Source organism: Ovis canadensis, chromosome 25 (genome assembly GCF_042477335.2).
Source record: "Ovis canadensis isolate MfBH-ARS-UI-01 breed Bighorn chromosome 25, ARS-UI_OviCan_v2, whole genome shotgun sequence".
NCBI lineage: Eukaryota > Metazoa > Chordata > Mammalia > Artiodactyla > Bovidae > Ovis > Ovis canadensis.
In genome coordinates this window covers 43,847,551-43,977,467 of record NC_091269.1, presented here as the reverse complement: position 1 = coordinate 43,977,467, position 129,917 = coordinate 43,847,551, and the positions used below count along the sequence as shown (strand labels likewise).

The window sequence follows — 129,917 nt, the reverse complement described above, 5'->3', positions numbered from 1 at the left end:
ATCAGTCAGAATAGTTCCTTGATTAAATTTGTGCACCGTTAAATTTGAGCTCTGCAGACCTGAGTTTTTAATCCTACGTGATATACTTAGTTAGCTCTGTAATCTCAGATCAGGTACCAAACACCCAACTCTAGCTCCCTCGTTTGTAAAAGAGATGCAGTTTGTGTAAAGCCATTATTAAGCATTCAGATTGTTTTAATTGAAAATTTTTTTGAGATCATTATAAATTCACATGCAGTTGTTAAGAAATAATACAAAGAGACTTTCTCTATTCCTTTCCCCCCAAAAGCAAGAGTTTGTAAAACTACAGTACAATAATACAACCAGGATATGGCTCTGATAGTCTACCCATCTTCCTCAGATCTCCCAGTTTTACTTGTTCTCATCTGTATGGTGTATTTTTCTGTATAATAACCTGTATAGGTTCCTGTGTCCCACAAGATACTTAACACTTAGTATCACAAAGACCCCTGGTTTTATCTTTTTATAACCACACCCACCTCTCATTATGTGTATCTATAGTTCATTCTTTTTATTCATTCCTGTCTACTGCTGAGTAGTATGTATGCCAGAGGCTGTTCACCTTGGAGACCTTCAGATACGGGAGTGGCCTAGCATGAGATTTACACCCTCTCCCCCAGATGTATGTATAAACTGTTTCACCTGCGAAGGACATCTAAGCTCATTCCAGTTTCTATTAAAAATAAAGCTGCAAGGACTCACCTGGTAGTCCACACTAAGTCTTAAGACTCCACACTCCCAGTGCAGGGGGCCCAGGTTTGTTCACTGGTTAGGGAACTAGATCCCACATGCTGAAGCTCAGGAGTTCGCATGCCACAGTCAAGATCCCACATGCCACAGCTAAGACCCAGTACAGCCAAATAAATAAATGTAAAAAAGCTGCTGTAAATATTCATGTACATATTTTTGTGTCAGTATAACTTTTCACTGTAATTGCTAAGTCACCTCATAGATGCATAGATTTTGTTTTATAAAATGCTGCCAAACTGTTTTCTTGAGTGGCTGTAGTATTCTACACTTCCTATAGCAATGTGTGAGTGATTCAGTTTCTCTGCGTCCTTGCCAGAGTTTGGTTTATCACTATTTTTTATTTCAGCCGTTCTGTTAGGTGTGTAGTGATATCTTGCTGCGCTTTTCATTTGCATTTCCCTAACTGCTAGTTATGTAAAACATCTTTTCCTGTGTCTGTTTGCCATCTTCTTTGGTTAAATACTTGTTCCTACCTTTGATGCATTTTCTGATTAGATTTTTTTTTTTATAGTTAACTGTTGAAAGTCCTTTGTCAGATATGTAGTCGCAGACATTTTCTGCCATTCTGTGACTTTTCATTCTCTTTACATGGGCTTTTACAGAACAGATTTTTAAATTTGATAAAGTCTACTGTATCAAATTTTCTTTTTATGAATTATGCTCTTCGTATCAAGTTTAAGAATTCTTTACCTGGATCCCAAAGAGTGTCTCCAAACGTTTTATAGCTTTACATTTTAGTCTGTGATCCCTTTTGAGTTTATTTTTGTATAAGAGATGAGGTTTAGGGCAAGGCTCTTTAATTCTTGCTACAGATGTCCAACTGCTCCGGCACCATTTGTTGAAATGTTATTCTTCCCTCAGTGTACTGGTTTTGTGCTTCTGTCAAATATCAGTTGAGTGTATTTGTGTTGGGTCGATTTCTGGGTGCCCTGTCTGTCCCACTGATCTGAGTCTAACCTGTCGGAACCAGACTCCCTTGGTTACTCTAGCTATATGGTAAGTCTTACTACCAAATAGAGTACTTCCTTCCACTTTATTCTTTAGTCCAGGGTGTGTGCCTTTTCAAATAAATTTTAAAATACATCTGGACTATGTCTATTGTCTATTCCTAGGGGGAAAACCTTACTGGGATTTTGATAGGCCTTGCATTAAACCCACAGATCAGTTTTAGCCATGTGTTTAGACTCCTAATGTGTTCATGTCAGTGACTTCTAGTTTGCTTCCATTATGCTCAGAAAACACAGTTCATATGATTTCAGTTCTCTTTAATTTGCTGAGGTGGTTTTATGGCCCGGGAGGTGGTCTGTCTTGGGGAATGTTCCATAGTTGCTTAAAAAAATTTTTTAATTTGGTGTTGAGTGGAATATTCTGTTTAACTGAATCCTGTTGATTGGTGGTATTTTTCAGATCTTCTGTATCCTTGCTGGTTCTCTTCTAGTTTTATCAGTTGTTGAAAGAGGTACTGAAGTCAATTACAACTATGGATTTGTCTGTTTTACCTTTCAGCTCCATCAGCTTTTTTATGTATTTTGAGGCTCTGTTGTTAGGCGTGTACACATTTAGGGTTTTTGTCTTGCTGGTGGATTAATCCTTCTGTCATTGTGTAATGTTCCTCTTTGTCTGTAGTAATTTTCTTTGCTCTGTAATCTACTTTATCAGACCCTGATATAGTCACTCCTTGTTTTTGACTGTTTGCATGTTATATCTTTTTCTATTCTTTTACTTTCAACCTGTATATGTTCAATTTGAAGTGAGTTTCTTATAAGTAACATAGTTGAGTTGCATTTTTATCCAGTCTTTGTCTTTTAATTGATATAGTTAGACCATTTAGATTTAAGCTAATTACTGCTATGTTAATGCTTTATCCTGTTTGGGATTTAGTCCGGAAGTTTGTGTCTTTTATCAAGTTTGGGGATTTTCCAACTGGACTTCTTCAAATACTCTTTCAGCCCAAGCCACACTCGCCTCTCTGACACTCTGATAATATGAACATTGGATCCTTTGTTATTGTCCCACAGGCATGTAGGCTCTTCTTTTTCTCCCAGTCTATTTTTCTTTCTTTCAGGTCGGTCCTATTATTCCATCCTCAAGTTCACTGAATCTATCTTTTGTCCTTTCCAATCTTAATAGTGAACCTAGCCAGCCAGTTTTTCTTTTGTTATAGTATTTTTCGGTTCTGTGATGCCCATTTGGTTTTTTTTGTAACTTCTATTTCATTGCAGGAAGTTTTTATTTTTTAACTTATTTCAAGAGAATTTCTAATTGGCAATCTTTGGCATTGCCTTTCTTTGGGACTGGAATGAAAACTGACCTTTTCCAGTCCTGTGGCCACTGCTGAGTTTTCCAAATTTGCTGGCATATTGAATGCAACACTCACAGCATCATCTTTCAGATTTGAAATAGCTCCCCTGGAATTCCATCACCTCCACTAGCTTTGTTCGTAGTGATGCTTTCTAAGGCCCACTTGACTTCACATTCCAGGATGTTTGGCTCTAGGTGAATGATCACACCATCGTGATTATCTTGGTCGTGAAGATCTTTTTTGTACAGTTCTTCTGTGTATTCTTGCCACCTCTTCTTAATAGCTTCTGCTTCTGTTAGGTCCATACCATTTCTGTCCTTTATCGAGCCCATCTTTGCATGAAATGTTCCCTTGGTATCTCTAATTTTCTTGAAGAGATCTCTAGTGTTTCCCATTCTGTTGTTTTCCTCTATTTTTTTGTACTGATTGCTGAAGAAGGCTTTCTTATCTCTTCTTGCTATTCTTTGGAACTCTGCATTCAGATGCTTATATCTTTCCTTTTCTCCTTTGCTTTTCGCTTCTCTTCTTTTCACAGCTATTTGTAAGGCCTCCTCAGACAGCCATTTTGCTTTTTTGCATTTCTTTTCCATGGGGATGGTCTTAATCCTGTCTCCTGTACAATGTCATGAACCTCATTCCATAGTTCATCAGGCACTCTATCTATCAGATCTAGGCCCTTAAATCTATTTCTCACTTCCACTGTATAATCATAGGGATTTGATTTAGGTCATACACTGAATGGTCTAGTGGTTTTCTCTACTTTCTTCAATTTCAGTCTGAATTTGGCAATAAGGAGTTCATGATCTGAGCCACAATCAGCTCCTGGTCTTGTTTTTGTTGACTGTATAGAGCTTCTCCATCTTTGGCTGCAAAGAATATAATCAATCTGATTTCGGTGTTGACCATCTGGTGATGTCCATGTGTAGAGTCTTCTCTTGTGTTGTTGGAAGAGGGTGTTTGCTATGAGCAGTGCATTTTCTTGGCAAAACTCTATTAGTCTTTGCCCAGCTTCATTCCGTATTCCAAAGCCAAATTTGCCTGTTACTCCAGGTGTTTCTTGACTTCCTACTTTTGCATTCCAGTCCCCTATAATGAAAAGGACATCTTTTTTGGATGTTAGCTCTAAAAAGTCTTGTAGGTCTTTATAGAACCGTTCAACTTCAGCTTCTTCAGCGTTAGTGGTTGAGGCATAGACTTGGATTACTGTGATATTGAATGGTTTGCCTTGGAAACGAACAGAGATCATTCTGTTGTTTTTGAGATTGCATCTAAGTACTGCATTTCGGACTCTTGTTGACTATGATGGCTACTCCATTTCTTCTAAGGGATTCCTGCCCGCAGTAGTAGATGTAACGGTCATCTTGAGTTAAATTCACCCACTCCAGTCCATTTTAGTTCGCTGATTCCCAGAATGTTGACATTCACTCTGGCCGTCTCTTTGTTTGACTACTTCCAATTTGCCTTGATTCATGGACCTGACATTCCTATCATTTTGCCTTTTCATACTGTTCATGGGGTTCTCAAGGCAAGAATACTGAAGTGGTTTGCCATTCCCTTCTCCAGTGCACCACATTCTGTCAGACCTCTCCAACATGACCCGCCCATCTTGGGTTGCCCCGCAGGCATGGCTTGGTTTCATTGAGTTAGACAAGGCTGTGGTCCTAGTGTGATTAGATTGACTAGTTTTCTGTGACTATGGTTTCAGTATGTGCCCTCTGATGCCCTCTTGCAACACCTAACGTCTTACTTGGGTTTCTCTTACCTTGGACTAGGGATATTTCCTCACCACCACCCCTCCCGACCTTGGAATAGCTCCTCTAGGCCCTCCAGCGCCCTCGCAGCCACTCCTTGGACATGGGGTTGCTCCTCCCGGCCGCCGCCCCTTGGGCAATGCCAAAGAATGCTCAAACTACCACACAATTGCACTCATCTCACATGCTAGTAAAGCTCAAAATTCTCCAAGCCAGTCTTCAGCAATACATGAATCGTAAACTTCCAGATGTTCAAGCTGGTTTTAGAAAAGGCAGAGGAACCAGAGATCAAATTGCCAACATCTGCTGTATCATTGAAAAAGCAAGAGAGTTCCAGAAAAACGTCTATTTTCTGCTTTATTGACTATGCCAAAGCCTTTGACTCTGTGGATCACAATAAACTGTGGAAAATTCTGAAAGAGATGGGAATACCAGACCACCTGACCTGCCTCTTGAGAAACCTTTATGCAGGTCAGGAAGCAACAGTTAGAACTGGACATGGAACAACAGACTGGTTCCAAATAGGAAAAGGAGTATGTCAAGGTTGTATATTGTCACCCTGCTTATTTAACTTACATGCAGAGTATATCATGAGAAACGCTGGGCTGGAAGATGCACAAGCTGGAATCAAGATTGCCGGGAGAAATATTAATAACCTCAGATATGCAGACAACACCACTCTTATGGCAGAAAGTGAAGAGGAACTAAAAAGTCTCTTGATGAAAGTGAAAGTGGAGAGTGAAAAAGTTGGCTTAAAGCTCAATATTCAGAAAACGAAGATCATGGCATCTGGTCCCATCACTTCATGGGAAATAGATGGGGAAACAGTGGAACAGTGTCAGACTTTATTTTTAGAGGGTCCAAAATCACTGCAGATAGTGACTGCAGCCATGAAATTAAAAGACCCTTACTCCTTGGAAGAAAAGTTATGACCAACCTAGAGAGCATATTCAAAAGCAGAGACATTACTTTGCCGACTAAGGTCCGTCTAGTCAGGGCTATGGTTTTTCCTGTGGTCATGTATGGATGTGAGACTTGGACTGTAAAGAAAGCTGAGCGCTAAAGAATTTGATGCTTTTGAACTGTGGTGTCGGAGAAGACTCGAGAGTCCCTTGGACTGCAAGGAGATCCAGGCAGTCCATTCTGAAGGAGATCAGTCCTGGGTGTTCTTTGGAGGGAATGATGCTGAAGCTGAAACTCCAGTACTTTGGCCACCTCATGCGAAGAGTTGATTCATTGGAAAAGACTCTGATGCTGGGAGGGATTGGGGGCAGGAGGAGAAGGGGACAATAGAGGATGAGATGGCTGGATGGCATCACTGACTCGATGGACGTGAGTGAGTGAACTCTGGGAGTTGGTGATGGACAGGGAGGCCTGGCATCCTGCGATTCATGGGGTCGCAAAGAGTCGGACACGACTGAGCAACTCAACTGAATTGGCAATCTAGTCGCAGCTTTAAGATGACTGCTTTAAAATCTTTGTCAAGAGTCATCTCAGTATTGGCATCCATTGACTGTTTTCTCATTCAACTTGTGGTTTTCCTGGTTGTTGGTATGATGTGTGACTGTTAATAATATCCTAGGCATTTTGTCTACTCTGTTAGGAGACGCTAGGACCCATTTAAATCTTTTATTTTTAGTAAGTATCACCCTATTTAAAGTTAGCACATGGGTCTTGACCTTCTTTTGTGGACTGTGGTTTCAATGGCAGTTTAATTTTCAGCAGCTTTGCAGTGTTATTTTGGTCAGCTTGGTTTATCTGCGGCCAGTAGGGTTTCTCTTGGTCCCTGCTGGTGGTGCCTGAGGAGGCTAGGTATCTACTGGTGAAGGAGCAGAATCTTAGGCTCCAGGGATAAAGAAGCTTCCTGAACTGGTATACCCATTATGACTGGATTTCTCCCTCTGGCTCAGTCCACCCACCTACCTTGGTAACTCTTGGTGGAAAAGGGGAGTCTCAGGCCTGGTGGGGAAGGAGAGTGCCTCCCTGGTTGTTTATTTACACCTGGGTTGCCGGTGACCGCCTTGCCAGGTGGTGGCATGCCCACCAGGGAGACCCCCATTCTCTACGGGTGTGGGTGGGGGTGTGAGCCTGCCTGGGCTGCCTCTGTTGCGAGGTTGGGGTTTGAGCAGGGCTCTCCCCGTGTTGGGTGGTGGGACTGTATGTGGCCCCTCACTGCTGCTCTCTGGTCCTGGGCTCCCAACCAGCAAGCCTTCTTAGCATCTTTCAGACTTCTTTGGTTGTGTCTCTCTATCTCCAGGGTTGTTAGGTGTGCTTAGCAGGAGAAGCAGGGAAAAACAGGTCTATGCCTTCTCATCTGGACCAGAATCAGAAACATCAGCATTCAGACTTTAGTAGTGTTTCCCTTATTCTTTTATAAGTTCTGTTGCTAAATGCTGCCTCAGTCATGTGGTTTCTGAAGTGATTTGTTAAGATAAAAACTTTTCTAATCAAAGACTATACAAAGTAGGGGACTTCACAAGTATTGGTCCAATAAATAGGAAATCACCCACCCCAATTTTATGGGAAGGAAGGGACACAAGGGACAGAACATTAGTCGGAAAAAATGTCAACAACAGATCCCCTGTTACGAGCGCCTCTGTAGGATGCTTTCACTCCTCTGTTCAAGTAAGGAAATGTAAAATACCCTTGTACTTGCTTACTGGGGCTGCAATAACCAAGTACCACAAACTGGATGGGCTCAACGACAGAAATGTTTTGTCTTATTGTCCTGGAAGCTGGAAGTCTGAGATCCAGGTATCTGCAGGCCTGGGCTCCCTGGGGAGGAGTTATCCCAGGCCTCTCCCTGCTTTTGGTAGTTTCTGGCTTGTGGCAGCATAACCTTAATCTTGACAAGGAATTCTCCCTCTCTGCTTATTTCCAAATTTCCCCTTCTATAAGAACATCAGGGGACTTCACTGGCGGGCCAGTGGTTAGGACTTGGCACTTTTGATGCCATGGGCCCAAGTTCAGTCCCTACTTGGGGAACTAAGATCCTGTAAGCTGCATGGCGCACTGAAAAAAAAATTAGTCATACTGGGTTAGGTGCCCACTCGACTCCAGTATGACCGCATCTGAACTAATTACACCTATCATGATCCTATTTCCAAAACAGGTCACATTCTGAGGACTGAGTGTTAAGAATTCGAAATATGAATTTTTGTGGGACAGAATAACCCATAACAACTTCAGGCATCTATAAAGTTCTTCATCACTGGTGCTGGATAAGGGTTATCTGCATACTTAAAGCCTCAAAGAAAGCCTAACCCTTGGGACAACAGTCATTCTACAAACATTTCTTGAGCTTTGGTTTTGTGCCAGGCACTGTTTCAGATCCTGTGGGGAAAGTGGTAATAAGCAGACTGGTGAGGTTGTGTGCATCGTCTGGATAGGCCCCCTGTGTTTGGCAATAACCAGATCTCAGTGGCTTAAGAAAACAATAGTTCATTCTTCACTCCTTGAAAAGTCGTCTCTGCCTCTGGGCAGCTGTCCTCCCTGTGACCGCTCGGCCTTGGCCCACCCTGTTAACGTTTGCTTTCTCCTGGTGGTCACCATCACACAGAGAGAGAAAGGGCTGGAGCCTCACACTGCTGATTAAATGCTCTGAAGCGACACACATCATACATGTTCTTGGTCATTGGCTAACGCAAGCCTCATGGCCATGCCTAACCATGGAATAAAGTGTTACTATTTACATACAGTGGGAATGCAAATACTTTGAAACCTTCTTATACACAGGGGAGTACTCTTTTTTTATTTTTATTTTTTGAGAAAAAAAGAGACTCAGAGAACCTAAGTAACTCACCCAAGGTAACTCAAATGCTATGACTTAATCCAGTTACCTGACTTTGAGATCAGGGGTTTTCCCACTATTTTACACTGTTCCTTGGTTTTCACCGTCATTATTATGTATACCTATGACTGATTCATGCTAAGGTTTGACAGAAGACAATAAAATTCTATAAAGCAATTATCCTTCAATTAAAAAATAAATTTTTCAAAAAAGAAACAATGTGTACTTACTAATCCATAAGCTGATTATTTCCTTAATCATTTCTCTTTTGTTAAACTTTTTAGCTCTTTGTTATCAGTATCTTTAGGCATAACTTTTTTCCTTTGGGATTATTTTCTAAGGATAAATTTCCAGGGGTAGATTGTAAGCTCATGGAATACAGACATTTTTGTTCCTCTTATTTTGTTTTCTGCAAGGCTTCTGCCAGTTTTCAATGCAACATATAGTTTCATTTTTCCCCCATGGGCCTGGAAGTCAAAAGGAGCAACTGTATTGCTGTGGCTAAAGGATTTAGCTTATTTGAGCATTAGTATTCCCATCTCTAACATGGTGATAATCACCATCATCACAGGGTGGCAGAAAATAGGTGAAGGACTTAGCCCAGCACCAGGGTCATAGTGGGGGCTTAGTGAAGACAGGTTGTTCACAACTGTACTCCAGAGAAGAGGGTGTGCAGAAAAGGGTATCCTCCTACACTACTGGCAGAGTGTTTTTAAACTGGTACCAAAAAAAAAAAATAAACTGGTACAAACACTATGGAAAACAGTATGGAGGTTTCTATAAAAACTAAAAATAGAATTACCATCAGTTCAGTCAGTCAGTTCAGTCGCTCAGTCGTGTCCGACTCTTTGCGACCCCATGAACCGCAGCACGCCAGGCCTCCCTGTCCATCACCAGCTCCCAGAGTTTACACAAACTCATGTCCATTGAGTCAGTGATGCCATCCAGCCATCTCAGCCTCTGTTGTCCCCTTCTCCTCCTGCCCCCAATCCCTCCCAGCATCAGAGTCTTTTCTAATGAGTCAACTCTTCACATGAGGTAGCCAAAGTATTGGATTTTCAGCTTCAGCATCAGTCCTTCCAATGAACACCCAGGACTGATCTCCTTCAGAATGGACTGGTTGGATCTCCTTGCAGTCCAAGGGACTCTCAAGAGTCTTCTCCAACACCGCAGTTCAAAAGCATCAATTCTTCAGCGCTCAGCTTTCTTCACAGTCCAACTCTCACATCCATACATGACCACTGGAAAAACCATAGCCTTGACTAGATGGACCTTTGCAGGAAAGTAATGTCTCTGCTTCTTAATATGCTATCTGCTGCTGCTGCTGCTGCTAAGTCGCTTCAGTCATGTCCGACTGTGCAACCCCATAGACGGCAGCCCACCAGGCTCCGCCATCCCTGGGATTCGCCAGGCAAGAATACTGGAGTGGGTTGCCATTTCCTTCTCCAATGCATGAAAGTGAAAACTGAAAGTGAAGTCGCTCAGTCTTGTCTGACTCTTTGTGGACCCCATGGACTGCAGCCTACCAGGCTCCTCCGTCCATGGGATTTTCCAGGCAAGAGTACTGGAGTGGGGTGCCGTTGCCTTCTCCAAATATGCTATCTAGGTTGGTCATAACTTTCCTTCCAAGGAGTAAGCGTCTTTTAATTTCATGGCTGCAGTCACCATCTGCAGTGATTTTGAAGCCCAAAAAATAAAGTCTGACACTGTTTCCACTGTTGCCCCATCTATTTGCCATGAAGTGATGGGACTGGATGCCATGATCTTTGTTTTCTGAATATTGAGCTTTAAGCCAACTTTTTCACTTTCATCAGATGCTCTTTAGTTAGTTCTTCTTCACTTTCTGCCATAAGGGTGGTGTCATCTGCATATCTGAGGTTATTGATATTTCTCCCGGCAATCTTGATTCCAGCTTGTGCTTCCTCCAGCCCAGCATTTCTCATGATGTACTCTGCATATAAGCTAAATAAACAGGGTGACAATATACAGCCTTGATGTACTCCTTTTCCTATCTGTCTCAACCATAAAAAAGAAGGAAATAATGTCAGCTGTAGAAACATAGATGGACCTAGAGATTGTCATACTTAGTGAAGTAAATCAGACAAAGACAAATATATGATATCACTTACATGTGGAATCTTAAGTGATACAAATGAACTCATTTTAAACAGAAATACACTCTCAGAAAACAAGCTTGTGGTAACCAAAGGGGAAAGGTGAAGAGGAGGGATAAACTAGGAGATTGGGATTATCATGTACCCACTGTGTGTGTGCTTAGTCACTCAGTCGTGTCCGACTCTTTGTGCCCCTTTGGATTGTAACCTGCTAGGCTCCTCAGTCCATGGGATTCTCCAGGCAAGAATACTGTAGTGGACTGCCATGCCTCCTGCAGGGGATCTTCCAAACCCAGGGATCGAAACCATGTCTTTTGTGTCTCCTGCATTCCTGGTGGATTCTTTAGCCACTGGGGAAGCTCGTATACTCACTACTGTATATAAAATTGATAAAACAGATTATTTATATATATAAAACAGATAATCAGAACCTACTGTATAGTACAGGGAACTCTCAATATTCTATAATAATGTATATGGGAAAATAATCTGAAAAAGAATGGATACATGTATAACTGAATCACTTTGCTGTACATAGGAAACACACAACACTGTAAATCAACTGTACTCCAATATAAAATAAAAATTTTGTTAAATATTGTACCCTCAGCAACACTGCATGATCAATGCATTTTTTTTTTCAGGTAAGGTAATCTGAAGCATTGGCCCAGTTAATATAAAGGGGCCAAATGAGACCTCTGATTGTAAATTCAAAGTTCATTTTCACCATCCCTGAGCCCATTCGTGCATACGCTGCACCTGTAATGGCAATTAAGTCCCATCTAATCAGTGTATTTGCTACGCACAGGTTATATTGTGCTTTTGCACAGAATGTTCTTTACATAGAGAACAGCTGCCCTCACTGCTTTTGGGCCAAAGGGAATTTGCCTTTATACTGACAAAGTGAAGGTGAAGTTGCTCAGTCATGTCCGACTGCGACCCCATGAACTGTAGCCTACCAGGCTCCCCAGTCCATGGAATTCTCCAGGCAAGAGTACCGGATTGGGTTGCCATTTCCTTCTCCATACACTGATAAGAAAGCTGTGCAAATTGCTTCATGATGGGAAGCATTTATTGAAGAGTTATTAAGTCGAATCAACTGCCGCAGAGTTTATTGGTCCCTCTGTCTCTGGGATCTTTCCTTTAGTTACTACAAAACTGTTAAGTTAACAGAAAATATTCACCAGGAATAAGATTAAGCAATAAAAATCACAAGTGTATGTGGCAATCTGAATTTTTTTTAAAAAGCCTGAAAACAATTTGCAATCTATCAAAATTTTAAATTTGTCTTTACCCTTTGAGTCACCAGTTCTGCTATAGAATTCATGCTAGTTGACTAAGAATAGCCAATCAGGCATACAGCCTACGGCAGCTTTGTTTATTACAACGAAACCTGGAAAAAATATCCAGCAGTCCAGTTGAGGAATGGCCAAATATTCATGCCATGTAGCAGTCAATGACATCACTGCATGTGCTGATATAGAAAAGACGTTCAAAAAAATCCAAGTGAAAGGAGAAGGTTGTAGTACTCAACAGCTGCTAGCTATAGCCTGGGGGCCAAATCCAGCCTGCTGGAGGTTTGGTAAAACATTTTACTGGAACACAGGCACACCCGCTCATTTATGAACTGCTGTGACTGACTTCTAGCTACAATGGAGAGAGAATTTAATTGTTGGGATAGAGACCATATGACTTGCAAAGTCAAAAATATTTACTGCTTGACCCTTTACCAAAAACTTTTGCCAATATTTGCTCTATCCTATGATCTTCTTTGTGTTTTTTTAACATAGAAAGTATTGAGGGGGTGGTGAAAGAGATACGTTAATGGATCTGCTTGTATGGGTATAGACGATTTCTGGGGACAAACAGACAAAAATTAACCACAGCCAACAACTACTCTCTCAGGGAGTAGGCATGAGTTCTGTACGGAAGGAGTCAGGCCCAGGGAATTTCCTTCCACTTTGTAAGCTTCTAGGCTCTTTGGAATGCAAAGAGGCAAAATGGCTGTCTTATAAACAGCTATATAAGGAGGAGACCTTATAAACAGCTATGAAAAAAAGAGAAGCAAAAGGCAAAAGAGAAAAGGAAAGATATATCCATTTGAATGCAGAGTTCCAAAGAATAGCAAGGAGAGATAAGAAAGCCTTCTTCAGCGATCAATGCAAAGAAATAGAGGAAAACAACAGAATGGGAAAGACTAGATATCTCTTCAAGAAAATTAGAGATACCAAGGGAACATTTCATGCAAAGATGGGCACAATAAAGGACAGAAATGGTATGGACCTAACAGAAGCAAAAGTTATTAAGAAGAGGTGGCAAGAATACACAGAACCACCATACAAAAAAGATCTTCACGACCCAGATAATCACGATGGTGTGATCACTCACACTCACCTAGAGCCAGACATCCTGGAATGTGAATTCAAGCGGGCCTTAGGAAGCATCACTACGAACAAAGCTAGTGGAGGTGATAGAATTCCAGTTGAGCTATTTCAAATCCTAAAAGATGATGCTGTTAATGTGCTGCACTCAATATGCCAGCAAATTTGGAAAACTCAGCAGTGGCCACAGGACTGGAAAAGGTCAGTTTTCATTCCAATCCCAAAGAAAGGCAATGCCAAAGAATGCTCAAACTACTGCACAAATAATTGCATTCATCTCACATGCTATCAAAGTAATGCTCAAAATTCTCCAAGCCAGGCTTCAACAGTCCGTGAATTGTGAACTTCCAGATGTTCAAGCTGGATTTAGAAAAGGCAGAGGAACCAAGATCAAATTGCCAACATCTGCTGGATTATCGAAAAGGCAAGAGTGTTCCAGAAAAACATCTATTCCTGCTTTATTGACTATGCCAAAGCGTTTGACTGTGTGAATCACAACAAACTGTGAAAAATTCTGAAAGAGATGGGAATACCAGACCACCTGACCTGCCTCTTGAGAAATCTGTATGCAGGTCAAGAAGCAACAGTTAGAACTGGACATGGAACAACAGACTAGTTCCAAATCGGGAAAGGAATATGTCAAAGCTGTATATTGCCACTCTGCTTATTTAACTTACATGCAGAGTACATCATGAGAAATGCTGGACTGGATGAAGTACAAGCTGGAATCAAGATTTCTGGGAGAAATATCAATAAACCCAGATATGAAGATGACATCATCCTTAAGGCAGAAAGCAAAAAAGAACTAAAGAGCCTCTTGATGAAAATGAAATCAGATAGTGAAAAAGTTGGCTTAAAGCTCAACATTCAGAAAATGAAGATCATGGCATCAGGTCCCATCACTTCATGGCAAACAGATGGGGAAACAATGGGAAACAGTGAAAGACTTTATTTTCTTGGGCTCCAAAATCACTGCAGATAGTGACTGGAGCCATGAAATTAAAAGATGCTTTCCCCTTGGAAGAAAAGTTATGACCAATCTAGACAGCTTATTAAAAAGCAGAGACATTACTTTGCCAACAAATGTCTGTCTAGTCAAAGCTTTGGTTTTTCCAGTAGTCATGTATGGAGAGGTGGACCATAAAGAAAGCTGAGCACCGAAGAATTGATGCTTTTGAACTGTGGTGTTGGAGAAAACTCTTGAGAGTCCCTTGGACTGAAAGGAGATCCAACCAGTCCATCCTAAAGGAAATCAGTCCTGAATATTCACTAGAAGGACTAATGCTGAAGCTGAAGCTCCAATACTTTGGCCACGTGATGCGAAGAGCTGACTCATTTGAAAAGACCCTGATGCTGGGAAAGATTGAAGGCAGGAGAAGAAGGCGATGACAGAGGATGAGATGTTGGGATGATATCACTGACACAATGGACATGTGTTTAAGTAAACTCCAGGAGTTGGTGATGGACTGGGAGGCCTGGTGTGCTGCAGTCCATGGGGTCGCAGAGTCTGACACAACTGAGCGACTGAACTGAACTGAACTGATGCTCTTTGGTTTGTTTTTCTAAAAGCATGTATAACATTTAATGTAAAGTTTTTTAAGAAAATCAAACAAAGTAGGAGGACACCAATGGACAGTGCTCAGCACAACTAGTGGCAGGGGGCTTCTAGTTATATATATATATATATATATATATATATATATATATATATATATATAAAATATACATGTATGTATTTTTCAGTTCAGTTCAGCTCAGTTGCTCAGTTGTGTCTGACTCTTTGCGACCCCATGAATCGCAGCAGGCCTCCCTGTCCATCACCATCTCCCGGAGTTCACTCAAACTTATGTCCATCGAGTTGGTGATGCCATCCAGCCATCTCATCCTCTGTCGTCCCCTCTTCCTCCCTCCCCCAATCCCTCCCAGCATCAGAGTCTTTTCCAATGAGTCAATTCTTCTCATGAGGTGGCCAAAGTACTGGAGTTTCAGCTTTAGCATCATTCCTTCCTAAGAATACCCAGGGCTGATCTCCTTTAGAATGGACTGGTTGGATCTCCTTGCAGTCCAAGGGACTCTCAAGATTCTTCTCCAACACCACAGTTCTAAAGCATCTGAATAAGGACTGGGAGGGACTAGGCCCCAGAATCTGATTTTTAACCAGTTCCCCCGGTGATTCAAACATACCCCTATGTTTGAAACTAATGCTCTAGTCATAAGTCTCAGAGATCAGCAAAAATTTCTCAGGGGGTTTTAGATCAGCATGAGATAACTCAGCAAACATCTACCACAGCAACAGTGGCAATGATGATAGCTCCCATTTGTGAACACTTCTTAAGTGTTCCGCCTGAGGCTATAGGCTCTATGTATTCATCTAGTGGGTATCCTTGTCCTGTTCCTGATCTTAGAGGAAATGCCAAATCACAAGTTGGAATCAAGACTGCCGAAAGAAATATCAACAACCTCAGATATGCAGATAATATCACTGTAATGGCAGAAGAGGAACTAAAGATACTCTTGATGAGGGTGAAAGAGGAGACTGGAAAAGCTGGCTTAAAACTCAGCATTCAAAACCTAAGATCATGGCATCCAGTCCTATCACTTCACAGCAAATAGACGGGGAAAAAGTGGAAACAGTTGCAGGTTTCATTTTCTTGGGCTCTAATATCACTGTGAACAGTGACTATAGCCATAAAATTAAAAGATGCTTGCTCTTTGGAAGGAAAGCTATGACAAAACTAGACAGTGTATTAAAAAGCAGAGACATCACTTTGCTGACAAAAGATCTGTGTAGTCAAAGCTATGGTTTTTCCAGAAGTCATGTACAGATGTGAGAGTTGGACTATAAAGAAGGCTGAGTGCTGAAGAATTGATGCTTTTGAATTGTGGTGCTGGAGAAGACTTTTGAGTCCCTTGGACAGTGAGGAGATCAAATCAGTCAATCCTAAAGGAAATCAGTCCTGAATATTCATTGGAAGAACTGATGCTGAAGCTTCACTACTTTGGCCACAATGCGAAGGGCCAACTCATCGGAACGGACTCTGATGCTGGGAAAGATTGAAGGCAAAAGGAAAAGGGGGTGACAGAGGATGAGATGGTTAGATAGCAACACTGACTCAATGGACGTGAATCTGAGCAAACTCCAGGAGATAATGAACAGGGGAGCCTGGTGTGCTGGTCTATGGGGGGACAAAGAGTCAGACATGACTTAGTGACTAAAGAACAGTAGCAACTTAGCTTTTCACCATTGAATTTGATGTTGGCTGTAGGTTTACCATATATGGACTTCATTATGTTCAGGTTTGTTCACTCTATACCCATTTTGTTGAGAATTTTTATCATAATTGGATGTTGACTTTTGTCAAAAGCTTTGTCTGCATCTATTAAGATGATATGATTTTCATTCTGTAATTTGTTAATGTGGTGTATCACACTGACTGATTTGTGGATATTGAACCATCCTACATCCCGGGGATAAATCCCACTTGATCATGGTGTACAGTCCTTTTAATATACTGTTGAGTTAATGTATTTTTAAATGTATTTTATTTTTTAAATTACACAAAATTTTTTTTCTGTTTATTTATTTTACTTTACAATATTGTATTGGTTTTACCATACATCGACTTGAATCCGCCATGGGTGTACATGTGTTCCCCATCCTGAACCCCCCTCCTACCTCCCTCCCCATCCCATCCCTCTGGGTCATCCCAGTGCACCAGCCCTGAGCACCCTGTATCATGCATCGAACCTGAACTGGCGATTCGTTTCACATGTGATAATATACATGTTTCAATGCCATTCTCCCACATCATCCCACCCTCACCCTCTCCCACAGAGTCCGAAAGACTATTCCATACATTGTGTCTCTTTTGCTGTCTCACATACAGGGTTATTTACAGAAGTTTTTATATGTTAAGATTTCAAAAAAAGGCAGATAAATTCCTCCATGCTTGCTGTCAATCTCACTCCCTTCTTAACGATTAACCATTATTATCAGTTCAGTATGAATCTTTCTTGATTTTTATGTTTTTACACACATATATCTGAATATAAATATATAATTTAGTATTTTTAAGTATGTATGGGATCATAGTTATTATATACATTTTGAAATTTCATATGATTTATGGATACTGCTGCTGCTAAGTCGCTTCAGTCGTGTCCGACTCTGTGTGATCCCATAGACGGCAGCCCACCGGGCTCCCCCGTCCCTGGGATTCTCCAGGCAAGAATACTGGAGTGGGTTGCCATTTCCTTCTCTATATGGATGCTACCTAATTCTTTTTTTATGATTTATTTACTTATTTTATTTCTGGTTGCACTGGGTCTTTGTAGCTTCGAGCAGGCTTTCTCTAGTTTCGGAGTGCTGGGACTACCCTCTAGTTGCAGTGTGAGGCTTTTAATTGCAATGTCTTCTCTTGCTGCAGAGCACAGGTTCTAGGTGGACTTCAGTAGTCCATACGAACATGGACTTCTGTAGTTGTGGCACGCAGACTCGGTAGTTGTAGCTCAGGGGCTTTAGAGTGCAGGCTCAATAATTGTGGTGCACAGGTTTAGTTCCTCCACGGCATGTGGAATCTTCCTGGGCCAGGGATCTAACCTAAGTCCCCTGCAGTGATAGGCGGATTCTTATCTAATGAACCATGAGGAAAGTCCTAGATGCTACCTAATTCTTTTAAACTGGTGTAAAGGTAATACAGATGTATTGTTGAACACATTCTTAAGCATGCATGACATGTTTGTGAAATCTAATGTGTTGTAGGTAGCTGGAATGCTGGTTACAAGTTGGAGAATAGAAGAAGGGCAGGCAAGAGAGGTAGGCAAGGACTGGGTAATGAAAGGACTTGCTACAGACCCTGGACTTTAGGAGAACCTTGAGAGGCACCAACAGTTTTTACAGCTGGAAACGACTATTATCTCTGTAATGGGTACAAAAATTCTAGGAATTCTAGGAATCCTGGTGATCTGCAGTGCTGTTTGATAATATTTCCCCCTCCCTACCATACCCTTCCCATTAGGAAATGTCCAACCGTATTTACTGAATGCGTAACTCCTCCATAAATACTGACGTGGTCTTGGTATGGTATGTCATTTGGACATGTTCCGCAAGCATTTGCTGGGTGCCCCATGGGAGGCAGTGGAGGGGAGTACCAAGTTGTGTAGTGGTTTCCGAAGCAGGGTCCAAGGCTCTCTGGAGGTGTTCTCCAGTGGGGCCATTCAAAATCTAGGAGGTGATTTCCAAGTGCCACTAGACTCTAAGCCTCATGAGGTCAGGGGCTCTGTCTCTTTTTCTTCCCTCTGTATTTCTAGCACCTAGCACATGTCTTTGCATATATCACATACTTCATAAGTATTGAATGAATTAATCCAAAATACAAATTCTTTCATTGCTTCCTAAAGGGAAATACTTATGTATCAAGACAAGACCATAATTGGGCATTCACAAACTAAAATGTATATTTCTGGAGTTCGCTGAGAACAGTAACTTAATATTTTACTAAATCTAGTCAGTCATCATAGGATAGTTAATTTTTAAAAAAAAGGAAAAAAAGCTTCCATATTCAGGCTTTTTTCTTTTTCTTTTCTGCAGGTATGGAGATGGTTGGAATTTCTGCAACGTAAGGAAGGAATCTTTATTTTGTTGTATCCTTAATGCTTCTTGGGGACCGCAACTAATGCTTTTTAATTAAAAACTACTATTAATTATTCTACTAATTTTAAGATAGTATGTTGTGAGTGTTGAGTTAACTCTGTTAATATGAACAAGAGCAAGATTATCTGCTAAACCGGATCCTCCAAAGACAGAAACCAAGCCTGAAAAGGCCCCTGCAAAGAAGGGAGAAAAGGGACCCAAAAAGAAAGGGGGAAAAGCTGACAGTGGTGAGAAAGGGAAAAACCCTGAAAAAAATGGAAATGCCAAGTCAGACCAGACACAGAAAAGAAAGACGAAGGTGCTCGGGATACCAAGTGAAAGAAAAAAATGTTTTTTAAAATTGTAGTGTGTTGCGTTAGTCACTCAGTGGTGCCCGACTCTTTGCGACCCCATGGACTGCAATCCACCAGGCTCCTCTGTCCACGGGATTCTTCAGGCAAGAATACTGGAGTGAATTTCCATTCCCTCCTCCAGGGGATCTTCCCGACCCAGGGATGGAACCCATGTCTCATGCATCGGCAGGAGTGCCACCATAACCCTTAAATAATTCCCCATTCTTGCCCCCTCCCAGGCCATGGTAACTACCCTTCTACCTTCTGTCTCTGCAAATCTGAGAATTCTAGTTCTCAGTACTTATGCTAGTACCCAGTATAAATGGAATCATATAGTATCTGTCTTTTTGTGACTGGCTTATTTCACTTAGCATGTCCCCAAAGTTCACTCATGTTGTAGCATTTGTCAGAATTTCCATCCTTTTTAAGGCTGAATAATATGACACTTTGTTTATCCATTTATCCACTGATGGACACTTGGGCTGCTTCCACCTCTTACCTGTCGCGAACACTATTGCTGGGAACATCAGTGTACAAATATTTCTTTGAGACTCTGTTTTCAATTTTGTAAGTTATATACTCAGAAGTGGAATGCTGGATCATATAGTAACTGTATTTCCTATATTTGAGCAAATCCCCTGTTGATTTCTACAGGGGCTGCACAATTATACATTCCCTCCAACAGTATACATATTGGGAACACACAATTAGCTTAAGAATTAAGATTTCTTCCAAATTGTACTCTAGATTATGTTAAAGGGGAAACATTTAGAAATCTTAAGACTTTTACCTCCTCAAATTTTAGATTGATGGCTTTTCAGAATGATTTTTCTAGCATTATATGAACTCCTCTGGCTAATAAAAGGCTAAACATTTACATTTTTCTCAGGAGTTGAATGACTTTTTATGTATTAACACAGACGGTTTTCCAGTTTTTACCATGCTCAATGCAGGAAGGAATCACTAATTTTCATCATCCGTGCCCTTTTGGCTCCCTGGTCTCTCCCCTCCTTCATAGCCACATTTCAAATGGCACTGTCTAGTGTCACTGCCCCCTTTCTTCCCCTCCTGGCCTCCCCTTTGGTCACTCCAGTCCAGCATCCATCCCTGTTACTCCCCTGAAACTGCATGTATCAAGGTCATCCGTGGCCTCCATGCTGACAATTTCAGTAAGTGGTTAATTTTTATGTGTCGACTTGACTGGACTAAAAAACACCTAGATAACTGGTGAAACATTTCTGGGTGTGTCTGTGTTTCTGGAAGACATTAGCATTTGATTCAGTATACAAAGTAAAGAGATGTCCCCTCACCACTGTCAATGGGCATCATCCATCTGCAGAAGGCTCAAATGGAACAGAAACACAAAGGAAGGGCAAAATTTCTCTCACTTCTTGAGCTGGAACATCTACCTTCCTGCCTTTGGGCATCAGAGTTCCTTGTTTCACAGCCTTCAGACTCCAAGACTTACACCAACAGCCCCCTGATTCTCAGGCCTTCACACTCAGACTGAATTATTTGACCAACTTTTTTGACTCTTCAGCCTGCAGACTGTGGGACTTCTTGGCTTCCATCACCAAATGAGCCTGCTCCTTAATAAATCTCCGCTTATACAGATCTATGAACCCTATTGGTTCTTTTTCTCTGGAGACCTCAGACTAACACAGGTGCATTTCAGTTTCTGAGTTCCTGTCGACCTAATGTTGAGCACACGTAGGGGAATAAGACTAGAATGAGGAGGAGAATTACATAAAACTCAACAAAAACCCTCCATCTCCAGATCACTCACAATAAAGGCTAAGTCCTCACAGTGGCCTACAAGGCTCTAAAGGTCTGCCCCTATTGAGAGATAACTCTCCATGAATCTCTCATATTTCTGTACTTCTTGTAGCGGAGGTACCAGATGACTTTATTTCAACTATCTTTTTTTTCAAAGATGTTTAGATAAAGAACAGCCTTGGAAAAGAGGCTCCATCTGGGCAGGGGATAGGTCTCTCTGCTGGCTAGTGTAATACTGACTCTATCTGGGTCAAAAGTCAGCCAAGTTTGCCTGCAGTCCACTATGAAAGACTGGGGTTCCCTAAGCTCTGGGTTCTTCAGCTGTGATGCAAACCCACTCTATGCTGCTCTGCATCGCCCCCAGAGAACTGGGTGGGGGGCAAGTGCAACACATATCAACATGAAGCTCATGCTACTTGCTTTGGGTGAGGTAATAAAATCCTTGGTCTCTGCCCCAGGAGTCTCGTGTTTGCCAGTATCCATGGAAGTGTGCCTGGCTGACTCTTTAGGTGGTCTCAGAACCTTCCCAATTCTTAACCGTCTGCCCCGCACTTTTATCACCTCATCTCTTGCTACTATTTCCCTTGACACCCTGCCTGGCTATGCTGGCCTCCCAGCTGTTCCTGGAACCTGCCATGCACACTCCTCTTTGGGGCCTCTGCACATGCTCTGCTGTTAGCCTGGAATATTTCACCCCCAGATGTCTTTCAGGTCCTCTCCAAATGGCATCTTGGTGGGGCCTTCTTTGACAATAGCTTCACCACCAGTCAACAGGCTGACATTTGCCAACCTTAGTGAAAATGTTATCTCAGTCAGTTCAGTAGCTCAGTCATGTCTGACTCTGTGACCCCATGGACTGCAGCACACCAGGCTTCCCTGTACATCACCAACTCCCAGACCTTGTTCAAACTCATGTTCATCCAGTCAGTGATGCCATCCAACCATTTCATCCTCTGTCATCTCCTTCTCCTCCTGCCTTAAATCTTTTCCAGCATCAGGGTCTTTTCCAACGAGTCAGCTCTTTGCATCACGTGGCCAAAGTATTGGAGCTTCAGCTTCAGCATTAGTCCTTCCAATGAATATTCAGGACTGATTTCCTTTAGGATGGACTGGTTGGACCTCCTTGCAGTCCAAGGGACTCTCAAGAGTCTTCTCCAACACCACAATTCAAAAGCATCAATTCTTCAGCACTCAGCTCTCTTTACAGTCCAACTCTCACATCCATACATGACTACTGGAAAAACCAAAGCTTTGACTAGACAGACCTTTGTCAGCAAAGTAATGTTTCTCCTTTTAAAAACACTGTCTGGGTTGGTCATAGCTTTTTTCCCAAGGAGCAATCATCTTTTATTTCATGGCTGCAGCCACCATCTGCAGTGATTTTGGAGCCCAAGAAAATAGTCTCTCACTGTTTCCATTGTTTCTCCATCTATTTGCCATGAAGGGATGGGACTGGATGCCATGATCTTAGTCTTCTGAATGTTGAGTTTTAAGCCAGCTTTTTCACTTTCCTCTTTCACTTTCATCAAGCGGCTCTGTAGTTCCTCTTCATAGTCTGCCATAAGGGTGGTGTCATCTGCATATCTGAAGTTACTGATATTTCTCCCAGCAATCTTGATTCTAGCTTGTGCTTCATCCAGCCCAACATTTGGTATGATGTACTTTGCATATAAGTTAAATAAATGGCATCTTACTGAGTTTTAAAGTTATTAACTTTTATTATTTTCTGTAACCTATATTTTTGTGTTTATGATGATTAACATCCATTTACATTTCCTTCCCTGATAATCATCTGATTCTCTCCTTACCTATTTTTTTAACAAATCTTTTTCATATAAAATTTTTACTTGCCTATGATGTAATTACAGCTTTCCTGGTGGCTCAGTGGTAAAGAATCCACCTGCCAATGCAGGAAAAGCAGGTTTGATCCCTGGGTGAGGAAGATCCCCTGGAGAAGGAAATGGCAACCTACTCCAATATTCTTGCTGGGTAATACCATGGACAGAGGAGCCTGGCAGGCTATAGTGCCTGGGGTCACAAAAAAGTCAGACATGATTAGGTGACCAACAGTAACAACAACGATGAGATTACACGCACTTTTTTCTCAACTTATTATCAATCTTTTGAGTTTATGGTGTCATCATTACTGCTGTTTAGCCATACAAGGTATTTTAATTTTTCTGTGGATGAATTTATCAATCTTTTATGGCTTCTGGATTTTCAGTCACAAATAGAAAGACCTTCTCTATTCCAGGAGAGTTGAGACTATAAAGAGTTGAGGCTATAAAGAAAGCTGAGCACAGAAGAATTGATGCTTTTGAACTGCGGTGTTGAAGACTTGAGTGTCCCTTGGACTGCAGGGAGATCCAACCAGTCCATCCTAAAGAAAGTCAGTCCTGAATATTCATTGGAAGGACTGATGCTGAAGCTGAAACTCCAATACTTTGGCCACCTGATGTGAAGTGACTCATTGGAAAAGACCCTGATGCTGGGAAACATTGAAGGCGGGAGGAGAAGGGGATGACAGAGGATGAGATGGCTGGATGGCATCACAGACGTGATGGACATGAGTTTGAGTAGGCTCCAGGATTTAGTGATGGACAGGGAGGCCTGGTGTGCTGCAGTCCATGGGGTCACAAAGAGTCTGACACGACTGAGCAACTGAACTGAACTGATAATGTTTGAATATCTGAGTGCTAGATTCCCCTCCACGTTCTTTTTCAGAGACTGTTTTCTGACTATTCTTGTTTATTTTTCCATTTGAATTTTAGGAACAAACAGGGTAGTTTAATCTTATTTGTACTTTTATAAGAATTATGTTAAATTTGTAATTTTATTTACAGAAAATTGAGATCGTTATATTGCATCTTCTCATCCAAAGGCATCATTCATCTTTCCATATGACTCAATTTTCTTACCTGTAAGATGAGAGCAATAATACCAATCTCATAGGGCTGTCCTCATAATTAAATGGGGAAATGCAGGTGAATGACAGTATAACAGGAACCAAAGTTTTGGTTTGGAAGTGCTTTGCCACTTCCTAGGGTATGAACTTGGGTTTGGTTACCAGGGTATTATGAACTTTGATTCTGTCATTTGTAAACTGGGGATAACAATAGTGCCGGCTTCACAGGGCTGTGACGAGGGTCAAATGAGATGAGGCGTGCAAAGTACTCAAGTGAACTGGAACATAAGAACTCAATGAGCATTAGCTGTTCTTCTAGAAAACAGGTTATCCCAGGGAACTGTGACATAACGCTGAAGCTTACGGAAATCCATCTTAGGTCGAGGGCTCTCAGGTCAACTCTTCCTTCCGAGAACCTACCTACCCGCTGGTCGCCACTTGTGACTTTCCCCGAGCGTCTAGAAAAACACGCACTCGTATCTGAAGCCGCGAGATTGAGCGCCTAGTTTCGCTGCTAGACTCCAGAACCCTACCCCACCCATTGGGCTGCAGCGCTGCCACGTCTCGCGTATCCCGAGCTCCCTACAAGAGGTAGAGGCCGCCCCAGAGCGACTCGTCACGCCGAGGCCCGCCCCTCCGCGGCCCCAGTCGCTGGTAGGGCGGCACCGGATGGCCAAGCTCCGTGACGGTACCAGGGGGTGGGGCCGAGCACGCGCCCGGAAGTTCCGGGGAGGGGGGTGTTACGTATATCCGGCGAGTAGCTGGCGGTCCCGGGTGCTGCTGGGCTCTGTGCTCTGAGGGAGGGTCCAAGCCGCCTGCTGCCGCCGGAGGAACCCCTTGGGCCGTGAGTCAGGGGGCCCCGGCGAAGGAGGGAGCTGGGGCCGGAGGCGCGAAGGTGGCGGGCAGGGAGGGTCTGGGTGGAGGGCGGCGCAGGCGAGGTTGGGGGAGGAAGTGACACGCAGGCGGTTCTGTGGGGCCGCGGGGCTTGTTCTGGGCGGGGACGGGCCGGCTTGGCCGGGTCTGCTCGGTTCCCTGCCGGCCTCACGGGTATCGGGTCCATCCGCATTTCTTTCGGGGGTCTTGGCAGCTGTTGGGCAGGATACCAGTTTTCCTGTCTTTACTGTGCGTCCCGGTTTACGAATCGGCTTCACATCCCCTGTCTCGCATGATTCTCAGCCCTCGGTGGGATGGATTGAAGTCCTTGATAATTATCCTTGTTTTTACAGAGACTAAGGCCTGTAGAGGCATAGTGAATTGCTCAAGACCCCGCAGATAGCAAGTGTGACCGTTCGAACTAGATTTCCTGGCTCCTAGTCCAGGGCTCTCCCCACCCCCACTTCAGTCGTGTATTATCATCTGCTGACCTGGGTTGAACCCCGTGTTTTCTTCGGCCTCCCCCCTTTTCCCTCTCTTCAGTGCATGGGAAAAAATCTCGGTTAGTGTTCTCCCTTGTTCTTGTCTTTTCTCTTTTATTTCGGTACATCTGTTTAGGTTGTGATGGGGCTTTACAGAGTTTTGCAGTGGAGCTGACCTTTGACATTTACCCTGCCGCTAAGCAGAGTTTCCTAGCCAAAAGCCAGCTGCTTGCTATCCCACATCTGTCTGAAATAGTGTCTTAAAGTTGCTCGGAGCATATATAAATAACGAGTATGTGCAATATAAGTGATGCATAGGTTTTTTATTGACCGATCGTCAGTCTAGTGCTCTTTATTTATTTGAATCATCCATCCTTAAATTTGCAAATTTTAGGTACGTTGGCAGTGCTTTTGTTGGTAGTTAGAGCCCTTAAGCTAATTTGCCATAAGATGCCATAAGGTGGTAAAGTGGGTCAAGGCTAGAAAAGAAATAAAGTGCTAGTTATTTAACTTACGGTTTAAAAGTTGTGATGAGTTATAAGGATGAAAACTTTGGCTTATCATAGGTGTAATTGGTGGTTTTAAAAAGTTTTTTTTTTTTTAAGCAGTTTTGTGATTTGCATTGGAATTTTATGTGATATTAAAAGGAAGGGCTTTGACTTTGGCATTAAAAGAGGAGGGTTTGAGTCTTTGCATTGTTACCTTTTCAGCTGAGCTCTCTTGGTTAAGCTAACTAATCTGGGACCATCAGCACCCTCATCTCGTTAAATGAAGCCAGGGATCCCTACCTCCTAGGGTTAGTGTGAGGCTGAAATGAGATGTATGTACAGGCACCTTATAAACTGAAAAACTACTCACTGGAGGGTGCAAAGCCTAAGATCTCAAGGATGGAGGCACCATCAGAGCCATTTCCTCTTTGGGTAGCACTACTGTGAGGTTCTTTGGGTCCAGTAAGGGGTTTTATTATTTTTTAACATCACCTTCATTTTGGAGGGAAGAATTATAGGATTTTCCAAACGGGGATATCAAGGGAAAATAAACTGGAAAGTTAAAGTAGTTCAGTTAATTATGAAACATTCCTTAAAATGAGATTTTCTGCCATTCTGTCACCTCCAGAGAATTTATCTAGTTGGGAACACTTCTATAATGATGTGGTAAAACTTTACAAAATGTCTGTAAAGTACTGACTGCAAACCACTGTAGTACAAATGAATATATGTGTTGGGTTTTAAAGTTGAAATCAGTGGGAGTGACCTTAACGAGACATGCTTTCTAAAGGTGAGACGTGCTTCTTCAAGTGGTAGAGAAAGAAAACAGGGAAGGATGACTGGTTTGGTAGGATTGCTGAGGAGAGGCATGTTGTTCTTTTACTTACCAACAGTGGAAACTTAAGCACAGGAACTTTGTAAGTGTATTTAAATCATTGGACTTCATACTAAATTTGGTTTTTCTACCAAAATATATTTTGATGTTGCTGAAGAAGGCAAAAAAATCCTTATTTAATATCTTTGTATAAAAGCTTTTCCCTCAGTCTCCACCCCCACCCAAACTCCCAAGCTTCTTTTGACCCACCTATGGTAAGCCATAGCAGATAAGCACTAAGCAGTCCTGAAAGTTTTCAGGTCAGGCCCCAGGCCTGATAAAGAAAACCAAACCAAAAACAGTAATTGGATGAAAAAGAAAATTAACATATGCTGTCTCATTCTTTAAATGAATATAGGTAGGTTTTTGTAGCTAACCCTTTTACAGTAAACCTTTACTTTAAAAAAAAAATATAAAACTTCAGGAAATTTGTTTGATAACAATTGGCCACAACTACTATAAAACCTTGGCGTTCAGGTGTTCTTGCTGTTGGAGAGCAGTGAAAGTGGGGGATCATTCTTTTTTCTGCACCAAATCTGAGGTGCTGAGGCAAAAATGCAGTGTGATCAGGAAATGCTGACTCTGAGAAAACTAAACACCCACCATTGGCTCTAGATTCTATTACTGTTACATTTAGAGGTCCTCTTGCTTATTCCCAGTATATGTATACCTTTTAGTAGCTTTGGGTCATCTTTTGTTTTGTCTAGCCTTATGGGAAACAGTAGAAAAAGTGATGTTAATATCAGTATTGAGGTATGTACTTGGGTAGGAGCCTACCTCTATATCCTGAATGAATTTTCTTATTTTAAGAAAGTCCATATTTGTAAAATGGGTTAGGTGGGTTTTAATTATTCACATTATGATTGGACTGTCTTATCTCTTCATGGCTCTCCAACATAGTGCTGTCATCTTTTTCTAACTTGAGACATATCTATAAAAGAGGTTAAATGATACTGTTTAAGAAGAGATAGAATTGGTAAATGGAGCAGTGCAAATTGTGCCAGCTAGTAGGATTTTAGCGAGCTTGTTTTTTAGAGTTGTTTACAAGAATGGGTTAATATGCTTTTCATTCAGGTTAATATGCCTTTTATTCTTGTTTTCTAGTTAGCATATCAGTGTGACATTTTGATCCAGATTATTGATGAGGGTGATTTCCTAGAAGTTTTGCTAACTGGCAGACAGCTGTGGTGTATCTAGGGAATGTGAATGAGCAGGTGCCTGGAGAAGTGAATCATACAGTGAAAGGAAAGTGTATCTTTAACGCCTAGTCCTCTGTGTATCATAGATTGGAAACTGATAGAAAATCAGGAGTTTATGCAGATCTGTGTACCCCAGAGACTTCCCTCCAGGGTGCAAAATCCTTTGATTTTTAGATCCAAAAACATGGGGCTGGAACCACGCATGAGGGCCAGCAAATGAGAGGTAACGTCTCTAGAAATGTACCAGCATTGAGAAGGCTGATGTCTGCTGCTTTCCTATTTTGTACAGGGAGTAAGCGTTAATAATGTCTTTCATCTTTGAGTGGATCTACAATGGCTTCAGCAGTGTGCTCCAGTTCCTAGGTAAAGCCATTTCCTTGAAATACACATTTCAAATGCTGCGAATTTCCTGAAACAATTTAAATATAGGTAGATTTTGCTGTGTAGAAGCTAATTATGCTATTATTATTATTTTCTTTTTAAGGACTCTACAAGAAATCTGGAAAACTTGTATTCTTGGGTTTGGACAATGCAGGCAAAACCACTCTTCTACACATGCTCAAAGATGACAGACTGGGCCAGCATGTTCCAACATTACATCCAAGTAGGTTTGAAAATACCTGGTGACCTTTTGTTATTTGAGGGTCAGTGTCAGGGTTGGAGGATGGATCTCCAATTGACGCAGTTCTTTTATTTACTGAAGCCCCAAAAGGCTTGATAAAAAATTCTCTATAGGATACGCTCAAGTCAAATACCCATGAACCTAAAGACCTCTGGAACTTTGTCACTGTCTGTTCTCACTAGTCCTGCCATGGGACACATCTCCCATATCCACTTCTAAGGAGTAGCAAACACTTTGGAGAAAAAGAGACTTGGCTTTTTAAAATAACTGAAGGGTATTTTCACCCTTGTATCCTTTTCTTCACAAAGTGAAAGCTTCATTGGGTTTTATGTTTGTATTGGATTATAATTTTGGTAGCTTGGCCTTGTTGGATGGAGAAGTTTATTTCCTCCCTTTATTTTTCAGCATCAGAAGAGCTGACAATTGCTGGAATGACTTTTACAACTTTTGATCTTGGTGGGCATGAACAAGGTAAGAGATGATTCAGTGGAAGGGTGATGTTGGCTTCTGGATCATTTTGTTCCCCTTTTTCAAAGCAGAGTCTTTGAAATTGCTTTCTAATAACATGAATATTCCCTTATGTAATCATAATAATTGTCAAACCCAGAAAGTTTTATTTATCTACTCTGTAGTGTATACTGCCTTTTTTGGTCATTTGTTCTGGTAAGCTCCTGTAAACATTTTTCCTCTCTTTTAAACAAGATCCAGTACAGTATCACATGTTGAATTTAGTCATGTCTCTTTTTTATCATTTATTCAGTGGAGTGTATGTAGGAAATTATTTGTAATTTTAAGTCATTTTAAATTTGTCAAGAGTTGCAAAGATAGTAGAGTGACTATTTGTGATGACTTTGATCTGAACTGATATTTTGTGTATTCTCCCCATTTGGGGCAGTTGGTGGAACATTTTCTTCTGCCTTGTTGTTCTCCTCAGTGCTTTGTGCCTTACTCAGCCTATGTCCACTTGGTTCCCAGATTCCTATCTGGTGTTTATGCAGAATTTGGGGCATCTTTATCTGATGGATGCCCACTTTATGTTTGGCATGACTTTATAGTCAGTGATTTCATTAACATTACACTTTTTTCATGTAATATTTACATCCTACAAAATCATATATGTAAAATCATCAGCACATAAAATACCTATACAGAAGTGATTGAAAGAACATGTACAGAAACATTAGCAATGGCTATGTATTGATGGAGGGCTGGTTTCTTTTTTTCCTATAATAAACTTGTATCGTTTTCATTCGGGTAGAGAACAGAGCATGGTATCTTTTCTGCTTCTTTCAGAAGTATCTGTAACCACTTACAGATTTAAATTCAGAGATAAAATAGTTGTAAGCTGAACTGAGACCATCTGGAGAATGCAGAAGGAGGAGGTGTTTTTAGATACCTGAATTGGGAATTGTATATTATTTGGTGTGATAAATTTAGCTTTCAGGTTTTGATAAGAGTAGAAAAGGAAATTAATTTATGTACAGATGGTCTCCAACTTAACAACGATTTAACTTAAGATTTTTGACTTTACGATAAAACAGCCTTTCGTCATGCTGGGCAGCTCCCCGGTCAGCCATGAGATCCCGAGAGTAAACAACTGATACACTTAAAATCATTCTGTGCCCATGCACCATGCTTTTTTTCATACAGTATTTCATACAATCATATAGTATTCAATGAATTACATGAGAGAGTCAACACATTATAAAATAGGCTTTGTATTAGATGATTTTGCCCAACTGTAAGCTGATATAAGTGTTCTGAGCACTTTTAAGGTAGGCTAGGTTAAGCTATATTTGGAAGGTTTATCAAATACATTTTGACTTAGGAGATTTTCAACTTATAATAGATTTATTGGGATATAACCCCATTATAAAGAAAGATTTGTCCATAGTTTTGAGGAAAATGTACTTAACAGAAACATTTTTTCCATAATAACCTTGCTACATTTTACACAAATTACTGAGATGCTGTCTATTTGGAGGGTTTTGTTTTGTTTTGTTTTTTGGTATAACTTAAAAATTCAACTTATAAAAGTAGTCCAGGATTAATGTAGCAAATTCAGTATATGATGAGTATACAAATCTGAAAGGTAAAAGTGAAATTTCCCCAACTTCTCCTTCCCAGTCCTGCTCTTCAGAGGTGACCACTGTTAAATGTCTGATGTAGAAGCGCTTCCTTAATCATCCCATAGAAATGAATAGGTTAGAAATTATAATACAGCTAAAGCACTGCTTCCCAGATCATTGTCACATCATGTTATAAACCAAAAATTGAAATTTATAAGGCACACTGGGTTAAATTAGGAGACTGAGGTAATTGGCCTGGAAACATCAACCACCTGGCAAGCTCTGTCTCCCTGTGGGCTGAGTGGATGAAAGTGTCAGTACGCTTACGAGTTGGTTAGTTAGGAACTAACTTGGGACTAGAGTTATATGGATAAATAATCTGCATCCTGATACTGTAACTCAGAAGTTGCAAACTAAAATGGCTCCAGGGTGAGGTAGGTCCTTTAAGTGAGTGAAATTGGAAATGAGACAGTAGGAAGTGGTGGAAACTTTGACAGACTGAAGATCTGAAGCCGCACTTAAAGGGGCAGCCACTACTCAGTCCCGCTGATTATTATCCACCCAGTATATGTGGACTGATAGGCATGGGATTGCCAGATGTTGTACTTTTTGAGAAAATCAGGCAGAAAACCCTGATTTTAGTATTTAAATAAATCAGATTCAGTTCACAGACCATCAGTTTATTCGTCCTCTGTTTTGACTTAATACTGGCTAGGACTTGGAGAATCTGTACAGAGTTTAATGCTATTGAAACCTGGCCAGAATTTGCTTACTTCATAGACCATTAGGTTATTCATATTCAGCATATATGTTTTTAAATTGAGGCAACTGCAAACTTTGTCTTTTAGCACGTCGGGTTTGGAAAAATTACCTCCCAGCAATTAATGGGATTGTCTTTCTGGTGGACTGTGCAGATCATCCTCGACTTATGGAATCCAAAGTTGAGCTTAACGTATGTTTATATTTTCTTTTTCTTTTCTTGGCCTCTGTTTCTTCTAAGAAATACAACTTAGTAGTGCCAGTACTTAATCATTCCAGGTAACATTTGGTAAAAGTCCTAGCTACAGGAATAAAGTATTTTGAAATAAAAAACATTATTTTTCAATGTTCTGAGGAAACTTGGCTTGAATGCAAGTAAATTAACTTTGCTTAAATTTATCATAGGGTGATTCTATGTGCAGTTTGCTCAGGACATTCTGCAGTTAATGCCTGCTTCCCCAGCATAATTAATGTCTTTCCCTTTCATGCATCACATATGTTCACTCTTTATGATGTGTTGGCATAGTGAAACCTTAAAGGAGATATTAGAGTTCTTTGCGTTTTTGAATCTGTGCTCTCAGGTTGTACCTGCCCAACCTTTGGCACTGAGTGACTTCCCAGACCTTAACAGGCTGTTCTGTCTTCAGTTTTGGTCACATGCATTGTTTGATACTAACTAGGACTCGTGTCGGATTTTTTCCTTTGTCAACATTCCATTTTTCTTGTCTTGATATTTCTGTACCGCCTTTGTAATCCATACTGTGTCACTCTGCCTCTTCTTTCTCTCTGATTTATAACTCTCTGCATTCTTGTTCCTGGCAGTTTGAACCTCTCTTCTGGTGTAAGTATGTTTGTTGAATCTGAAGCTGTAGTCTTAAGATGCTCCCCTTACTTGACCCCTTGGCACTCGTCATTCTCTCTCTCTGTAAACTCCCCTTTACATTCTTGGTTTTGGTGTTTTCTCTGGCTGATACTTCTCTGACTCTTGGCACAAGCACCCGTTTCCCTGCTTAGCCCTTAAATCTTGGTGCTCCCCAGATCTATACTTTTTCCCAGGCTGGTCCAGGCTTCTCTCATTCTTTCATCTGCAACCCATCATGCCAGTGACCCCCAAATGGGTTTCTGTTATTTGACTCTCTCTTGAGCTCCAACTTCATACATAGTGCTACTTATTAGAAACTCTGCCTACCAATTCTGTCCTCCCAGAATGGAACTATTCGTCTTCCCCATCCTGTACTCGGACATGCAGTGAATTACTATAGATTTCACCACCACCTTGACACATACTACTTGTCTTTGCCCTCCTTAATATTCTTGAGTAGATCTCTTACCAGTCTGGGGATGAAATCTACAGCTCTTTCGCATAGCACATAAGTTCTTTCATAATCTTTCTTCTGTTTATTTCTCCAGCTTTTCTATTGCCTACCTTGAACTACATTCCAAACATAGTCAACAACTTGCCCTCTCTTGAATATTCAGAAGTAACTGTCTCTGCCTGGTTTTCTCGCCTGACCCTTACCTGCTTTTGCTCGCAGATTTCTAAATGTCCTTTAAGAGATCCCAGAATTTAGATATGACTGTTTCTGAGACGCCTTCTTTGACCTCTCAGACTGTTAGACTCTCCAGCTTACCAGCGTCTGTTGTTTTTACTGATTTTATTAGGTCTCTCCCACTGGAACTTAGATATAGGGATCTTGTCTTATTTCTTTGTGAAACCCCCATATCTAGTAAAGCCTTGGGCATATAATATGTACTTTGTTACTATTTAATGAATGAATAGCCTCCTTACTCTGATTTTGTCTAACATTTCTTGGTACTTGAGACGTTCATAGTAGGTTTCCCTTTATCCTTTTAATTCTGCCCTCCTTTCCTAGCTCTTCCTGTCAGTGAAATAGATTCCTAGGCTTGAAATCTTTGCCACCTTCAACTCCTGTGTTGTCTGTCTTATCATTTAGACATCAGTCTCTTCACTTCTTTCTCCAGAATGCTTGCTGCACTATTCAGTGTGTGCTATTATCTTAGGCTAGATCATCATCCCTTACCTGAGCACCACAGATAGATACTATTTGAGAATTCATTGTGCTGGAAGTGTAGATTCTATCTAATAATTCCTGGATTCAGGGTCTATTGCAAGCTAACTTCTCAGACTGGCACCATAATATTTGTCATACCATCCCAACTCATTTACTCTGTCAAGACACATCAACATAAATGCTTTAATCCAGCCAGGTGATACTCCATACGGCTTTATGAACTCTTTCGACTGTAAAGCCATTGCTTATCTTCTTCATTGTTTGGGAAACCCTGCCCCTCCTTCAGAGTCCAGTTTAGTTTCCACATCTTTGTTAAGACTCTGCTTAAGTCCATGTCACTGTTTTATTTTCCTGAGTGTCTTTTAGTATTTGTATTCTCTTCCTATTCATTGTGACAGTTAGTCATCCACTTGCCTTGCTTTATTGAGAGATGAGCATAGAGTGAGGATTTCTTGAGCCAGGGATGTATATTACCTTTCTTTTGTCTTCCTGTCATTGTTGGGGATAGTATGTTGCACACAGGGGGCATCTAGTGAATACTTGGCGGTTTCCTGTAGTCATCTTTGAGGCTCTGTAGCCAGAGCTTTGTTCTTCCTGGACAATGCTCAATGGAGAGCTGAGGATGGTCTGTGGTTGGGTGATTTAGCTCAGAGTTAAGGTTCTGCTGCTTTACAGATAGACACAACTTTACATTATAATTGTTTTGAAGCTTTTGGGGAATCTTTAACTAATGTCAAGGTAATTTTTAGGGGCTTTTCGCCTAAAAATAAGGGTGTTATATAATGTCAGGATTAACTTTTAGTTAATCACTCAAGTATAAATATGATCAGATTTTCACTCTGCATTTGGTACCTTGTAGACAAGTGAAAGGCAAAATTATCCTCATTGTCTGGTGGGCTTTTATAGATTCCTCACCCAGCTCTTTTTTTTAAATCTTGGCTTTAGGCTTTAATGACAGATGAGACAATATCCAACGTGCCAATCCTTATCTTGGGTAACAAAATTGACAGAACAGATGCAATCAGTGAAGAAAAACTCCGTGAGATATTTGGCCTTTATGGACAGACCACAGGAAAGGTAAGAGAAAAAATCTTCAGCAGATACATTATAAAGGCAGCTCACAGCTTTTGAAACATTCATGTTTTACAATCTAGATTTTACTTGTCTTTTAAAAGTAACTGGGTTTAACATTTATTTTTCTAGAGGTGATTTGTAGACTGTGAAGGCTGGAGCATGTTCTTTCTTTTCCTGTTTTCTAATGAGAGTTTTTCTCAGGTAGACAGAGTCTTTAGCTAGAAATTTTTTTGGACTGGAAATTTTAGGTTATGAAGAGTGCTTATTTATATCATTTTCTAAGCATTGAACTGAGAGTACTGGGTTATTCTCTGTGTTCCTGCTGAGAGAGGTGGGACTGTTACCCCCATTTGGAGATGAGGAAACTAAGGGTGATTGGTTCAGGTCTACACGGCAAGTCAGTGATAAAACCAGGAATAGAACCCAAATCTTCCAGATCAGTAGAATCTTGTTGCAGAAAAGTATGCTTGTGAGAGAAAAATCCAGATCAGCTCTAGTTTATTGGAATCCTGGTCTTTTCTGCATACGGTTTGGTATATTTAATTTTTTAAAATTTGCTTTTCTGGAATCTGTAACTTCCTGACTTTTTTTGCATGGTTCCCTAGTCTTGCCTCTTCTTGGTTATATAGTTCTTTCTAGAAATACTTCTTTTCATTAACTTAGTTTTCCATTTTACACACACTTGAATTTTTTATTTTCTTGACATAACCTGCCATTCGTATATATTTCTGAGTGCTTGTATTAATAAGAATGTTCTTATTTCTAAGAAATCCTGGACTTCTTTTGTCCGTAAGAGAACATGCTTTTCTTGGTTTGCTGCCATAGCTTTCCAGATGAACCAGTTCGTGTGTTCAAAGCAAAGGTGCTTCACAGAGAGAATCTGGGAGCAGGACTCTACTGAAAGCATGAACCCCAGAGGCCTTGACCACATTTCTGTAATTAATCCCTGCTCAGATTTGCTTCTGACGGATGGAGAAAGTGATTTTTGTCATCACCCTTGCAAGCTTTTCCACATGGAAATGCTAACATCTTGGTTTTGCCTCCCCTAGGGGAATGTGACCCTGAAGGAGCTGAATGCCCGCCCCATGGAAGTGTTTATGTGCAGTGTGCTCAAGAGGCAAGGATACGGCGAGGGCTTCCGCTGGCTTTCCCAGTATATTGACTGATGTTTGGACAGTGAAAATAAAAGAGTTTTACTTCTCTGGACTGATCCTATTCACAGCTTCCTCATGAACTTTTCTAATAGAACAAGGAAAGCTCTCCGACCGTGTCTGGCGTTGAGAAGCCAAGAGTCTCTGTCTGCTCTCTCATCGCCCAGTGGTGACATGTGCTCTTCTCCACACTGTTGGGAGGTAACGCTGCCCCACGTGCTGGTGCAGGTCAGCACCCCGGGACTTGGAGGTGGCAGGATTTGTCGAGTAGAGCTGTGTGCCATCACGGGCCACCTGGAAAGAAAAACACGTCTCACCACTGTGGTTGATTTCAAAAGAAAGTGATTCTATTTTTTAAAGAAAGTGTTGTTAATGTAATTGGTGACCCTCCTCATAACTTTTTTTTTAAGTTCACAATATACTTGGTCCAGAGTTTTCTTTTTTTTTATCTAGTGAATGGCATTTAAATATTTCATAAAATTATGCACAGATACACGTTGGAGTCCAGAGCTGAGTTAAGTGAACAGCAGGCTGGTGAGAGAGGCTCCCCCGTCTCCCTGACTGCCTTTAGTAGGTGGCACCACCCTGTGTGCAGAGCGCCAGAAAAGAGCAGAACTGCAGCCTTGCAGCCGAGGCTGCTTTCCACTGTGCTGGGCTCCGGTCATGTCTCCTCCCAGTATGGATAGCAGATGGGTCACTGTGGAGGAGTTAGTTCTAGTGTGGGTTTTTGTTACTGTCTTTATTCAATAAACTACCAATTTCAGCCAGTCTTTACTTTTATGCAGTTTTAAACTTTCATTTCTTTCTATAGCACCTTTTTCATTTTCAGTTGTAAAAAGTGACTTTCGCCTCATGAAAGATTTGAGAACATCTCCCATGTCACATACTACAGGTGTGTCTCAGTCATTTTTGCAAATTCTAGGGGAAATTTTTTTCTCAATAGGAGAGTCACACAGGACAAAGTTACCAGCTTAAGGACTCTTAATTCTGTGAGTTGAGAAATTCGACATCTGATATTGTAGCATTTGTTTGAATCTAGGAAAGATAGATTCCACTTGCAGAATTTGGTTTCTTTATTGGACTTCATGAACTCTGTTTTTTTGTATTGGTTATCAATTTTTTTTTTTTTTTGGTGTTAAAGGTTATCATCTGTAACTTTTCCAGATTTGGGGGGGTGGGTGGGAGGTGTTATGAAATTGTCTTTCTCCAGGCCAGAAATAACCTGGGGAAATTCTAATCCAAGAACTGTGTGTTGAGCTGTTCCTTTTGAGCCAGCATCACTTGTCGGTTAGCACCGGTATAAAAGCCTCTATGTCCACAGCAGTGTGATGAGGGTTATTTTTATAGCATTCCACTTCTCTAATGCCACGTGTGAAATTGGATTTTCATGATCTTAACCAATGTTTTACCCTTGTAGTAAAGGATGAAGGGATAGAGATGGTCTTCATGTGGAAGGATATCTTCTTTAATGAAAAATTAGAGATATTTTTCTCAGAACTGAAAATTGTGATGTTGAGGCTTATTTGCAGAGGACTGAACTAAATTCAGTGGATTCTTGTTTTTAATGTGAGAGCATGGAAAGTGTGGATAACACATTCCTGGGGTGAGAGTATTTTTCTTTAGTTGGATTTCGCCTCGTTAGTCTTCAGTACTGACCTGTTGGGAAAGCATACTTTTCACGGCTAGGTACCAAATGCAGAGGCTCAATGAAGCATAAAGCTGGGAAGAGCAAGTCTTCATTCATTAGCAAGCATAGCTGGTTTGGAAAGGGGTTAAAGCCTTAAGTGAACAAATCTAGCTAATGGTGAATGAACTAGGTAGTTAACTTGCATACTTTTGATTTCCTTTGGCTAAAGGTAACCCACACTTCTCTATCCAGAGATAGGAGAGGTGTGATTGCTTCAGTGTTAGTTTTCTTCTTTTTTTTTTTTTTTTCTATTTGTCCCTAGTCAATTTTTAGCAAGCTAGAAAACTATGGATTCTACACAGGGCAGCTCTTTGTGAAAGTGGTTTATTTTGGCCACCGGAGAAAGAGCTGGGATCGAAAAATCAAGTGGCGCCTGTCTGTTTCTTGCCCCACAGAAAACACAGTTCCTATGATAAAATAGAGGAAAGAAGCTGCTGTAAGGAGCTCAGCTCCTAACAGGATCAGAGCTTTGTACAGGAACTCCCATGAATTGAGACTTTTCATTCTGTTTTATCAGAGTGCGTATATGTCCTATTTCAGGAAAAATAAAAGTCATTTACAGAAGAGAGTCAATCTGTATCTTAAGCGTTTTAATAAAAAGTTAAAACAAATTTGCTATCTTGCTCCTTTTTGGCATTGGCTTGTTGAGTATGAACATACAACAGATATGAGAGACAAAAATTTTGCTATGAGGGGATGCAGGCTGTGAGTGTGTGGAAAGACCAGGCCAATTTACACATTCCACTACAAGTAATATATTTAGTACTGTTTGAGAGCCTTGCAACAAATGGTGGTCCCAGGATTGGTTATTTCTGCAACAGGATGGACATGGCAGACTTTTTGTACAAAATCTCATATATTAACACGCTAGTAGGGGCTGGATTCAGTTTAGCTGTGTTTCATCATTTGATATAAAATTGGAAAGATTCAGCTAAATGTTACATTTTGCAAAATAGGAAAAGTAACGAAACATGCTTGAGCATTTACTAGGCTTGTAGGAAGCTTTGATTTTAAAAAACCCAAATAAGGTTATAAAATTTAAGTACTGGGATAAAATAGAATGGGAAGCAAAATGCAGCAGGTTGTTTTTGACTGAGTAGTAAATTACTGGAGACATCTTGAGCTTGAAACATACTGTGAAATGATGGCATGGGTTTTACATTTATATGAATTTATTTGTGCTACTTGAGTCAGATCAGAGCATGAAAATTAAAGGCTGAATCAATGAGCCCAGCACTCAGGGGGTCAGGACCCTACTGTGATGTGTCGTAAATAGAGAAAAACCTGATGCAAACAGTTCATGCTAGAGGCTTGAGCATCACTCTAAGAGAGAAAGAAACACTTTCTTAGTTTCTGGGAAGTTGGATAGTCAGATTTTACTGTGATCAAGCCATCTTCTGTGTCACAGAACTAACAGAAGACAGTACCTGCTATGGGAAAACTGCTGATTTCAGTACTGCTTCATACTATAATGGATCATTTCCCTTTCTCAGGTTTGTGTGACTGGAACTATTGAACATTACCCTGTATTGTGTTGCAGATAAAACCAAGCAGCATTAATTTATTCAAAAATTGACTAGAAAGGTTATGTAATGTAGTAATTGAATGTTTTTCATTAATGCTGACATAAATATCTACTAAAATAATTCATTAAAATTAATGTGTACTTTAGTTGATAGTGTGATAAACAGACCTTCATAAAATGTCTAGCTTGTGGTGTCTGCTTCAGGGATATCCAAAACACACTTGTTCCTATTCCTCTGCCCTCAGGGTCACTTCATTGGAAAAGATCAGGGATGGCAAACTAGCTTGTGGTCCTGATTTGGCCTGCTGCCTGTTGTATGACCTGTGAGGGGAAAAAAAGTGCAATTTTGTGACATGCTGCAATGATAAAGAATTCGAACTCTTTGAATTAAATTTTATTGGAACACAGCCATCACACTCCTTTAGCTTTTGCATGCTATAGCAGTAGAGCTTAGTATTTGAGACAGAGACTATATGGCTCACAAACCATGGTCTATTTACACTATATGGCTCACAAACCATGATCTATTTACAAACCATGATCTATTTTACAGAAAAAGGAACCCCTAAACCATATAAATGTCATTATATGAAATGTGTATACTGCCAACTATAGGGTTGTGTAATTTAAAACTTTGACTTCGACTACTGTTTATCCTGGGATTCCCTGGTGGCTCAGTGGTAAAGAATCTGCCTGCCAAAGCAGGAGATGCAAGAGACCTGGATGGGGAAGTAAAAGAATACCCATTCCAGTATTCTTGCCTGGGAAATCCCATGGAGAGAGGAGCCAAGCGGGCTACAGTCCATGGGTTCACAAAAAGTTGGACACTAGTTAGCAACTAAACAACAACTGTTTATCATAGTTTTGAAGGGCAATTTTATTTTGAGCAAATCCAGTTTCCATGAGATTGGTAGTGTGGTCTTTGGCATAACGAAAGACCCTCAAGTTGTATCTTATGAGCTCTATTATCGCCTAGTGGATTGCTGTAGGGTTTACTTACAAAATTTCAAAGTACAGAACGGCTTCTTTGCCCGTCTTATCGCAGGGATCAGAGGTCAGATGTCTCCTACACCTGGGCAGATACTGACAGGACCCGTTAGGGACTGGGCAAGTCTACGCACGTCAGCACATATTTGTATTCCCTTTCCTGCAGCTCAGCGAACAGAGACGAGACTAGGCTCCGAAAGACCAGCACGCTCTTATCTCCCGGTAAAAGCCATATTCCTGTCACTCTCCCGGGGGGTCGTCCTCCGGTCCTACAGCTCCCGCTTACATTGCGCAGGTGACCTGAACGGTCTAGGCGGGGAAAGGCGGGGTCAGCCTCAGCAGCCAATCAGAACTCGGCCCCTTGCCCAGCCAATGGGGTTTAGCCAATCCGGCCTGACGAGGAAGCCCTGGGACAGTGCTTGCGCCTCTTGCTTCCAGCTTTGGGTGGCGCTACGTGGGGTCAGCTGGTTCCGGTCGTGGTCGTTGCTTGCTCGCTCCCTCTTCGGGAAGCCCTCGGTGTGCCGTCCCGGAGGCCATGGGGCGTCAGTGGGGGCCCGCCATGAGGGCAGCTGAGCAGGCGGGCTGCGTGGTGAGCGCCTCCCGGGCAGGCCAGCCCGAGGCAGGCTCATGGAGCTGCAGCGGGGTGATCCTGAACCGTCGCCCGGGCCTGGTGCTGTGCCATGGGGGCATCTTCACCCCCTTCCTGCGGGCCGGCAGCGGGGCGCTGACCGCTGCGAGCACCGCCTTCCTGCCCGGCGACAGTTGCGGCGACGACCTGCGCCTGCACGTGCAGTGGGGCCCAACCGCCGCAAGTCCGGCAGGCCGCGCGGAGCGGGGTCGCCCGGGGTTGTGCACGCCCCATTGCGCCGGCCTGGAAACCGGCCCGCCCGCCCGGCCCCGCGGGCGGCCACTGCAGCCCCCGCGCCCCGCCGAACTTCTGCTGCTGTTGAGCTGCCCAGCCTTCCGGAGCCACTTCGCGCACCTCTTCGGCGGCGAGGAGGCCGAGCAGTGGCGCTTCGCAAACGCTGCACCGGATGATGAGATGTCGGAGGAGGAGGAGGAGGACCAGCTGAGAGCGTTGGGGTGGTTCGCGCTGCTTCGCGTGCGGCCGGAGACGGAGAAGGAGGCGGAGGAGCGAGGGCCGGTATTGGCCGTGGCGCCTCTCGGGGACGTGCCCAAGGGCGCACCGCTCCTGGCTTGCGGCTCCCCATTCGGGGCCTTCTGCCCGGACATCTTTCTCAATACGCTCAGCCGCGGCGTGCTCAGCAACTCGGCCGGCCCGCTGCTGCTCACCGATGCCCGCTGCCTGCCAGGCACGGAGGGTGGAGGCGTGTTCGCGTCACGGCCCGCGGGGGCGTTGGTGGCGCTGGTGGCTGCACCCCTCTGCTGGAAGGCCCGCGAGTGGGTGGGCCTCACGCTGCTCTGCGCCGCCGCCCCACTGCTCAGCGTCGCCCGAGCCGCCCTCTACCGCCTTCACCCTGACACTGCCGCCCTGGCTGCCCTCCTACCGCCTGAGATGGGTGCCCCGTGGGGCCTGCCCCTCAGATACCGAGACCCCGGGCCCCCTTGGGCAGCTGCGGCCGTGCTGGTGGAGTGTGGTTCTGTCTGGGGCTCCGGAGTGGCCGTGGCGCCCCGTCTCGTGGTGACCTGCCGGCATGTGGCCCCTCGGGAAACGGCGAGGGTCCTGGTGCGCTCCACCACCCCCAAGTAAGGCCCGCAAGGTTGCCCGCACTCCACTTCCTCACCAGCTGTCAGGTCTAGATCCCAGGCCTCAGGTCATAATCCTGAGGACTATGGAGGCCTTCTGGTCTCAGGCTCATGCCTTGGTGGTGCACTGTGTGTAGGGACCTGGGACCCTCCTCTCATCCTTGGTACTCAGAACCTCAGAGTAAGGAGTTCTTTGCCTCCTGGCAGAGGGTGAATGGGACTTGGGCAAGATGCCAAGCAACTCTGGAGGTCTGTGGCAGTGTTCAGCATCCCTGGCCAAGCATCACTGAGCTCCCACTCCCAGTCTGAATTCCTTCTGGGCAACTCCTGTCTTAGCCTTGCACCCACACACCAGAGGCCCTTGAATGGAATCTTCCTAACCCTGTTCTCTTTCCCCTGAATGCCTAGTGAAATGCCAGGGGCCCAGGGTGCCACCCTCCTGGAGTAGGAGAGGAGCCTGTTACTCTTACTTGGTTTATTTCTTAGATCTTAACCAGAACATCCCTTCTGGATCAGAATGACAGATATGGGGTTCCACCTAATAAGAGTATTAGTGTGGGGCCCAGGCAAATAGGTATATTTTGAACAGTTGTGGGGTGGTCTTGGCCGCCAGTTTAGAACTTCAGACAGTCATTTGTCCCCTCTCTGCAAGGAAAGCACTCTTGCTGTCATGTACTTTCACTTGCTCTTGACAGTGGAGTCGGCAGCCTTGGCTTCTTGGCTTGATTTTCTAATACATGTTCTTGCTGTTTCTTCTGTAATCCCAGGTGCTTTACCTAGGCCAAAGCAAAGCACTATAGCACCTTGGTGTTAATGCTTGTTGTTCTCCTGTACGTGGTCCAACCCAACTTCTCAGCCCAGATCTTCCCAAATGCCTCTACTGAACTTCCAAGGTTAACCCAGCCTGGCTTTGCCATAAGAATCCCCTCTGACAATCAACAGGATGACCATGACTTTATAGGGAAGACTGATGCTGAGAATTTTCCTCTGTGTGTGGTCCCCAATTCCTCCCCCCTCCCACCATCCCCCACCCCAACCTACTCTTAGTCCTAGGGAACCCACCAGGTCTCCTGGAAGCTACTCCTGCAGAGTGTGTAACAGGCAGCCATGCATAATCTTGGGCAATGTGCTTAATCTGTCTAAGCTGCTTTCCCAGGAATTGACATGTAAAGTCTTCCTACTGCCACATAGTAAGAGCTATAGAAGCGCTAGCATCTATATAAACACGGACCCAGAGGATGAAATTGTATCATGTCTGTCCCACTAAATGACAAGACTGTTGGTATCAAATGAGGCAGAAAAGGAAAACCCTGGGAAAATCAGCCCTGGCTCCTCCCGCTAACTGTGTGCTGGTGCTGCTGCTGTTGCTACGTCGCTTCAGTCGTGTCTGACTCTGTGCGGCCCCACAGACGGCAGCGCACCAGGCTCTTCCGTCCGTGGGATTTTCCAGGCAAGAGTACTGCAGTGGGGTGCCATTGCCTTCTCCCACTAACTGTGTGACTGTGAGATGTATTTACTCAACCTCTCTGGGCTTCAAAAGCACCATCTGAAATGGAGATAATACCAGTGTCTAGTTCATGGGGCTGCTCTGAGGACTAAATGAACTGATGTCCATAGAACATTAACACCAGGCCTGGCCCACAGCGCTCCCTGGGGGCTGGGTGTCTGTGATCATGATAACATGCAGGAACCTGTATAGAGAGGTACTCTGCACTTGTAAAGCATGTTTGGAAATTCCACTGAACAGCTAAGTGATGTGCCCAGAGTTGCTTGCGGGTATGTTCCAGGGCTAACACCAAATCTTTTGAGTCCCAAGTTCATGATTTTTACTGTTACTCATTGTTTTGCTTCCTCCCAGTGCTAAAAGTTGGGAGAGCTAACCTGTCATTTGGTTTCTCTTGTGTCCAGGAGTGCCATAATCTGGGGACGCGTGGTGTTTGCCACCCAGGAGACGTCTCCCTATGACATAGCAGTTGTGAGCGTGGAGGAGGACCTAGATGGTGTCCCTGTCCCTGTGCCTGCTGAGCATTTCCATGAAGGTAATGAACAACGGGTCCCTTTGGTCAGGAAAGGACCTTGGAAAATCAGTGTTGGGCTCATCAAGCCTACAGATCAGGGGCCAGCTCCTCAGGTCAGCTTCCTCCTCACCCCTGCTGGAGTCAAGCTGGCACCTTGTTGCATCCTGGTTACAGTGCTTTGGCTGGAGTTGCTCTTAGAGGCCTCCTTGCTGTGCTCAGCATGCCCGCAGTGCTGGGGCGGGGGGTGAGGGAGCAGGTGGAATTCTCTGCGAAAGGTAAAGCATGTCTTTTTCCTGAGGCCCCGCAGCAGTGTAGTGTGGAAGTGCTGAACCTTGAGGACGCCTTTTAACACTACAGGCTGGTCTGTGAGGCTCCAGTGGCATGATCTGAGTAAAAGGCCTTGTGATGCTGCCACAGAAGTACCAGATGTTTTGGTTTGTGGATGTGATTTGTTATAACGTAACAAGGATTATGAGCTCACTGCTTTGGCATCTCTTCTGCTACTTACTAGCCCTGTATCCTTGGACAGCCAACTTAATATTCTTTGTCTTGGTTTCCACATTTGCAAAATGGGGATAATGCTACTTACTCCTAGGTCTTGTGAGGACTGGGTGAAATATTGCCTGTAAAGCACTTGGTGAAGGAAGGTGGTGCCATTTTGTAGTTATTGTCAGCATTTTATTTTCACCAATAGACTTTTTAGTCCCAGAAGTTGGGTGTTAATTCCACAAACATGTATTGAGCCCCTGGCTAGATGCTAGGAATCCTAAAAAGTGACTACCCAGTCCAGAAGGGGAATGACAGCTGAAGAGAAGTGATGGAGCAGATACAGTGGAGGTCCTGACCTCTTTCTGTAGGGGCCTGGGGAATGTTCTCATGGAGGCAACAGGCATCTGAGCAGAAACTAGAAAGGCAGACAGGGTTTGGAAATTTGGAGAGGACCGGTGGGGAGGGGCTTGGCGAGTGTATGAGTCCTGCCAGATGGAGGAGGCTCCCCAGCTTAACCCTCCTTCCTTCCCTGGCAGGCGAGGCTGTCAGTGTAGTGGGCTTCGGTGTCTTCGGCCAGGCTTGCGGGCCCTCAGTGACCTCAGGCATCCTGTCAGCTGTGGTGCAGGTGGATGACACACCGGTGATGCTGCAGACCACGTGTGCCGTGCATGGTGGCTCCAGCGGGGGACCTCTCTTCTCTGCCTGCTCCGGGGACCTCCTGGGTAACCAGCTCCTTGGCCCTCTCCCAGCCTTCCCCTGGCCAGAGCCTCAGTCCCACCCACGAGTGCTCAGTGGCCAGCCCTGGGAGCCACCCTCTGTCTGGAAAGATGATGGGCCTTATGCCCAGGGGTAATTAGCTAAGGTTTTTGGACTGTTGTGCTTCTGAGGTCGGAGAGGATGGATGCTGGGCTTGGAGGGAAGAGATCTGAGTTCTAGTGCTTTCTCTGCCACTAAGGCACTCCACGACCTTAGGTAAGTCACTTAATATCGTTTGATCTGTGAAACTCAGTAGTTGGATGAGTCCAAGGGCCACAAACTCAAAAGCCCAACCTACCAGTTGGGCAGGTAAAGTGAATGAGTGAATGAGTGAGTGAGTGAGTGAATATCTTCAGTGAGTGGAGGGCAAAGGAGAGACGGGGTGAACACCACTCAACTCTAGCACATTCTTGCCTCATTACAAAGATATGTGGGCCTAACACTGGCTGACTTTACAGTTTTTCACAAGGAAGTGTGAACTCTTTTTTTTTTTTTAATAAATATGTGTTTCTTAAATCTTTCGATTTAAAAATTTTGTTAACTCAACTTTTTTTTTTTTAATCTGTTTTAAAAAAAGCCAACCATGAGTCCATATGGATACCTCCACCTACAGTCCAGCACACAGGGTTCATGCAAGCCTTCCCCTTCCCTTATTTCTGACTGAGAAACATTGCCTTTCTGTTGCTAGCTGCAGTAGATTTATTTATTTCTTCAACTGCAGTGTACAAAAGAAGTACTTTCAAAATTCCTAACCACATCCCTGTGAGAAACCGATTTACCAACTAGAAGACAGTATTTGAGTACCGTTCTTTAGCCTTAAAGTGTCCAGTCAAAAGGCTGTTTTCCAAAGTTTCTTAGATTAGCTCCTTCCCCTTCAGAATGGTTATGTGATTCATTTGAAATACAGTTGGGTACATTCATCCTAGTCTGCATTCCATCTTTCTCCCATATACTGGTTGACCTTCTAAAAGATGTATACAGATGAGTGGATATAGAGATAAATATAAATGTGTGTACGCATGAGTTTGCGTGTGTGTATATGTGTATACATATGTCTCTTATCTCGGTCTGCTGAGAGAGGCTCGAAGCCAGTGACATTCCAGTGGCAATGAGCATGCCACGAGTCCAGATCTTGGTTTCTGAGAGTCATTCTCTAAGAGAAAGAACCAGGAACTGACTGATTCCAGGGCTGCTTTGTGGTGCTGGAAAGGAAGGAAACTCTAAGAAAAACCAAATGATGAGCATGTCAAATGTTGAAAAACCCAAGAGCTGATGTGAAGGAGCTCCTGTGGGAACAATTTGAGCAACAAAACAAATAGCAGTAGTATTGCATTGTGACCCAAGAAAAGAATGAATACTTGTGAGTCTATCCTAATATAAGTTAATATTGAATGGATTTAAAAATGGAGCCAAAGGATAGTTTTCCCTTATGGAAGAATTTCTGTTAATAAATGTTGGAGAAATGAAGCTCAGTAGTTGTAGCACATGGGCCTAGTTACCCCATAGCATAGGGGATCTTCCCAGACCAGGGATTGACCTGGTGTCCCTTATATTGTAAGCCAGATTTTTAACCACTGGACTACCAGGCACGCCTATCACCTCAGTCTTAATCGTGAGAAAACATCAGGTCAACCCAAATTGAGGGACATTCTACGGAATAACTGCCCTGTACTCTTCAAAGTGTCAAGGCTGTGAAAGATAAAGACTGGAAGTGACTCAGATAGGAGGAGACCTAGGAGACATGATGACTAAATGCCACGTGGGATCCTGGATCAGAAAAAGAGCATTAGTGCAAACCCTGGTCCATCCAAGTGAGTTCTGTACTTTAGTTAATAGCATTTCACGAAGCTTAATTTCTTGGTTTTGAGCAATGTGGTGTGGTGACATAAGGGAAAGCTGGGTGCCGAATGTACAGGAACTTTGTACTATTTGGGCAAGACTGATGTAAGCCTAAAATTTTCTTCAAAAAATTCATACACATGCACGGAGCCAGCCACCCAAAACTTATGTGTGAGTCTGATGCATTTATTCATTCACTCAACAAGTACGTGTGGAGGTCTTGCTATGCCAGGCACTCTTCCAGGTCCTGGGGAGATTATGAATAAAACACAGCAGCCCGGCCCTCATGGAGCTGAAAGATAACAGAAGTTGGAGAGAAAAATAACAAAATAAGTGAGACATAGTGTGTCAGATAGTGTTAGGGAGAAAGTAAAGCCAGGAAGGAGGGCTGGGGCGTGAGGGGCCTATGTCGGTACATGAAGCCTGGTGTCTGTCACTATGAGGAGTATTCAGCACCCCCGCCCCCAACAGGCCTAGGGCTTCCAGGATAGAGGTGGGTCTCCCTCCCTTCTCTGAGTCTTCGCTCATACCCTCTTTTCTTCTCTGTCTTCTGAACAGGCATCGTCGCCAGCAACACCCGGGATAATAACACAGGGGCCACATACCCCCACCTGAACTTCAGCATCCCCATCACGGTGCTCCAGCCGGCCCTGCAGCAGTACAGCCAGACAGGCGATTTGGGTGGCTTCCGCCAGCTAGACCGCGCCTCCGAGCCAGTGAGGGTGGTGTGGCGGCTGCAGCGGTCCCCAGCAGAGGCCCTGCGGAGCAAGCTCTGAAGCTGTGTCACCCCTCTGCGGGGGAGAACAGCCCTTTGATGCCTTGGGGAGGGCTGATGCTGGCGGCCTCATGATCCAGACGGGACCCACCAGAGCCCAGTTGCCTCCCCTTGACTACCCACCTTGCTCAGCTCTGGAGTCTGGACCAAACTTCTCTTTAGCCTCTGGGTACCTCTTACCGGGCAGGCCGTTTGGAGGTGCTTTCTCTCTCTGCCCCCTGACAGTAGACTCAGCTCTGCTCTTTCCCTTCTGGCGAGCTCAGGACAGCCGTACAACAGCCCTGGTCCTGACAGAGATGCTGGCTGTAAGACAGGCCCAGTCCTGGTCTCGAGTCTGTCCCCTGTCACCTGAAGATCGCTGGCCACCTGGAACAGCATCTTCCCTGGGGCCTTCGCTCCTCTCTGCCCTTGGTCAGAATGGGGCTGACAGAGCACGGGGGCTTCCTCGGAAAACCTCAGCAGAGGGGCTCTGCTCCGAAGACCAGAGGTGCAAGAAAAAGCATCGTCCTGTTCCGTGGACCAACAGTGGCATCCCTGGAAGCCAGAACTCCCGGCTTTTTGTATGTCAGGTGCCCTGACCTCTGGGGCACTCAGACACAGTGCCTTAGTTTTCCAGCCCGTGAAATGGGCCTCAGGGATATGGGGTGGGGTGGGTTGGAGGGGTGGAATGTGTTTTGCTGGGCTATCTGGTTTGGGTTCAGGAATAAACAGGACCTCCAAAGGATGGGTCCTTATATGTCAGATTCTTTTTTCTTTCTTTGTTTCAAGAGTTGAATGGGGAATGGGAAAGCTCCAGGCACAGAAGTACACACTTTCTGTCCTGCTGTCTCAGTGGGGTTTGATCTCACAGGACACTCTTGTGTCAGACTCGACCTAGTAGCTGGTTGTAGTGCCAGTCAGCCCTGGATGGGCTTGTAGGCCTGGGTCAGTAGTGGTCTTGGCCTGGTAGCAGGTGTTTACAGGGTGCCTAGCTGTGCCAGGCCTGGGGATGGACAGGAGTTGGGGAGTTCAAAGGTGAACAAGGCCACGGTGGCCCCTAGGAGCTAAGACCAACCCCTGAAGTCAGGAACATGTATTGCATGCCCAGGGCCTTGTGTGCGCCAGCCTTCAAGAAATAATTGTTAAATCATTGACAGACTGAATGCAATTTGGGAACAACTGGGACAGGAGTGAAATGGGGTGGGGCTCTAATCTAAGCAGAGATAATTGCTCTGAGTACTTTGTTTCAATATCTATTTGTTGAGTGCCAGCTCTGGGCAACCACAGAACACTCTGGAGACAGTGATTCTCCTCTGTGTGGATTAGGAAAGGGGCCAGAGGGCAAATGTTTTAATAGCTCGAATGAAAGCCTGCAGTGAATTAACGGGTGGCGAAGGAGGGCTGGGGTCTGACTTGGCTGTGAGTGGGAGGGGAGAGGATTCATTCCAGCATGTGTGGGTGCCAAGGAGCCCAGGCTGTGCTGGGGAAACGGGTGTGTGCCCCCCACCCTGCCCCGATTGGTGGAGCAAACAGGGCCTCTCTGCCCTGTTCAGATGGAAGACCGTGTCCAAGGGCCCCAAGGATGGAGGATCAAGCAAGGATTCATCCACGTGACTCACAAGTTGAACCCTGAGGGGAGACTAAGTGTTTACCAGATAGGCTGGAAACAGGGAGGGTGTCCAGGTTGAAGGCAGCAGGGGCTGGGACAAGGAACTGTGGAACTACACATTTGTCTTGCCAGGCTTGGTGGAGAAAAGACTGGAACGGAGGCTAGAGAACCAGTGACAATGGGCCTGGTGAGGGGAAGATGGCGAGGCAGGCCTGGTGGGTGTGGAGAAGCTCCAGAGTCACACAGGAAGTGGGCTTGATTGGATGTGGGGTGATGCAGAGAGAGAAGAGGGGTTAAGCGGTGCTGGGTCTCTGGCCAGGATGGTGATGAGCGGCTGGCAAGTGTAGGGACAAGATGTTTCCCTGGGGCGTCTGTGGGACCTCAAGTGGAGAGCAGAGCAGGCTGTTGAGTAAGTCCCATGAGTTAGGATAATGTAGGAAAAGGTCCCTTCTCTCCCAGCTCAGTGGCTAAAGACAATAGAAGTTTGTTCATTGCTCATAGAAAGTCCAAAGTCGTGCACCTGACCAGGAAAGTTGGGGCGGGGGTGGCTGTCATGCATTCGGGGTTAAGGGACCCGAACTCTTTCCCTTCTACAGCTCTTATCCCTGGGCCTGGGACCTCAGACCCTAGCAGGTCTTCTGTATCCTGCTAGTGGGTGGGGCAAGAGAGAGTGGAGAAGATATTACGGCTTCTTTTTGTAAAAAATTTTTATTTTGAAATAGTTTCAGACTTATAGAAAAGTAGCGAGAATCCTGACACACCCTTCCCCCAGACACCCCATACCGCCTGTGCCAAACACCTCAGTGATGTTCTCCGTGACAAAAAGACCTCATCTGGGATCATGAATGGTACCCACTTGCCCTGGCTCTCTCCCCACCTTGACGTGGAGCAACTCCTAGTCTTTCCTTGAGTTTGATGCCCTTGATCTTCCTGAAGTCATTTTATAGAATGTGTCTTAGTGTGGGTTTGTTCATACTTCCACATGATTAGATTCAGGATGTACATCTTTGGGGTATTACATTAGTGATGTCTTCTCATTTTCTCCTGCTGGGTATCACACGATCTTTGTCAAATAACAGATGATAATATCGATCCTTTGACTAAGATGATGCCTGCTAGGTTTCTCCACTATAAATTTTCTTTTTTGTTTGTAATGAATAGGTATTTGTGTGGAAATATTTGAAGACTGTGTAAAAATACTGTTCCCCACCCAGTTTCATCTACTATGCTTATCATGCATTGATGTCCCTTGACTAAATAACTTTAATGTTTGCCAAATGGTAATCTTTTGTTTTCATTTTTCCTCCTACATTTATTCATGGGCATTCTATTGAAGTGAAAGCTTTCCCTTCTCTCTGTTTAACTATGTTTGTGTGGAATCATGGATTTGTATTTTAATCAGTGTATTATAATCTATTATTGTCATTATTTTGATGCTCAAATTGTCCCTATTGCCTGGTGGGAACTCCTTCAAACTGACTTCTGTGTTCTTTTGGCCTCTCCTCCTCATTTTTTTTTTTTTTTAAATTAATTTAGTTGGCTGTGCCAGGTCTCACTTGTGGCACATGAACACTTAGTTGTGGCATGTGGGATCGTTCCCTGACCAGGGATTAATCCTCAGCCCCCTGCTGGGAGCAAGGAGTCTTAACCATTGGACCACCAAGGAAGTCCCCTCCCCATCATTCTTTGAGAACTTCCTTCAAACCATACTGTTCTAGACTTACCTTGTACTTTCCCTGGAATCAGTCACTTCTCTGGGGTCCTTTTTCATTAGAGAATGGTATACAGAAACAAATAACTAGGTACTGGGTGTGCTTCTCACTCAGGTGTTGCTGCTTCCAGGCCCTCTCAGTAGACAGGACTTAGATCTGCATTTGTTTCTGTCTCTATATATTGTAAGTCACGAGTTAACACCGACAGTTGCAGTTGGAAACTACAAGCTCAATACCACAAGGTGCATTCTAGCTGTCCTCTTTTCATATTGGTACCTCCCTCCTTTCAGTGAGAAACACAGCTCCGTTATCCTCAATATATTAACTTGTTTGTTCCACCCCCTGCATGTAGCCAATCTTCTGACCCCATCAGGCTGTCCCTGCCTCTCTGCTCTGATGCTCCTCTTAAACAGGCCTCCATTACTGCTTTGCACAAGCCTGCCTCGTGATTTTTTTTACTTCATTAGTAAAAAGGGAAGAAAGTCACCCTTGCTTCTTAACTGCTTCAGCCCAGAAGTGACATTATAATCGTTCCTGCTCACATTCCTTCCATGAGAATCTGGCCCCAGCCAGCCCCGAAGTGGTGTGGGGGAGATTGGCAGATGCTCCTCGGCAGGCCCCCTGTGCCATGCAAGGGGAGAACGACCTTTGTGGAGAGCTGGCTGGCTCTGCCAAGCTGGGCCTTGTTTCAGTGCTGCTTTAGGAACAAAGACTCACTCGTATTACCAACATAAAAGTCAGTTTGCTTTAGATGCTCCTGCATAGGTGCGGGAAAGTAGCTTGGCCTGGGGAAGCTCTAGGGCCCTCTCGGCATGAGTGATGACTCAGCATCCCTCTCTGCTTTGCTTCCTCTCCTGTGGCCTTCTGGGCACTGAGTCTCTCCTCCTGTGTTAGTACAATTTGGTCTTTCTGGCCCTTCTCTCCATGACCTTTTACCTCTAGATTTCCTTGTCATGTGCCCCATTATCAGATTTCCTCAATAAATGACCAAGAGAGCAAATATCTGCTTGAGCCCATCATTTTCTTATGCCTTGCTACATCTGGGAGCAGGTGCAGTGAAGAGCCTAGGGCTGCCAATGTTCAAGAGCAGGAACCTGCAGGAGCCTGAGAAAGGATAAGCAGTAGCACAGGAAGTAAGCCAGGGGGGCTAAGACCTCGGTCAGCAGGGCAGACACCAGGATCTGTTTTCCTCTCTTCTTTCCGCCCATACACTGGACGGCATCTCCTGGCCATCCCCACGGTCAGGTGTGTCCATGAGTTCCAAAGCACAGAAGGGAGGTACCCCACTTCCAGGCCCTGCCTTTTCTGTGCCCTTACCCCCACCCGCTGGGAGTGGAGACATCCCTTAAAAGACACCTTGGCAGCCACTTGGTGAAGACAGCCCCTTTAGCTGGTCCTTGGATGATGGTGTGGAGTGGGAAGCCGTGTTAACTAGTCCACTGGCCTGGTACTGAAGCCCAGGCAAGTAATGCACTTCTGTTGTATTTGAGCCGTTAGACCGGTGGGGCGAGGGGGGTCTGCTTGTCACAGTAGTAGAATCTAGCTTCATGAATATAGCCTTCCCCTAGCTGTGAGCACTCTGCCAAACCACATTTCAAGGGAGAGAAGAAACTAGAGGATTCCCCCCATTGTTTGAGGGTTGTGAATTTCACTAAAACTGACCAGGTTCTTCAGATAAAGTTAAGAGTTGTCCCTTCCTCAAATGGGAATACTGCTTCTGTTTCTCTGGGCCCTTGAGTTGATACCAGGACCACGGCGCTCCTCCCAGCCCTGGGAGCCAGCAGTAGAGACACCTGTTGCTGTCATGGAATGTATGCCTTCAGGCCTTGCTGAGAGCCAGCAGTGCGTCCTCCTCTTAGGTTCTGGGATATTAGACAATCTGCCTGATGTTCCTACTATTATTATTATTTTTTTAATTCAAGGTTCCCATCTTTCACTTTTTTCTAGCTATTTTGCCAGTGCTATGCAACATGCGGGATCTCAGTTCCCGGATCAGGGATTGAATCCGCATCCGTGGCATCGGGACAATCTTAACCACTGGGCTGCCAGGGAAGTCCCCCTACTAATCATTAAGTTTCCATAGAACTACCGACGTTAGGGCATCTGAATTGTTCCGCAACTGGAACAATTCTGGCATCTCCGGCACCTGGAAATTCAAAGACAAAAGTCCCTTGTTAGGCAAGGAGCCGCGATTTTCATCGCCAAAGATATGTACACTGTTGAGTGGAAAAAGAGGAGTGATGTGGGGACAAGAAGGTTCCACTGGGACCCCCTCCCCTCTCTTGAATCAAGGTGTTCCCTGGTTGCCAAGAAGGTGCTGAATGACAGTGACACTTTCCCTAGTTTTCCTGGTGGGGGTCAGGTCCTTGGAGACAGGCCATACCAGCTCTGCAAGCCATGCCCCAAGCCCAGCATGGACCACTGTATGCCTCTCTCTCCTTCCTCCCAGCTTCAGGTTTGTGCTGCAGTTTTAATAAGTCCTCTCCTTGTACCCTGCCAATTGGAATCCACTTCACCTGTATTGGTCCAGTCCTTCCACGAAACTCTCCTTGACCTTCCCAAGCCCCAGGGCTGTGTCCTTGCCCCGGGCAGGCCGTTTCCCACAGTGCCAGGGTGTGCCCAGTACACTTCTGATACCTGTGTGACTCACCACTGAGTCTCTCCTATGCCTGCTCAGTGACCTCTGGCTCCCTTAGGGATGATGCCCTGGTTTTAGGGTCAAGACCCAGCTCCTCTCCTTTACTAACTGTGTGATTTTGCTGATTTATTAGCTTGAGTTCCAGTTTCCTCATCTGTGAAGTGGAGATGAATAAGACTTACCTTGGAGGACCCACGTGTAAAGTAAATTTGAGAAGCTATTCAAAGCACTTAGTTTGTGTTCAACAAATATTAGTTACTATGTTTCTAAGAGTACTGGTAGGGTTGTTTCATCAGATATGAATCATTCTGGTTGTCAGGGGCTGGATGGAGGCAGGAGTGGAGAGGGACTGCTCATTGAGTATGGGGTTTCTTTCTGGAGTGATGCAAATATCCTGGGCTTCCCTGGTGGCTCAGATAGTAAAGAATCCACCTGCAGTGCAGAAGACGTGGGTTCGATCCCTGGGTCAGGAATATCCCCTGGAGAAGGGCAGGGCAACCCACTCCAGTATTCTTGCCTGGAGAATCCCATGGACAGCTATGGGTCCTTGGGGTCACAAAGAGTCAGACACGAGTGAGCAACTAATATTTTGGGCTTCCCTTATAGCTCAGTAGGTAAAGAATCTGCCTGTAAGGCAGGAGACCCGGGTTTGAGTCCTAGGTTTGGAAGATCCCCTGGAGAAGGAAATGGCAACCCGCTCCAGTATTCCTGCCTGGAGAATTCCATGGACAGAGGAACCTGGCAGGCCTCAGTCCATGGGGTCACCAGGAGTCAGACATGACTTAGCAACTAAACGATGGAATATCCTGGAGTTAGATAATGGTGAGGATTGCATAGCCTTCACCCCATTGTTTTACGTTTTAAAAGTGAATTTTATGGTATGTGAATTATATCTTAATTTAAAAAAATCATTTAAGCAGGGACTTCCCTGGTGGTCTAGAGGTTAAGAATTTGCCTTGCAATGCAGGGGACTTGGGTTCAACTCCTGGTTGGGGAACTAAGATCCTACATATACCTCAGAGAAACTAAGCCTGTGCACCAGAACTACTGAGCATGAGTTCCATAACTAAAGAGTGTGTGCACCACAGCAAAAGACCCCGCAGGCCACAACTAAGCCCTAGTGTAGCCAAAGAAAGAAATATAATTTTTTAATCATTTAAGCAAACATTAGTGAACTCTGAGGAAACCAAGGGCTGGGGTCAGTGCCAGATGCTGGGGACTCAAAGTCCAGCAAAGCCAGGTCTCTGCCCCAAAGAGCTAGTCAGTGGTGGTTGTTATCCTCAGTGTCAGAGTTTAACAAGCCCCTCCCCACACCCCACTTTCCTCTAGATCTTCCCAGGTGGTGCTAGTGGTAAAGAACCTGCCCACCAATGTAGGAGACACAAGGGACATGGGTTTGATCCCTGGGTCAGGAAGATGCCCTGGAGTAGGAAATGGCAGTCCACTCCAGTATTCTTGCCTGGAGAATCCCCATGGACAGAGGAGCCTGGCAGGCTACAATCCATTGGGTTGAAAAGAGTTGGGCATGACTGTGTGCGTGCCCTCCCCCGCCCCCCCCCCCCACACACACACCATTTTCCTCTAGGGATTTCAGGAGGACTACGAGGAGATACAAGCTATTTGGAAGTTTGCAAAGCCCAGGACAAATGAAGGCTCACTGCGCCCAGAACATCAAAGCCACTCGGGGCTCTCTGATGCAACCCTGAGAGGCAGGGGTGGGATAGGCAGGGCTTATGAGCTCTCTGTACCCCACACTCTGGCACAGTTGCTCTCCTGTGACCTCAAGGCCTGAGAGAAGGAGGTGCAGACTCCCATGCCTCTGACTGTGTTCTTTTCTTCAGCTCATGTTCTCACTGGGCAGGGTGCCAGCTGGATGGGAGGAGATGGGAGGATTCCAAAGGACCAGCAGATGCAGCCTGAGGTGTATAAGCTAATGATGAGCATGGGATGTTCATGGGAAGATGCCAGCTCCTCCTCCACCTTGAGATGATTCTGGGTACCAGCATCTTCTAGATGGAATCGCTCACAACACTCCCTACACCAGGGGTATTGAAAACAAGACCTCTGACCACAGCTTTTGGAAAAGGTACAGAAATGCTTACTTCTAGCATAAACAGTCATGAAAACCAAGGCAATAAAGGGCACTATTCAAAAGAGCACCGGGCTGGGAGAGAGGAAGCTGCCAATGTTTTGCGTCATAGCCTTGGGCAACCTAATTTCCTTATATCAAAGAGCTGTAATAAACAGCCGCTCTGTACTCTGCTGCTGCGTGCCAGGCAACATACTAACACACTTCACACAAATGATCTCACTGAACCTTTTATTTTTTTTTTTCCATCAACTCTTCTACAACGCTTCGTGTTAGTGCTAATATTTGCATTGAAGATGGCTTTGCTGTTTTGCTAAGTTGTGTCTGACTCTTGGCGACCCCGTGGACTGTGGCCTGCCAAGCTCTGCTGTCTGTGGGATTCTCTGGGCAGGAACACTGGAGTGGGTTGCCATTTCCTTCTCCAGAAAATGGCTTATCTGTCACCAAATTGGCTCGATCCTACCTCCAGTTTACATCAGTATATTTCTTGACAGAGGCCAACAGCCTTCTTCTTCCCCCTGGACTCTCCTCCTCCTAGTTCCTCGAGTTTCAGGCAGCCCTCCATTCCCCCATCTTTTCACCTTCCAACTTGACTCAGACCTCACTCTTCTGCTTAAAACCCAGCAGTGGGACGTCCCCGGTGGTCCAACAGTTAGGTCTCCATGCTTCCACTGCAGCGGCATGGGTTTGATCCCTGGTTAGGGAACTAACATCCCTCATGCTGTGACCAAAAATAAACCAAAACCAAAACCAAAAAAAAAAAAAAACCCCAAACAACAAACCCAACAAACAAACCCAGCAGGTGCTCCCCATTGCCCTGGACAGTCTTCACCAGGGCCTGGAGGCTTGTGCCATCCTGCCACGCTGGGCTGCTCTGTCCCCAGCCTCTCCTGCAATGCCCCCATTGTCAGTTCTTTGCCTCTTCTCTGCCCAGGGCTAATTTATCCTTGGAGAGAGGCCTTGGTACCCTTCTTTTGCCCCCAGTCTTTCTTACTGCAATTAGTAATATATATATATATATATATATATTTTTTTTTTTTTTTTTTCTTGTAGTGTAGTATCTTTTCCCAGACTATCAACCTCGAGGAAAGCAGAAACCATACCTTGTCTTGTTCTACCTTTTACAACCCCTCGCCCCAACCCCGCTCGCCTAGCACAATACCAGACATGGATTAAGTGCTCAGCTTTTTACCTAAGCGAGGGCAGAAGGCTGGTGATCCGCGCCGCCGAGGTCCCACAGCCCGCGTCGGAGCCCCGCGCTCCAAGGAACGGCGACTGGTAGGGGGTCCCGCAGGGGAGCCGGGCCGGAGCAGCGCGGGCGGCTTCGGCCGCAGGGGTCAAGGACACACGGTTGAGGCGGTTGATTCCTGGGCGGCTGCAGTTCCCTGGGGGGCCGCCAGGGGCACAGCCCAGGCTGGAGGGCGGACGCGCCGAGTCACGCCGGCCCGGGCGGGGCCTCGGGCCGGGCGGCGACAACGGGAGCTGCTGGCGGGAGCGGGAGCGGCAAGAGGCCGCTGGCAGGTGAGGGGCACGCCGGGCGGGCTCTCCGGGACCCCCGCGGCTGCTGGGCCCCAAGTTGCCCGGAACAGCGGCGGGGGCCGGGGCGTCCGATGTGGCCTTGGGAGGAGAGGGCGATCTGTATGGGAAGCGGGGTTCAGGCCTGCACCGCCCCCCAGGTCCCCCCAAAAGTCAAGGAGGAAGTTTGCTCCAGCGAGGATGGAGCAAAGTTGCCTGTCACCTCGTTCACGCCCAACCCTGGAGATCCGTGCTAAGTCTTCCCAAGTAAGACAGACACTTCCCCCGACCCCCATCCCGGGAGGGCTCCGAGGGTCGCGGCTAGACGGTGGAAGCCGCCGTGGGCGGACTGAAACCGATGTCACAAGGCGGGAGCAAAGCCTCAGGGTCAGGAGGAAAATGCGGGGGTTACCCAGGCTCCAGGGTGCACTGGGAGGTCCGCTCCTCCACGGAGCTCCAGCTTTCCCGGGAACTAAGGCCAGAGGTGACTCAAGTAACTCGGATTTGCCAGCGGGGTCCAGAAGTTCCTGATGCAGCAGGAGTTGCTTTTGGTGCCTGATGTCTGAGATTTTTGTTTCAGAGCACCCATTAAATATACCCTGTCTTTCCCCTCTGGTTACACTCTCTCTGCCCCTTGATTGTACCATGACATTGAGAGAGGCAAGAGGCTTGGGAGTTGATGGTGCCACAGCAGGGCAGGCACAGGGCAGAGGTTCAGACTTGGTTTGGGAAGGGGCTTCCACGTATCCCAGCTCTGCACCTTGTGTTCAAAATATGTAAACGTGTTAAAACATCAAGGAGACCTCCTTGATGGGGTATGTACTTACCCCAAGCTGTCAGAGGCCTCCAAGGAGTGCAGTCAGTAACCTCGCATTTGGAGAGTCCATTTCAGAGCGGGAGGTGAGACCCAGCTGGATGGGCCTTTGCTCAGGACTATCCATCAGGTAAGTGAGGGGCTGGGCAGAGCAGGTATGCTCCAGGGCCAGCCTGATCTCTATGTCTGGTGGTGAAATGAGGAAGCCAGGGTCCAGGCACAGACTGTGGGGATGTTAGGGGAACCACAAAGTGACTGGCTCCCAGGAGACTGTACAAGTTGTGTGGCCTGGGTTTTGGCACCAGAGGCTATATGACACATGAAGGAACCGGTCTGTCCAAAAATGCCCTCTCCTGGGACATGAAACGACAACCCCTTTTTCAGACTTTGAGTCCCTTTCGGAAACTGGTCTTTTGGGGTTTTGTTCTGCATATGTTTCCTGAGGAGCTGGCTGTGGAGTGCCTACTCTCAGCCCGGGCCCTGGTGTCCCGCGAGGGAGGCCATTCACCCCTTTGCCTTCCCCTGTGGGGAGGGGTATGTTTATGGTGTTTTGAGTCACTCTCTAGGCCCTTTCAGATCTTCCCCGGTGGCTCAGTGGTAAAGCGTCCACCTGCAATGCAGGAGACGCAGGTTCGATCCCTGGGTCAGGAAGGTCCCCTGGAGAAGGAAATGGCAACGCACTCCAGTGTTATTGCCTGGAGAACTCCCTGGACAGAGGAGCTTGGCAGGCTATAGTCCATGGAGTCGCAAAGAGTCAGACATGACTGAAGCAACTTAGCATGCATGCACACACGCACGCTAGGCCCTCTCATCCAGGTCAGCCGCTCTGGAAATGGCTGTGGAATCTACCTTGGGCATAACCAGTGAGCTCTAGAAAGCTGTAGGTTTTATTTGTAATCTCTATGAAACAATTCTGGGGTGATATCCACCCTTTGATCGGAGCCCACATGGTCCCTGCTGTGTGTCTTCTGAGACGTGACCTCTTCACAGCTTTGGCCTAAATGTAACTTGCTTGTTTTTCAGTTGACTTCTAAAAGCCCTTTGTTTTATTAGAGAAGAGTCCCGTTGGGATCAGGCTGAGTGTCCTTGGCAGAGGAAACAGGATTTACTGAGAAAATCTGAGTATAAGCCACATTGTGTGTGTGTTTGGGAAGGGGCAAAGATGGCATTACTTAGGAGTTGCTGGACAGTTACGATTTGTTCTCTTGGACCTTCTTTTATGCTGACATTTCTTCACCTGGGAAGATTCAGTTAAGATCCTCTGTGCTCATTCTCTTGGCTTGATGATCAGTAAAATCAGATGGTGAGTTTGCAGTTCCTCAAAAAGTGAAGTCTAGAGTTACCATGGGACCCAGCAATTCCACTCACAGGTATATACTCAAGAGAATTTTTTTGTTCATGCAAAGAGTTACACATTCATAGCAGCATTATTCACTTTAGCCAAAAGGGGGAAAAACCCAGATGTCCGTCAGTGGACCAAAGGATAAACACAGCGTGCTATCTCCATACAATAGAATATTATTACTCAGCCATAAAAAAAATGAAATACTGATACAAGTAACAGCTTGGATGAATATTGAAAATATCATGCTAGGCAAAAGAAACCAGAAGCAAAAGGTGTGGAGCAGGCACATCTATAGTGACAGAAAGATTAATGATTGCAGGGGTTGGAGGGAGGAAGGAATGAGAAACGAGCTCTAATGGATATGGAGTCTTTTTTAGGGGAGTAGTGATGAACATGTCCTGGTATTAGATTGTGGTGATGGTTGTACAACTTGACGAATGTACTAGAATCCACTGGGTTTTACGCACTAAGATAGTGAATTTCATAATATATGAAAAACATCTCACTGCACCGCATGGCTAATGGAATCTTGGTTCCCTGACCAGGGATTGAATCTGGGCCCTCGGCAGTGGAAGTGCAGAGTCCTACCACTGGACTGCCGGAGAAATCCCCCAAATATCTCAATTTAGAAAATTAGGTGGTAGGAGGCCTGCTCTGTCTTTAAAACTTTATTATTTCTGTAAAGTGGCATACTCACTTAAACATATTCAAACAATACCAAAAAAGAGGGGAAAAGCTCAAAGAAGAAAGTAAAAACATCATCTGGCAAGCACTATTAGCATTTAGGTTTAGAGTGCAGATGTCAAACTGCTGAGGATTAATCTTGGGTAAGTTCCTGAAGTTCTTGCCAAAATGAAGAGGAACCCCTGCTACTGAATGCAAAGATGCTGCTGAAAGCTCCGTGGATGCCTGCTGTTGTCATCATTCCATGCATGTGTGTAGGTGTGGTTAGGCACCTGTGCTTGGTGGTCCACAAATGAGATCAGGCTCTATGTGCTGTTCTATTGTCTAACTTTTTCATGGACAAGCTTTTTTTTTTTTTTTTAAGACTTTATGATGTTTTTAGAGTAGTCATAGGTTCACAGAAAAACTGAGTGGAAGGCACAGAAATTTTCAACACGCCCTCTGTCCAGCACACGCATAGCCTCTTCCATTATTGACATCACTCACCAGGGTGCTCTGTTTGTCACATTTGATGAACCTACATTGACATAATCACCCACAGACCATAGTTTATGTTATGGTTCTCTCTTGGTCTTGTATGATCTGTGGGTGCAAATGAATCATGAACAAGCTTTTCATGTAAAAAATCTTTCACTGTTAAATTGCCTCCAGAATATTCCACCGTATGGGTGTATAATAACTAGCCTATAATCTCCCATTGGTGGAGGTTTCCACTGATTGATGGAGTTGCCCATTGGTTCAGGCTGTTTGCCCAGCACTGCTACTACGTTAGAACCTATAGTTCAACATCACCAACTGCACACTTGCTTTCTGAGCCCCTACAGGGTGTGTGCCTGGGAGTGCAGATCTGTGGCTTAAGCCAAGGGTTTAGGTGTCTGGAGAAGTAGGTCACAGCTGATCAGAGGGGAGTCCAGGGCCCAGGTGCGAATTGGCATCAGATGAGCCAAGGGAGAGGAGGGTATCCAAGAGTGTTGGGCAAGGGAGGCTGCCGAGGAGAAAGGGTGGAATGGGCTGGAGCGCCGCCAGGCCCCCTGTCCGCAAGTGGATGTGTCAGGGGTCAGTGGAGGAGAGAGAAGGGCAGATTCCAGGAGAGGGGCCTCAGGCAGCTTGTGGCTAAGAAATGCCTCCTTTCCCCAACCCGGCTATGGCAGCCTTTCCTGGGCCTGGGTGTGTGCTTAGGCCCCACTCTGCACCTGGACAACTAGAGAATCAGTTCAATTAGGGCTGTGCCTAGTTGGGTGAGGCCAGGGTTTGCCCTCCGGGGAACTGGTTAATGATCCCGGGGGCGCTGGGGGAGCAGGAGTTCAACTCATCTGACTAACCCACTGCACGTCCAGCCTGTGCTGGGCTCACGGGGCTTTCTTCCCTGTGAGGGCCCTAGGGCAGCCTGTAGGTGCAGACACTGGCCTGACGTGACAGTCCTCTGGCGTGCTGGCCCCGGTCACCTGCTTTCCTGGTTGCCCAGGCCTCTTCCTTGAGCCCTTCACACCCCCTCCCCTCCTGCCGCTGGACTTCTTGGCCCAAGCTATTTCCTCTGTGATGAAGGCCCCTGGCTCCAGCTGTTTTTCAAGGCTCCACCTCAAGCTTCCCTGGGTGGCCCATGGTGGTCCCCTCTCCCCAACAAGCTGGTAGCTTCTTAGTCCTATGACCCCCTGGCTTTGGAAGCGGAGCTCTCTGGGTGGTTCTCTGACCTCTTCACTGGCTGCTGGCCCCAAGGGCAGGCTGGCACAGAGGGGAGCCATGTTGAAGGGGGCAGGTGAAATGTACCCCTTCCATAGCCTGCCTGACCACCTGCCACATTCCCAGGCCCTGTTCAGCTCCTGGTGTCTGCTTCTGTCCCTGCCTGGTCCCTGGGGTCCTCTTGGGTCCTGGCCCAGTTGGCAGATTCAGCCTGATGAACACTCCTCGGGCTATATCTGGGCAACCTTTCTGAGGGCCTGGGACCATGAAGGTGACAATACCTGTGGGGGGGTTTGTTTTGGTCCCAGGCCTGTCAGTTTCTCACTTGTAAAACTGATTCATGTTGACATATGGCAGAGGCCAATAAAATATTGTAAAGCAACTCAGTTCAGTTCAGTCACTCAGTTGTGTCCGACTCTTTGCGACCCTATGAACTTCAACATGCCAGGCCTCCCTGTCCATCACCAACTCCTGCAGTTTACCCACACTCATGTCCATTGAGTCAGTGATGCCATCCAACCATCTTATCCTCTGTTGTTCCCCTTCTCCTCCTGCCCTCAATCTTTCCCAGAATCAGAGTCTTTTCAAATGAGTCAGCTCTTTGCATCAGGTGGCCAAAGTATTGGAGTTTCAGCTTTAGCATCAGTCCTTCCAATGAACACCCAGGACTGATCTCCTTTAGGATGGACTGGTTGGATCTCCTTGCAGTCCAAGGGACCCTCAAGAGTCTTCTCCAACACCACAGTTCAAAAGCATCAATTCTTCAGCGCTCAGCTTTCTTCACAGTCCAACTCTCACATCCATACATGACCACTGGAAAAACCATAGCCTTGACTAGATAGATGGACCTTTGTTGACAAAGTAATGTCTCTGCTTTTTAATATGCTGTCTAGATTAGTCATAACTTTCCTTCCAAGGAGTAAGTGTCTTTTAATTTCATGGCTGCAATCACCATCTGCAGTGATTTTGGAGCCCCCCAAATTAAAGTCAGCCACTGTTTCCACTGTTTCCCCATCTATTTGCCATGAAGTGATGGGACCAGATGCCATGATCTTTGTTTTCTGAATGTTGAGCTTTAAGCCAACTTTTTCACTCTCCTCTTTCACTTTCATCAAGAGGCTCTTTGGTTCTTTGCTTTCTGCCATAAGGGTGGTGTCATCTGCATATCTGAGGTTATAGATATTTCTCTTCCAATAAAAAAGTCATAATTAAAAAGAATGGTAGAATGCATAAGTTTCAACACATTGGGGACCATTTAGTCAATGAAAGGCAAAGTTAAAAATTCCCTCCAATCTCCTATGCCAGATCTGCCCTCCGTCACCCAGGTTTTTACTTCCCCAGAGGAGAAATTGGTGTGTATTTGAATACCAATGGCAACAGTGCCTGGAGGTCCAACCATAAGCTGCCCCCATAAGTGTGAGAAGATCTGGGGACCACTGTGTCTTGGAAAGCTACTGTTCAAGGACATTGCGGGCTGGCCCCTCCCATTACAGAGGGTAAATGAAGGCCCAGAGAGGGGCGGTGTTGTGCCCCAGACCACACTGATGATGCAGGGCAGAGTGGTGGCCTTCCAGTTGCCTGCAGTGCTGCCTGAGGGTACAAGGTGGGCTGGAACGTGCTTCTGCATTGCTTTTTGGCAGCTTGCTGTCCGTCTGCTTCCTCCCCACTCCTCCTTGCTGTGCTCATGCGTGTGTGTGTGAGCCTGGACCACACCTGGCCTGCAGACCTGGCCCTCTTTCCTTGTAGATGCTCTCTTTGATTGCAGGTCCCCTTTCCTGGACATTAAGCAGGACCTTGCATCACCTGCCGCTCTCCCTGGAGCCCTCATGATCAGCGCTTCTCCAGCCTCTTTCTCACCTGCAGACTTCCTTCCTGGTCCTTAACCAGCACTGTTTCTTCTCTCAGCAGAGCTTCCTTCTTGCCCCCTCTTTCCTGGGGGATGTCACCCAGCAGTCCCTTTGCACCTCCTCTGCTCCAGCAGCCCCTCCTCCTGACCCCATTGTCATAGCCTCACACCGCAGCCTATTTTATAGGCTGGTTGTCTTACCGGCTAACTGATCTCCTTAGACCTGGGGCTGAAGCTGGTGGCCTGTGAGCTGGGTGGAATCTGGTCACTGTCTGCTTAGTGCGCTCCTTAAAGAATTCTGTTTGTTCCTTTAACGTGGCCTCTGCTCACCAGCTCCCCAGAGGCACACCCACTGTTCCTTGGTACTGTGCACGCATCCAGCTTCCCACATCATCATCCACTGGCCCTTTGAGTTTGAAATCCTCCCTTTAAAAGGGCTAAGCCTTATCTTTCTGTCTGTCTCTGACTATGGCATCCACAGCACAGAACACATCAAAGAGCAAGAGGTTCATTAATTTATATTATTGACTGAATGAATATATTAATGAGTGAAAATAAGTGCAAAATAGTTGTTTAATGTGTGCAAAAAAAATAATAATCATGGTTGTAGGTGCACAGAATGTTTCTGGAAAGATTCATATAAACTTGATAACAGTAGATGCCTTGGAGAAGGGAACTGGGGGGCTGGGGGGATGAGATGGAATTAGAATACCCCTTGTTCCTTTGGAATTTAATTCAAATTTTACAAAAGTTGGAGTTTCATTGAAAGGTGATTGCATGCTTTCAGAAAATCAAGTCTTGGCATTTGAGGCCATTTTTGCTGTGGGCCCACCTCTGCCTTCTCAACCTTGAGCCCCCCAAATCTGATGTGGTCTTTCCTCCTATCCCAGTAGTGCCTGGTCCGAGATGGGGTCCCAGGTCTCGATGGATGCGGGAGCCGTGCATGTTGTGATTGTGGGCGGGGGCTTTGGTGGCATCGCGGCCGCCAGCCAGCTGCAGGCACTGAACATCCCTTTTGTGCTGGTGGACATGAAGGACTCCTTCCACCACAACGTGGCAGCCCTCCGGGCCTCCGTGGAGAGTGGTAAGGGGCCCCTCTCTGGGGCTTTCTTTGTGACAGTGGCCTATTCACCACTGTGGGTCAGAGGGTGGTTTTCTCCCTTTACGGCAAGGTGCCTAAATTCCACCATTGACAGGTTCTGGGGAATCCTAAGTCCCTGCCCTTAAGCAGCTACCACATGAAGGCCCCAGAAGTCAGAGTGTGAGCTTCCTTAAGGACCTAGGGCTCAGACTGGGTGCTCTAGGGTGTAGTGGCTACCCAGGGGTCATTTAACCAGTGGTGTCACTGTTGGCATGCAGCTCAGGACGGGTTCTGAGTTATTCTGGCCTCCTGTGGGCAGCCCAGCTTTATACTGCAACCTCCTTTCTATCCATTCCCCAGGGTTTGCCAAAAAGACATTCATTTCCTACTCGGTGACCTTCAAGGAAAACTTCAGGCAGGGCCTGGTGGTCGAGATAGACCTGAAGAATCAGACAGTGCTGCTGGAGGATGGCCAGGTGAGTCCAGCGGGGCTGGCCGTTCTCAGCTGATTTCAGGAGGCCCCAGGGATGTGGCTGCTGGTGGGAGGATACCTGGGCTGGTCTCCTCAGGGACGAGGCGCCCCCGTCCCTTCCCTGTGCCTGGAAGACAGCAGATGCCTCCTGAGCCGAGGTCAGACCCCAGCGGCCACAGGAGTGGTGCAGACATTTTTGGAGCCCTCCCTGTATGCCAGGCACTGTCTGAAGCCTCGTGTGTTCTCCTTTAATGCCCACTGTGACCCTGGGAGGGAGGTGCACCCCAACCTTATGAGGCTTGCCCAAGACCCCACAGTTGGAAAGACTCCACCAGCATGTGGACCCAGTTTTTTTCGCCCAGCCCAGAGGCCCCCTCGCTGTCTGGAATCAAGGGGTAGGTGCCACGATCCCACATCACCTGGTGGGGGAGGGGTGCAGAGGTTTTCCTCCTGGAATCAGTGCTTCTCAGACCCAGCACCCAGTCTGGTGTAAGCTCAGTGTTTGGTGGATCCCCAAGGGACCAGAAATCTGTCAGTAAGCCGCCACCTGCCCACCCACTGGAGGATCCCCTCCAGCCTGGCCCTCTGCTCTAGTCAAAGCTAAGTGGGGGTTGGACAAAGGGGCTCCAATTCCTGTCTTTAATGAGTGCGTGGTTTCTTGTGAATTAGTCCTCCTTGAATCAGTTTTAAGATTATAGAACCTCTGCTTGGCATGATGATAGAAAACGTCCTTATCCTGTAGTTTTGGGTCCCTGAGGGCATCTCAGGCCTCCACGGGGGAGTGGCGAGCTGAGTGGGATACAGATCCTCCAGTCTCCCTCCCATCAGAGCAGCTCTGCCTTTGCCAATTTTATATCTGTAACATCTTACGGAAAAACCCGAAAGAATGAACTTTTTGGCCAGCCCAAGGGATTTTCTTCCCTTTTTTTTTCTTCTTTTGGCCAGAATGGGGGAAGTTTCTTCTAGAATAAATGTAGTAATAGGGAAATTCTAGACTAACTCCACATTGGAAGCTAGAATCCTACTTATTCCCCAGAAATAGTTTTTTGCCTGGTGGAGCCTGGGGTTGGATGCAGAAGCCCAGGCTCTACCCTCACCTTTTTTTTTTTTCCTTGCTCCTCCCAGGCCCTACCCTTTTCACATCTCATCCTGGCCACAGGCAGCACTGGGCTCTTCCCAGGCAAGTTTAACCAGGTTTCCACCCAGCAGATGGCCATCCAGGCCTATGAGAACATGGTGACGCAGGTGAGCTGCCTACTGCCAGGGGCGGGGATTGAGGACAGAGCTGGGGGTGTGCCGGGAGAGTGAAACAGCTGCGGGACACCTGGGGCTGCAGCAGGGAGCCACCAGGAGGTGTCTGGGGTTGCAGAGATGCAGAGTTACCAGAAAGAGGCTCCTGGGAGAAGACCTTTGGACCTGTCATGAAGTTTGGACATGGGCATCTAGACCTGCTCATGTAGCTATTGGCTCCTGTTTGTACAGGGCCTATGTTTTACAGAGCGGGCTTGGATCCATGCTCTTGGTTCTCATGGGGATCCTGAGAGGTGGGTGGAATGGGTCTGTCCCCACTGAATAGATGAGGCATGGGGACCTGGAGAAGGTCATGCAGCCGTGTGACTGAGGTCAGGCCTTTCCTTCTCTGCAAAGCCACTGAGAGGCCTGGGGAACTTCTCACATAGTCATGAGCAGACATTAGACTTGAAGTTAAGAACCTAGCCTATGAACTCAGGCAGATCCACTCATCTGCAAGGTGGGCAGGTAGTGAGAGCTTAGTAAGAATTGCAGGGAGACAACCAGCAAGAGCCTGATCCCCAGGAAGGTTATTTGGACCCTGAACTTGGAAAGGGTTCTCTATGCTTCCTTGGTCAAGGTACCCACTTCCTAGTCTGGGCCCAGAGGTGGGGTGGACTTGAGGGTGTGCTTATATTTCCTGCTTCTCCAGGTTCAGCGCTCACAGTCCATTGTGGTGGTGGGAGGAGGCTCTGCAGGAGTGGAGATGGCAGCAGAGATTAAAACGGAATACCCCGAGAAAGAGGTAGGCCAGTGACCTTGGGTTTGAACTCCCCAAAGTGGGCTTCTTTTTTGTCTAATGAACCTCAGAATTTGCTCAGGGCCTGGGAAGGGAGTCCCATTAACATAAAGTGGGAGCATGTGTTTCCCATCTCCTGCTCTCTGTACTGGGGCCCCCCTAAAGTCCCATTCTGCTGGGAATTCTTCCTGGAGAGCTAGGGTGTGCCCTCATTCAGTGAGGGGTTCTGCCCTCTAGGCCAACCCGGAGGATCAAGCCCAGGGGAAAAACATTACAAAAGGTTAACTCCTGTGTGCCCTGCAGCAATTTCTCCTTTGTGATAGAAACTTTTATTACCTCTTTTTGCTGACAACCAGCTTGGTCAAAGATTCCCTCATTGGTGTCTTGTCTGGGTAAGAGACGAATTTCCCTGGTGGCTCAGATGGTAAAGAATCTGCCTGCAATGCAATGTAGCAGACCTGGGTTTGATCCCTGGGTCAGGAAGATCCCCTGGAGGAGGAAATGGCAACCCAGTCCAGTATTCTTGCCTGGAGAATCCCATGGACAGAGGAGACTGGCAGGCTATAGTCCATAGGGTTGCAAAAGAGTGAGACATGACTGAGCGACCAACACTTACACTTTTTCTGGATAAGAGACAGTAGTCTTCTCCCTGGACAGATAGGGGGACCCTGCAGCGCACCCCTCACAGCCCCTGCTGGGGAAGGACTGGCCAGCACTGCTTTCTTGCCCGTGAGAGGGTGGCCCTGTTCCCATTTGTCTTGCTGGCATCTTGGAGACAAATGGAGCAGGCTGTAAACGCTCAGCCTAGGGCTGAGTGATGCTCACCAATTATGGGTCCATGAGGCGAGAGCTTGCGTGTAGCTGATGCCAGATCAGCTTCTGGGAGCCACGTGGAGCCTGTGGCTGGTTCTTTTTCCCTAGGGAAAGGCAGGTTGGTTTTGAAAAGAGAGATCAATATAGGCTAATTTAATTATATGGCTATTCTCTGATGATTTATTGGAAATTATTATGAGTGACTGATGTAGAAGTTGATTAATTTTGATTTATGGGGTAGAGACTGGTCTGAAGTAGTAAATAACTCAGTGTAATTCTTGTATGTTTATAATTAGTAGACAGCTAAGAGTAATAGTAGCGACCCTTTATTGAGGAGTCAGTATGTGCTGAGTTGGGGCTTCCCAGGTGGCTCAGCAGTAAAGAACCCACCTGCCAACGCAGGAGATGCGGGTTCAATCCTTGGGTCAGGAAGATCCTTTTGAGGCAGAAATGACAACCTGCTCCAGTAATCTTGTCTGGGAAATCCCATGGACAGAGGAGCCTGGTGGGCTACAGTCCATAGGGACCCAAAGAGACATGACTTGAGTACGCACGTACATGTACTGAGCTCTGTACTTTCTGCTTAGCCATTTCATCATTACAAAATTCCTCTGAGTGGGACTGTCCACCTTACAAAGTCTTTGGGAGGTGTCTGAGTGGATATCTGAGATGGGATTTCAACCCAGGCAGTCTGATTTCAAAGTCCAAGCTCTGAACATCTCTACAGGCTGCCTTCCACTTCACTGCACTGACCCAGGCAGCAAATAGACATGCCTGGAAGCACCAGTTTTAGAACCAGCTTTGGTGTAAATGTCAGCCTGATTTACAGGGTGTCAATGGCTTACATAGAGACTGTGTAAGTGTCCAAGGATGCTTGAAAATAATTTTCCACATGTCTCTCGGTGAGGTATGTGTCAAGAAGCATTGGCACATCTGAAAGAATTCTAGTCTGGGAGATATGGGTTCCAGCCCAGCTCACCATTAACTGGTCTGAAAGTGAAAGTGTTAGTCGCTCAGTTGTGTCCAGCTCTGTGCGACCCCATGGAATGTAGCCCGTCAGGCTCTTCTGTCCATGGAATTTTCCAGGCAAGAATACTGGACTGGGTAGCCATTCCCTTCTCCAGGGGACCTTCCTGACCCAGAGATCAAACCTGGGTCTCGTGCATAGCAGGCAGATTCTTTACTGTCTTATAACGGATCTGCCAGTGGGCCACTTACTTCTCTGGGGCCTCAGATTCCTCACCTGTAAACTGGAAGTTGGGAGGAGGTGGGGGAGAAGCGCTGCTCTGTTTTCGGGCCTCTGTGTGAGTGGGAGACTCAGTGTTTTTTCTCTGCCCTGTGGTTCTTTGCCCCCAGGTCACTCTCATTCACTCCCAGATGGCCCTCGCAGACACAGAGCTCCTGCCCTGTGTCCGGCAGGAAGTGAAGGAGATCTTGCTCCGGAAAGGCGTGCAGCTGCTGCTGAGTACGTGCAAGGCCCCTCCTGCCTGGTCCCTCTCCCCGGCAGAGACTTGGTCTCTGTCCACAGTCTGAGTGAGGCTGGCCGTGCTCAGCCCAGGCCCTCCGTTCCGTGCCCATTTAGCCCACTGTTCTCCTGAAGGTGTGTCTGGGCAGGGCGGAGGCCCCGGTCCTGACGGACTTCTGTGTTGTGGAGGCAGCACCGTCCTGGATGTTGCTTTGGATGGAGTACAGGTGGGACCCATTTGTTGAATGGTTTAAAAATCACATAAAATATTCTACCTGAATTATGATATCTCTTTGGTGGAGAGAAGAGGTGTTTTTGGTTTGTATTTTGAGGGTGGTGGGACTTCCCTGTGACTCAGATGGTAAAGAATCTAGACCCTGGTTTGATCCCTGGGTCGGGAAGAGCCCCTGGAGAAGGGAACAGCAACCCACTCCAGTATTCTTGCCTGGAGAATTCTATGGACAGAGGAAGTCTGGCGGGCTACAGTCCATGGGGTCGCAAAGAGTCAGACACAACTAAGAGACTAACACTTTCACTTTTTGAGGGTGGTGAAGAGCATGGCTTTTGTCCACAGCAGGAGGGAAGAGATCTACCCAGCATATTAGGGTGGGGCTCTTGTTCTGGGAATGTGATCCCCCCAGTTCCCTCCCTGACCCTCTCACCTTTTGCTGGGAGGGTGAGGTGTCTGCTCCATGAGAGCCCTCCCCGCTCCTGGGCTTCATGGAAGTAGCTGTACAGCCCTCCTCTAGGCAACAAGGACAGTGGACCCCTCGACTTCCCTTGTCCCCGATGGGGAAAAGCCTGGAGGGCTCTTCCTGCCTGGCTGGGCTAGTGGAGTGCACATTCAGGGAGGTGGTTTCCTCAAATAACCTTTTGGAGAACCTATTGGGAAACTCAACCTCACTTCCCCAAGTTGCTTCTTGGAACCTGCCTCCCCTTGGGTCCCTTGGGACCAGATGTCCTGCTGTTGCTTCTCAGGGCTGCAGAGCGCACTGGTGTCTGGCTGTTAGGCCAGCCCTGGCTTGGGCCTCGGCCTTAGAGACACACCTGCCCTCCGCCAGCCTCCTGGTCAACGAGCCTCCCCTGACAGGTGAGCGGGTGAGCAACCTGGAGGCGCTGCCTGTCAATGAGCATTGTGAGTGCATCAAGGTGCAGACGGACAAAGGCACGGAGGTGGACGCCAACCTGGTGATTGTCTGCAACGGTATCAAGATCAACAGTGCAGCCTACCGCAGCGCGTTTGGTAAGTGGGAGGCTGAGCGGAGGGCCCTTCTGCAGGGTACCTCTTCTCTCTCCAGCCCTTGGGAAAGGTCCTGCAGGACTCTGCCTCAGGAATCGGCGCTCTGCCCCCCACCCCCACCCTATCTCAACAGCTCATTTGGTGTCTTCTGAATGGTGACATCACACTTCAAGTTTGGGTCCACTCCTGCTGTGCTTCCCTAGGCTGTTTTGATGGTGACGTAGTTCAAGGCGAAGGCAATGGCACCCCACTCCATTACTCTTGCCTGGCAAATCCCGTGGGCGGAGGAGCCTCGTAGGCTGCAGTCCATGGGGTCGCTAGGAGTTGGACACGACTGAGCGACTTCACTTTCACTTTTCACTTTCATGCATTGGAGAGGGAAATGGCAACCCACTCCAGTGTTCTTGCCTGGAGAATCCCAGGGATGGGGGAGCCTGGTGGGCTGCCATCTCTGGGGTCGCACAGAGTCGGACTCGACTGAAGCAACTTAGCAGCAGCAGCCCAGTGACCGGACTCTTCCAAAACTGGATCCCGTGCCCCTAGTGGTTAGAGATGGAAACAGGTTTCAGAGAGAAAGATTTGCTTTCTGTTACTTTTCTCTGCTTTTTCTACTTTTCTCTGGGCTTCCCTTGTACCTCAGTCAGTAAAGAATCTGCCTGCAGTTCAGGAGACCTGGGTTCGATCCCTGGGTTGGGAAGATCCTCTGGAGAAGGAATGGCAACCCACTCCAGTATCCTTGCCTGGAAAATCTCATGGACAGAGGAGCCTGGTGGGCTGCAGTCCATCGGGTCCCAAAGAGTTGGGCACAACTGAGCGACTAACACTTATTTACTTTTCTCTGCAGATGCAGGGGAAATTCCAGGGTCAGGCCTTTCTCTGTCCATAGGTGCTGCTCTCCCAAAATCCTGACCCAGGCATTTGACCACTTGAGCTTGGAACAATCTTGAGGAACGGGGGCGATAATGAAACCTCTTGTTCTTAAAGCTCAGCGTTGACTTATTGAACTAAAATGGAGATGAGGGAGCTGGACCCATGGCTCCATCTGTGAGCTGGAGACTCAGTGGTTTCTTCTCAGGCCCCACTGTGGGCGTGTCCCCAGGTCCCCATCATGTGCTCCCCAGTACCTTTCCTAGATAAGAAGCTCCTGTTGTGTGTCTAGCAGAAAAGAATGATCCAATCCCAGAAAGAAACTAGTCCTGGGTGTTTGGGGGTGGGATCGAGGGCTTAAAATGTACAGAGATCCCAGGACTTAACACCTAATGGTCCTAATGTTATATTTCCAAAGGTAAATTGTTTAAAGTCCCTTATAAAGAAAAGTTTATCATTTATTAAAGCCCTGCAGTTATTTAAAAAATCTGATCCTCATTCAGAAGGAAATCCAAAACTTGCCTAGGTTGTGACTTAATCATCATAAGTGAATTCTTGTTAATCGTGGTAACTTATAAAGATTCAAGTGCTTTGTAAGAAGTGACCCTTTCCGATATTTCTGACCAGTTTCCACCCTAGAATTGTAACCTCACCTTTGCATGAAGCGTTCTGAGGTGGAGAGGTCAGGCAGAAATAAACCAGGAAGGAGACTTGCCTCTTGAGGATGTGCCTTTAGAGGGTGGCCAGACCAGCACCACGGCCAGCCCTCATTGCGGTTCAGGTGCCACGGCAGCTCAGGATCTTGGTTTCGGGCTGGTTCTTCCTGGCAGGTGACCGGCTGGCCGGCAACGGTGCTCTGAGAGTAAACGAGTACCTCCAGGTGGAAGGTTACAGCCACATCTATGCCATCGGAGACTGCGCTGACGTGAGGGAGCCCAAGATGGCCTATCACGCCGGCCTCCACGCCAACGTCGCCGTGGCCAACATTGTCAACTCCATGAAACAGAGGCCCCTCAAAACCTACAAGCCAGGTCAGGAAGCCCCACATGCGGCACAGTCTTAAGAGAGTTTGGGTTAGATGCGGAGAAGCCTTTGTGGACTTTAGGATGCCTGAATGCTAGAACACACTCTGAAAGTTAGGGATAGGAACCCGCCCCCACAACCCCAACCCCAACCCCAACCCAGAGCTCTAGGAAGGTATGTTGGGGACTTGGCCACCTTCCTGAAGGCCGTATGCATTTCCCCACCCCGACACTGAAGGCCCCGGGAAGGGTTTGTGCCCAGGGAGTTGCAGGCCCGTGAACAGTGAGCAGGATTCTAGATTGTGTGCGTGTTTCTGCTCTGCAGGTTCACTGACGTTCCTCCTGGCCATGGGGAGAAATGACGGCGTGGGCCAGATCAGCGGCTTCTATGTGGGGCGGCTTATGGTTCGGCTGGCCAAGAGCCGGGACTTGTTGGTCTCCACGAGCTGGAAAACCATGAAACAGTCTCCACCCTGATGGGGAATCCAGGAGAGAGACAGGTACCACCGCCGCCTGGGGATCAGATTTCTTGACAGATGGTACCCACTTGACAAATGCCTAAGGGGAAAAGCTCTTTTCCTGGAGTAAGATGTCAGTGAAATGCCGACCAGACACACAATTTATAGAAAACCAGAAACTGGGCGAGGGAGAGGGATGTTAATGTTAAAACAGACACCCCTAAGGGACTCGTTCTGGGTTTGCAAAGGTGTTGCACTCATGCTGGCTGAAGGGTTCCCTTGTTCCTGGGAAGGGCATAGCCTGCCTTCTCTACCCTAGCCTCCTCTTGGGTGTGTGCGTGCAGTATGTGGCATTCAGAGCTCTGAGTAGGGGAGAGAGCTCCCTCTCCTGGTGGCAGGAAGCATCTCCCTGTCTGTAAGGGCAGGAAAGAGGGCCTGCACAAAACCAGCTAAGGAAAGGGGGCTGGGATGGAGCGATGGCCTGCATCCCAACCTCTCCCATCACATGGGGCCTGGGGAAGCCTGTACATCCTGCAACACTCAGATTAATAGGAGCCTGATTTTTCAACTGTTAGTCCATACCATTTTTATTCTTCATGAAACAAATATTTCTATTTTTAGATCCTGATTATATACCATAGGTGGTATTTAAGAAGCATTAGATGAAATTTCCCTCCTGGATAGTCCATTCTACCAGAGAGCGAGTTTTTATAGACCTAAAGGGTTAAGACAGAAGCCTGGTCTGCCAGCTGCTGGGGGTGTTTAAGGAAAGGCAGCCAAGCTAATGTGACCATTTTCACGGGTTGCAATCTGGCTAACATTCAGCGAATAGATTGGGGTTCAGCAGGGGAACCCCTGCATGCTTCCAGGCTAGCATCATGGGCAAATTTGTGACAAATCTCTAGCTGATGCTGGGGCAGGAGTACCCTGTGGGAACACTGTGGTTTTGTTCCTCTGATTTCCTGACCAACCCCAATGTCACTTATCTGGAGGCTCAGCCTTGTGGCAATAATGCCTGCCACCAATGATGTTAAGGTATAAAAAATAAAAAGTTGACTCCTCTGTTAGAGAGAGGACTTCTAATCAGGACAAGCCTATTTGGGACCACAAGCCTAAGGCGGAAGTGGCTGAAGAGTTCATCTGAATAAATTCAGGCCCTGCCCTGGCCCACCCTGTCTCTCCCTGCCTACTTTTAATGGTAACCTCTGGGTACTTGGCCAGAATTCTTAGGATACCAGCCTCACTAGGGTCTTGTGGTCTATCCTGTCTAGGCTGTGGCCCAAGTCTGTTCCATGCTGTTGCCCATGCCTTAGAGAGACTGTGCCTCTCTCCCAAAGAATGGCCACCCCATGGAGGCTTCACCCAGGCCTCCATTCCTGCAGACCACAACCAACCAGGCTCCCTTCCTGCAAGCGGGACCTGCTGCCTGAGAAACACAAGCCATTGCGTGCCGTCTGCCCTGGGGCCTGGCATGGTGGGAGCCTCTGTCCTGTAGGGACAGGCCCTGTTCTACTTATAACATTCTAGAAGTGTCCATCCACGGGGACACAGTTCTCCAAACTGAGGACAACGTTGCAATAAAAGAATATATTGTAAGAAAGACACTGGATCTTTTATTTTTTTTCCTTTCATTTTCTTTAAAAAAAACAAAACAAAACAAAACAAAGCCTGAAGCAAAATCTTTTTAAGAGCAGTTACAGATATTATAGGGTTAAAGGTGGGGGCACTAAAACAGAAAAGAAAAGCACCAGTGAGATGCTTTTCTAATTTTCTTCTCTCCCATCACTGAATACAGACAGCCAACAAAGCCCAAGCCACTTTTTTTTTTTTCCGCCCTCTTCCCTTGCAAAAAAAGGAGAAACAGAAGATTTTAAGAATTTTGAAAGGATTTTGTGTGTGTGTAAAAGTCAATGCTATAAATCTAAACAAAGTCTGTGTTTTTTTTAAAAAAGTTCTAAAACAACAGGAAGAAAACACATAGAAAGAAAACCCTGGTGGAGACCTGGTCAATTACGGACTGAGGCTCTTTTTTAACGCGAATATAAAATAATGGAAATGCAGAGGGCTCTTCCCGTGGGCAGGGCCTGCTCCTGCGGCTCCTGCTACCCGCTTCCCTTTCAGCTGCCCTCCGCTCCCCTGCCGTCACCCTTCCTCTCTCCTTTTAAAGATAAAACCCCGCTCCTGTGACTCTGATCCTCCTGATTCCCGTTGGTGAGTGTGGTGGCCGCCGGTGGGCGCAGGGCGGCTACTTGGCATCAAGCTTGGCCATCTCCTGTACGTAGATGCCGATGCTCTCGCTGTCGAAGAGGAGGAAGTAGACATTCTTCAGCGAGGATGCACTCGAGTCATCAAAGTGGGCCGAGATGGCTTTGAGGGTCACCTGGGCTGCTGTCTGTTTGGGGAAGCAGTTTCTGTGCCAAAGGGAAAGAGGAGCCAATGTCACTTTAGTCCTGGGGCCCATGAAGGAACTCTGCCCTCAGCCCAGGGTGGGGGCAACGTGGTTCCTTCTTATCTTGGCACCAGGCCCTTGTTCCTATCACTCAAGGTCTTACTGTGTGCAGGGGGGTCCACACACAATCTCTTTTGACCCCAGGAGAGGGACAGCTTGGGAAGGAGACGGGCAAGGTCCTTGTAAAGTCTCCACTTCACAAGTGCCACACTGGCTCAGAGAGGCACCATGGTTTTAGGGCTGGCTGGTGAGGAGCCCTGTGTTTGAATCTATGTGGCCTGACTCAAGTCCGGCTTAGCTTTAAAAAATACCAACTCAGTATTTAAAATACCTGATCTTGCAGAGAGCCTGTATAGTTTTTATTAGCTCACTCAAAACTGGTTTCCATGCTAAACGGATTATTTATTAAAGGGCACAAATGTATGCTCAAAAGAGGCACATCTTCATTAGTTCCTGTTCCATGCATTTCACCTTCCTCTCACTAACCCATGTGGATGTTCCAATGTAATTTCAGCAGTGATGATTCTGGGCAGGGCCCCAAGCCCCAGGATGCCACAGGAGAGCTGTCTGCCAGGGACCCAACCATCGTGGTGACACCCTGGCCCCCCCTTGGGTGGGTCTGGGATGGGCTGGCCTGATAAGAATTCTTCTTGGTCAGCTGTCATGTCCCAGCCCAGAACATCCTGGCACGTGGTCGCAGCTGTATGCAGAGAATTCCATTCAAAGTGTCTCCAGGCCAGCCTATGGAGACCCAGCACTGCCCACTTAGGTTGGGATAGAATTGCGGCAGGAAGCTAAGCCTCATTCCTTCCCTCTCTGCCTTCCGGTATGACTCAGCCGTCACATCTTCAGACTGTAAATCATCTTCGCTATGGAGGACTCTCAAGAGAGAGGCTGTTCAAAATTAAAGCAATAATTCCCTCTGGCTGTGAGTGGAAGGGGAGAGGCCATGCTACATGTGAGGACAGACAGCCTCATTATTTGCCTGAAATATTGCTCCTGTGCCCAGCTGGGGTCTGTGGCAGAGACAGCAATCATTTCTCCAAACCCTGAAAGCAAGCCCTTGCTGAGGACCTTTCACTTCTCCAGCCTCAGCTGCAGGGCTCGCCCAACCCCAGAGCAGCATGGGATTCCCCTGGGGACTCTGAGATTTGCATCCTAACTCTGTGGGCTCCCTGCTGCTGGTGGGTGGACCACGCTTTGAGAAGCAAGCGCCTTCGAGCCTGGTGTTTCCCATTCTGTGTTCTAGACAGGGACAGCTGGTGGGCATGTGGCCTTTGAACCCGGCTCTCAAAAAGGAACTCTGCCTCCTGTTCCTCCTGGAGGCTACCTTTCTCTGTTTCGAACGATGGAACCTGGGTTTCTCACTCTGTCGCCTGGTCGAAGTGCTTGGCTGCCACCGGCAGGCCTTGGTTGCGTCCTCCGGGATGGCCAAGCTGGATGTCACCAAGTGGGAGTGCAGCTGATTCCCAGGGAGAAAGCTGGATGAACTGACCCAGCATCCCTGCCGCCCGCCCAGAAGAGAACATCTTACCTGCCGCTGGGGAAGGGCGGGAATGCCACCGACTTCAGCTTCTTGTCCTCTGCTGCCGAGAGGCAATTTTTGATGGTCTCTTCAAGCTGCTCTTCACATTTGTCAGAGCCCCACTGAGGAATGTGACAGTGGATGACAAATTTGGCTGCGAGTCCGCTCGACTGGCTGACGGCAGCTGCGACATGAGAGAGAGATGCTGCAGGTTATTTCTTATGTCTCCACACTAAGCCAGGGGGTTAGGCTGAACCTCCTGCGTCCTCCTCAGGAGAGGAAGAGCCGTGGCAGAATTGCTTCTGACGGTTGGCACAAGTTTCAGGTACACAGTGGAAACAGATGTTACAGTATGCCGCAGACGTTCACATGGTCTGCCTTCTGGCCTCCTAATCAAAGGTGTGGGGCTTCCCAGGTAGTATGTGTGCAGTGGTAGAGAATCTGCCTGCCGATGCAGGAGACGTGGGTTCGATCCCTAAGTTGGGAAGCTCCTCTGGAGGAGGAAACGGCAACCTACTCCAGTACTCTTGCCTGGAAAATCCCATGGACAGAGGAGCCTGGTGGACTACAGTCCATGGGGTCACAAAGAGTTGTACATGAGTGAGCACACATGTGCACACACACAATCAAAGGTACACAGTGGACTCGTCTCTGACTCCTGGAACCTGTGAATGATAACTTACACGGAAAAAGCGACTTTGCAGATGTGATTAAGCGAAGGACAGTGAGATGGGAAGGTTATCTTGGACTATCCAGCTGAGCCCTAAATGTATCATACAGGTTCTGATAAGAGGGAGGCAGAGAGGTCAAAGGTAGGCGAAGGCACTGTGACAGAGGAGCAGGGGTGGGAGTGATGTGTCCAGGGGCCAAGGAATGCAGGAGGCCGGAAGCTGGAGCGGGCTTCCCAGGTGGTGAGAGTGGTAAAGAGCCTGCCTGCCAATAAATGCCAGTTCGATTCCTGTGTTAGGTAGATCCCCTGGAGGAGGGCAAAGCAACCCACTCCAGTATTCTTGCCTGGAGAATCCCATGGACAGAGGAGCCTGCCGGGCTACAGTCCATAGAGTCACAAAGAGTCGGACATGACTGAAATAACATAGCACAAACAGAAGCTGGAACAGGCAAGGAACAGCTGCTTTAAGAAGGAACCAGCCCTGCCAGCACCTTGATTTTAGCTTAAGACTAACTGCGGCCTTCTGATGTCCAGAGTGCTAAGACAATACATTTGTGTTGTTTGATGCTACCAAGTTTGTGCTAAATTGTGCAGGCCTGTAATAGTTTCTAGTGATAGGAGACTAATAAAATGGCTTTTAAAAACTGACAATCCCTCTCTTCTCTCCCCATCTGAGGTCCCGACTTGGTAGGTCTGATGCAGGCCTTGTGCTTGGTGATTTGAGGACCCTCCATAAGTTGAGACCCACTCTACTAGGTTGTACACCTCCTTGGACAGGGACTGTCTTTTGATCATCCCTGTATACCTGAGAAGCCTGCAGCGAGCAGGTGTTCACAATAGGTTGTGAAGTTAAATCACAGCTGCTTGGTCTCATAATTTCAGTTCATACTCCCTATTTTTATTTTTTACTCCCCCAAACCTCTTTATTGTCAGCGCCAGAGCTGATAGTGAGGAGTTCTAGGTAAGTCCTTGTGGCCATTGATCTCCAAAGGAGCGGTTGGGTCTGATCCACTGGCCACTCTCTGGCCCCTTGGGGGCGTCGGTGGCTGCAGCCACCTGCTGCTTGCCTCTAAGCCACCCACCTTGTGGAGCTGGGGCTCTGCGCCATTCAAGGAACCAAATTTAGCAGAGGCCCCCCACCCTCCTGCAGTGGCCAGGCTCTGGGAGACCGGGGGACTTAGAGCAGGTCACGCTGCTATGGCAGCATTTCTGACAAATATATGTCTGCCGCGTTCCAGAGCAGCATGTGGGGTTGGTTTAAAAGACTTATTTGGAAGGTATGATGCCCATCCAGTACACGAACTGTGTTTCCTAGTGATGTCCATCCACTGTGCTGAAGAGGCTATACCTGCACAGGCCAGGGTGGGTGGCGACAAATGCAAGGGGCGTCCCTTGCCTGTCGGCTACAGCTGTGAACGCCCTGCCTTCCCAGTGCCCAGGCTGGTGCCAAGTGTCTGATTAGTGACTGAGTGAGTTAAGGAATCAGTCGATGTAAATACTGAGGCAGCAGCGGGCATGACTGGTTGACTCTCCGACCATGTACATTTGTACACCAGAAGCAGAATGTTCCCACTGGCCTTGTGGTTCAAGGGAACCCAGTATCGTGGGGATTGGCACTGCCTGCTTGGGGCAACTTCCCTGAGGCCCTCACTATTCTTATACGCTGGGGAGATTTCAGCTCCTTACAAACCAGGTTGATTTATTTTATATATGTTTAAAATATGATCATGTTGCCAGCTGAATGATACTCTTTTTAATGTTAAAAGTCATTTTAAATAAGAGAAATGTACTCCTAGTGGTAGTGTTAAGTGAAACAAGAAATGTGTTAAGTTAATCAAGAAAAAATGGCGTGCCTTCTCATTCCCTCTGACACTCTCTATTTACACTAGTTTTTTTTTTGTTGTTGTTGTTTCTTTCTTTGGTTTTTTTGGTCCATGCTACATGGCATGTGGGATCTTAGTTCCCCCACCAGGGATTGAACCCAGGCTCCCTGCAGTGGGGACCGTCAGGGAACTCCCTACACTAGATTCTGAAGGAAGTCCATGGTAGCAGGTCAGCCTAAAACAAAGCATTTCTATGGCAACTGGAAATGGAAACCCCCGCTTGTAGTTGTAACGATTTAGTGTTCTCTAGAGGCGCCAAGGTGAAGGTCAAGTGATCTTGGGGCTCGCGACCCTGATATCTGGTAGAAACATCTACTAATACTCTTTATGTGATGTGATGTCCCCTGGTGAGTCACCTTCACTTGGTGGGGACCATGCTCTGAGATGGCAGAGTGGCTGCAAGGAGCCTCTAGAACCTTCCTTCAGGGGAGCCCAGCACCTTTTCAGAGTCACCACCGTTAAGTGGACGGCAGGGCGGCCCCTTGTCCTGCTGGGAGGCTGCGGCTGCGGCCGATCCTTGGTCTCCACGGCCCTGTGCAGCAGCCCCTCCTTCTCCTGTCCACCCAGGCCTAGTGTTCTCTCTGCTGCCACTTGGCCCTGGCTCCTACGAACCATTTTTGTCCTCAGTTTTCATCAGCTGCTTACCAGTGACCTTGCTGGAGCCCCAGGTCCAACAGGTGCCCATCAGAGTCATCGCTCACGCCCAAAGCCAGTTCCCCTTTCTCTGTCTCTGTCACTGGCACCACCTGTTGGCTTCCTCTGACTTACCTCACTCCAGGCCCGTCTGCTTCACTTTTACCACCATGTCCCACCCCTCTCCCATCCAGCTTCCCGGCTGGAATCTGGATGCACTTATAATCGCTGTGGGCTTGGACCGAGATGAGTTCTTCCACAGGGAAGTTGCATTTGCTTCTATGTCATCTGGGGACTCTACCATACCCAGGTCACGTCCCACTAGCCTTCCCAATTGAGGTTTTGGGGCCACAGTGCAAATCCACAGGCGTACCAGCATGTGGTTCAAATTCCCTAGTGAGGCTTTTCCCCATTGGTCTACCCAATGCCAAGGTCAAGACAGGTACTGGCTGCCCTTTCTGCATGGTGGGTCCATGTTTTGCTTTCTGTTAAACTGAAGGTGCCCAGGCTTTGTGTGGGGTCTCCTACTGGACACTCCATCTTGGAAATGTATTCTTTCTTACAATAAGGACATATCTTACAAGTGATGGTGTTTTGAAACTGAATGAAAAAAAAATGGTCTAATTTAAACCCGATAAACTATCTCCCCTTTTCCAGATGCACCCACACAAAATCCTTCTTCCCAGGGAGATAACTGCTGTTTGGCCCGGGCACGAATACTTGGCCCTAACAGAGGGATCCGCTTTCTTAGCTCATGCTTGTTTCCTGCAGCTCTCTGTCCTTCTGGATTCATTTCTGTTTCTCCCTGTGAGGCTTCTGCGGTCCTTTCAGCAAGATTCTGTGGACCCCTGACTCTCAACTTTTGCTATCTGAAACTCTGCACGTTTTACCCTCCCTGTTGACTAATAACAAATAACATGTGACCTTCTTAGTGCACAGTCCTCCCCCTTGGTGCTTTGAAGACACTTCTGTCTCCAAGCATCTTTTGTTGCTGACAGGTCTGCTGGCAGGAGAACCATCTTTACAAATGTCCTGCCTTTCCATGGGCTGCTTTTCAGGTTTCTCTTGATTTTTTTGGAAATGCCACCATGATAGGCCAGGTTTTGGATTTATTTTGATTTTTTAAATATACTCAATGTTTTCAACCTGAGGACTCAAGGGTTTCATTCTGGAAAATTCTCAGTCAGGACCTTTTTTAAACTGAGGTATAGCTGAGTTATAAAATACTAGTTTCAGGTGTGCAACATAGTCCTTCAGGATTTGTATAGATTATGCTTCATTTAACCTTATGATAAAATACTGGCTATATTAGCTGTATTCCCTGTGCTGAACAATATATCCTTGTAGTTTATTTATTCCACACATAGTAGTTTGTAACTCTTCATCTTTTTATTAATTATTATTATTAATTTTCTAAACTTTTTGGCCCGTGATACAAGATCTTAGTTCCCTGACCAGAGACTGAAGCTGTGATCTTGCAGTGGGAGCATGGAGTCTTAACCACTAGACTGCTAGGGAAGTCCCTTCATCCTTTTACGTTCTGCTTCTCTACCTCCTATTTCCTACCTCTGGAACTCTTTAGCAGCATGTTGGAGGCTCTCGTTTTATGCAGAGAAGCTATTTTTCTCTCCTTCCCATCCTATCAGGCAGTTTGCAGGTGCTTCCCCAAGACCCCCAGTTAGGATCCTCTCTTACACGGACGATTCAGGGCTGTCTCTGGGTTATACAAGAGATGGGGTAGATGCAGGCACTCGGCTGATGGGTGACATGGCCCTGGGCTTGGGTGAGGGGCCCTCTGCACCCTTCTGCTACTCTAGAAAATGGACTTCACACGAGCCAGAGCCCAAGATGTCGGTCAGAACCTTGGCTTCCTGTAAGGGCTGAGATTTCATCCAGCCCCTTCTCTCAGCAGGGAACCTGGCTCGCGTCCCTTCCACGTGTGAGGTGACTCTAGTTCCCTCAGCAGGTGGCCTCCTGATTTCTCTGCGTATTACCAGAACTGCAGCCCAGCTCCCACATCCCCTCACTGTTGCTGCTTGCAGCTCTCCTATCTCTGTCTACATGGATGCTTATGTTTTATGTCAGCATGCCACTGTCTTAAAAGTTTTTTTTTAGTTTTTATTTATTTTCGGCTGTGCTGGGTCTTCGCTGCTGTGCGAGGGCTTTCTCTAGTTGTGACAAGCAAGGGCTGCTCTTCATTGTGGCGCACATGCCTCTCATTGCAGTGGCTTCTCTGTTGCAGTGCACAGGCTCAATAGCTGGGCTTAGTTGCTCCACGGCATGTGGGATCCTTCCGGACCAGGGACTGAACCCATGCCTCTTGCACTGGAGGCAGATTCTTAGCCACTGGACTACCAGGGAAGTCCAATGTCTTAAAATTTTACAAAGGAAATTCTATCTATCATCGTATGATGAGTGGTACGTGCAGACTGTAAAGTGAGGACATGCGTGTTTTCTTGATCAGTAGCCCTGTAAGTTTTCTTGCAATCCAATCTGATCGTGACATTCCCCAGCTTCTATTTTCAAAAGCACCTCTCTTAGTCTATACGGAGTCAAATCCAGACCATTAGCACAGTCCGAGGGCCAGGCCCATCTCCGGCTGCTGTTCATCTCCTCCCTGCCAGCTCCTGACCTTGCCTTCTCACACTGTGTCCCTACTGCCCACAGTGTCCTTGCCCCCACATAGATCTCGCATCCTCACTGGCACTTCCCCAACTCCCCAAGCACAGTGTGTGGCTCCCTCTCTGTGCCCCACTTATGTGTCTGTCTCACCTTCTCGACTGTCTAGTGCTGGAGGACAGGAGTGGGTTTTCTTTGTCCTTGGAGCCCCTGCCCCAGGGCAGCACTCGGCACCAACTAGATGTCCCTGGAGGCAGGTGTGAACATGGATCTGAAGTTAGACCCACTTGTCAAAAAGTTACCTTTGAAAGTAAGTGTTCAAACAAACAAAAACCTGTGCACAGGTGTTCAGAGGAACTCTATTCACAGAAGTCAAAGGTGGAAATAACCCAAGTGATGAATGGATAAACAAATGAAATAGTATTCAGCCCTAAAAAGGAACAAAGCACTGATACCAGTTACAGTATGGATGAGCCTCCAAACATTTTAAGTGAAAGAAGCCAGACACAAAAAATCACATATTATACAATTCAATTTATATAAAATATCCAGAAGAGGCAAATCTATAGAGGGAGAAAGCAGACTGGTGGTTGTCAGGGGCTGGGGGAGGGACGTGACTACCAAATCCATGTGGAGTTGCTACAGAAGGTGGTAACGAGTTCTGGGAACCAGGTAGCAGTGACAGAGAAGCAGCGCTGAGTATACTTAATGCCACTGCACCGCACAGGTTTAAAGGTCACAATGGTAAACTCTGTCATGCATTTTCTGCACACACAGAAAGTTACCCAGCCATTCTAGACTGGTTTTGGGTGAGCTGAAGATGCCAATGGGCCCGAACTATCTAGACACTTTATAGACCCCATGGTGTATGAAATGATCTATGTGGGCCTGCTCAAATTATCTGAGAGATGCTAAAAACACCTTCCTGACTGGTTGTGGCCTGTTTTGCTCTGTGAACTGAATGTGTGTGAAGCATGTCCTGCTAGAGGGGAAGGTGGCTGGGGACGTGACCCAATTCCACACTTACCTTCAGCTACTTCCAAAGGGCCCTGGGACTTGCGAAGCTCCTTTACTGTTTCCAAGAACTCCTTGCCCCCAGCCTTTTCCAAGGCCTTACCTGTGAAGGACAATAGCGGAAAGCCATTGTGGTTGCCCTTTTCAAAGCCATTAATTTACACTGGTTAACAGTTTTACTACGTCTTAAAAAAGTGCTTAGAAAGTAGTAATCAACTTTTGCAATTAAATCCTGGTTACCGGGCTTCCCTGGTGGTCCAGCACTTAAGAATCTGCCTGCCAAAGCAGGGGACAAGGGTTCAATCCCTGGTCTGGGAAGACTCTACATGCTGCGTGACAACTAAACCCAGGAGCCGCAACTACTGAGCCGGTGCTCCAGAGCTGGTGAGCTGTAACTACTGAAGCCCACGCGTCTGGAACCTGTGCTCTGTGACAAGAGAGGCACTGCAGTGAGACCTCTGTGTGCCCCAGCTAGAGCACGGCCGCCACTCTCTGCAACTAGAGAAAGCAACATGCAGCAACAAAGACCTAGAACAGCCAAAAGTAAATAAACAAACCTCAAAAATTAAAAAATTAAATCCTGGTTGCCAGTGATCACTGGCGGCAGGGGTCCCTATGCTTCTATCCAACAGTACTTAGATGCTAGCAAACTTTTTTTTTTTAAAGAATTACTTAATATTTTATTTCACTTACTATTGCTTCTAACGTATCATAGGAATTATTTCCCCAAAATGTTAATCACAGCTGGATTGAAAGAATATTTCTAAAATACAGTAATGTTGTTTCCAACTGTACCACACTATAAGTCTCCTGGAGAGTCAAGGGGTTTGCTTTTGTGGAATGCGAAACGAGCACAAGGAACAGAAGCTATTGAGGCAGGTCTAGGCCCTTCAGTCAGAATAGGGAAGAGGCAAAGAAGCTGCTCTGAAGATGCAGAATGCCACGCTCCCAAATTAGAAATTTAAAAAATGGCCCAGAAAGACAACAATAAAAAAGAAGCCTTAGAAGTTTGCGAAGAGGGAATTTCATGGTGGTCCCGTGGTTAGGGCTTGGCACTTTCACTGCCGGAGCCCGTGGTGTGGCAAAAAAAAAAAAAACACAAAAACCCAAAACCAAAAGTATTCTGCGAAAACAAAAGTATAACTTTAAGGTTTAGGGTTAGATAAATAAGGTTTTCTTTTTTTTTTTAACTTATGTCTTTATTTCTTAACTTGATATTTTATTTAGAAGAAGAAGTCTCCACTGTAGAGGAAAAGGATACTGGAGATAAAAAAGACTGATCCCTCTTGAAAGCAAAAAGGAAGCATAAGAAAAACCAGAAGGAGAGGCATAAAATGGGAGAAGTTATCCCAGTATGAGTGCTGTCAGAGTAAGTCAGTGGTACAAGTTATATTGTTGGCTATCGCCACAAACTCTTCAAAGGACCTTTTTAGAGGTTGATTTGTTCATAAAGCAGTCTCAATGACATGAACTCTTAATGATCTTTTTAAAAAATTAAGGACTCAGAACCTCCACTGGGTTTGGGATCTGACCTTGAGTTTTTGTTTCAGTTCTAGTGTTTTTTTCTATTCTACTATCACCCACTACTTAAAAATAGAGCTATCTTTATTGTTTTCCTGATATAAAAATGCAAATATTATAGAAATGAAAAAGAAGGTAAAACTTTAAAAAATAAACTTATTTTATTTGTGAGAAGCTGCTGCTGCTGCTGCTGCTGCTGCTGCTGCTGCCAAGTCGCTTCAGTTGTGTCCGATTCTGTGTGACCCCATAGACGGCAGCCCACCAAGCTCCGCCGTCCCTGGGATTCTCCAGGCAAGAACACTGGAGTGGGTTGCCATTTCCTTCTCCAATACATGAAAGTGAAAAGTGAAAGTGAAGTCGCTCAGTCGTGTTCAACTCTTAGCGACCCCATGGACTGCAGCCCACCAGGCTCCTCCATCCATGGGATTTTCCAAGCAAGAATACTGGAGTAGGGTGCCATTGCCTTCTTCGTGTGAGAAACTAGGACACAGTTAAGTGTTAATCGCCCTGTTGTGTCTGATTCTTTGTGACACCATGGACAGTAGCCCACCAGGCTCCTTGGTTCATGGAATTCTCCCGGCAAGAATCTTGGATTGGGGTTGCCATTTCCTTCTCCAGGGGATCTTCCCGACTCAGGGATCAAACCAGGGTCTCCTGATTGCAGGGAGATTCTTTACCAACTGAGCCACTGCTGCTGTTGCTGCTGCTGCTAAGTCACTTCAATCGTGTCCGACTCTTTGCGACCCCATAGATGGCAGCCCACCAGGCTCCGCCGTCCCTGGGATTCTCCAGGCAAGAACACTGGAGTGGGTTGCCATTTCCTTCTCCAATGCATGAAAGTGAAAAGTGAAAGTGAAGTCGCTCAGTCGTGTCCTAGGACACACTTAAGGCAGAGCTCCAGATTAAGGCCACTAGGGGGAGGCTTTCCAAACGCAGTGAGTTAAGGGCAGTTGGTAGAGCCTGGGCTGGGTTTGAGGCGTGGAGGAGTTGTCACCATCTCTATGTGCAAGAGAAACCCTGTTTCTCTGTAATACTAGTTTTTGTTGTTTGTTTTTTGTGTTTTCTCCCACCCAGTGCTATCGTATCTCCATTTCAGCAAAGCAAGTGGCCTCTGATGCCAAGGGGGGGACACACAGGTGAGCCCAGCAGCCTGGGGCCCCTGGTGCTGCCATCCAGGGCTGAGCTACTAGTATCCACCCCAAATCACCTACCTCAGGAGCAAGTCCTGTATCCCAGGAACAAAACCTTTTCTTTACTCATTTCTGTCTTGTAAAAATGGGTGAGATGGTGACCATTTACTTGCCATCTTATTATTTCTAGTGTCTGGAAGCTTACCTTCCTAGGTTCCTCCACTAGCCTCGTCCCACTGGTGGGACAGGGGGCAATCCACTGGTGAAATAATTCAGTGTATAGCCTTACAGACAGCCTAACTTGTTCCAGATGTCAATTTCCTTTTTACCAGTGGTGTTCTCAATACTGCAGCTTAAAACACATGCACAGGTTTACCCAAAACAAGCACAACAATACTTAAGAGTAACACTGCTCATTATAGCCCATGTTGGAATGGCCCCAGTGCCACCAGGGGTACATTGGATCAACAAACTGTTATATTCCTACAACGGAACACTGCATAGAAAGACAACGAATGAACTACAACCAAGCTCAACAACATGCGTGGGTTTCACAAAGCTGAGCTAAAGGCGCCAGACACAAAAGGAGACGTACTGCACGACTTCTATAAAATCTAAAACAGATGAGGCCCCTCTATGCTATTAGAAGACAGGATAGCGGTAGGGACTTCCCTGGTGGCCCAATGGTTGAGACTCTGTGCTTCCACTGTAGGGGGCGTGGGTTCAGTCCCTGGTGGGGGAACTAAGATCCTGCATGCTGTACAGAGCAGCCACAAACAAACAAATAAACAAACAAACAAAAAAAACAGAGGACATCATAGTGGTTACCCTCGGAGAAAATGGTCCTGGGATGAGGGATGAAGGGGCCTTGTGGGGTGCTGGCAAGGTTCTGTTTCATGATCACAATGCTGGTCACACAGTTTTATTCATCAAGCTGTGCACTAATCATCTGTTTTTTGCATGACAATTCAATAAAAATTTCAAAAACATACGCATATTAAAAAATTAGTTTTTGATCCCTGGGTCAAACCTGGGTCTCCTGCATTGCAGGCAGATTCTTTACTGTCTGAGGCCCCAGGGAAGTCCCAATACTTCAATGCTGTTCAGTTAAACACAACGGCAGAGTTTGATTGACAGGGTCCACCAAGCAGAGGCTCTCCAGCTGACAGAGACCAGCCTCATGAGAACTTGCCAGAACGGGAGCTATTCTAAGGCACGTCTCCTGAAGTCTCGGAACCTTACCTATATCTTCCTTGAGGTCAATCTCGGCTGTGGTCGGGTGGACGATGCCCTCCACTCTCATGGAGCCAATATGGCTGATGTCACTCTGGGTCAAGGACAGCTGCATTGGGAAGAGAAGATGGAGAGTTGGGCGAGTAAGTCCTCCGGAAGACCTTCACATCTGTGCGTTCTTTCACTGACTGCCAACAGAAACGGCTCTACGTGGAACAACCATCTCAGGTTTCCCTGGTGTGTGGTTTCCAGTAGGCTCTTTTGAGCTCAGTGGATTTGATATTCACCCTGAGGTTAGCAACACGCAACAAATCTGCCTCCTCTTCCAGGAACAGGAATGGGATCTCCCTTCCTTTTCTTCTCCCTATAGATTATGTCCTCATTTCTCTTCTGGGTGGTCTTGGCGTTTGACGTTGTAGTTTCTGAGTAGCTCCTGCAAGAAGCTACTCAGTTCCCAGCATTCTTTCCAGAGCAGCACAGACCTCTGGGGACAGGGACGCAAAGCCAACCACTTCTGCGGGAGAGAAGTGATGGGCTCCGGGATTCTGACCTGCCTGTGTATGGCCACCTTGTCTTTTGGGGACCTTGGAGCCACACTTGTGAAATGCTGCCCTAGGGGCGTGAACTGAGTGGAATGGAAACCATTCTCCATCATCTTCCCACCTGAGCAAGAACTTCTTGCTCCCCTATTTAAGTGAGAGAAAGCGAATCATCTCATAACCACCGACAGCCCCTAGAGCGGACATAGCTTCCACTCTTTGCTCCCCTGCTTTCATCAGTGATAAATTAGTAACCTGCCACTTCGATGCACTTCTCAAAACATGCTCTTGCCAATGGCTTCAAAAGAGGTTCTACCACTGTCAGGCTGCAAACATTCGCTACCTGAGATATGATTAACTGACTCTTTCCACACGTGTCTTATTGCAGCCCCAGTTGACTTAGTAGATAAATTGTCTGTTATGCTTGTGGGAATGAATTATCTGCATGTTTGGCGGGGGCTGCTGTTGTGCTGCTGAAAACTGTTGAAATGTATAACCCAGTTTGTTTTCTTTCTGAAGCCTAGAAAGGCAAGCAGACTGAATTATTGGCAAATAATTCACTTCTAACACCAGGGATATTCAGGGAACATATCTTTCTATTTTCTTTTCATGATAAATTACATCACACCATGTAAAGCAGGCCTCTCAAAGGCTGGTTGAGAAAGTTAGCCCTGGATTTGTTTTTGGTGAGCACAGGAATAACTGGGACATGGGAAGCAGAAAGATACTGAGCAGAAAGATCCACTGGCTGACCAATGTCAGCATAAACAACTCTCAGCACTAAACAGCTTGTTTATCCTCACAATGCAGACATTGCCATAGCTTTTCAATTTAAAAATGAATACAAGACCAGAGTGAAAGTTATATCAGGGAAGGAATGGATGAAGGTGGCATCATTGCTTGTAAACAGTAGGTTATAAAAGTGCAGTAGTGCTTTATGGCAGCACATTACAACTTTCTTTATTACCTTCTGCCCTAGCACAAGGCTCTTAGAAGACAGGATAGTGAATCCATCCCCTGGCCCGTCTTCAGAGGTGGAATTTGAAGTCCCTTCTTTATCGCTGTCCTTTGGTTTGGACTGTTGGTAGAAACCAGAAGGACAGATGAGAAATCATCCAGAAAAAGCCCAAAGTGGCTTTTAAGTCTTTCCCTTGGTAACCACCCCATTGGATATAAAAGGAAGTGGTCAGGTGTTAGGTTCTACTGTTTTTGATGGAGGGAAGCAAGGGATACCAACCTGGGGAGAAAAGGATACTACAAAAAATAAAGTGTATTTAAGGGATTCTTTGGAGAAGGCAATGGCAACCCACTCCAGTACTCTTGCCTGGAAAATCCCATGGACGGAGGAGCCTGGTAGGCTGCAGTCCATGGGGTCTCGAGGAGTCAGACACGACTGAGCGACTTCACTTTCACTTTTCACTTTCATGCACTGGAGAAGGAAATGGCACCCACTCCAGTGTTCTTGCCTGGAGAATCCCAGGGACGGCGGAGCCTGGTGGGCTGCCATCTATGGGGTCGCACAGAGTCGGACACGACTGAAGTGACTTAGCAGCAGCAGCAAGGGATTCTTATGCACCCACAGTCCTTACTCAAACCTGGACACAGGTATGTTATTCTTGCTCTTTTCGACACCTGCACCTCATGGAGGCTGGGGTCATTCATAGTACACTGTTCAATCTCCCTTCTCCCCAGGACTCCCTGGGGCACAGCGGCCGAGAAATGAACTCTTTTGTCATCTTTTTAGTCATCACAGAGGTCCGAGGAATGAAAACTTGAAACCCCAGAGCAGTGCTGTCCAACAGAACTTCCTTCCCTCGTGGAAATGCTCTACCTTTGTGCTGCTTGGTACTGTCAAGCATGTGAATTGAGGCTGGAGCAACCAAGGAACTGAGTTTTATTTCATTTTAATTAATTTAAATTCAAATTTAAATAGCCAAATGTCACTAGTAGTTGCTGTACTGGGCAGCATATGAAAAATATGACTCCACAAATGGTATCTCTGAGTTATAGCTACGTAGCATATCAGGTTATCCAAACACCTGAAATGCCAGTGGCTGAACTTAGATGACTCTCTGTGGAAGGCTAGAGATGTGTCAGCATGCCACATGGGGAAGGTGGGAAGTAGTGTTCCAGGCCAGCATCTCTCACCGAAGATTTTGGTGGGGGCAGTGGAAGGGGTCCGGAAATGTGAAAACCACCATGTTTTGGGGTTGGAAATCTCTAGTAGACCCTGCATGATTATCTGAGCTGGTCTCAAAGACTCTTTATTTATTTATTTATTTTAAAGATTTTTTTGGATGTAGCTAATTTTTAAATTCTTTATTGAATTTGTAACAGTATTGCTTCTGCTTTTATGTTTTGTTTTTTTGGCTTCCAGGCATGTGGGATCTTAGCTTCCCGGCCAGGGATGGGTTGAACCCACACGCCCCTGCAGTGGAAGGTGAAGTCTTAACCACTGGGCTGCCAAGAAGTCCCCTCTTTATTCTTTTTCACAGACATTCCTATCATTTCCTCCCCCCACCCACCCATGGTACCAAACTGAGGCAAGTCCCCAGTCCTTTGGAGATGCTGGCAACATCCTCCTCTTTGGATGGTTCAACTTCCCTCCTGTTCTGTGAGTGTCTGGGGCTCACAGGTACCACTAGGCTTACCTTTTTGGATGTCCGTGGTTTGGCAGCCTTCGATTTCTTTCCCCCCTTCTTTCCTGATGTGGCCTTCCTTCCTCTTTTCTCTGGGGGAGGGGAGAGGATGGTTTCTGACTTGCCTTTGGTCCCTCGCTTTTTGGCCAGCAGTTCAGGGTGGATTCTGGGCAGGACGCCTCCGCTGGCGATGGTGACTCCTTTTAGCAGCTGAAGAGAGACGATGTGTGAGCTCAGACAGCAAAGAGCATGTTGGTTCTGGATTAAAAATGATTCTAACTGTTGGCAAAGAAAGTGTTAAATCTGGTCTCTGCTTTCCAAAGAAACTGCAGGATACACGAGATTTAACTGGTTTTCCCTGTTTCACGGGTAGGGCTTTTCTCTGTAAGGTATCAAGGCAATCCACAATTTTGTATGGAAAAAAAAACAAGCAAAGTGAAATGAAAGCGTAGACAGGGTGGAACCAGGGATGTTGCCCAGAGCTCAGAAATTCCAGACATAACAGAGGATAAAGAGCTTCAGACGTAGGAGCACAGCTTGACAAAGTGGGGTTCAAAGGTTAATGCAAGGGCTAGACTCAGTTAACAACCTTCCTCACTCCTTTGATCATGCATTCCATCAGTAAAATATGTTTGGCCATGCACCTCCCAATGGATATCTGTTTACTCTAACTAATCGACATGAACTGCTACACTAATACATTCTGCACAGTCTATAGCAGTGCCACTCCGAGTGTGGTCTGCAACCAGGGCCCGTCCATAAGCTATTATTACCTATCTGTGGCAAAAGCAGTACAGAAATCATGAGGAAGCGTCTCATAAGTTGATAGAGTTATTGTTTATCTATTGGATCTAGTAACAACAAAATTGTAGCTGGTAGTTTGTATATTTTTGTCTTTTAATTTTTCTAGTAATTACTTTTTATTTTATTTTTGGAAATTATCAGTTCATGTTGGATTGGAAATAGGAACTGATTCTTAGCCACAAACAGGCTGAAAAAATAAGACCAGAAAACAAATACAAATGAAAGTTCTTATACTATCTACCTGCTACCTCGTACATCTTCCGTGGGGGGAATAAAGGTGGGAATTTACTTGATTTTGGAAACAGTTTTAAAGTATAAAGGGTTAGTTTTGATAACAGAAAGAAGGACACTTCTGCCCTCATCAGAATAAATCATCAACAAAGACTGGGTGAGGAAACTGTAAAGAGAAGAACACGTGTGTACTGCACCTCCCCCAGCAACACACAGAGCTTGCTTTTAAAGAGGAAGCGAAGCTCTGGCAAGATTCAGAATATATAATGGAGTCTATTCCAGAGACAATTTTATTTTGAATCTCAGTCCTATACTATCTGAATGTTTCAGTGTAGATGTAACTGGGCACTACAGCAGGAAGGCTTTCTAACCAGCTGGGTCCACAAGCAGTAATGTGTTTGGTAAATCCATTTGGTGGCTGGTGTCAATGCTTCAGACGTACCTGGTTGAGCTCCTCGTCATTGGCAACAGCCAGCAGGATGTGTCTTGGGGCTATCCGGGCCTTCTTGTTGTCCCTTGCTGCATTCCCAGCCAATTCTAGAATTTCCGCTGAAATTTCAAGGGAGTGTTAATAGGCAATCATAGAATGGGGTCTGAGCTTTCCAAAGCTTTTCTTTGGAAATGGTCTTTGAGTTTGATCACTTTTACTCATTTGCGATTTTTATGTCTGGGGCTGGAAAGAAATCCAGAAAACTGAAAAGTACTCAGGTCACAGACATGTAAGGTATTTTAGAAAGACCTGATATATGATCCTGTGGCAAAGTCTTCTAGCTGTCCCTTGACATTAATTCTCCCCCATCTTTCTTAGCGGTAGACCTCTGATTTTTTGCTGAGCCCATAATCACAGGAATGAAGACAGTATTCCCCAGTCTCCCTTATTGATAAATGTGGTCATGTGACAAAGATCTGGTCGTGTTGCATGGTACTTCCGGGAAGTATCCGTCAATGACAGGACAGTGCTCTTCTTCCCTCTTTACTGGCAGACTGAGGACACGATGGCTGGAATTTGAGCAGCCACCTTTGTCCAAGAGTAAGAAGTGGATTACAGAGCAACAAGATAGAAGGAACCAGAATCTCTTATGACCGTGGAGCCTCCTTGTCTTCTATAGACTTCTTTTGTATGAGAGAAAAAGAAACTGTCTTGTTTAAGCCACATTCAGCAGAAAGAAGGTGAAGTCGCTCAGTCGTGTCTGACTCTTTGCTACCCCATGGAGTATAGCCCACCAGGTTCCTCTCCATGGGATTTTCCAGGCAAGAATACTGGAGTGGGTTGCCATTTCCTTCATCCAAGGGATCTTTCCAACCCAGGGATTGAACCCAGCTCTCCCACATTGCAGGCAGATGTTTTAACCTCTGAGCTACCAGGGAAGCCCACACTGAGCAGAAGTTAACCCTTATTAAAACATAACCCTAATATAAAACCCAAGTTTCTTTCACTGTGCAGCCATTTCTGAGGAGAGCTGAGACCCCTTTCAGAATCTCCTTCCTCTTCACTTAATGCCCCTGGTCCCTTACGTCCTAAAGGAAAGTGGATAGAAAGAACTGATTTATACTTGGGGGTGAGGAACTACTTAACCTAAAAGGTGAACTCCTAATGGGAATACCTTCGAGACCTAGGAAGGGAGCTTTGTTGGGCCCCAGGGGTTTTTCACATATCCCTCAGGACCTAACCATGGCTCTGACTTCAGCAAACGTATCATTTGATAAATGTGAAAAAGGTTAAAGAAAAGAATATTCCTAAAAGTATTTCACATACTATTAAAATTTTGGAGTCAAAATTAAAAAAAATCCATAGAATTGGTTTATACTCCTGAATGCTTTCTCCTTCCACCTTTGTTTTATTTATTTTTTTATTCTTTCTCAATTTTAGAAGAATGTTTTGCTAAATCAAATTTGTCTGCCTTCAAAAGTATGAATGAGCCTGTAAAAAAATTCCTTCCCTAGAAAGAATTCCTTCCCTAGTGAAAAAGGCAAAGTGCCAATGTGTTATATGTGGGGGTGGGGGGAATTGTATGTGCATGAATGTGTTGTAATGTATGTATGTGTCCAGGTGTGTGTGTACATGTGTGTGTTGAGGGGATTTGCTGGTACAATGGCATATATACTAAGCCCTAAAATTAACAGATGATTTTGCATGAGTCTATACAATCAACCCAATTTCAAATAAAACAACATATGCAATTGCCATCATTCATAAAATCTATGGCAATAAAATAAAAAGTTGGCATAAATACGCCATATTAACTAAGCAAATGTGATTAACAAAAAATTAGAATAAAATAAGCATTAGAGTTAAATATTTATATGGCATTTCCATAATGAAAAGCACTAAATCACTGCAAATTCATTCTCACATCTTTTCCAGGTTATTAAGCAAGGAATATGGTGTTTACCAACAATTCATTTACACAGTCACGGCGTTTTCTGAATCAAAGATTGAGGCACCGCGGTTTGAAAAATATGAGCAGGCTTGTTGGGAATGGAACACAAGAGCATTTGAAATGAATGCCATATTAGATATCTAACATGGTTTGCTGCCTTCGGATTGTTGCCCAACTTTTCTTTCTTTTAAAAAGGGTGCCCAATGGGGCTTCCCTGGTGGCTCAGTGGTAAAGAATCTTTCTGCCAGTGCGGGAGACTCTAGTTCGAACCCTGGTCAGGGAAGATTCCACATGCCGTGGAGCAACTAAGCCTGTGCACCACAACTCTTAAGCCTGGCCTCTAGAGCCCGAGAACCACAACTATTGAGCTCATGTGCTACAACTACTGAAGCTCGAGTGCCCTAAAGCCTGTGCTCCAAAACAAGAGAAGCCACCACAATGAGAAGCCGTGCATTGCAAAAGAAGAGTAGTTCCTGCTCGCCACAACTAGAGAAAAGCCCACTCAGAAGACTCAGCACAGCCAAAGAAATCAATCAATCAAATTATACAAAAGGGAACCCATCAAAAGAGTTGTCATTGTAAAGTCTTCACAAATAGCTTGTGTTATGACTCTAGGCTGAAATGTATAGCACCCCACTGAGCACAATTAAAAGGACTTTCCTATACCTGCTGATCCCAGGGGCCCCAAACCTGGGAGGAAGGAGCGCTCCACTCACCCCTTTGTCTAGATGGTGGAAATGGGCCTCTGAGTTTTAAGCTTCTGAACAGATGAATTTCTTTGAGCATCATGGACCGTAACTGTCCTGCCTCTGTCACCAGCATTTAGAGGAAGCAGTTAAGGATCCTCTCCAGGGTTCATCAAATTAACCATCAGTATGAGAGGCAGGGCTAATGGGAAGCTTGCAGCCCATGCTTGCAGCCTTCAGGAAGCCCCTAAAGGTCAGGTTATTTTCAGCTTGACAGACAGATGCAAAGACTGGATTCTCAAAGGGAAAATCTGCCCTCATCGTACACGGCCACAGGAAGAGGCTAAAGGCAGCAATTTGTTAGAAGGCGCAATGCAGGCCCACGGGTGAGGCTGGCCCGTGTGCAGCTGGGCTCTTGGACTAACTCTTCCGAAATAATTTATAAGGAGGAAGAGCTTGATCAGGTGCTCGAGTGCGAAAGCAGAGGTAGAACTTTTTCTTTTTAAAGAGAAAAAAAAAAAGAACACACAGCAGAAAATCTAGACCTAGAAGTTCTTTTCTCTGTTGGATGTTTAGCCTAAGCACTCCTTGGGGCAGATTTCACCATTTAAATGTTTGAAATAACGTTAATCATTATTAATATTTTTGAATGTTGTTATGACAAATATATTCATGTCAACTATAAAAGTTTGCTACACTCCTGACTGGTTTTATTGATTTTGGGAATACAAGTATCCTTGTGCGAACTGGCAGTCAATTCAAAAACTGAATTTATATGGCACACAATGTTTCACTGCAACTTTTGTGGGAAGATCATAATTTGTTAAGTGGTGGAGAATTCCATGGAAGTCTGGAAATTTCTACAGCAAACCGCTCACTTCTCACAAGTCACACTTCCAGTCACAGTAACCATCTGGAATACAACTGATAGTAAAAAGAATGATTTCTTAGCCAAAAAGGATGCAGGAAAGCTCATCACGCACATTCTTCTTGGAAGAGCCCGTGTCGTCTCATTCTGGACACAATCTAACCCAACAATGGACAGCTCAGCTCACAGGAGATGGGAAATAGCAGAACGCGGGACCATCTCCTGCCCTCGCCTCTGCACGTTTATCCACCCGCCCACTAGGTGGCGGTGTCCCTGGTTTGGGTGCTCTGCTCTGCTCAGGCTGCGCAGTCTTCTGGGGAAATCTCTCTCAGTCACAGCGCCCGCTTCCATCCTCCTTCCCATGTCACCAGATCTGTCCCTCCAGCCCTGCCATGATGTCACGTGGGTGTTCTGCAGGTAAATCAAACTCACCACATCCCCAAATCTAAATCATTCCCAGAAACAGGCTCTTCCCATCACCCCTGGGACTGGCAGTTCCATCCACACACAGAGCTGGAGTCATTCTCTATCCCTACCTCACTTTCTCCCTCTCTTCACTTGGCCTCATCAGTCTTACACATCTTTTCTCTTCTCCAAACTTATTGCCATTACCTGAGTTAAACCTCTCTTCTCCTCCAGCCCAGATAAGTGTGGCGGCTGCCTAAGTGGTTTTCCTGTCCCCGGTTTTGTCTTCCTCTAGACCCATGCCAAAAAGGCCAGCACTGGCCGATGGCATCTTTGTGCAAATTAGAAAAAGATGCCCCTTCTTCAAGATGCTGGACTGCCCTGCTTTTATTAGGACAAGACGCTTTACCGCCATCTGCTGGAAGTGTTCATAAGTTACAGTCCTTTGAGGTCTGTGATGTGAATGTTACTACCTTAAATGCATGTCCTTGGGCAGTGTACAACCTGTGCAACCACAGGTGTGATCCTGGCTGCCAAAGTGATCTTTTCAAAACCCAAATGTAAAAACTAAAAAATCAATAGATTAAAAAAAAGTTTGGTGTTAAATCAGTTCAGTTCATTTCAGTCACTCAGTTGTGTCTGACTCTCTGCAACCCCATGGACTGCTGCATGCCAGGCTTTCCTGTCCATCAGCAACTCCTGGAGCTTGTGCAAACTCATGTCCATTGAGTCGGTGATGCCATCCAACCATTTCATCCTCTGTCGTTCCCTTCTCCTGCTGCCTTCAGTGTTTTCCATTATCAGGGTCTTTTCTAATGAGTCAGTTCTTCATATCAGGTGGCCAAAGTATCAGTCCTTCCAATGAATATTCAGGACTGATTTCCTTTAGGATGGACTGGTTGGATCTCCTTTCAGTCCAAGGGACTCTCAAGTCTTCTCCAACACCACAGTTCAAAAGCATCAATTCTTTGGTGCTCATCTTTCTTTATAGACCAACTCACATTCATACATGACTACTGGAAAAACCATAGCTTTGACTAGATGGACCTTTGTTGGCAAAGGTCCTCTCCTTTTTAATAAGCTGTCTAGGTTGGTCATAGCTTTTCTTCCAAGGAGCAAGCATCTTTTAATTTCATGGCTGCAGTCACCATCTGCAGTGATTTTGGAGCCCAAGAAAATAAAGTCTCTCACTGTTTCCATTGTTCCCTATCTATTTGCCATGAAGTGATGGGACCGGATGCCATGATCTTCGTTTTTTAAATGTTGAATTTTAAGCCAGCTGTTTCACTCTCCTCTTTCACTTTCATCAAGAGATTCTTCAGTCCTTCGCTTTCTGCCATAAGGGTGGTGTCACCTGTGTATCTGAGGTGATATGTCTCAGATATTTCTCCCAGCAATCTTGATTTCAGCTTGTGTTTCATCCAGCTCAGCATTTTGCATGATGTACTCTGCATATAAGTTAAATAAACAGGGTGACAATATACAGCTTTGATGTACTCCTTTCCCGATTTGGAACCAGTCTGTTGTTCCATGTCTGGTTCTAACTGTTGCTTCCTGAACTGCATACACATTTCTCAGGAGGCAGGTAAGGTGGTCTGGTATACCCATCTCTTGAAGAATTTTCCAGTTTGTTGTGATCCACACAGTCAAAGGCTTTGGTGTAGTCAATAAAGATGTTTTTCTTGAATTCTCTTGCTTTTTCTATGATCCAACGGATGTTGGTAATTTGATCTCTGGCTCCTCTGCCATTTCTAAATCCAGCTTGAACATCTGGAAGTTCTCGATTCATGTACTGTTGAAGCCTGACTTGGGAGAATTTTGAGCATCACTTTGCTAGTGTGTGAGATGAGTGCAATCGTGCGGTAGTTTGAACATTCTTTGGCATTGCCTTTCTTTTGGATTGGGTTGATTGCCATTCTTTCCCAGTCCTGTGGCCACTGCTGAGTTTTCCAAAGTTGCTGGCATATTGAGTTCAGCACTTTAACAGCATCATTGTTTAGGATTGAAATAGTTCAACTGTGAGCGATTTCATCACCTCCACTAGCTTTGTTCACAGTGATGTTTCCTAAGGCCCACTTGACTTCGCATTCCAGTATGGCTGGCTCCAGGTGAGTGATCACACCATCGTGGTTATCTGGTCATTAAGATCTTTTTTGTATAGTTCTTCCATGTATTCTTCCCTGGTGGCTCAGAGGTTAAAGCGTCTGCCTGCAACACGGGAGACCCGGGTTTGATCCCTGGGTCGGGAAGATCACCTGGAGAAGGAAATGGCAACCCACTGCAGTACGCTTACCTGGAAAATTTCATGGACAGAGGAGCCTTGTAGGCTATAGTCCAAGGGGTTGCAAAGAGTCAGACATGACTGAGCGACTTCACTCACTTCACTCACTCCATGTATTCTTAGCACCTTCTGCCTCTGTTAGGTCCATACCATTTCTGTCCTTTATTGTGCTCATCTTTGCATGAAATGTTGCCTTGGTATCTCAAATTTACTTGAAGAGATCTCTAGTCTTTCCCATTCTATTGTTATCCTCTATTTCTTTGCATTGGTCACTGAGGAAGGCTTTCTTATCTCTCCTGCTATGAATTAAATTTACCCATTGGTGTTAAATGGATAGACCCAATTGTCTGGAAATGATGTGTAAATGATAGGTTTCTCGGTTACATGAAGATTTCATGAAGTGCTCTCAAATTCAACCTTGGTTTTTTTTTTTTCCTTTGTCCATGCTGAGTGGCATGTGGGATCTTAGTTCTCCAACCTGGGATCGAACCCATGCTCTCTGCAGTGGAAGCATGAAGTTGTAACTACTGAACTGCCAGGGAAGCCACTCAACCCTGTTTTAAGGCCAATTTGTCCAGTCAATTAAAAATAATTACAGAACATTTTTTCACCATAAAATGATTATAAATATCATGACATCAATATCACGATATTTATTGCTGATGGATACAAAATTCTTTTCCAGAATCTGGGCTTGCTTTTTCAGTCCATTTCCCTCACTTACATCAGAGATGTAAACTGGACCAGCATGTAAACTGAACTATGAATGTGATGTCCATTCTCGGAGGCTGGTGGATGTTTCTAGATGAGCAGTCCAACATGTACTTGAGGCGGAGTGTGCAACCTCCCCCATAGGTTTGGACCAGAAATGGCCTATGGCTCTAAAGTCATAATGACGTGTGAACCTGGGGTCAGCCAGGCAGCCAGTCCAGAGAAGTCCAGTAGTTGGGCAAGGCCAACTACTATTTCTCCCCAAGCACCTGAAAATTTGTGCAACCTTTTTTTTTGGCTAAGTAGCACCCACTCTTTTGTTTTTTTCCATTTGGTATAGATTTTATTTGTTAAATATTTAAATTTTTAATAGATTTTATGAAATTGGGGGATCTGCTCCAGGAAAAAATAAAATGGACTTTAAAATATGGATAATTTATTGGTACAGTTTTACTTAATAGAAAGAATAGTTCATGAATTTCAAAGATTTGTGAAATATGACTTTGCATTTTTACATGCTATTTTTAAATAATTTATTTATTTTTAATTGGAGGATAATTGCTTTGCAATGTTATGTTAGTTTTTGCCATACAACAACATGAATCAGTCATGGGTATACGTCCCTTCCCTCTTGAACCTCCCTCACACCCACCCACCCGCCCTCATCCCATCCATCTATGTTGTCCCAGAGCACCAGGCTGAGTTCCCTGCGCTAACAGCAACTTCCCGTTTGCGTCTATTTCACACACGGTAATGCATGTATGTCAGTTCCACTCTTTCAGTTCATCCCACCCTCTCCTTCCCTTGCTGTGTCCAAAGTCTGTTCTCTAAGCCTGTGTCTCTATTCCTGCTCTGCAGATAGGTTCATCAGCACCCTTTTCTAGATTACATATATATGTGTTAATATACAATATTTGTTTTTCTCTTTCTAACTTACTTCACTCTGTATAACAGTCTCTGGGGTCATCTGCCTCACTAGAACTGACTCAAATTTGTTCCTTTTTATGGCCAAGTAATATTCCATTGTATATATGTACCACAACTTCTATATCCATTCATCTGTCAATGGACATCTAGGTTGCTTCCATGTCCTGGCTATTGTAAATAGTACTGCAGTGAACACTGGGGTACATGTGTGTTTTGCAATTATAGTTTTTCCAGGGTATATGCCCAGTAGTGGGATTGCTGGGTCATATGGTAGTTTTATTACTAGTTTTTTTAAGTATCTTCATACTGTTCTTCATAGTGGCTGTATCAATTTGCATTCCCACCAATTTACACGCTATTTTTAAAACCCTTTTCTTTTTCTTTAAAAAAAATTTTTATTGACGTATAGTTGATTCACAATGTTGTGTTAATTACTGCTGTACAGCAGTGACTCAGTTACACATACGTATAGGTACATTCTTTTTGTGTGTGTGTGTTCATTTACTTTAATAACACTACATTTACCATGCTGTCACCATGGAATGTAAATTCAAGTTAGACAAGAAAATTTCACAAGTACAGCAAAGCATTCTGTGATATACCAAAGTTTGTATAATGTCTGACTAAACCAGCTTGCTCATCAGTCACTTCCATTGTAGGCATTTTATTTAGTTGATGATTCTTTTGGAGAGAATAAACATACTGCACACATTTAAAAAGTGTTTTTCATTTACCTTTGCATTAGCACTTAAAATACACATTTCTTTCAAAATATCAGTTAATATTATTCTAATATAACAGCAGCAAAATATAATTCTGCAACTACAGAAGAGCTAAAAGGGATCTACAATTTAAGTTATTCTCATGTTTACAACTACGATTCTAAAATAAATACTATTCCAAAGTGGCTCTGTTACCAGCTTTTTAGGTTTGGTTTAAAAACACACACAGACTTGCAGGGAGGTTTATAACGTTGTATTCCACGCACTGTTCTGAAAGGGTTCCTCAAGAGCCAACCAGTCCTTAAAACAGAACTCAGTCCACAGGGCAGTCAGAAAGTGAAATTAACTGGGGTAAATAGGATTCCTACATTACATCAAAAGCATATGGTATTCTGCAGCAACTGGGAGCATTTTCAGGATTGGCATGTTGTCTTCTCTGGAACTAACTTCAACGGAAGAGTTTAGTGGACAGGTACCGCTATCAAGTGTATTTAAAAGTGACATGTTTTTTTGTGCTGATCTGACTCCTCTGAATGACCTAGTTAGCGAACTAGTCACCAGTAACTTGGTCACCACGCAAATCAAGCCTGCAAGAAAGGAAGCCCATATTCAAATTACCATGTTCTTGTCTGACCCAAACAATTTATTTTCAATATACACATATGAGCTCAATATGAGATGTCTAACTAAAGCAAGCACCACCAACAAGACCAAGATGGCATCTCCTCTTCTAAGGTTTAGTTTTGCCCAGAATTCTTGATACAGGGAATAGCCCATACCAAGAATCGTTGCTCCCACAACAAAGCCTTGGGCTGCCACACGCATGTGGGTCAGGTGAACATTCATTTTAGTGTTTTCCCTGCTTTTCAATCTATATAATCCATATGCAACAATTGCTGCCATACCTGCCATTCCAGTGGGGACCAACAGTGAGCTTTTAGGGTAAGTTTAGATCCCTGATCTTCATCAAATGAAGAAAGAGAAACATCTGTGTCGCTTGACATAGTGACTGAAGAATCTTCAGACAACTACAAGACGTTTCAGGTTCCTACTGGCTTCTTGTACATTCTTTTTCATGTTCTTTTCCATTATGGATATTGAAGGGCTGCAGTATGCCACCTCCTGCCTTCAATGCCTTCCCCTGGCACGAGTGTGCAAAATGTGCGCATTCTCACGTGTCCCTCAAAGCCCTGTGCCCTGCTCCCCCATCTCATCTCTCACCCTTCCATTCCCCAGCTCTGCTCCATGTACACAGAAATGCCTCCAGGTCCTGCAAGGGGCCACATACTTCCTCTAAACTTCGATCTTCACTCTCGTTTCTCTGCAACCTGACAAATAACCCATCTGAGTCTATACAGCTCCTGCTAATTACTCATCATGGCTGCCCATCAGAATCTTTTGGGGAAATTAAAAAAAATCCTGATGCCCAGGGATTATCTCAGAATCTTTGGGAGTAAGATCCAGGCATCAGGATTTTAAATCAGTTTGTTAAAAAACCAGGATTGAGAACCTGATTTAGATCTTTATAGCCCTTGCTTGATATTAGGCAGCCTCCCCCTGCTTCCCAAAGCTCCTCTAGCTTCCCTGCCCACAGGCATGCCATCTTCTTGTGTTGTTTTTTGTTTCTTAGCTGCACCAGGTTTTAATTGTAGTACGCGGGATCTTTAGTTGAGTCATGTAGGATCTAGTTGCCTGACTAGGAATTGAACTCGAGCCCTCTGCATTGGGAGTGTAGAGTCTTAAACACTGGCCCACGAGAGAAGTCCCTTTTTTGTTGTGTTTAATGTTCTTTGGTCCTGCTAGAATGTAAACCCAGGACCACATCTGTCTGTCTTTCTTTGTATTTTCAAGGCCTGGTCCAAAGGAGAAACTCAGTCAATATTGTCATGAAAGTTGAAGGGTCATTTCAAGGGTGACGGGAGACTTTCACACTTTTAACTCCTTTCCCTAAACAAAGTCAATTCATGCCCCTCTCCCAAACAAAACAAAACAACAGCTAACAGAAATCCTCCTTTTACTTATTCACCAATGGTCTGCAGCAATGATTCATTCTTTTGGCTTAAACTCCTCGTCTCATTAAAATGCAATACAGCCCCCAAATAAACCACCCTTATGGAATTAGTCATTACACTTTACCCTGAATGATTTCATCAGCTCTTCATAGAAGAGAAAGGAGAAGGATAAGCATTTATTGAGCGCGTCCTATGCACCAGACATTTTACATACATTGTGGCTCATTAACAAAGTTAAATGAGCTTAGCTCTGAAAATACTCAAAGATCAGAGAGGTTAAGGAATTAGTCCAAGGTAATAGAGCTGGTAAATTGAGAAACCCGATTTAAACTGACATCTAAACCCCTGCTCTCAATTCCAGCCTGAGTTTGGAGAGGAGGAAAAAGCACAAATGGAAGGGATGGAAAGGACACACAGAAGCCAGAAGCCCCGCTGCATCTTCTCCATTTGACCCAGGGCAGCTGGAGGCTGGCCCTGGGAAGGAGTGTTGTTGGAAACACCATCCTTCCAGGTGCTCCTCCTCCTGTCTCCCACACTTCATGTCCAACCTGTCAGCAGATCCTGTTGACTCTGCCTTCAAAATCCCTCAGTACTCTGATCCCTCCTCAGAAGCTTCACCGGCCTCTCCCCAGCCTCACATCTCTAACCTGGGTCTCCGCAACTAACTAACTTCCTGCCATTTCCCCTGCTTCAGCCTTTTATCCCTCTGCCTGCAAGGTCAGGTTGCTCTGCCTCAGCTCAAACCCTTCAGGACAAGCTCTCCTTCCCCGACCAGCCACCGTCCCTTGGGCCTCCTTTACACTTTGGGCCCCTCCCTCAGCCCCAGCCTTCCAGCCCCACTGCTGCTTCTCAGGCACTCCCAGCACCTGCTTCCCTCTGCCCCGAGGGCCCACCCCACATGCCCCTTCCTGGCCTCCTTCAGGTGCCAGCCCCTCACTGGGCCTCCCTTCAGCTCCCAGCCTCCGGGAACAGCCTCACTCCTTCCCTGCTTTATTCATCCTGGAGCACGTGTCACCATCTGACACAGCACATACACCCCACTCATTTCTTGACTCCTCTGCTCACTCCTTTCTCTCTCCAGAATGCACTCTGCTCCAAGGCAGGGACTCCTGTCTGCCTTGGTCTCTGCTGGATCCTCAGCATCTAAAACCACACCTGGCATATAGTAGGTGCTCAATAAATGTCTGATGAGTGAATGAAGGACTATGAGAAAATCGGTGATGTTCTACTTTGAGAGACACCATCAGTCTTCACGGATGTGCTGTCTCAAAGTCCAGAGTGTGACATTCAGGCTATAATATGCATTGCTATGGGGTCTCGTGGAAGTAAGCCAAAATAAATGAAAAATCATATAAACAGCCCAATGCTATTACCAGGAAAAAGTCTAAGGACTTACTGTGTGCACTGACAGGTAGAGGCTTGGCCAATATTTGTTGAATGCGTGGAGAGGAAAACATAAGCTTTCTCATCAAACACGTGTGAACCAAAGAAGAGAGTCTCTGGTGATTGAAAAGGCCAAATTTTGTTTTATTATGCACAGTTTAGGCTTTGGCTAAGTGGAGGCACAGGAAGTACTAATTATTTTGATTATACAAACATTGTAATGGGGCAGTGTATTGAAGTAGAAAATGCATGGCTTGGGATTGAAGAACCTCAGGGAACCCTGGCTCCCTGCTTGTAGGCTATGGCATCTCTGGGTTACTCAGGATCTTCTTGCATCAGTGGGTGATATGGACCTGATAGGTTGTTTTAAAGCTTCTATCATCACTTTCAAAGTCCCTCCTCTCCCTCCAAGTCAGGAGATTTTTTTCTTATCAAATTCCTGGGTCCCACTCCAGACCCAATGAATCAGACCCCAGGGGGTACAGTCTGTGCAGCCAGGAACCTGCATTTTAAAGAAGCATTCATGCTGCTGAAAGACTGGCTAAAATCTCACTCCTCTGAGTGATCCCTGGACCAGCAGCATCAGCATCATTGTAGCATGTTAGAAATGCAGAGTCTCAGGCCTTATCCCTGACCTTGTCCACAGGATTCCCAGAGCGACCCCCACTTTGAAAAGCACTGCTGTATCACACTTGATTGATTTGCCTTTCAGATCCCTCCTGCCCTTCTTGCCAATCTCCTCAAGGATCCTCCCAAAAAACTTCTAGCTCAGGAACCAGCATTTCATTTCATGAGAAGATAAAGACTCAAGATGCCAAGGTCTGCCTGATGGAAGCTCTAGCAGGAGGAGGTTTCCATGGGTGGATCACAGCAAACCTCCTGCCAGTAAGTGTTGCTTGGTGAGCGATGGGGGACCAAGAGGGCAGAACAGGACTGAGTAGATAAAGAGAAGGAAGAGGCTGCTCTTGAAGGAGAAGCAAGAGGGAAAAAGGGACCTGGTGACAGAAGCAGGGTCATGTTGCTGCTGCAGGGAGCTCAGCTTCCCGGGTAAACAGTTTGGGGAGTTATCTCATGGACTTAACTGGGATTTAACCCTGGTATCTGGAGAATTTGTTAACCTTGGGCAAAGTCAGGGATATTGTTGCTGATGGCTAAAATGACCTCTCAAGGAACTAATCACATTTCTTCCTATGTATTTTTATACTTAATATATTTTATATATGTATATATGTTTTGATACTGTGAAGTTTGATTTCTGTTTAAGACATAGGAGAGCCACAACAAAAAAGTTAAAGTCCTCAAATAGACAGAGACCACACACAACAAAATGTCATCTTTCAGTAAAAAAAAAAAATTTTAGCAACCAACATAGGAAATTATTTCCAATATATCTGTAGACAGAGGACAACCTCTGTAATGGAGAGTAAAATTAAAATATTGTTGGCATTATAGAACCAACTGAAGATGCTTTCAGTGCCAGAGTCAACATTACTTCTGGACACTGAGTCCATTATTTATGGACATCGAGTTCAGTACAGCAGGAGTACTGAAGCGAGGACCCTGGAGTGAAAGTGAAAAACTCTCCTGCAAAATGAATAGCAAGCCCCTGTCTTCCCTGTAGTTTGTCTTCTGCGGGAGCCTAGAAATTTATGTATTACATTTGTATACAGCAAGACACACCTCTCTTGGGGTGGTCTAGAAGAGTCCCTTTGTTTCTCTTCACTTCACGTTGATCCTCTGTCCTCTTCCCTAAAGCCAGCAAGAGTCAGTTTTAGTCAGTCAGGCAACCCGAAACCCCAATACCCCCCACAGCGACCCTGAGACAGCCACAGGGCGAATCAAGGCTCTCCTGCCCAGCCTGGGTGTAGGGGTGGAGCGGAGGTGGGGAGGGTTACTTGGGAGGGGTTACCTGACCCGCGTGTTCACATTACCTGCCAGGTACTCGATGACTGCGGCCATGTAGACGGGAGCACCCACGCTGATCCGGTACTTGAACGTCCCTTTCTTCAGGTACCGCATCAGCCTGCCCACCGGGAAGATGACCCCGGCCCTGGCTGAACGTGACAGCTTGGACATTTTCTTCTTCCCGCTCCGGCCCGACATTTTGCCTTAGTTTCCCTTGCAGCTTGCTTTACAGGGTGGCCTCTGGGCACTGACTCAATGCTGGAAAGGAAAGATGGCAGGGTGAGGAAGGGCGGCTGGCCGACGGCTTGAGAACCGTAGTGCAGCCCCAGAGCACCTGCGACCCACCTGATAGCCCCGGGGAGGTAGCGGAGACCTGGCTGCCACTGCAGGGTGTTGCAGATGGGGAGCTGGGTGTAGGCACGCCCACCCACAAACAACTCCCCATCCCACCCAGCCAACCCAGCCTCTGTAGGAGACGCCACAGAAACTCAGGAGAGGGATACCCGGTGGTCAGTCTCCGATGAAATCCCCTTCATCAGCTCCAGAACCTGTGAATTGGCTACTCAAGCATGTTATCTGCTGATACTTTTTAAGTTGACCTGTCTTTATACTCAAAAATGTCTTTTCATAGTAGGCTTCCCTGGTGGCTCAGATGGTAAAGAATCTGCCTGCAATGTAGGAGACACGTGTTCTATCCCTGGGTTGGGAAGACCCCCTGGAGAAGGAATTGGCAACCCACTCCAGTATTCTTGCCTGGAGAATCCCATGGATGGAGGAGCTTAGCAGGTTACAGCCCATGGGGTTGCAAAGAGGTGGACACGACTGAGCGACTCTCACTCACTCATGTGGCCAAAGACACTTTGGAGGTGTGATTAAGTGGGAGAGATGATCCTGGATTATCTGGGTGCGTCTAATGTAATTGCAAGGGTCTTTCTAAGAAGGGAGGGAGGTGAGAGGACTGACAGGATGACAGCAGGAAATGGGATTCTCCCCTCAGAGCATCCCAAAGGAACCAGCCCTGTTGACATCTTCATTTTAGCCCACTGGAAATGATTCTGGGACTCCCCTGGTGGCCCACTGGATAAGAATCCACCTGTCAGTGCAGAGGCTACAGGTTCACTCCCTGGTCTGGGAAGATCCCACATGCAGAGGAGCTACTAAGCCCATGGGTCACAACTACTGAGCCCACGTGCCTAGAACTAGCTTTGAAACCCGAGAGGCCACAGCAATGAGAAGCCCGCTCACTCAAACTACAGAGTAGCCCCTGCTCACCGCAACTAGAGAAAGCCCATGTGCAGCAATGAAGCCCCAGCGTAGCCAAAGAAATAATAAAATTAAGTTTAAAAAAAGAAAATGATTTTGGACCTCTGACTTCTAGAACTGTAAGAGAATAAACTTGTATTATTCAAAGCCACTAAATTTGGGGGATAACTTGTTACAGCGGCAATAAGCAAACTAATATGGTGCCTCTTGTTAATAAAGAGTACAAAGTTAATATGGCCATGCTTATCAGAATGGTTTGCTTTGACCCACAACTCAGAGCTGATGTGCACCTTTTAGATGGAAACACTTCTCTAAATTCTCCAGTAATGTAGCATCCTTGCAAACAAATATGCCAGAAGAGGCAGTTTTATTGAATATGCTAATGCAGAGTAACACAGCAAATGAAAAACCATAGTGCAACTCAGACTCTTGCTCTTTGGAATGGGGAACCCAGGGTGATTTGGGGGAGGAACTTCAGAATCAGCACAAAGAGGTGACTTCAGTACAATGCATGGAGAGATACATATATGATTCATTGTTATTTCAGGAAGCTATCTTTAGTGCAAAGATGAAAAATAATTATATACTTCTGAAGAAACCTTTGTAAGGCTAAAACTAATTCAGAGAATTGTAACAGAGCTTAACCTGTTGGTGGAGAGAGTTATTATAACCAAAAAAAGAAATATAAGCTAGAATAAGTAAAAGCAAATTACAAACAAGAAGGATCAAAGAAAAGGAAACAAAAAGTTTTCTAGGAAAAATGTTAGTGAATCAAACCTCTCTGGCCCAAAGGCAACATTATTTTCAGTGACCATTTTCTTTGGGGATGGAAAATGAGAAGGAGAAGGTCAAGAATAAAACTGGTTCTACCTGTTGAAGCAACACAAATTTTGGCTCGGTCGGTTTGCCAACAGCCAAGATGTCATGAAAGTAAAAAAAAAGATAGAAGAAAGTGCTAGATAAATAAACTCATGACTAATATGAAAGATACAGAACTGGGATTTAATCCAGATGGAAGACTGAACATGGGGTTCAGTTTTCTAAAGTATCTGATTACTCTGTATGACTGAGGATTTTTATATAAAAACTATGGAATTAGCAACAAACCCCATTCTCAGCACCCTCTTATCTCAGAGGTAAATGATGTAAGTTAGAGGCATTTTTAACTACATACTTTACCTACATTCTTTTTCTATGTTCTTCACTCCTATTTTATGTCATTTTGCCACCGAGAGATGTAGGTATTCATCAAAGTTAAGTACAAGAAAGATGAGCAAACAGCCTAAGAACTTTATCTCTTTCCCAGTAAGGCACAAGGATAAGACAGCACCAATGTTTTTAGAACTTCCACATTTCTGTGCGTTTGCTGCAAACTCTCACAAATCCACTTAGAGCTGTCCTCTCTGTGATGGAGCAAGTAGCTGCGTATTAGGACTATGACCATCAACTCATATTAAAGAAACTTAGGTCAGGCATTAGTAGTAAGTGTATGAAGTACCTACTGGTCCGTACCGTCCTGGGGGACAGGGAACACTCCAAACAATGTTAAACAGTTGCTGTTCTCAGGGACAGCTTCACAGCACATGCTGGCTAGCCACTGGTGACATTCAGAATTGGGGTGGCCCCTGGTGTAGTGGAAAGAGCCCGGGACCAGGCAGGAGTCCCTGGGTGTGGTCCCACTTCTTCATGACCAGCTATGGGAGCTCTGTGTGTCATTCATGTGGGCCTCCTCTATAAAACAGGGAGGTGACTAATTGATCCTGAAGGTCTCTCTGATCTTAAACATTCCAATCTTTGGAAACGCACTTTCCAGTGGCTCTGGAAAAGAAGCTTAGTCTCTTTAAGAAATGAATTCTGAAGAGTGAAAAGCCTGTGCAGGTGCATAAAGATGCGTTAGTGTTGGTAACTCCACTAAACCAATTATGTGCTTTTTCCAGTTACCAGTAAGTTGGGGGAGGGGGAAGATTAGTAGGTGTGGTTGCCAAGGAAACCACCTGAGAAGCCCATCACAGGATGGATATACTCTGTGGCAACAGTGCGACATGCTGGATAGTCATAATCTCTCTGACAGAGAGCAAAACCCACGGAGCACAAAGGCCACAAGGGCAGGACCACTTCATCCCCCCCACGCCCAGGACATTTTCTCAAATGAAAACAGACAAGGAATGACTAGGTGTGCAGGATAAAGCCACCCAGGGACTCGCCCAGAATTAGCCAAGTGGAGTCACAAATTGCCCTACAAGTTGGAAATGAGGACTGGCAGTAGAAGAGAAATAGGGGACTTTAGGGAATTGATGCCTAACACATTCATGAAGATAAAAGAGCCAAGAAAGGAAAACAAGGGTTAGATCAAACAAAGTAACGTACGAGCTGAACACTATAAAATGTAGGGATCACCCCCAACATTGCACTTTGTATCGAGAATTTCTTCCTTTGACTTCCAGACATGGCAACCCACTCCAGTATTCTTGCCTGAAGAACCTCATGGACAGAGAAGCTTGGTGGCTACAGTCCATGGGGTCGCGAAAGAGGACACAACTTGGCGACTAAACAACAAAGGGCCTTAGAGCTAGGGGTGCAGCGCTATTTGAAGTCTAAATGTGAGGTGGACTGTTGCGGGTGCTTTAGTAGGACTGGAGAGTCTTTGTGTCTGCGGACCTGTCTTTTTGATAGGAAACCAGTGACCAGTGACAACCAGTCGCCGTGGCCAGGCACAAGAATAATCATTTGCATGAAATACAAGTCTCACTACAGGAGGTCCTGATCAGCAGAGTGATATATTCTGCCAACCTCCCAGAAACCCTCACGGTGGAACCCATCTTGGCTGAGAGATGCCCGGGCCACTATTAAGAAGCCAAAGTCAGACCAAGTATGGGCACAGGCAAGATGACTGGCCAGAGTCAACCCAAAAACTAACTCCACCACCACCATAAACCCTGAGACAGTGAGCCATGCGCAGAGCGGTTCTCCTGGGTTCCCTTACCCTGCTGCTCTCCACCCCCTTGCCAATAAAGTCTTTTGTTTTGTCAGTAGGTGTGTCTTCTTGGACAATTCATTTCCAAGTGTTAGACAAGAGTCCACTCTCGGGCCCTGGAAGGGTCTCCCTCTGGTTGCATGTGCAGCCACTGTGCTCAGTTTAAGCAGCCAGGTGCCTAACTCCTGGCCTCAAGGGCTGGCAGGCCCCTGCACGTTGAAAGAATCAGACCACGTCCAAGAATCCTTCGGGGAAGCAGACAGCAGGCTCATGGGAGCTAATAGGTCACACCTGCCAGGACCCATAGATGGAAGGAAGGGTAGAACCTCCTCGGCCCACTTGAAAGAAGACCCTACTTTCCAAATCCCCCCTTGCCCACTAGCTTGCGCTGGACTCCACCTGGAGCGGTGAGAAAAGATAACCTTTAACTTCCTTCTTTTCCAGACCACCCAACTCTATGCAGGCTTGGTAATAGAGGAGTTAAAAAACTTGAATGCAGGTTGCCCTCCTCTTGTGAATATGAATCTCTGTGGAGGGCCACGCCTGGAAAGAGAAAAGAACTACGGCAACGGGAAACTTGTTTCACTAGACTAACAATTAAATGTTTACATTTACTTACCTTCTCCTCGAAAACAAGCTCTGTTCTAATTAGGCAGAGCTTAAGGACTACAGTGTGATGTTTGTTTATAGGACTGAAGAAGGAAGATGGCTGGATGAAGCTCTTCCAGTGGTTATACACACTATGTGGGGGACGGGAGGAATGGGAGAGCAGACCAGATCCGCATCATACCTGTCCTTCCACATCTGAAAGACTAAGGTACGACTACTGTAGAAAGTCTCATAATGACTTGCAAAGTGAACAGACGAATTGTAAGCGTGTTAAGTTGAGGGAGGGCAGGAAAATAAAACTCAGAGAAGAGGCAGGGAAAATAAGTGTGGCCTGCTCACTGCCTTTCACCTCTGGGAGCACAGCGGTTGGGAGGACACCACTGGTTTTGTGTGTGCTGGGGAAGAGGGCATATCAGACTCTGTTGTTTTAGGATTTATTTTTATGTTTGGGTTTTAAGTCCATAAGAACACTGATGGGTTAGACTTTACAGGTATCACAAGGGTTAATATTAAACTGCAACACTGACTCAGATCTGGGCAATTAATCACACCAGTCTATTTAAATTACTATTGTATTTCATTGATTTCACGATGCACTTAAATGTTTTTTTTAATCTCTAGAAATCAGTATGCATCTTACAATCTATGAGATCATAGATTCAATGAAAGTATTTATGGAGCACTTATTATTGAACAAGAAACTACATTAGATACTGTAAAATATACATGGCCTTTGTCCTCAAATATTTTCCAATGAAGTTACATGACAGATCATGATAAAGTTTTAAAGATGCTAGAGCCATGGTTCCCAAACTGTGTGCCAAGGGACCCTGGGACAAAACAGTGAATGTTTAAGCTTTCAAGTGGACTACGGTGATAGTCAACCTCTGGTTGCCTCTACACCTACCAGCTTATGTGATTCCACCGGTAGTTCAGGGTGGATTGTACTATCTTCCTTTTGGTGATTCCATATCTTTGCAAAGCTGAGTTATTGGCTGTTGTGATTAAAAGCAAGTGCGGGGTGAAAATGAATGTGAATGAGAATGGGGTGTTCAATCTGATTCCAAGGTGGGAGAAATCATGTACTGTCCAATAGGTGTACACCCCCTCTTTCTAACTCATCCCTGGTTATTTAAGACTGGGATGCAATTGTTCTCCTAATTCATGCGTTATTATTTTTTCAAATGGCTACTAAATTGTTAGGACAGAAATACTTCTTAAGTTGTTGAGATCGAACCACTTAATAAATGGAATGGAGGGCTTTTCTTCTGGGTTCTGTGAAAAGAAAATGGCCAAGACCCTACATTCTCTTGTGAGCTTATATAAGCTGAAACATATAATTAGGACCAGCTCAAGGTCTCCCTAAAGCCGGGAAAACAAGAAAGTTAAAGAAGTTATATAAAAATTTTTGAATTTATCTTTAAATTTAATACTTGCACACAACAGTAAAATAAAGTGAAAAGGTGAAGAAGTTTATCATTTTATTTCAACCACTGATTGCATTGAAAACTTTAAATAATGTTTCAATTCCCATTACTGACTCCATCAACTTCAGGTCTTCCCTGACAGCTCAGCTGGTAAAGAAACGGCCTGCAATGCGGGAGAGACTCCAGTTTGATTCCTGTGTTGGAAGATCTGCTGCAGAAGGGATAGGGTACCCATTCCAGTATTGCCGGGCTTCCCTTGTGGCTCAGCTGGTAAAGAAGCCGCCTGCAATGTGGGAGACCTGGATTTGATCCCTGGGTTGAAAGATCCCCTGGGGAAGGGAAAGGCTACCGACTCCAGTATTCTGGCCTGGAGAATTCCATGGACTGTATAGTCCATGGGGTCACAAAGAGTTGAACACGACTGAGCAACTTTCACACACACAACTTTAGGTACTGATTCCTGAGCCTTCGCCATGTAAAATGAGGATGTGCGAGCCCCAATCTTTCCTTGGCCCTCACCTCCTGACTTTATTTCCCTATTTCCACCTCTCCTGCATTTTCCACTATCCCGAATTACAACATTTCTATTTTGTTCTGTAATCACAATTTTGTCCCTAGGTGAAATTTTAAAAATAAATGCCAATGAATAGCATTAATATGACGAAGGCTTTGTAAATATCGTTCCCGTCAGACCTGAGTGGGATGCTAGCATCACACTTCTTTCTCTGTGGTCCAACGCCAGCACATTCCACACACACACCCAAGTTACTATGGGCATACCTCAGAGATATTGTAGGTGTAGCTCCAGCATGACCCCATAAAGTGAGCCACACAAATTTTTTGGCTTCCCAGCACATATAAAAGTTATGTTTTCATGTCACTGTGGTCTATTAAGCATGCAATAGCAGTATGTCTTGGGCTTCCCTGTTGGCTCAGACAGTAAAAAATCATCTGCCTGCAATGTCGGAGACCTGGGTTCAATCCCTGGGTTGGGAAGATCCCCTGGAGGAGGGCATGGCAACCCACTCCAGTATTCTTGCCTGGAGAATCCCCATGGACAGAGGAGCCTGGCAGGCTACAGTCCATGGGGTCACAAAGAGTCGGACCCAACAGAGCAACCAAGCACACAGCACAGCAGCATGTCTAAAAAAAAGTACAGACCTTAATTAAAAAATAATTTACTGCTAAAAAGATGCCAAAACAGCTACAACAGAAACATCCAAGATCACTGATCACAAATCACCGCAACAAAAATAATCATCACGAAAACGTTGGGAATACTGTGAGAATTACCACAATGTGACAGAAACACCAAGTGAGTCAATGCTGCTGGAAAAACAGCTCCGGTAGACTTGTTCAAGGCAGGGTCGCCACAAAATTTCAATTTGTGAAAAACTGCAATATTTGCGAAGCACAATAAAATGAGGTATTTGTGTAATTACAGTTGATCCTTGTTATGTGCAGTAGTTCCTTTTTTTTTAATTAAAAAAACACTTTATTTTATATTGAGTATAGCCAGTTAACAAAGTTGTGATTGTTTCAGGTGGACAGCAAAGGGACTCAGCCATACATACACCTGTACCCATCCTCCCCCAAACTCCCCTCCCATCCAGGCTGCCACATAACACTGAGCAGAGTTCCACGTGCTACAACGTGTTCTATAAAGTAGGTAGGCCACTGCATTAGTGAGTGGTGAACAGCTGTTCTGGGGAAACAGGGTTGGGTTGCTGTGAGCCTCTGATCACATTTTCATCAACGGATCAATACACAACCTTGTCTGATGTATGTTTCTGTTCAAAGACACCGTATGTAATATGAATTGTTGATTCACTAACACTGAACTCATGGCTAGCATCAATAACTCTTGCTTGAACAGAGCTTATCTAACACACATACTTTCTACATAAGGCACATCTCAGCCTCCATGCCCTTAGGAACACTAGACATCGCTTCAAGACCACACTTGGGGGTCATTTTGAACAGTGAGGTTACTAACAGAAAGCACAAAACTGAAAAACACGGCACTAAATAGACCATGATGAAGACTCATGTACAACGTGGAAGATGAAACAAGAGGGCAGAGTGTGGCCTTGTTTGATCTCAGTTGGGAAGGTGTGCAGTGGATGGGTCAGCTTTATCTGCTCTGTGCATGTCTTCGAATGACTGCAAAAGTGCCACAAGTATTGATTTTTGGGTTACCAATAAATTTCAGTGAGTGGGCAAGTTAGCATATATGGAATCCATGAATAATGAGGGTTGACCGTACTTATCTTTGCTCCTGTTGACAGAAGAGAAATGTGCCTTGGGAGTTCCCTGGTGGCCTAGTGGTTAGGACTCTGGGCTTTCACTGCAACTGACTAGTGCTCTCATGCTCAGCCGTGTCTGACTCTGTGATCCTACGGACTGTGGCCCACCAGGCTCCTCTGTCCATGGGAGTTTCCAGGCAAGAATACTGGAGTGGGTGGCCATTTCCTCCTCCAGGGGATCATCCCGACCCAGGGATTGAGCCTGCATCCCCTGCATTGCAGATGGATTCTGTACTGCTGAGCCCTTGGGGAAGACTTCACTGCAAGGTTTGGGTTTGATCCCTGGTTGGGCATCACCCAGCTTCTAGGTCACACTGTTGTTTGCAGGGGGCACTTTTCCCCCAGAGACATTGTTCCTGGAGCCCTCTGCCCTGGGCTCCAGTGTGGGGTGGTTGTTCTACCCAGTAGTCATCCTGGGGCTGTCTTCCCAGCTCATCCTGGATGCTACAACTTCCTCCTTATTGGCATTCTCCCTTGTTTTCCTTTTATCTGCCTCATGTTGCTCTTCCGGGACAGTGCTGAGAGGTGAACTTTTTCTTACACAAATGAAATTGTCCTTATTGAATGATCTTTGGATTATTATTTGGTGGAGTTTCTAGCATTAAAGTCATTTTGCTTCAACGTTTTGAAGCCATTGAGCCATCATTTTTGACATTCAGCTTTATAGAGAAGTTTGGTAGACCCCATTCCCCAAACTTTTAAATTTTCTCTGTGTGTTCTAAAATTTTACAAGGATGTGTCTAGGTGTCAGCACTTGAAGATAAGCCTGTTCAATCTGAAAATTTTTCAAAACGTCTGGAATATTTTCCTGTCATGTATTTGATTATTTTCCCCACCTCTTTTATTTCTCCCCCTTCCCCCTTTAACTGTCTCTTAATGGGATGTCTGTAAACCAGGTCTTGGATCTCCCAGATTGCTCCCCCAAGTCTCAACCTTTTCCTTCTGATTCTCAGGCTTTTAAATTTCTCTCCCCACTCCTTTTCTTCCCATGCAGGATCTTAGTTCCCTCCAGGGATCGAACCCATGTCCCCCGCAGGAAGTGTGGAGTCCTAACCACTGGGTTGCCAGGGAAGTCCCATCTTTTTAATTTCGGTAATCATATTGCTAATTTCTGAGCGTTCTTTCTTGTTCTTTGATTGTTCCTTTTTCATAGCATCTTCTTTTATTTTTTTTTTAATGAATGCACCATGTCTTCCAATCTCCTTGAAACTAGCTGGGGCGTGTTTACATCATTTTCTTTCTCCAAATTATTTTATTGACTCAGTTCAGTTCAGTCACTCAGTTGTGTCCGATTCTTTGCGACCCTATAGACTGCAGCACGCCAGGCTTTCCTGTCCATCACCACCTCCTGGAATCTACCCAAACTCACATCCATTGAGTCACTGATGCCATCCAATCATCTCATCCTCTGTCATCCCCTTCTCCTCATGCGTTCAATCTTTCCCAGCATCACGGTCTTTTCAAATGAGTCAGCTCTTCATATTATGTGGCAAAAGTATTGGAGCTTCAGCTTCAGCATCAGTCCTTCCAATGAATATTCAGGACTGATCTCCTTTAGGATGGACTGGTTGGATCTCCTTGCAGTCCAAGGGACTCTCAAGAGTCTTCTCCAACACCACAGTTCAAAAGCATCAATTCTTCGGCACTCAGCTTTCTTTATAGTCCAACTCTCACATCCATACATGACTACTGGAAAAACCATAGCCTTGACTAGACGGACCTTTGTTAGCAAAGTAATGTCTCTGCTTTTTAATATGCTGTCTAGGTTGGTCATAACTTTCCTTCCAAGGAGTAAGCGTCTTTTAATTTCATGGCTGCAGTCACCATCTGCAGTGATTTTGGAGCCCTCCAAAATAAAGTCTGACACTGTTTCCATGTTTCCCCATCTATTTGCTATGAAGTGATGAGACTGGATGCCATGATCTTTGTTTTCTGAATGTTGAGCTTTAAGCCAACTTTTTCACTCTCCTCTTTCTTTCATCAAGAGACTCTTTGGTTCTTCTTCACTTTCTGCCATAAGGGTGGTGTCATCTGCATACCTGAGGTTTTCGAGTCAGTTGCTCCATTTATTTCTTTTCATCTTTCTTGTTCATGTTGGCTTTCCTACCATGTCTGGTGATCTTTGGGGATGCATTCATATTTATGAATGAAAGACACGGTTGCTTACTACAGGCAGACAGAAAAGCTTTCCACAGCTATTGTTTGGTAGGCATCGTTCCTGTTTGGGACCTCAGGGTACATGCATGGGGCATGCCAATTAGCAGGCATCATCTTAGGATGCTTGGTTAGGAACTGAGAGCCCTCAAATGGCAGAATGAGAGTTCTACTTGGTAGAGCCATACCCATCCTCCAGATTCCAGATCTCCTCTGTAGTTGTTCAGTTTCTTTAGAGAAGAAACCTCAGATTGTCAGTTTGGAGGATAAATGCCAGGTTGACAGAAGCCCGACTAGGAGTAGGGGAGGGAGAGAGACCCATTCACCTAGCTGTTCTGGAGACAGACCTTCAATGACTTTCCATTTTTCATCCTGCCCAACTTCGGGGCAGCTCCCTCCTGCTTTTATTCTTAGCTGTGGCTCTTTCAGTGATGCCATTTACGTTTCTATGTGCTTTCAGTCACAGAAGGAAATTTGCTGAAATCTCCCTCCCATTTGCTGATTACCATCAGCAGCCCCCACTGCTTGGTTGTGAAGGGCTTATTTTCTCTGTACATCTTTTACCATTATTTCTGTGGGCTCCAGAGGAAAAGCTCATGTGCTCTAGGAAAGCACAGGTGCTCAGAGTCCATCACTTAGGACCGGAAATCAAAAGTGTCATTTTAATTTAACATCTTAACATCACTTGGGAATTAGCCTAGATATGTGTATACCAGTAAAGAGAAAAAGCTCAAGAGTTTTGTGATTGAATAAGAATGGCATATTGAAAAATTCAGATTTACTTTCATCACCAGGTGAGTCAGTGGAAACTAACTGGTCCTGAGACAACTGAGGAATACAAAATTTCTTATCAAGACATTGTAGGAGACTCGGACTTCCCCAGCAGTCCAGTGGTTAAGACTTTGCTTTCTGTCGCAAGGAGCTTGGGTTTGATCCCTGGTCAGGGAGCTCAGATCCCACATGCCTCTCGGCCAAAACCTCAAAACATAAAACAGAAGCAATATTGTAATAAATTCAGTGTGCTAAGTCACTTCAGTCACATTCAACGTTTTTGATCCCATGGATTGTAGTCCACCAGGCTGCTCTGTCCATGGGATGCTCCAGGCAAGAATACTGGAGTGGGTTGCCATGCCCTCCTCCGGAGGATCTTCCCAACCCAGGGATTGAATCCATGTCTCATGTCTCCTGCACAGGCAGGCAGGTTCTTTATCACTAGGGCCACCTGGGAAGCCCAGTAAATTCAGTAAAGATTTTAAAAACGGTCCACATCAAAAAGAAAGATTGTATAAGACTCACTAGTAGAATTAGATTCAGTGTGTCTGTATTTGCATAATTATAGCATATGGAATTCCTATAAACAATATTTAAAACTATACTGTAATCCCAGATGGGAGGAGTGGAAGGAAAGAAAACATCCTAAGCAAGCATTTGCCCTTATTGAATGAACTGCTCTTGGTGAGAAACAGCAAACTTTACTTAATACACTGACTGCCTTCATGAAAAGATGAAATAATCTGGTTTCTTTAGAACAATGTGTGTGTTGTGTGCTTATTCACTCAGTTGTATCCGACTCTTTGCAACCCTCTGGTCATGGGGATTCTCCAGGTAAGAATACTAGAGTGGGTTGCCATGCCCTCCTTCAGGGGATCTTCCCAACCCAGGGATGGAATTCAGGTCTCCCGCATTGCAGGGGGATTCTTTACCAGCTGAGCTACCAGGGAAGCTCTTTTTAGACCAGCATCTTTGTTTAATTTAAATAAGTTCTTTCTCAAGCATAAATAGCTGATCGAGAATAAACTAAGTTTCATGCCCCAACTTCTTGAAGTTTTTATTATATACAAACTGATGGGGAACAAGACAAAGTAGCCAACTGGCAAGATGGCCTGTTAGCAGCCGCCAGCAATTCTGATTTAAATGACAACTTTTTCTGCCTCTGAGCTTCAGCAAACCATCTTTTAAAAAGAGATAGCAGTCAGCATTTGAGATTGGCAGCAATAATTACAGGCCAGTGTGTCACAGGCGTAGTTTGATTGGGCTGATGCGCCACCTTGATGAAGGATCTAGACTATCAAGATAGTTTATTTTAAATACTCTTTTGAGGGCATTCCCTTCAGAAGTATATAAATCAAAATGCTTTTATACATACATTATGTTAAATCTAGAACTAAGAGGTCTTCTCGCTTTTGAATGATAGAAATAAATTTAAAAACAAACTTCTGTAATGTTTATAATCATGAAATTCATAGTGTCATCCCCTAATGGATTCTTTTTAAAATTGCTAAAATTTATTCAATTTATTCATCTTCAGTTCCCATGATATTTCCCTAATCTGTCGTACTATGCTTCAGAATATTTTCTATTGTAAATATTTATGAAAAAAAAACAAAGTAGATCCTGCAATAAGCATCTTTACTTTTGTCATTTCAAAACTATCCTTTGGGAGAATAAAATGAGATGAAATAAAATTAGGTAGGACATAAGGGAATTCAATGTAAATACATTAACTGTATGTAGAAATATGTTTTTAAAGGGTAGAAAAAAAATTCCAGTCTCATATCTGATAAAATTCTAACATATTTCAGTGTGTTACTATAAGTACTGTATTAAAATAATAGTTTATTAGTATTATTTTGTAGCTGTAAAAACCATTTTCAGTAGCGCTAGCTAAATCACTTGCTCTATTACACTTCCATTTATGAACTCCAAGGGCAAATCATTATTGCACAAGTAATACTTTCCAAACCATTTTCTTCCAAGGCCACCTTTAAGTGAATGAGAAGAGTCAATAATTTTATCGTCATATATGTTAAAGCGCATTAACAATTTATAATGTAAAGAGCTATATCAAATGCAATTTCATCAAGATGACATGGATCAAATTAACTAAATTAACCAACCACGAACGTTAGAACCAAGCATTAACCCAATTTATTTAAATTATACTATTGGATTACAAATCAGTCCCGTTCAAAAAAGCATTTCAAATCATGTCCTGGAATAATCTGGCGGGAAAATCAACTGCCAGCACATTCTTTATAATTCAGAGGCAGAAGATATGCGGCTGTCTGAGACATTTTAGAAGGGATGGAGGGCAGAGCGTGGGATGGAGCCGATGTGGAGTGGACTTAGGCTATCTGCTGCTACTATAGTATATGGTGACTTTTTAAGATTTTTTTTTGATGTGGACCAGTTTTAAAGTAAAAATCTGTTACAACATTGTTTGTGATTTTTTGGTCATGAAGCATGTGGGATCCTAGCTCCTTAACCAGGGATGGAACCTGCACCCCTGCATTGGAAGGCAAAATTTTAACCACTGGACCACCAGGAAGCCCCGAGTCTTGTACCATCTCTGGATAAGAAATTTTATATTCCTCAATTATCTCTGGTGACTCTTAAAACATTTTGTCTTCATTGAACCAGAGTTAAGGATTTTTTTTTCTTCTGTTATTAGCCTTCTGTTGCTTTCTAATATAAATATATTTGGCCATCTATGGTATTAATTAGATGAGAAATGAGTATACAGGAATGAATAAAAATACTTTGAATTTTCTTTGATTCTGAGTTAGTAACACATCCCAGAAGAAAATGAGCCAGTTTGCCTTCCTGAATCTATTTATTCACAGAAACCACAATAAAAGAAAACCCTTCACTGAGTCCAGCCTGGTTTTGTCTTTTTGCTCTTTTGAGAATTAACAAATCAGAACAGTGGGCATGCTATCCTGTTTCCTTAAAATCGAACAGTTTCAGATTAATAGTGAGGTGTATTGTTATAACAGTGACCTGTCCTTGCAGGGGACTAGCTTTGAACCCAGATGAGCTGCTCAGTGGGAGGGAAGGGGATGTAGCCTCCTTTGGTGGTGACTGGACCAGTCCATCAGTGAGTGGGCTGCAGCCCCTTGTGCTGCCTGACCTACCAGGGGCTTCCAGAGACATTCAATACTGCTGGGCAACTGAGGATACAGGTGGCGCCACTTGCGGGCTCTCACAGCTACAACAGACTGTATGCTGAGCAGAGGCAGCTGTCCTGGAGACCCTCCTCCTCCATCCCTCGCCCTGCCTGCCTCTCCCCACCTTGTGTTCCTTACGGTCAGTCCTCAGGCAGGGGCTACCTTGTGGGCAACAGTGGCTGGGGGCTGTTGCTTCGGTTCTATGCTGGTGACAGGCAGTGTTGCTCCCTGGTCAAAGTGGTGAGTGTCCCCCATAGTCTGGGGCCCTGGCAGGTTATATCACCTGCAATAGTAGGGAGATTGCCAGCCATATGGTGCCATTCCATCTGTGGGTGGAACAAGCTAGACCTCACAGTGTGCATAATAGTGGGGCAATGGGAGGATTCCAGGTCTGCAACACCCAGCTATGGCCCTCGGGCAAATCAGTTGATTTTTCAGAACCTCTCTTTTGCTCAAATGAAACACCTTTCAGAATATATATAACACGCAGAAATAGGGGGAGTTATGCGGATTGGAATGGGGAAGGCCTGGGAAGCTTGACGGCTTGGTCCCCACCCTTTATTGTCTTAGGCCTCCAAGGAACTCTGGGCCTGTTGTACTCCACTGGAGAACCATGGTGCTAGCGGACCTCTGAGGTCCTTTCTGACCTAAAAGTTTCTGCTACTCTAGGAAGATGCTTAAAATGTCACTCCTTCTGACTCCCCAACCCCCATCTGTTACTTTATTCCTAGAAATGGAACAATCAGGTAGAATTAAATCATATGCTGGTGATCTTTCCTTTGAAGTCACTATTCCATCACCCATGATAACCAGAGAAAAGAAAAAGCGACCCGAAAAACTTTACTGAGGTTATGGCTTGTTTCTTTTCCACCCCAAGACAATGATCTATATTGTTTACTAAAGAATAGCCAGGGGTGAAAATCCAGTTTAGAAGCAGGGGGCAGTGCTTGAGTGGATGACCACCTTACTGAAATTCTGGAAGACTGGTCGATTTGGAAGTTGAGCACTCTGGTAGGGAACCCAGTGAATTATCGTCTGATCCAAAAGTTTATGCTGTATATGGTATAAGCTACTGGAACTTACCTCTTTGTATTCTTCCACCACTAGGTGCTGTTCTGGTTTTGTTGAGCAGTGAAGGCAGCAAAAATACAAGTTACACAGTTCTGTGTATGAACCATTACTGAGGCCAGATCAGTGAACACAGGGTCTGGGTTTTCCCAGAAAGTCTGATTTCATTCTGTTAGATTTTTATCCTGTTGTCATGGAAATAACCACATTTAGGCATCGAAACTGTATCATCAGGACTACTTCTCATATCCAGAAATGACCTTCAAATCTTTGGTCAGACCATGTGTTGCAATTTTGACCTAAACTATACTATTGCTATACTTAATTTTTGTGGCATCACAGAATCAGCTGAAATAAACATCCCTGTACGAGGTTGGTGGTCCTATGCCTGTTTCCATACACGTTCTGTCAAAGCATGGGAATTTTGACTTGAATTACTTACTCCATTCCAAGTCGAAATTGGCAATGCCAGTCAAATAAATCGGGCAAAGTATGATGGATGGTGAGATGGATAAATGAACAGTAAGGGCTTCAGAGAAACCACCAAATTTATCTTATTTAATACTTCATGACAAAGACAGTTTAAAGTACAGTGTGAGGTGGTTCAATCTGATGCTCTTTATCTTTTATTGATATAGTCAGGTAAAATAGTGACATAAAGAAGAGTTTCAACAGAAAATTTGCATACAATAGCATTAAAAAACTTTAAAAAGAATATAATCTGAGAATCAGTGGAATGCTGGTATCTCCTGTTCTCTCTGCGCACACAGGAGGATATGGTTGGTGGAGTGAGACTGCCTGCGTGGGAGTCCTAAGTCTACCACCCACCAGTTGTGCGGTGACCTTGGATACATTTTAACCTCTCCTTTCTTTTCTGCAAGATGGGTATAACAACAGTACCTGTCTTTACGGCTGTTATAAGAATGAAACTCATCGATACATATAAAATGCTTGGAACAGTACCTGGCAGGCAGGAAGGCATTTAATAAACATTAGCTATTATGACTTATTTCCACAAAAGAAAGTTTTAGAGACTATTTTTATAGAATGCAGGCTAACATTTTAATTCAAAAGCGACTTTTATAATAGTACAGCGCTGGATGTGTGTATGACATGAGGCTTAAAACTCAGTGATGTCTTTCTGCTTCTCTCATTCCTCTTAGGAGGCAATGTGAAGGGGTGGAAAAGAAACGTTAGTCCTGGGAGGACACCAAGAGCCACATGCTCTGCGGGAATGCTTTTGTTTCCCTCAAGGCCTGGCACCTTGGGCCCGTCTCGTTCTAATCTCATATTCCCATCTTCCATCTGCCTGGGAATTCACAATCATCACAATGTTAGACCCATAAGATCTCACACCATCATAACTTAAGACTGAAAAGGACCTGAGTGATCAGTCATTTAGACCCCCTCCCCAATTTCTGCCACAATAAAATGAGGAGTGGCGGTCACTGAACGACTTGTCCATGGCTACACAGTCTGAGACCAGACCAAGTCCCCTCACCCCCACTTCTGGAACCCTGGTCTGGGGCTGTTTCTCATACCCTTTGTTGTATGTTTCATCCACACTGGCATCTTGCTTAGTATTATCTACACATTTGACATTCAAAAAAATATTCCTTCAGTGAGAGAGTGAAACCAACCTTAACACTTTGTTTTCAAAGTATTTTGGGGTCCCTTTTGTAATATTTGGGGAGAGGGAATGGATCACCTTCTCAAACACTTTTCCCTCCAACCTACTTCCCAGTTCATATCTCATTGAGTATCCAGACGAAAACCAGTCCTCATCCTCGTTTCCACCACATTCCTTTCCATTTTTATTTATTTGAAGTTTTTTTTTTTTTTGACGTGGGCCATTTTTTAAAAGTCTTTATTGAATTTGTTACAATTTTGCTTCTGTTTTATTTTGTTTTTGTTTTTTTTTTTTGCCCTGAGGCACGTGGGATCTTAGCTCCCAGACCAGGGATCGAACCCACACCCCCTGCATTGGAAGGTGAAGTCTTAACCACTGGACTGCCAGGGAAGTCCCCCCTACATTCCTTTTCAAAGTGCCGTTTTCCAATACCACTGTTGGGACTCATGTCCTCATTTTTTCCTTCCACATCTAACTTAAGATATTCCTAGAATCATAGCGATGAAAGCAGCTGTGACCTGTTCACTTAGTTCACTCCCCAGCCTGAACCTGGGCAGGCAAGACAGGCCAGGATTCAGCCTGTGAGGGAATGTACATCATCACGCAGAAGAAAGAGGAGGTGCTAGCTAGAGCCTGGCATCTCCATTAGGCTTCCTTCTCCTGCCTTGTCTCCCCTCCCTCTTTCCCTCCAATCCTGCTACCCTGTGAAGCCTTGCCCAAATCCTCCCTTCCAGCTTAGAATTCTGTTCTCCCTTTAAAAACTGTTGTAGCATTTTAATTATGGCTTTTATTACATATTATCAATCACTTTGAAATTAATTGTGTTTAGCTATCCAAGCAACATACAAATTAACCCAAGTTGTAAAATTTCAAATATTATAACAATGGTTATGGATGGGTATGATTAATATGACTAAACTCCTCCACAATGCCTTTAATTCTTGTCTCTTTTAGTGGGTGTCTCATTCTACACCTTTCCTATCTGTTTATGTATGCATTTTTACTTATACAAATTCATGGTTTTATTTTGTTTTTATGAAAGTGGTACCATTCAATATATATTGTTTTGCAATTTGTTTTTTTCATTAGTAATAAGTCTCAATGACCTTTCTGTCTCAGTATACATAGGTATACTTCATTCTTTTTAACCACTTCCTACTTTCCAAGAAGATGTACAGAGTTTATTCAGCCATTCTCTACTGATGGCCATTAGGTTTTTTCAATTTCAAAATTACCAAAACTCTGCCATGGAAGGGAATAACATGTGTACACGCCTTCCTGCTTCTCTACGATATATACTGAGAAATGGAATTGCTGGGTCATAGAATGTGCACATTATTAACACTGCCAAACTGCCCTCCAAATAGGCTATATCAATTTACACACCTGTCAGCAGTATATAAAAGTACCCATTTCCCCATTAGTTTGCCAATCTTAATCTCCTTTCCCCTTCTTTTACCTTCATATATAGTTTATTTCCTAGGTTTGGGGGTGTAAGCACTCTGAAAGCAGGGTCTAGGATCTCCTCATATTTGGAATTCTTCCCCCATCCAGTGGGGTTTAATAACTGGTACTTCACAAATGCTTGTCGAATGCTCTCTAACCATAAGTTTTCTGTTCACCTCTGGTTAATACACACTTTTCAAAAGCATTTAGCAAGATAGCATCTAACTTTGAGAATGAAAACAATTCTAAGAAAGTTGGTTGTTGTTGCTGTTGTTTTTGCACATACCTCCTTCCTGAACAAGTTACAGATATCTTTCATTTAAAGTTGTTTAAGACAGGATTCTCTTCTGCCTCACTGGCAGGAAGCAGTGAAAACAGACCTGGTTATCTCAGACAATAGCTAGCAGGGTGTCCCACCCGCTGGGAAACAGGAGACCAAAGGCGCCTCAAAACCCCAGGGAACTAGACAAGACGGAATGGTGAGGGAGCAGGGTCACAATCTGTGGAACATTCTGGACCCAAGAAGGTAAATTCTTTTATAGGGTTTTGAAATAGAGGAAACCATTAATAATGTCCAAAGTGTGGCAGTAAATGGATCTGGGTGAGGAGGAACTGTGACGGGGTAGGAAAAACCAGAGTGAGAACTGGGCATATTTTTAAAGGAAATGTGGATACAGGAAATAAGGGTTTTAAAGGTGTGAATTACGTGATTCAAGAGAAACTTCCCTCCCAGCAGTGCCTATATTTATTTATATGATAATCTTGAGCTAAAGCAATTCTAAAAATCGACTAGTGAAGTTCCAAATCTTGCTGTTTTGAACATTAATTTGAAAATAAGAATTTTACAAAGGGGTAAGAGATAGCTTTCAGCTAAACGTGAACTCATTGAGAATTACATGTAACTTGGTTTGTGTTTCACAAAGGAACTGTTCCTAAATAAGAAATAACATAAAGGAAGACACATGTTCGCTCTTAACAGTGTTTCTTTTTCTCTCACCTAATGAACCGTTTCAATAGCAACTGCGCAGCCCAGTGAGGGTACAATTGCATTTCGACACAAAAACAAATGAAAAAAATGAGGAAGTTGTTTGCTGTGCTGGACCGATTGGGGAATGGGCCCCTGAGGTCTCAGGGGGCTTAGACCGAGGCCAGGTTTTGAATTCCCCTGGGCTGGAGAAAGGCTAGAATGGCTAATACTTTATTTCATTAGCGCTGTTGGAAAACCCAAACTGCCTTTAGTTTACCATCAGGGGTTCGGGGGCTGTGGTCCCTGCGGCACCCCCTTAAAATACACAGGAACCCGCGCTGTGGTTTCTCAGCCTATCCTCGTCCCTTTCATCCCTTCGCCCACCCTGGGGCCATTGCCAATAAACCCAGCAGTGACCAGGCTTAACTCAAGTCCGCGGCGGCCCATTTCAGGCCAGGAAAAATCAGGGTCTGCAAACAACTGGAACAGGAGGCTCGTTTGGCCCTTGAGAGGCTCAGTGCCCTGGCCGTTGTCGTGTGGAACAAAGAGCGCAGGAGCGGAGGGCGCCCCCAGGAGGAAAGGTGGGGAAGGACACCCGCGGGGGGAATTCTGGAGGCGGGCGAGGCTGGAACTAGGGTGCTCCTGGAGAGCGGGCTGGGCGCCCGGGGAGGCAGGGCTGGTCCCCGCCCCGCGCGCGATTCGCTCCGCATCTGGCGCCCGGCGCAGCCCTTTCCTGAGTCCTAGACACTTTACTTTTATTCCTTTCCACCGTAATTATTATTATTATTTTCCCGCGCAAAGCAGGAACCTGGGACTGCCCAAGCTAGCGGCGGAGGGGCCGCCATTTCCCGGGGAAAGCGCAGCGCGCGCGTCGGCACCGGGCGCCCCGGAAAGGAAACCGGAGGGGAGTGCCCGGCCCCGAACCCTCCTCCGCACCGGCCCGGGGCTCGCAGCCGCCCGCGGCGCCCCGCTCACCGCGCGGCAGCCCCAGACCTTAGCCCCCGGGGCCCGCGTCCCCGGCCTGACCTTCTCTGGTGCGGCCCGCCCCCGGACCCCGGTCTCTTCCCTCCACCCGGCGCCTCCGCGCCCCCTCCATTGTCAGCCCGGAGCAGCCGGCGCCCGACCTGGGCACCCTCGGAGGCCCCCAGAGCGGCCTTGCCTGGGCTCTCTCGGCCCCTGCGCAGACCACCGCCCCCGGACTAGCCCTCCTCTGCGGCCGGGCGTCTCCCTTCTCCCCCTCTGCGCCCCCAACTCCGCATCCCCAGGAGCCCTCCGCTCCCTCGGGTCCAGCGTCGCCCGGGGCCGGCGGCTGGACCCCGCATCCCTTCTCTTCCCTCCCTCATCGCCCAAGATGCCCCCGGCTCCTCGCCAGCCCCAGGAATTTTACCGCTTCTTTAGCAACCCCCCTTTATTTCCCGAGAAGGCAAGTTGGGCAGCTTGATTTATTAATTTTTCTTTTTCTTTTTTTTTTTTTTTGCGGCAAGGATCGGCTCTCCGGGGAGCGCCCGCAGGGGCTGGGCAGCGGGGAGGGGCAGGGGGGTTTCTCCGGCCCCTGCACTGCCCCCGCGGCTCGTTTTGTTTCCAGACCCCGAAGCCCCCTGAACAATAATGCCACCGCCATGGCGGGCTCACCTGGTGCTGCGCCGCCTGCTCCGGGCGCCCGGTGCCCTCCGCGCGCCGCTTCCCGGGCGCAGGTTCGGCCGGCGCGGCGCCGGTGCCGGGCAGGACTCTTTGCCTTTCTTTGGGTTCTATCTGTGCGTGTCAATGGCGGCAAGCGGCAGTTCTCCGGGCCGCGGATAGTAGCGGGGGGAGGAGGAGGAGGGAGAAGGGATTGCTCCTTCTCCACATAACCACCTCTAGGAGGAGTCGCTCAGCCTCATCCCCCGCCAGCCCATGCTCCGCGACCGGTCCGGGGCTTTCGGTGGGGCTTGATGAGCTATTGTCCTTCAGGAGCATTAATGATGAAACCGCGCGGCCTCCGCTTAGCTGGCGGATCCGCTGGATGCGCTGAGGGCTTCTTGCTAAGATGAGGCTTCCCCCAGAGCTGGTGATTGAGGCGCTATGGTCTCGATCCAGAGTCTCCTGTTAGCGGGATCCACCTTTGGTGGAAAAAGGTGGTGTGGGCGTTCATGTGGTAGTCCTGGGGAAAGCCTTAGAAGGTGAAAGGGAAAAGTGCCATTTTCCAATGTCTCGTGTCCTCAAAGAATAATAAATACATTAACGATTGTGTCCACCACTGGGACGATAGCGTTGGGTGGCCACAGCCACGAGAACTAAGACTTTATATCCATGCCTGCCTTTTAGCTTTTTATAATTTATGACAGAATCCAGAGTTGCATATTCTTTGGAGTTAGCAGATGTATGTTTTCATGGGTAAGACTGTGTGCGTGGACCTAATTTTTAGTTCAGTTGCTTTTATGGGGTGTTAATTTGTATTCTTGGTAGGTATTAAGACTAGCAGGAGGCTATTGTCTTAAAGACCAATTTCTATTAGTTTCTGGAAAAAAAATATGTTTATGGGGGTGTGGTGGACAATATCAGGTGTGAAAATGGAATTTATCGTAGTTCTGTTCTACTGGAAGCCAGTTCTGTCCTTTGTATTATATTAGCTAGGGCTCCATCGCTAGGGGGTTGAGTCAAAGGAATTTGTTTATTTCAGTGGGAAAAGCTATCTTGCTATGGGCCATTCTTGTTTCCTGTGATCCCCTGCTCTTGGTAAGTCAAAGGATTGACGAAAGGAGAGGCAAATTTTTGATGTCTTCACAAAAGAGAAACCCACAGGAAAACACAATTCTCCAACACTGGCCAAATGGATGCATTTCAAAGCCTCTTCCATTTGGTAATATTATGTGTATTTGATGCTATAAATGTATAAATGTTTAGGCAATCTTTCAGTGTAAAAGCCTCCAATAGACTTGAGTGGGAAGACCCCAAATGTCCATTACCCTCTGGATTTATGCTAATTAATCAGGGCTGTTGATGGAATTAGCACATTAAACCAAATGTGCTTCAAAGGGTTTTTTGAGCATTGGTTTATTTCCCAAAAGATTATGATGTATCATAAAGGTATAAACAAACCTCTCTCTCTTTAACTCTCACATGGCTTCTCAAAGTCTCCTGGACCCAAATGGTCTCTGTTCTCTGGGACTTCCTTCCTTCACCTTGGTGCTCTTTTACACTCCCTGTGTATGACTTCACTGTTCTTTGTCTTTGAAGGTCACTTACCAGGTCAGAAATCTAGTCAGGACAAAGTTCTCTTTTCCTAAGACATATTTAAAGAGTTTAAAAATGATCCCCTGGGGCATCTCATAATGGTTTCGATTTTCCCTTCCCACAGGAAGCCCCTACCTTCCCTACTATATAGATTTCTGATGCCTATACTTGATCAGAAATAATCTCCAGGCCAACATTCAAGAGGGCTCAAGAACCTTCTGGGAGTGCTTGAAAAATCCTCCTATCGTGTGATACAGGCAGCCAGGCTGACTGAGATAGAGCTGAATAATTCATCAATATATATTAGATTCACATTCTCCCTATAACTTCCCAATAAAAATGTAGGCATGGTCATTTTTATGTGTAGTTTATATAACTTGTTTCATCATAGCATTTTCTTATATGCTTCTCTGATAAAGGCTGAGTCTAAGAAATTTACTAGACAGGACTTTCCCCTTTCATACTGGTTGGTTCCTTCAAATAGATGATGTAGTTGAAATTCAGAGAATCAAGGGAATGTCAGTTTCATAATAGTCTGGTTCTTAGAAGAGATCCCAGAGTTCACTTGGTCAAACCCTTTATGTGATAGGAAAAATCTAGTATTCAGGATGTAGAGGGGACAAAAATGTAACCTAATGTGCAGATCTAGTTAAATTGTCTATATTTATTATTGAACATTTAGAACATGAACAGGAATTTAGCACTGAGATAATATTGTATAGTTAAAATACATTTGAAATAGTCAACAGGCTTATGAGTTCATCAATAATCTTGAGTTCTGCAGTGGCCTCCCACACAGGGAGCCTCTGACAAGGTGAATAATAAATAATGATAGTAAGACCCTACACTTATTGAATGCTTATTGTATGTACTGAGCTTTTCCAATACTAACTCATGTAATCTTGACAACAACTCTATGGGGTGGGTGTTGTTTTCTCCTTTTTACAGGTGTTGAAACTGAGGCAGTGAGCGGGAGACAAACTTGCCCGCAGTTACAATTAGGAAGTGGCAGCCTCATACTCTTTGTTTTGTTGTTGTTGTCTAGTTGCTAAGTGGCCCGCCAGGCTTCTCCGTCCGTGGGATTTCCCAGGCAAGAATCCTGGAGTGGGTTGGCATTTCCTTATAAAGAGGATCTTCCTGACCCAGGGACTGAACCCAGGTCTCCTGCACGGCAGGCATATTCTTTACCGCTGAGCTACCAG

The 129,917-nt window shown here is 45.4% G+C and overlaps 4 protein-coding genes and 1 pseudogene across 11 annotated transcripts; 3 read left to right on the top strand and 2 right to left on the bottom strand.

The window, feature by feature from the left end:
- The first annotated feature begins 24,480 nt into the window (after positions 1-24,480).
- Positions 24,481-36,179, top strand: SAR1A (secretion associated Ras related GTPase 1A). Of its 2 annotated transcripts, XM_069571974.1 has the most exons (8): positions 24,495-24,619; positions 25,002-25,210; positions 27,981-28,054; positions 28,176-28,295; positions 28,719-28,784; positions 31,231-31,334; positions 34,120-34,251; positions 35,298-36,179. In XM_069571974.1, the coding sequence occupies exons 3-8, from the start codon at positions 27,997-27,999 to the stop codon at positions 35,412-35,414; spliced, it is 597 nt and encodes a 198-aa protein (XP_069428075.1). In that variant the 5' UTR covers positions 24,495-24,619; positions 25,002-25,210; positions 27,981-27,996; the 3' UTR covers positions 35,415-36,179. The 2 variants fall into 2 exon arrangements, with proteins under 2 accessions (XP_069428074.1, XP_069428075.1); XM_069571973.1 differs by lacking the exon at positions 25,002-25,210 and having other exon boundaries at positions 24,481-24,619.
- Positions 36,180-39,770: 3,591 nt separating this feature from the next.
- Positions 39,771-47,923, top strand: TYSND1 (trypsin like peroxisomal matrix peptidase 1). 2 transcript variants are annotated; one of them, XM_069571970.1, is made up of 4 exons: positions 39,771-41,305; positions 43,214-43,344; positions 44,349-44,534; positions 46,966-47,923. In XM_069571970.1, exons 1-4 carry the CDS (start codon positions 40,134-40,136, stop codon positions 47,181-47,183), a joined length of 1,707 nt encoding a protein of 568 aa, XP_069428071.1. In that variant the 5' UTR covers positions 39,771-40,133; the 3' UTR covers positions 47,184-47,923. The 2 variants fall into 2 exon arrangements, with proteins under 2 accessions (XP_069428071.1, XP_069428072.1); XM_069571971.1 differs by lacking the exon at positions 44,349-44,534 and having other exon boundaries at positions 39,973-41,305.
- An 8,671-nt stretch (positions 47,924-56,594) lies between these two features.
- AIFM2 (AIF family member 2) lies at positions 56,595-74,140 on the top strand. 6 transcript variants are annotated; one of them, XM_069572497.1, is made up of 12 exons: positions 56,651-56,730; positions 56,886-56,991; positions 57,558-57,668; positions 63,984-64,177; positions 64,535-64,650; positions 65,772-65,891; positions 66,589-66,681; positions 68,845-68,953; positions 70,044-70,196; positions 71,891-72,091; positions 72,408-72,582; positions 73,812-74,140. In XM_069572497.1, exons 3-11 carry the CDS (start codon positions 57,640-57,642, stop codon positions 72,557-72,559), a joined length of 1,167 nt encoding a protein of 388 aa, XP_069428598.1. In that variant the 5' UTR covers positions 56,651-56,730; positions 56,886-56,991; positions 57,558-57,639; the 3' UTR covers positions 72,560-72,582; positions 73,812-74,140. The 6 variants fall into 6 exon arrangements, with proteins under 6 accessions (XP_069428594.1, XP_069428596.1, XP_069428595.1 ...); XM_069572494.1 differs by lacking the exon at positions 57,558-57,668 and having other exon boundaries at positions 56,636-56,730; XM_069572493.1 differs by lacking the exons at positions 56,886-56,991; positions 57,558-57,668 and having other exon boundaries at positions 56,595-56,730.
- MACROH2A2 (macroH2A.2 histone) lies at positions 74,134-127,502 on the bottom strand. Its single transcript, XM_069572498.1, has 9 exons — positions 127,135-127,502; positions 105,738-105,969; positions 91,873-91,979; positions 90,408-90,605; positions 88,724-88,834; positions 87,227-87,326; positions 83,347-83,436; positions 76,524-76,698; positions 74,134-74,951 (listed from the first exon to the last, which is right to left on the bottom strand). Exons 2-9 carry the CDS (start codon positions 105,907-105,909, stop codon positions 74,786-74,788), a joined length of 1,119 nt encoding a protein of 372 aa, XP_069428599.1. The 5' UTR covers positions 105,910-105,969; positions 127,135-127,502; the 3' UTR covers positions 74,134-74,785.
- Positions 99,676-101,454, bottom strand: LOC138430329 (HIG1 domain family member 1A, mitochondrial pseudogene; annotated as a pseudogene).
- Positions 127,503-129,917: the final 2,415 nt, after the last annotated feature.

What these genes read in the sequence shown, in the direction of transcription:
- SAR1A (XM_069571973.1), top strand. Translation starts at nt 27,997, where the DNA reads ATGTCTTTCATCTTTGAGTGGATCTACAATGGCTTCAGCAGTGTGCTC. An exon ending in TCTTGGTGGGCATGAACAAG is followed by an intron (nt 28,785 to 31,230) that starts GTAAGAGATGAT and finishes TTTGTCTTTTAG; the next exon opens with CACGTCGGGTTTGGAAAAAT. An exon ending in ATGGACAGACCACAGGAAAG is followed by an intron (nt 34,252 to 35,297) that starts GTAAGAGAAAAA and finishes TGCCTCCCCTAG; the next exon opens with GGGAATGTGACCCTGAAGGA.
- TYSND1 (XM_069571970.1), top strand. Translation starts at nt 40,134, where the DNA reads ATGGGGCGTCAGTGGGGGCCCGCCATGAGGGCAGCTGAGCAGGCGGGC. An exon ending in GTGCGCTCCACCACCCCCAA is followed by an intron (nt 41,306 to 43,213) that starts GTAAGGCCCGCA and finishes TCTTGTGTCCAG; the next exon opens with GAGTGCCATAATCTGGGGAC. An exon ending in CTGCTCCGGGGACCTCCTGG is followed by an intron (nt 44,535 to 46,965) that starts GTAACCAGCTCC and finishes TCTTCTGAACAG; the next exon opens with GCATCGTCGCCAGCAACACC.
- MACROH2A2 (XM_069572498.1), bottom strand. Translation starts at nt 105,909, where the DNA reads ATGTCGGGCCGGAGCGGGAAGAAGAAAATGTCCAAGCTGTCACGTTCA. An exon ending in AGTCATCGAGTACCTGGCAG is followed by an intron (nt 91,980 to 105,737) that starts GTAATGTGAACA and finishes TTGAAATTTCAG; the next exon opens with CGGAAATTCTAGAATTGGCT. An exon ending in TGACCTCAAGGAAGATATAG is followed by an intron (nt 83,437 to 87,226) that starts GTAAGGTTCCGA and finishes TGTCCTTCACAG; the next exon opens with GTAAGGCCTTGGAAAAGGCT.
- AIFM2 (XM_069572497.1), top strand. Translation starts at nt 57,640, where the DNA reads ATGGGCCTTTGCTCAGGACTATCCATCAG. An exon ending in CCGGGCCTCCGTGGAGAGTG is followed by an intron (nt 64,178 to 64,534) that starts GTAAGGGGCCCC and finishes TCCATTCCCCAG; the next exon opens with GGTTTGCCAAAAAGACATTC. An exon ending in AGGCGTGCAGCTGCTGCTGA is followed by an intron (nt 68,954 to 70,043) that starts GTACGTGCAAGG and finishes CTCCCCTGACAG; the next exon opens with GTGAGCGGGTGAGCAACCTG.